The following is a 123428-nucleotide window of genomic DNA, read 5'->3' on the forward strand; positions in this document are numbered from 1 at the left end:
TTCTCCCCCAAACAGATGGGGGCAGGGGGAGGGGAGAGATAGTTGAGAGAGCCAGGGTTTTGTGAGTCAGGGTTGGCTGAGAGAGACAAGAAGGATCTGCCCTCGCCTGGGTAAAGCTGTATTTGATGGTGGGCTAGCAACAGTTTAACCCAATGTGGAAGGATAACAGGACGAAGGGCTAGACCTTGTGAGGTGGGAGAAGTCATGGTGGCTGTGGGTATCCTAACAGGAAATTGGAGTAGTTCAGACACCAAAAAGTAAATGGCTCTATGCTAGTGGCCAGGTGTTAGGGTCTCTGAGCCCAGCCTGGGTCACTGAAACCTACATCAATCAATCATCCATGGTATTCATTTATTTATTTTACGGTACTAAGTGCTTACTATGTACCAGGCACTGTTCTAAGTGCTGGGGTAGATACAAGGTTATCAGGTTGGACTTAGTCATGGGCTCACAGTATTAATCCCTGTTTTACAGATGGGGTAACTGAGGCACAGAGCAGTGAAGTAAGATGTCACAGCAGACAAGTGGCAGAGCTGGAATTGATTCATTGATTCATTCCGTCATATTTGAGTGCTTACTGTGTGCAGAGTACTGTACTAAGCACTTGGAAAGTACAACCCGGGTCCTCCTGTCTCCCAGGGCCGTCAGTGCTCTATCCACTAGGCCTGCTGCTTGCAGTGTGCAGAGCACTGAACTAAGCACTTGGGAGAGTGCAGTATAGCAGAACTGGTAGACATGTTCCCTGCCCATAAGAAGCTTACGGTCTAGATCCCCTGCATCTAGATTGTAAACTCATAGGTAGGGAATGTATGTTGTACTCTTCCAAGCGCTTGTACAGTGCCCTGCACAGAGTAAGCACTCAAATGTGATCAATCCTATATGCCCTCTGCGAGCCTCATTGGACGGGAGTGTGTCTATTTATTGTTGTACTATCCCAAGCGCTTAGTACAGTGCTTTGCGGACAGTAAGCACTCAATAAATATGAATGGATGGATGAATGAATAATCCATGGAGGTGGAGTGGGGTGGATTAACAAAATCCATCAATAGTTCAAAGCTTTACTTAATTCAGGAGTTCCAACCTCCACATCTGAGGAACTCATTAGTGGCCTTGCCTCCAGGTTTGCATTTCCTCTCCTTTCCTCTTTCTGCTCCTGCTGACAGAGGTGCTACTGAGCAGCCCAGAGGGTGGGTCTGTCCCCACACACCCTTGTAGCTTTGGGTATAGGGGTGGAAATGTGGAGTAAGTAACGTCCACACAGATGCCCGCATGCGTGCCCCATGCCCACAGAAGAGAATTGAACTTCTCCATCCACCAAGCTGGAACTCAAGCTCCGGCCATGCGGTTTGGTTACAGGCGCAGGTTGCAGGCTGCAAGTCTCTCATGGTTAGGGGGTTGCTCCTACCCAAAAAGGATGGCGTCCTGGGGAAGGCCCAGTAGGCGATCACTGGGGCCCAAAGACTGCTCTGGTGGCTTCAGGGGTCTTGGGCTGGGAGGAGAAGCAGCCAGGCTTAAAAAGGAAAGGAAATCACCGGGAGCTGCGAAGTCTGACGTGGGCGGGTCGGAGGTCTCAAAGGGTGTCCTGAGGTTTCTGTGGGTGGGCTTGCTGATAATAATAATAATAATAATAATGGCATTTATTAAGTGCTTACTATGTGCAAAGCACTGTTCTAAGTGCTGGGGACATTACAAGGTGATCAGGTTGTCCCATGGGGGGATCACAGTCTTAATCCCCATTTTACAGATGAGGTAACTGAGGCGCAGAGAAGTTAAGTGACTTGCCCAAAGTCACACAGCTGACAATTGGCGGAGCTGGGATTTGAACCCATGACCTCTGACTCCAAAGCCCATGCTCCTTCCATTGAGCCACGCCGCTTCTGATTGCTTCTAACTGGCTTCCTAATAATTACGGTAGTGGGATTTGCTAAGCGCTTGACTATGTGCCAAGCACGGTCCTCTGCACTGAGGTAGATAAGTGGATTGGACGCTGTCCCTAACCCATAAGGGGCTTACAGTCTAAGGGTGAGGGAGAGCAGATGTCTTATACCTACCTTATAGAGGTGAAAACTGAGGCAATTAGGTGACTTGCCCAAAGCCCCACAGGAGGCAAGTTGTAGAATCAGGTTAGAACCCAGGTCTTTTTACGGAGGGCCAGAGAAACTAAATGACTTGCCCAAGTGCCACAGCAGGCAAGTGGCAGAGCCAGGATTAGAACCCTGGTCTCCTGACTTCCATGCCTGTGCTTTTCCCACCAAGCCCCCCAGCTTTTCACACCTGGAAGCTAGAGAGGGTAAAAAGAGATGGCTGAGTCACTACAGGGTGCGATCCTACCGGTTATTTATTCAGTGAGTCTCACTCTGATCTTCTTCCCTCCATCCCAGACTCCCCCTTCCTCCTCCATTCCCTCCCAAGTTACTTCAGCCTCCTCCCATTAAAGTAAACTGATTCTGTTTCCTTTTCCTGTTCCTGCTGAATCAGCTCCATTACTTGGGGAGCTGGGCGGAAGGAGTCAAGGGTTGCCGGCAGCAGGGTGTGGCCTGGGATTCCCATCAGACTTTAGCCCTCGGTGGCCCCGAATAGCCCTAGGCTGCTGCAAGATGAGGGGAAGGGGGGCCTGGGCTATGACATCAACAGGTGGGAGGAGATGTACCCTAACCCTTGGCTTGGCTGTGTCACTGTAATAATAATAATGATAATGGCATTTATTAAGCACTTACTATGTGCAGAGCACTGTTTTAAGCACTGGGTAAGCATGAGAGAAGCAGCATTGGCTGAATGGAAAGAGCACAGGGCTGGAAATCAGGAGACCTGGGTTCTAATGCTAGCTCTGCCATTTGCCTGCTGTGGCACCTTGGGCAAGTCAGTTTCCCTGGGCCTCAGATTCCCCATCTGTAGAATGCGGGTTCAATACCTGTTGTCCCTCCCTCTCTGACTGGGAGCCTCATATGGGATGGGGATCATGTAATAACAATAATAATAATGACATCTTTTAGCTCTTACTCTGTGCCAGACACTGTACTGAGCGCGAGGGTAGATATGAGCAAATCAGGTTGGACAGTCCCTATCCTACATGGAACTCACAGTCTTAATCTCCATTTTACAGATGAGGAAACTGAGGCCCAGGGAAACTAAGTGACTTACCCAAGATCAGGCAGCGGACAAGTGGTGGAAAGAGGATTAGAATCCAGGTCCTTTTGGCTCCCAAGCCCATGCTGTCTCTACTAAGCCATGCTGCTTCTCTGACCAGACGTCTGACCAGATAGTCGTGCATCTATCCCACTGCTTAGATCAGTGCCCAGCACATAGTAAGCATTTAACAAATACCAAAGTCAATATATGCCCAAGATCCCATGTGCCCAGGAGGCCACAAGTCCCAGCAGCGCCCAAGGGTTTGACCAGGAATGGGTCCCACCCTCCTTGGATGGAGTCTAGGCCGGCTGGACTGGGCCATACTTCAGAGTACCAGCCCTTTTAGGGCTTTCCCAGACACATCCTCGTAACTTCCAACCCCCGGAGGCCTGAGTGAAAACTGTGTTGTGGGGGTGGTGGGAGAAAGCTTCTTAGCTAATTAGAAACAATGTCATCACCTGCTCAGAATGGGACAAACTCATTTGTTTGTGTAGGACGTGCAGTTTATGGTCAGTTGCTATAGAGTCAGCTAACAGAAGTGCCGCCTCTTCAGCTTTCGCTCATAGCAACTGCTTCTCCCAAGCTCCGAGTGGGATGTTTAGTTCTGGGATGTTAAGTGGGCCAGAGTTGAGATTCCACACTCAAAAATGAGAGAAAAACAGGGTCCCAAAGAGAAGAAGGGCCCCAACAGAGAAGCCACAAATTAAATGAGGGTTGCCCAACCCCAGGTCAGCGTTCTCCCTAGTCAATCATATTTACTGAGCGCTTATTGTGTTCAGAGCACTGTACTAAGCATATTGGAGAGCACAATGGAACAATGAACAGACAGATTTCCTGCCCACCACTGGGTTGGACTGATTCTCCTGACTGGCCACGGGCCTTGCCTCTTTGAGGAGGCAACACTGTCCCCTGACCAATCCCCGAGGGCGTCCGGTCCCAAAGGATAGGCCCTGGGTCTGCATAATCCGACACGTTTGTCTCTTGGAGTCTGCAAGAAACTTGAGGGAACAAAAGTCTTGTTTTTCCCTCATAACTCCCTCTGGAAAGTCACGTGCTGGGGGCTGCCACTTCCGAAAAAGAGGCAGAGAATGAACCTGGTCTGGTGAGTCTGACAAGACCCACCTCGATGGATGTTGGAAACTCCTTTCCTCGTCTGGGATTTCCTTCCTCTACCCCTCCCTGTCAACCACCCTACCTTCCTTTCCTGCTCGCCCAGTCTGGGCTATTGGCTGCGGCTCTGGTCTCTAGAATGCACAGCAAGAATTTGGAAATCTCTTCCTCTGCCATCCAGCTCTGTGGGCAATCCTTGCAGGGGTAGGTACAATTAGTTCTCAATGATCGGTGTAAACAGAGAACAGGAAGAGCACAGATAACAATCAGAAAATTTATTAAATGCTTACCATGTGCCGAAACTATAAGCGCTGAGAACGACACTAAGGTCCCTGTCCCACACTGGATTCGCAGTCTGAGGACGTAATTGTGGTATTTGTTAAGCACTTACTATGTGTCAGGCACTGTACTAAGTGCTGGGGTGGATATAAGCAAATTGGTTTGGCACAGTCCCTGATCCACATGGGGCTCATAGTCTCATTCTCCAATTTACAAATGAGGGAAGTGAAGCACAGAAAAGTTAAGTGACTTGTCCAAGGTCACACAGCAGACAAGGGGTGGAGCAGGGATATGGAAGAGTAGGCATCTTATCTCCATTTTACAGTTAAGGAAACTGAGGCAGAGTTAAGCAACTTGCCTGTGGTCTCACAGTGGCAGAGTTAGGTTAGAAACTGGGTCTTCTGGCTCCAGTCCCATGCTCTGCCCACTGGGCCTGGAGTGAAATACACAGAGAATCCTAAATAATCTCATTTTGGCAGATAATTTCAGTCTTCTGAACCAAACTGCTCTTACTTGTTGCTTGGCCCCGTCAACAGTGTGTTTTTCCCGATCAATTCAGGGATCCCAAAAGCCAGAGGACATGGAGACCAATAGTGAAGGGATGAACAGGCCTGTGGCCTTGAGGCCATCCAGCCCGGGGTTTCTTGGTTCATTTCAGCCTTCGCCAATAGGCCGCATGAGAAAAATCCCCTCCGTGTACATTTGAACCCAGTGAGATAAAGTTTAAAGTGAAACCCAACTGGAGATTTCCCATATTTAGGTAGGCTGACTCTGGCCCCGAGAGGCTCTTCTTCCCTCTCATCCCACTCTTCTGCCTCCTTGTTCATATTTTCTAAGTGACCTCAGTTATCCAAGCCCCGTACTAGACATATAGGAGTCACCTGCCTGCCCCCTAGACCCTTTCTCCTCTCTTCCTTTAAAGAATAACAATAATTGTGGTATTTGTTTAGCACATACTACGTGCCAAGCACTGTGCTAACCCTCAGTGGATAAAAGATAATCAAGGCGGACACAATCTCTGTCCCACATGGGGCTCCCAAGCTAAGGGACAGGGAGAATGGATATTAAGTCCCCATTTTTTAGATAAGGAAACTTAGGCCCAGAGAAGCCAAGGAACTTGCAGGCAAGTGGTGGGGCCAGAATTAGAACCCTGGTTTCCCGACCTCCAGGCCCCTGCTCTTCCCACTAGACCACACTGCTTGCATTTTCCTGCCTTTCCCTTCTTTTTAATGCACTGGCTACTTTTCCTCTCCCTCCCTCCCGTCTTCCCTGCCTCTCTGATCTGTGTTCCCTCCACTATTCCAATGCCTGCAGTCCCTTCAGCTAGGTTAACTGGAGTGCAGCATTTGCATAGGCAACAGATCTCACCGCCCTGGAAATCCCCATGGGCCACCAGAGCTTCCTCTCTGAGGTCAGGAGACGTCACCCGACTTCTCCTTCCTCTCTCCAGAGCAGAGCTACTCAACAGAGTCAGTAAACAAGACCGCCCAAAGTAACTGCTGATGTCAAGGGGCCTCCAGCAGCCTGCCCCTGGCCTACCCCTGGTCGAGAGGACATAAACAGCAGGGCTGCAGTTGTGGGGAGGGGGGAAGGTAGGGAGGTGAGAGAGTATGTAGCGGGCAAGGCCACCGGACTGGATGAAGAAGCTAAGGGATTTTGGTTTTGCCCACAGTGGGTTGGGTTCCGGGGGGAGCAACTTCCTATAAAGAGCCCTCTCGACCACTGTAAAGGAAGCGGGCCAGAGCTCTTTGCACAAAAGATGAGTGCAGGAGCTGAAGCAGATGGAGTCCTGCTCTGCCCCGCCGCCTTTGCTAGCTCTGACATTGCTGGACTAATAAAGCTTTGGGCACTAAACCCATCCACCCACTCACCACCACCACCTTCCAGCCCTGGCCTGAAACCTGCCCACGCTTGACTGCCCAGGCCTGAGCCTGGCTACAGCACAACAGCAAGGACTCCATCCCCCTGCCTTCAGAGGGAACTGAGGGTCTGACTGAATCCACCTGGACCCACTTGACTTTGGGTTGAATCAGCGTGGCTCAGTGGAAAGAACCCGGGCTTTGGAGTCAGAAGTCGTGGGTTCAAATTCCGGTTCCGCCACTTGTCAGCTGTGTGACTTTGGGCAAGTCACTTAACTTCTCTGGGCCTCAGTTACCTCATCTGTAAAATGGGGATTAAGCCTGTGAGCCCCGCTGTGGGACAACCTGATCACCTTGTAACCTCCCCAGTGCTTAGAACATAGTAAGTGCTTAACAAATGCCATCATTATTATTATTACTATTAATCAACCCATCCCCAGGAGTTCAGGCCTCCAGAAGCTGTTGGGCTCTAACCAGCCTGCTGCCGATGGGGATGTTATCAGGTGTCTGGGGTGCAAATGCCGTTTTTTACTGCCAGGTTACTCTGCCCTCACCACCGCTCCTTTTCTACAGGACATGAGGAGCCCAGACCTCCTCCCACATCAGGCTCCTACTGTTCCCTCTGCTGCCCACCTGGCTTACGCCAAACTCTGAACTAAACCAAGGGCTAACAGTGCAACCAGGCAGTGGTATAGTCAATCCTGGCCCTCGTCCCTCCTCAAACATATTCTTTCAACTTTTTCTTTGGATGACTGGATTTCCCCAAACATCTTACTTCCAATGCTGGAAGTAAGCCGGTATGCTGGAACTCGGTCCTAGTATAAGAAAAAATCCCAGGAAGGGAGTGCCAGACCTCCTGCTCTCTGCCACCTCTTTGGTCCTCTTGCTCCTCCTGTTTCACTCCACCCCGAGGGCCTGGGCTGCTACGCTTGCCTGGCCAATCAATCAATCAATCAATCAATCATATTTATTGAGCGCTTACTGTGTGCAGAGCACTGTACTAAGCGCTTGGGAAGTACAAGTTGGCAACATATAGAGACGGTCCCTACACAACAATGGGCTCACAGTCTAGAAGGGGGAGCTCCTTCCTCAGTGGCTAGCTGGCCACCATACCACTTGCCTCTGGGGCCCCTTAAATTTTTTTTCTTTTTAACTTTCCACGTTACTTACACTGTGTCAGGTTCATCCCAGTGTTTTATCAGATAACCTGCCCTTCTGTGGGCCTTGGTGTCTTCAAGATAGCTAGGGATTTGGGTCTTGCTGGCTTTGTGGCCCTGACCCAAATAATAATAATAATAAGCTCTCTGCACCGCCACCCCCTAGCCCCAAACCCCTCAAGTCTTGCAATCCAGAAATCTGTCCTCAACCCTCAAACTTTTTCCCTGGCCCAGCCATCCATCCCTTAGTTCAGCCAGCCTGCTCTTACTGTCCAAACTTGACCAACTGAAAGAACGGGGCAAGGTGTGCCATTCTGTGTCTTCTATCACACAAATGAAAGCACTTTGGAAGATGCCAAGAGTGAGAGAAGGGGAAAATAATATTCCTACCTAGACTGTGAGCTCCAGGAGGGGCAGGTACTGTGTCCAACCTGATAACCTTGTATCTACCCCAGTGCTTAGGACAGTTCTTGGCACAGAGTCAGCACTTAACAAATACCATTAACAAAAAACCCCTCAGGGCCTCATTTCGGTCTCCCTGAGGGCACATTTCCTGTCCCCTCTACCCATGTCTGCCTAAAAATAGATTGGGGGAGAGACAAGACAAAAGTTGAAGAGTGAAATTCCAAAGCTTGCTCTCCCTTCCGGCTCAACACACCAGGATGCATAGGTGGAGCTATTTGGTGAAAATCAGTCGGGTAATCATTGGTATTTACTGAGTGCTTACTATGTGCAGAGCACTGTACTAAGTGCTTGGGAGAGCACAATACAACAGAATTAGCGGAAACGTTCCCTGCCGATAATAATAATAATAATAATGTTGGTATTTGTTAAGCGCTTACTATGTGCAAAGCACTGTTCTAAGCGATAATGAGCTTAGGGTCTGGAGGATGAGAGCGGACAACAGATCACAAATAAACAAGTTCTAGATCTGAGACTCCTCTTAAGGGAAGTCTCTCCACCAAGAGAGATGGCTTTGGGTTCCATTCTAGACATCAAGAGGCCAGTGCTGGGGAGGACCAGATCTGCCTCACATCCACTCCCTGGAAGTGAAGTACCTGGCATTCATTCCTGAGCAGATTGCCCCTCTGCTTCCCTCTTAATCAACATTATATTGGGCAAGGGGCTAGGTGCTAGAGGAGCCCTGGAGAAATTAGCCCTGCGTGGGCCCTGGGGCAAGCTTGCGTGCCAGTCACGACCCACTCTCTGCTTTCCTGTTCTCCATAGTCAGTGAATGTAGGAGGAAAGAAGGGGGAAGGTACTTCACATCCCTACTATTCATGGGATGACAAGTCACAGTGGCAGAGGAACCATCCAAAAACCATCTCTGCCCTCCCACCCATTTCACCACCCCAGTGGATATGGCATGGGGCTAATGAAACGGCGGGAAGTATTTGCAATCACTTCACTTCCCTATACCTCAGTTACGTCATCTGTAAAATGGGGAGCCCATACTGGGGACAGGGGCTGTGTCCAAACCAATCTCGCTTGTATTCCCCCCAGTGCTCAGTACAGTGCCTGGCACATGGTAAGAGCTTGCCAAATACCACAATTATATGAGCAGGGCCTCTCTGAAATGGCCTGGCCTATAGTCAGTCCGAGACAGACTGAGGCTCTCCCTGCCTTTTTCGCTGCTCTCAGAGAAGCAGCATGGCTCAGTGGAAGGAGCACGGGCTTTGGAGTCAGAGGTCATGTTTTCAAACCCCGGCTCCGCCAATTGTCAGCTGTGTGACTTTGGGCAAGTCACTTCCCTTCTCTGTGCCTCAGTTACCTCATCTGTAAAATGGGGATGAAGACTGTGAGCCCCCCGTGGGACAACCTGATCACCTTGTAACCTCCCCAGCACTTAGAACAGTGCTTTGCACACAGTAAGTGCTTAATAAATGCCATCATTATTATTATTATTATCCAAAGCCCAGATACTTGAAGTGTCCGACTCCTGCCAGACCCTTGATTTAGTGCCAATGATCCCCCCCCGAAGAGAAATGGGGCCTCCTTGAAATGTTCAGAGCTTGCTCTAGATGATAAGCTCCTTGTGGGAAGGGAAAGCGTCTACCAACTCTATTATAGTGTACTCTCCCAAACGCTAAGTAGAGTGCTTTGTACACCATAAGCACTCAATAAATACGATCGATTGATGATTGAGGAACACCCATTTGGTCCAATGACAAAGGGCTTAGGATCAGGAAGTGTTGCTAAGGCTCCTGCACACTGGAACGAAGCATGTGTGGGCTCAACAAAAGGCCTTCTGTGGCACTCCACCAGTAACTTTCTCTGCCCTCCCACCCATTTCACCCCTCAATGGGCATGGCATGGGGCTAACGAAATGGCGGGAAGTATACGCTAATCACTTCACGTCCCTGTACCTCAGTTATGTCATCTGTAAAATGGGGAGCCCACACTGGGGACAGGGGCTGTGTCCAACCTGATCTTGCTTGTATTCTCCCCCGTGCTCAGTACAGTGCCTGGCACGTGGTAAGAGCTTGACAAATACACAATTATGTGGGCAGGGCCTCTCTGGAATGGCCTGGCCTATAGTCAGTCTGAGACAGACTGAGGCTCTCCCTGCCTTTTTTGCTTTTTTCAGGTTGAAGCCAGCACTGGCCCAGCCCACCTTTTCCTTCTCCAGCCCCCCAGCCCATTCATTCATTCATTCAATTGTGTTTATTGAGCACTCACTGTGTGCAGGGCACTGTACTAAGCGCTTGGGAAGTACAAATCGGCAACATCTAGAGACGGTCCCTACCCACCAACGGGTTCACGGTCGAGAAGGGGGAGACAGACAACACCACAAAACAAGGACCCGGCCCCTTTTCTGTGTGGGAGGGAGATGAGATGGGCAGGCCCCTGGAACTTAAGAAAACTTCAACTCTCTGAGCCCTCCCCATTCCAACCAGTGGAGGGGTCAAACGCCCCTCCTCAGGGCCGGAAACCTAGGAATATGTGGAAATGGAGGGCAGGGGGGTCAGCGGCCCAGGGAGGGAATGAGCTGGAATGCTGGAGAGAGTTTCTTAGCTGAGTGAAGGGGCTCGGTGCCCAGTGGAATACCCCACATTAGGCAAATGGGCTGAACCCAGCTCTCCAGAATGCAGAGTGGGGAACAGCTGGATCCAGGCAGTCATCTGGTCCTCGAGGGTCTTTTTCTGGCCGTCTCCTCTTGCCCCCGTCCTCTGAATCATCCGGCTGCTGCACGCCCCCCCAACAACAGCAAGCCCCTCTGGGAACAGGATTCTGCAGTCGGGGGTGGCGAGAGGGTGGGGACTGCCAGGATGGCCCCTTACCCATGGCTGGATCTTGATCCAAACCCCCTGAGGCTGTCTGCTCCTTCGTCTTGGGGAATTCCCCTGCTTCTGCCTAAAAGTCAAGTCAGCCCTGCCCTCCTTCCTGCAGTCGTCTCAAGTCGGCAGAGGAGGCTGGAGACCACAGCTCCTACCTGGGACCCTGCCTTCTTCCCCCCAGCCCGGTGAGTAACAGGAGGTGCTTTGATCCAGGGCTGGGCTTGGGCCAGGGAAGGAAATGGGACCCTCAGACTTGTCAGGGGAGCTCCCTCATGCTGAGAAATTGGAAACAAAGAAGCTCCCCCTCCTTCCTCAGCCACTGGCTCTCTCACTTCCAGCCCCAGCAGCTGCAGCCCCCAGAACTCCCTCAGCAGCAGCAGCAGCAGCAGTGGCTTTAAAACCCTGATGTCTCGTCCCCCTGCCCTCTCTCCCCACCTTGTATCTCTCCTCTTTCTCTCTTGGTCTTCTCTGTCATCTGCCCCCCACCCCCAGTCCTGCTGCCCCCCCCTTCTCCCTTTCTCTTTCCTTTCCATTTGCTTTTTCTTCTCAGGTTTACCCAAGATAGTTTAGAAGAAGCAGAGGGTTTATTTTAGCTACTAGTTTTGCAGGCTGATGCAAAGAGGGGTGGGCTTTGGGGTGGGGATAGGTCTGAGGCCTTTCTGGAGAACAGAATAGGGCCAAAGAGGCCGGACTGGGGCCTGAGTCAATTCCCCGACAATTGCCACAGCCTCTTTAGTCTTCCGGGCTGGCAGCTCCTCTTCCCAAACGATCCTAAGGTTCTGTGAGCTGGTTAGGAGTTTGAGGAAGGCAGACCCCATAGAGGGAAAAGCAGGACCAGCAGATGATGTGGAGCAGGACCCAGACTGGAGAGGGGAGGCAGTGGAACTGAGTTTGGTGGCGGGGGGAAGGAGCCGAGCTTGTGTGGGGGCCTGGATCAAAAAATGGAGAAAATTGAGGCTGGGGAGGGGCTCCTAGAGGGTGTAAAATGGCCCTGTCCACTTCAGTCCTTTCTACTCCCGCCATTCTCTCCCCCAGCCTGGGGCAGGTGACCCCTGGGTCTCGGGCCATCCAGGCCACCCAACTCTTAGCTGAGGGGTCTCTCCGTGGGGGCAAAACAGACAGAGCCGGCGATGTCTCCCAAAGGATTCACGGTTGAACAGGGAATCCTTGTTTTGCCGGATGGGTAGGAGGAGCTGGGCCCCAACTGGGAAAATGACAGGGAATTTCCCCGGGGTTTCTTTGCCCTTTCCTGCTTCCCCTGCTTCCGAGCAACACCATGATAACAAACCACCATTTGGATATTCTTGGGAAGGGGAATAATATCAGAAAGAAAGAGACTTACATTGGAGGTTAAAAGGGATCCAGGAAGCAAAGGAGCAGAAAAGCAGATCCTGAAAAGTAAGACGGACACTTTTACGATTTTATACGCTGGGAATTGGGTGGGGGTTCTTTTGGATCTAGGATCTTTGCTGAGTATAGGGAGGAAAAACTGGTCATTTTTCCTTTGCTCAGCAGGAGGAAAACTGGAACTAGGTTTTCTTGAGATAACATAATCCTAAACCCTGCAATCAATCGGTAATATGCATTTTTTCAAATGGTATTTGTTAAGCGCTTATATATGTGCCAGGCACTGCGGAAAATACAAGCTAATCAGGTGGGACACAGTCCATGGTCTGTATGGGGCTCACAGTATTAATTTCCACTGTACAGATGAGGTAACTGAGGCACCGAAAAGTGAAGTGACTTGCCCCAAATCATACAGCAGAGAAGTGGAGGAGCTGGGAGAGATCCCAGGTTCTTCGGATTCCCAGGCCCCGGGCTCTATCCACAAGACTACCCTGCTTCTAGGTGGCCTAGCTTGCCTACGGTGTGCAGAGCATTGTCCTAAGTACTTGGAAATTAGTAGATGTGATATCTGCTCTTATGGAGCTTACAATATGGCATAAAACTCCTTTCCAGACAATGACAAACCTAACTCGTTGCTCAGAACACAAGCGATTTGAATTGCTCAAATTGGGAATTCCAGAAAAGAACCAACAATTCTCTGGGTCAGTCAGACAATTGTATTTATTGAGCACTTACTGTGTGCTTGGGAGAGCATAATGCAACAATTAACAGACAAATTGTTAAGCACTTACTGTGCTCCAGGCACTGCAGTAGATATAAAATAATTGAGTTGGACAGAGTCCCTGTCCAACATAGGGCTCACAATCTTAATCCTCATTTTGCAGGTGAGGTAACTGAGGCACAAAGGTCAAAGGGCAGAAAAGTGGCAGAGTCAGGATTAGAACCCAGATCTTTCTGACTCCCAGGCAAGTGCTCTATCCACTAGGCCATGGTGACCTGACAGGCCACTCTGCTCACAACTCCTCCTTCTGCGAACGCGTGCAGGCTCTCAAGATCCACCTTCCCCCCGCTTCAGCTTCACCTTCTTCCCAAACACTTTCCTTAATACTCCAAATACAAGGTTTATGGAGAAGAAGCACAGCTTACTGGGTAGAGTATGGGCCTGGGACTCAGAAGGACCTAGGTTCTAATCCCATCTCTGCCACTTGTTTGCCATGTGAACTTGGGCAAGTAACTTCACTTCTCCGTGCCTCAGTTACTTCATCTGTAAAATGGGATGAAGGTTAGAGAAGATTAGAGAAGAAGCGTGGCTCAGTGGAAGGAGCACGGGCTTTGGAGTCAGAGGTCATGGGTTCAAATCCCAGCTCCGCCACTTGCCAGCTGTGTGACTTTGGGCCAGTCACTTAACTTCTCTGGGCCTCAGTTACCTCATCTGTAAAATGGGGATTAAGACTGTGAGCCCCTGTGGGACAACCTGATCACCTTGTAACCTCCCCAGCGCTTAGAACAGTGCTTTTCACATAGTAAGCGCTTAATAAATGCCATCATTATTATTATTATTGTGAACCCTATGTGGGATAGGGACTGTATCCAACCTGATTGTCTTGTGTCTGTCCCATCACTTAGAACGTTGCCTGGAACATAGTAAGCTCTTAACAAATATCATAAAAAAGAAAGACTTGTGCATGCGTGTGTGTGTTTGTGTGTGTTTTTCTCCTCCTCCCCTACCCCGCAAAGCCTTAACGCCACACCCCCGTTGGTTTACGGGCAAACACAATTTGTGGACTCTGGCTGCAAATAAGGATTCGATCAGTGATATTTATTGACCAGTTACTTGGTGCAGAGCAGAGTACTAAGCATTTGGGAGTGTACAATATAACGCAGGTGGTAAACATAGTCTCTGCCTACAAGGAGCTTACAGTCTAGATAGGGCACTCTGATTCAGCCAGTGGGGGTCTTAAGTCGTGGGGAGAGAGGCAGAAAAGTGCTTTAAAACTCAGAAATGCACAGACTATCCTCAGTCTGACATGGTGGTCTGGGGACATGCACTTGGATTTGCAGACTTTATTGACGCAACCCTCTGGTCCACAGCCCTTATGTACATAGCTATAATTTTTTTATTTCTATCAATCTCTGTCTTCCCCTCTATCCTATAAATTCACTGTGTGCAGGGAAATTGTCTTCCAACTCTGTTGGATGGCCCTCTTTCAAGCGCTTAGTACAGAGCTACGCATACAGTAAGCGCTCAATAAATACCAATCAATCAATCATATTTATTGAGCGCTTACTGTGTGCAGAGCACTGTACTACCATCGATTGACTGATTGACTGAAGCTTCTAGAGGCTCTCCTGCCCTTAAAGTCAAAAGGATGATATCATCTGATTAAGGCTACGAGATATTTGGAACTGAAATTCTCTGCTGGGTGAGGCAGGTCTCCCTGGGACTCATGCCCAATTTCCTCTCCTCGCCACCCAGGCAGCTGAGATGTCAACCTCACACTGATAATGCCTAAGGTTTTAATCCTCCGATCAGATCAGAGGGACTGAGAAAGGGTGCTTTTCACCTCTGAGAGGCCTGCAGAGATTAAAAGGAAGTAGGAGATTACCGCAACCCAGGTGAAGAGCTGCTTCTAGGACCCCTTTCTCCTGAAATGGAAACTCCCTTCCGAGCAGGCCGTGGTTTAAGAAAGCATCCCCTTAGGAGATCTGGATTTGACCTGGATGAGGTGAAGAAGAGGAGAAGGCCTAAAAGATGGCCAATAAGAGGACCCGGAGGGCAGAAGGTGAGAGTCGGAAATGGAGCATACTGTGTGGGGATTTTGCTGTGGATTCTTTCGCTTATTCTTCCCCGAGACAAAAGACTGGGTCTTCTTTCAGCTGAATGAATCCTAAATAAGTAGAGGGATGGGAGGAAAGGAGGGACTAGAATGGGGTTAAGGTGGTAGTAGCTGGGTGAGCAGGCATTAACTGAGAACAGGAGAGCCTTGCTTTTGGAAGAGGTTTCAGTCATTGTGAAATGTGCCCGAGTATAATCAGCCATATGCGGGTACATCAATCAATCAATCGCATTTATTGAGCTCTTACTGTGTGCGGAGCACTGTACTAAGAGCTTGGGAAGTACTGTGTAAATGGGTGCTGGGCACAAAAGACTGTGTATGTGAGTGTCTCTGTGTGTAAGTGTGTGCAATTGTGTGTACACACTTGTGGATTGTGTGTACTTTTCAAGTGGAACGGAGAGCTCAGTGTCACCATTTAAAGGTGGGACCCGCCCTGTGGTTTCTGAGACAGCTGGTGAACACGTATGTGGCTGCTACTGAAAACGGTGATGTGAGCACTATGGAAGTAAAGGAAGTGGGTCAAAATCTTACCAAGAACACCACCGTGCATTCATTCATTCAATCGTATTTATTGAGCGCTTACTGTGTGCAGAGCACTGTCCTAAGCGCTTGGGAAGTACTTTTACTGGACTGGTGCGCTTCTCCCCAGAGCCCGGCCAGTGTCCCTCAATCTTTTTTGATCAGAGCACTCCCAGCACAGATGCAGCATCCTGTGGGCACGTCGCCACTGTGCAGAGCAGGGCGATTCTCACAGGTCACCGATCCTGAGTCCTTGGGTGGCCGCGGCAGTCCGGCAATCCTTGCTGTCTTCGGGTCTCCCACGTAATACCTCTGGCAGGAACTGAGCTACTAATTGTGCCTCACTCTCTTCCACTGACCCTCTCTCCTGGATGGGAACTCCCTCCCCCTTCATATGCAACAGACCACCGTTCACCCCATCTTCAAAGCCCCACCAAAATCACGTCTCCTCCGGGAAGCCTTCCCTGACTAATTTCTCATATTCCCATCTAATTTTTCCCCCCTACTACTACATCATCCGTTAAGTTGAGCCCTCACCTCAAGAACTTCGGTGACCAACCCGCTCCCCGCAACACTTAAGTACATAACTTTGTACTAGTTGTTTCTCCTACCTGTAGATTATTTTAATGTCTGTCTCTCCCACTACACTGTAAACTCCTTGAAGGCAGGGACTGTGTTTATTTACTCTATTGCACTCAGACAATTGGTACAGTGCTCTGCACACAGTATATACTCAAAAAAAATACCACTGATTGATTGGGTCCCAAGCACTGGGGTCACAGACACAGTCCCTGTCCCACACGGGTTTCACAGTCTATCAAATCAATCAAAGGTATTTTTTGAGTACTTACTATTTACAGAGCCCATAATACATAGAGTTGGTAGACATGATCCCTTTTATTTGTGCACATTTATTCTATTGATTTTATTTTGTTAATATGTTTTGTTTTCTTGTCTGCCTCCCCCTTCTAGACTGTGAGCCCGCTGTTGGGTAGGGACCGTCTCTATATGTTGCCAACTAGTACTTCCCAAGCGCTTAGTACACTGCTCTGCACACAGTAAATGCTCAATAAATATGATTGAATTGAATGAATGAATAGTAAGTGCCTTAACCAAGGCCGATGAAGCAGCATGGCTCAAAGGAAAGAGCCCGGGCTTTGGAGTCATAGGTCATGGGTTCAAATCCTGACTCCACCACTTGTCAGCTGTGTGACTTTGGGCAAGTCACTTCACTTCTCTGGGTCTCGGTTCCCTCATCTGTAAAATGGGGATGAAGACTGTGAGACCCCCGTGGGACAACCTGATCACCTTGTAACCTCCCCAGCGCTTAGAACAGTGCTTTGCACATAGTAAGTGCTTAATAAATGCCATTATTATTATTATTAGAACAGTGCTTTGCACTTAGTAAGCGCTTAATAAATGCCATTATTATTATTATTAGAACAGTGCTTTGCACATAGTAAGCGCTTAATAAATGCCATTATTATTATTATTATTAGAACAGTGCTTTGCACATAGTAAGCGCTTAATAAATGCCATTATTATTATCATTATTACAACAGTGCTTTGCACATAGTAAGCGCTTAATAAATGCCATTATTATTATCATTATTAGAACAGTGATTTGCACAAAGTAAGCGCTTAATAAATGCCATTATTATTATTATTATTATTAGAACAGTGCTTTGCATATCGCTTAATAAATGCCAATATTATTATTAGAACAGTGATTTGCACAAAGTAAGCGCTTAATAAATTCCATTATTATTATTATTATTATTATTAGAACAGTGCTTTGCATATAGTAAGCGTTTAATAAATGCCATCATTATTATTATTAGAACAGTGCTTTGCACATAGTAAGCGTTTAATAAATGCCATCAACATTATTATTATTATTATGAGGATGATGATGATGATTACGATCACGTGCTCCCCGACCGGCCTGAGGACCCGCCCCTCCTTGGCCCCGTCCTATTGGTGGGGATGCCCGTCAATCATGCGGGAACCACTTCCGATTGGTGGGAAGGTCCCCGGCCGGCCTGAGTCCCCGCCCCGCTTTGGCCCCGTCCGATTGGTGAGGTGGACCGTCAATCACGCTAAATCCACTTCCTATTGGTGGGAAGATCCCTGGTCGGCCTGAGTCCCCGCCCCCATGGGATCACTCCGATTGGTGGAGCGGCCCGTCAATCAAGCGGGGATTCCCCGGGGGGCGGTGCCCGGCGCGAGGCTAGCACTTTCCGCCCGTCGGCAGGGGAGGAGGTGAAGCGGCCCGGCACGTTCCGTCCCTCCGCCGGAGGCCCTCAGACTGGTGCGGCGCCTCCTGTGCGGTACGCTGGGGCCGGGGGGGGGCGGGCGGGCGGGCGGGGGGCGCGGACTTTTTATTTCCCGTCGGGCCCCTCGGGCGCGGCGGGTGGCGTAGGGATACCGCGTCACGGCCGGAGCCGGGTGCTGCGTCCCGCAGCCGGGTCAGCCGGAACTACATCCGGCGGATGCTCCGGACAAGCGGACGCCCCCTCCCTCCCTCCCTCCCTCATTCATTCATTCATTCATTCATTCATTCATTCATTCGATCGTATTTATTGAGCGCTTGACCCCTAAGCGTTTGGGCATGGAAGGGGTTAAGCGCTTCAGGCCCCGTTCTAAGCGCTGGGATATTGCTGTTACTCTATTTATGCATTTATTTATTGATTATTACTCTGTTTATGATTACCCTATTTATTTATTATTACTCCATTATTACTATGTTTCTTTATTATTACTCTATTATTTATTTATTATTGCTCTATTTATTATTACTCTTTATTACTCTATCACTCTATTCATTTATTTATTTATTATTACTCTATTATTACTCTATTTATTTATTTATTATTGCTCTATTTATTATTCCTCTATTTATTTATTTATTATCACTATTTATTGTTAGTCTACTTATTTGTTATTACTCTATTCATGTATCCATTATTACTCTATTATTACTCTATGATTACTCTTATTTATGATTACTCTATTTATTATTACTCTATTACTCTATTTATTTAATTATTATTGCTTTATTTATTTATTACTCTATTATTACTCTATTTATGTATTATCATTCTATTCATTTGTTATTACTCCATTCATTATTACTGTATTTATTACTACTCTATTTATTTATTATTACTCTTTATTTATTACTACTCGATTTATTTATTAATTACTACTTGATTTATTTATTTATCATTACTGTATTTATTTATTATTACTCTGTTTATTGTTACTCTATTATTACTCTATTTATTATTTCTCTATTTATTATTCCTCTATTTATTTATTTATTATCACTATTGCTAGTCTACTTATTTGTTATTACTCTATTCATGTATTCATTATTACTCTATTATTACTCTATGATTACTCTTATTTAAGATTACTCTATTTATTATTACCTTATTCATTTATTTATTTTATTTGTACATGTTTATTGTCTGTCTCCCACTTCTAGACTGTGAGCCCGCTGTTGAGTAGGGACCGTCTCTGTATGTTGCCGACTTGTACTTCCCAAGTGCTTAGTACAGTGCTCTGCACAAGTAAGCGCTCAATAAATATGATTGAATGAATGAATGAATGAAGCACTGGAGTATTACTATTACTCTATTTTTTTAATTATTACTCTATTTCTTTATTATTGCTCTATTTCTTTATTATTACTCTGCTTTTATTACTCTATTTATTTATTATTACTCTATTATTACTCTATGATTGCTCTTTATTATTCCTCTATTTATTTATTTATTTATTTATTTTATTTGTACTTGTTCATTCTATTTATTTTATTTTGTTAATATGTTTTGTTGTCTGTCTCCCCCTTCTACACTGTGAGCCCGCTGTTGGGTAGGGACCGGCTCTATCTGTTGCCAACTTGGACTTCCCAAGCGCTTAGTCCAGTGCTCTGCACACAGTAAGCGCTCCATAAATACGATTGAATGAATAAATGAATTTATTTTATTTGTACATGTTTATTCTATTTATTTTGTTAATATGTTTTGTTTTGTCGTCTGTCTCCCCCTTCTAGACTGTGAGCCCGCTGTTGGGTAGGGACCGTCTCTAGATGTTGCCAGCTTGTCCTTCCCAAGCGCTTAGTCCAGTGCTCTGCACACAGTAAGCGCTCAATAAATACGATTGAATGAATGAATGAATGGGGTAGATGCAAGCTGAGCAGATAAGAATTGCCCTACAGTATTTAAGTGCTTAGTAGGCTCCAGGCACTGTTCTAAACGCTGGGGTAGATGCAAGCTGAGCAGATAAGAAGTGCACTACAGTATTTAAGTGCTTACTAGGCTCCAGGCACTGTGCTAAGCGCTGGGGTGGATGCAAGCTGAGCAGATAGGACACAGTCCAGGGGACTCACCGTGTTGATCCCATTTTGCAGAGTAGGTAACTGAGGCACCGAGAATAATAATTGCAGTACGGTATTGAAGAGTTTACTGTGTGGCAGGCACTATATTAAGCGCTGGGGTAGATCCAAACCAATCGGGTTGGACACAGGCCCTGTCCCACATAAGGCTCACAGTTTTAGTCCCCATTTTACAGGTGACGTAACTGAGGCGCTGAGAAGTGACGTGACTTGCCCAAAGTCGCACAGCAGACAAGTGGCGGAGGCAGGATTAGAACCCGGGTCTTTCTGGTTCCCGGGTCTGTGCTGTATCCATTAGCCCTTCCTGCTTCTCCCTCCTCCCAGCTACGTGGGAGGAGGGGACGGAGATGGGAAGGAGGTGCCAGGCCAAGGTCCACTCCTTGCCCCCGCCAGCTCCTGCAGGACGTTGGGGTGGTGGAAATGCGATTGAATGAATGAATGGGGGTTACAAGCCCAGTAATAATAATAATAATAATAATAATAATGATGGCATTTATTAAGCACTTACTATGTGCAAAGCACTGTTCTAAGCGCTGGGGAGGTTACAAGGTGATCAGGTTGTCCCACGGGGGGGCTCACAGTCAGTCCCCATTTTACAGATGACGTAACTGAGGCCCAGAGAAGTGAAGTGACTTGCCCAAAGTCACACAGCTGACAGTTGGCGGAGCCGGGATATGAACCCATGACCACTGACTCCAAAGCCCGGGCTCTTTCCACCGAGCCACGCTGCTTCTCACAGGACTGGGGACTGAGCCGGCCCCCGGCCCAGAGGCTGCCTCCTGGGGAAATGCTTCACTGTGTCCGTGAGTTGGCATCCGGGCTTTGGAGTCAGAGGTCATGGGTTCAAATCCCGGCTCCACCACTTGTCAGCTGTGTGACTTTGGGCAAGTCACTTCACTTCTCTGGGCCTCAGTTCCCTCAAATGGAAAATGGGGATTAATGCTGTAAGCCCCCCGTGGGACAACCTGATCACCTTGTAACCTCCCCAACGCTTAGAACACATTGCACATAGTAAGTGCTTAATAAATGCCATTATTATTATTATTATTATTATTATTATTATTATTATTATCTGTGGCTGTGGCTGCTATCAGAACCTATCAGATCTGCTTCTGTATCTCCTGCAGCAGCTGCTTAGTGCATCTTCTGGAAGCCTGTAGCCTCCCTTGACTTTCCTCTGCTTCCCCGGCTTAGGAGTTGGTGGCCGGAGGGAATCCCCAGGCTCTGGCCGCAGAGGTTGGCATCTCTCCTTTCTCTCCCAGGGAACCTGCCCTGTTCCCAGGATTGCCATGAAAAGAGGAGTCCATCCCCGCGCTTTGGGCAGTGCCTCCAACATGGGCATACTCAATCGAAACCTATCATCCCATTGTTGCCTCTTCCCGTCACCCGGGGTTCAGGTAACCCCTTCTTAGGGAGTCAGACTACCCAGAGCAGGGAGACGGAGTGGGATCAGGGTGCCCAGTGAGCCCCTGGCTGAGATCTCTCTGCCTTGGCTAGACCCACTGGATGGTCTTTTCCCAGCCCACTGACCCCATACGTGTAGGCACATCAGATTAGTGAGCTCTTTCCCCAGATCTGTCCCTTTGAGCGTTCGTCATGTGGATTATGGTGCAGTTTATTCTGGGGCGAGTTGGTACCCAAGTGAGAGTCATCTTCAGGAGCCCCAGGTGGGTATTTTTAGGAACCACCACGTGACAGGAGTCTGGGAAGGGCTCTGAAATCAGGCGGTTAGGGAGCAGAGCCTAGGTGTGTTCCTCTCAGCCTAAATGCGCTGCCCCTCAGGGCAGCCTTGGGACTCGGCTGTCTCCCGACCACCTGGCTTGCCCAGCCCCCTGTGGCACCAGGTGCCACCTGAGCGCTTTGGACAGTCAGCATCCAACTGGGCCGGGCTGCCATTTGGGCTCTGGCCTTGCCTCATCTGACTCCATCGCGGAAGAGGCAGGAGACCCTGCTGCTTCTCCTTTCCGAGTCTGCTGGAAGCTCTTAACCAGGCAGACCTTGTCCCGGAAAACTACCTCAGGGGAGTTCGTGGAGACCAGCCTTTCCTCTTCCTCTCCAAGGGCCCTGTGGGCATCGGTCCCCGTGGCAACCAAAGCTTCATTCTCCCCAGCCTCTCCAGGCAGTTCAGGGAGATCTCGGCCTTTGTATGCCTCGCCACCCTCCGTATGAGCGGATCAACAGCCTTTGAGCCCCAAATGCCCACCCCACAGATGGGGTTGGGGAAGCCGATGTCCCAGGCGGTAAAAAATGCAGCCTGAGGGACCCAAGTAGCCATTTGCCCAGCTTTAGAGTGGACATTTCCTTTTTCAGCTGGTCTGCTCCCATCTGGCACAGACTTGGCACTAGGCCCCTTCATGTCCCGTATCTTTATTTCAGCTCCCAATCTCCCTCTGCCGTGGCTGTTGGATCCAAGTTCTCTGGTGTGGATGTGGCAGTGCCTCTGTTCAGGGGGAAATCAGGGGCCTCTCCCCCCCAAGAAACACCGAAGGTTTTAGTGAACGTGGCATACTTCAGCAACACGGCACCTACAACATCATTACACTGTGTGCCCCAAATAGCGCATCCGATGTCACGTACGTCCCGATGTCTAATATTTTCTGGGCCAACACTGTCTGCCCCCCCGGGGGCTGTGCAGCCTCAGAGTGGTTGGCTCAAGGGAAATTCCTGGCCAGAGAGCTGGCTCCACTCCTGGGTGTGGTAGATAAGCACTGGGTGGTGTTCAGCGGGTGGCATTGATGAGGTAAGTGACAGTGGGGAAGGCTAGCAGTGGAGAGGCCCATGCCTAGATCTATTAGTCCTCAGCCCTCTCCCCAGCCCACTAGTGCAGACTCTGCCCTTTTCAGGGCCTAGCCCTGAGTTACACCCGCTGGCCCTGGCCACCTCCCCAGCTCGGTGCCCCTCAGACATGGCTTTCCTCCCTGTGGCACTGCTAAAGAGGGATCGTTTCCTTCATCAGTGAGTCATCCGGTTGCCGTGGAGCAGCGGCCCTCTCACCTCTTTTAGTTCATTCATTCTGCACTTACTGTGTGCACAGCACCGTACTAAGCACTTGGGAAGTACAAGTTGGCAACATAGAGAGCCAGTCCCTACCCAACAGCGGGCTCACAGTCGAGAAGGGGGAGACAGACAGCAAAACTTTGGGGAGGGCTATGAACTCCTGATGTGGCTGGGAGGAAGGAATCCGACAGGAGGCCTCTCTTCAGCAGCTTCGGCAGAATGTGTCCCCAGTTCTGTCAGGAGGTCCTCCTGGCTTAGTCAAATCCAAGCGGCTACCTTGTCAACTTGGCAGACCCAGAGAATCCCATCGTTACTTGCTACCAAGGCCCCTAGTTCCTCCTGAGGGTCTGTTTAGGGAGCAGTTCGAGTCAGTGGCATGACAGTTGTTCCTGGATGCCATTCCCTGTTGGTAGCCCAGTGGGGAGGAAAGGTCACGGCTGGGACCTCAGCTTGTTTACCGGGGGGCTGGTGACCGCTGTCTGCTCCGTCCAGGAGGTCCCTCGCACTTGTCTCTGGCTGCCCTGAGCAGGGAGTGGGAGTCCTCTTGGTCCCTCCTGCCACCATCGAGGGAGCAGATGCCTCAACGTGCTGTACATGCCTTTCCTAAGTCTCATTCCCAGGTCCCTCCCACTCGAGGAGGCCAGGCAGCTCCAGGGGGTGTGTGAGACCCATTCCACATGGGAAAAGGTGCCAGGCATGCCCCTCCCCCAGGCTCCTGGAAGAAGCGGAAATTCCCAGGGCTCTGGGTTAGTGGGCTGGACACCCTGAGTGTTAAAGGGCATGATCGTCAAGGGACACCGGTGACGCAAAATCGGCTGAGTTGGGCCCATTATGGGCCACTCACTCACCAGATCAATCAGCACGTTGAACACCTTGAGCTGTTGGACCTCAGATCCAGGCTCAGACTCTTGGTCCTGAAAGCCGATTGACTCTCTAAGGCCCCCTTCATCCGTGGAGGAGAGATATTGGCTGGTGTGATAGGATCAGAGTAGTGGCCGGGGGGGGGGGCTGAATCGGTACCTTTTTGGACTGAGATCCACAAACACCGTGGGTTTCCAAGGAATGAAAGATGAGCAGGTGGCTTAGAGGGCAAGACCTGGATTAGAGTGGGGTGGGAGATGGAGAGGGTTGGAACATTTTGGGTGGTTTCAGACCCTCCATCTGTCTCTCTGCAGAAGCAAAAAAGCCCCACACACTTCAGTCTCCTGGCTGGGAACTTGGTGTTGATTTGTGAACTACCGTCTTCTTTTATTTATTCTTCAACTTCTTTTTTAATGGTGTTTGTTAAGCACTTATGTGCCAGGCTCTGTACTCTGATTAGCCTCTGGGAAACTCTCATACGCAGTGGTTCAAACATGGTCTGGTTTTTAGTACAGTCCCAGGTAGCTCCTTCCCCCTACCTCTATTAAATCCAGTGGCAGTTCTTGGAGAACGTGTGTTTTTATTTCACAGCATGGATAGACTGCTGCTAAGGAAGGTTCTTCCAACAACCCTCCCCTACCTGGCTAGAATACAGTGTTGAAAGATACAGTTGTGTGGCATGTGTGCAGCGTCGTTTCTTCATCAAAAGGCTTCTCTAATGCAGGTTTCATCAAGAACATAAGCTCGGTGTGGTAAGGGAACTGACTGGAAGCTCACCCTTCCTTGTCCATGATTTCCCCCACCGTCAATTTTTGTTTTTAGTTTTTATGGTATTTGTTACATGCTTACTATGTTCTGTTCTAAGCTCTGGGGTAGATCCAAGTTAATCAGGTCAGACACAGTCCCTGTCCCACTCGGGGCTCAGTTTAAGGAGGAGGGAGAATCGATATTGAATCCCCATTTTGCAGTTGAGGAAACTGAGAACATAGAAAGTTAAGTGAATTGCCAGTCAAGTGGCAGCGTCAAGATTAGAACCCAGGTCTCCCAGCTCTCTGGTCCGTTTTTTATCCGCCAGATAAGTAGGAAGGCAGCTCTTTTCAGGGCTGCTCTTCCAAAAGCAGTGTCCTCCAGATGTCAGGGACAAGTTGAAGCGATGGACTAGTTTACACCGAGTCTCGGTGGGGACGGACGGATCTAAAACCAGAAGAGTGTGCAGAAGTGAAACCTCAAAACCTCACTGTATCTGCTTGGCTTGGCATTGTTTACTAGGCAGTGTTATTCGGACACAGCAAGTCGTTGGCTCGGTACTTACATTTGGAGAAAAACAAGTCCTGAAGGATATTTTAACTGCAGTAGCCAAGCACGGGTAAAACTTGGGAGGAGTGAGTGTCCATGGACTTTGGGTCAGTAGTTCCACTGTTTCCAGTGACCTTTGGAAGAACCCTAACATAGCCGTGGAAGTGTTAAACTGAATCATCATATTATTTCCTCCTCCCTCCTTTATCCTGAATGGGATTGGGTTATGCCCCTAGACTTCAAGGCCACCTAGCATGTTAGAAGCCTTGCTGCCTCCCAGCCGTTTGTTCGGCTGGCTGCCTCTGCTGTTTCATGCTTTGGTTACAGCCCGAGGTAGGCCCACAACAGGACTGCACCCCTTCCAGCAACTGGCCCGGGTCACATCCTCACAGATCCCCTGAGACCTGGTTTTGGTTTTGATTTTGGTTCTGAGTTGCCGGCTTTCCCAGAAAATCCGTTCGCTGCTCTCCACCACCCTCCCGTGGGTCCGGCCCTGGATGACGCGGTCTCTTCCGAGACCCGGCGCCAGCTCAGTCCTCTACACTTCATCTCAAACCTGCCACGAGACACTCCGAAGGGGGAGGTTGAGGGTTTCGGGCCCGTGTTCCCACACCCACCGTCAGACTTCACCCACGCACTCCTCTCGTTTCTTCACGGGTTTTCTGGGTTCGCTTCAACTGAGGGGCCGCCACCCCGGCTCTTTCTGGCACAGACAGACGGGCAGGCCCGGTGACCACAGTTGTCCCCGAAACTTGGCCTTTTGAATCTCCGAGGTGAGTCCCTCATGCTCTCCTGTCGCCCCCCGCCCCCTCCTACAACTCAACAAGGGCATTCTGCTCCTTGGGGGTGGGCTCGGGTTCCTGTTTTGGAGAAAGGTCAGGGCAACTCTTGACTGTGGTGTGCCCTCTCTCGTCTGTTTCTGTTTCTAAAAGGAATCACGTGAGATCAGCATGTCTCGTGTGTCAGCTGCGAATGCTGCCGATTCACAATTTTAGGGGAACAAAATGGGTCAGATGGGCTGGAAAGGGGACCAAGAGAGCAGATGATCACGAAACTCTTTCCCCCCCGCCCCCACCACTGGGCAAAGGCCTGAGGTGACGTGGATCTCAGAGGCCGGCGTCTGGAGGTGTCCCGTCAGATTCCTTGGAGTGGAAAATCCGGCGGTCCATCCCCTTGCGTCAGGCATGGAATACACCTAAGCCCTTCAGGGACCGATGATCCAGTTGGTGGATTTCCCCAAACCCCTCTGCTTACTCTCCCTGTGGCCGTGTCTTTAGTCATCTCACTGTCCGGGGGCACTCCTGCCAGGGGGCACGTGGCGACATGGGGACCAGCTCAGCTGTGTGACTTTGGCTCCTGCTTGGGAAGAGGTTGCTTGGGGCAAAACTATGGCATGTGGGAAGTTTTGCTTTATTGGTAGCGCTTTGATGATCCAGGCCGTCCCTGGCCTGTTAAGAGAAGGCTGGACTGTGGGCAAGGATTTAGGCCGAGGCTAATCCTGGCTGTGTGGCTTGGGGTTTGCCTAGATCTCGACTCTAAGCCTCCTGCCTCTCCCCTACCCAGTCATGTTCTTCGACCTGTCCCCTCAGGCGCAGCTGCCAGTATCCGAGATGAGGTCAGCGAGGCCTGGAAATTCCCTATTCCCTGGCTTCTCATTTCCTCTCCTACATGAGCAGCACGAAGGACACTTTTGAACATATACCAGGTCCAGGTACTTGGGAAGCGTGGAACGCAAGTAAAGGCAGTCCTTGCCCTCAAGGAGCTTACAGGTGAAGAGAGGGAAATGGACATAAGTGGCCAAACAGCCTCTAGGAGACTAAGAAGAGGCTGATGAGACTGGGAAGGTGGGGATTTGGGGTGTGCCTCTTGAAGGAAGTGGCTTTGTAGCTGCTGGAGCCCTCTATTTGGCAGCCCCAACCCTCCCCACCCCTGACCCCAATGACCCTTACTTCCCAAGCCCATTCTGTGTGTCTAAAGCCTTCCCCACCACCCAATGACGAATCCCCCAATTCCTTCAGGGACACAATGGCTCTAATAATAATAATAATAATAATAATAGTAATGGTATTTGTTAAGCTCATACTATGTGACAAGCACCGTTCTAAGCGCTAGGGGAGATGATAATAATAATTTTGGAATTTGTTAAGCGCTTAGTATGTGCCTGTTCTAAGCACAAGGTAATCAGGTTGTCCCACGTGGGGCTCACGGTCTTAATCCCCATTTTCCAGATGAGGTAACTGGGGCACAGAGAAGTTAAATGACTTGCCCAAAGTCACATAGTGGCTGAGTGGCAGAGTTGGGATTAGTACCCATGACCTGTAACTCCCAAGCCCGTGCTCTTTCCACTGAGCCACGCTGCTTCTCTAAGCAGATACAGGGTAATCAGGTTGGACACAGTCCCTATCCCACCTGGGGCTCACCGTCTTAATCCCCATTTCGCAGATGAGGTAACTGAGGCCCAGAGAAGTGAAATGACTTGCCCAAGGTCACACAGCAGGCATGAGGCAGAGCCAGGATTAGAACCCAGTTGCTCTGGCTCCCAAGCCTGGGCTCTTTCCGCTAGGCCACACTGCTTCCCTACCCTCTACCTGGCAGTGACTCTGCCAAGCATAAGGGAGCAGAAGGGAGAGGGGAATGATGGACCCCAACTTCACTTCTGGGGCAGGTAAGACTACCCACGCCAGGCTCCAAAGGAAGGTGTCTGTATAATAATAATAATAATAATAATAATAATAATAATAATAATAATGGTATTTATTAAGCGCTTACTATGTGCAAAGCACTGTTCTAAGCGCTGGGGGATACAAGGTAATCAGGTTGTCCCACGTGGGGCTCACAGTCTTAATCCCCATTTTACAGATGAGGTAACTGAGGCCCAGAGAAGTGAAGTGACTTGCCCAAAGTCACCCAGCAGACAAGTGGTGGAGCCGGCATTTACTGTTGTCATACTCCCCTAAGCGCTTAGTACAGTGCTCTGCACACAGTAAGCGCCCAGTAAATATGGTTGAATGAATGACAGTCATGGATTTCCACACCTGTAGCTGAGGGTGTCCACTGTGGCCCTGGCTTGCCTCAGTGGAAATGGCTATTAAGCAGCAGCCCGGGGCACCTGGGTCCCAAGCAGGAAACCTTGTGGGGCAAAGATTCCTTCCAGTAAGGCAAAAGAGTAAATGTGGTATTTGTTCAGCACTTACAATGTGTCTTTATTAATAATAATAATAATGGTATTTGTTAAGCGCTTACTCTGTGCCAAACCCTGTTCTAAGCCCTGGGGTAGATACAAGGTAATCAGGTTATTCCCAAATGGGGGGCTCACAGTCTTCATCCCCATTTTACAGATGAGGGAACTGAGACCCAGAAAAGTGAAGTGACTTGCCCAAACTCACACAGCTGACAAGCAGCGGAGCCGGGATTAGAACCCACGACCTCCGACTCCCAACCCGTGTTCTTTCCACCGAGCCATGCGGCTTAGAAGCTGTTGTAGATACCAGGTCCCCTGGTCTGACACAATCCTCGTTCCACAGGGGATTTAGAGTTGAAGGGGTAGGGAGAACAGGTATCTTGTCCCCAGGTTTACAGCTAGGGAAACTGAGACCAAGAGAAGTGACATACCCAAGGTCAACAGATACAAGTGAAAGAACTGGGATTAGAATGTTGTTCTCCTAACGCCCAGGCTTTTTCTACTAGGCCATGCTGCTTCTCTAATAAATTGTGGGGCAGAAGATCACAGCTTGAGGGTAGTTGTCTCTTTGGTAGAGCCCGGATCATGAATCCTTACCAACTCCCCTATGCTGCTTGAAGGCCTGTGGGCGTAGCAGTACAGTTTGCAATTGAAGTAACACCACCAGCTGGATGCCCTTCCCTGTCGTGGGGAGGAAAGGTTCTGGCGCTGGGCCTCGGCTCCTTCATCGGGGGGCTGGAGGCCACTGCCAGCTCAAGCCAGGAAGTCAATCAATCAATCAATCGTATTTATTGAGCGCTTACTGTGTGCAGAGCACTGTACTAAGCGCTTGGGAAGTACAAGTTGGCAACATAAAGAGACAGTCCCTACCCAACAGTGGGCTCGCAGTCTAAAAGGGGGAGACAGAGAACAAAGCCAAACATACTAACAAAATAAAATAAATAGAATAGATATGTACAAGTAAAATGAATAAATAAATAGAGTAATAAATATGTACAAACATATATACATATATACAGGTGCTGTGGGGAAGAGAAGGAGGTAAGATGGGGGGGATGGAGAGGGGGACGAGGGGGGGAGTCCCTGGCACTCGTCTCTGGCTGCCCTGAGCGGGGAGTGGGAGCCGTCCTGATCCCTGTTGCCACCATCGAGGGAGCGGATGCCTCAACATGCCACACATGCCTTTCCTAAATCTCATTCCCAAGTCCCTCCCGCTCGAGGGGACCAGGCAGCTCCAGGGAGGGCGTGGGACCCCTTCCATGTGGGAGAAGGTGCCCGGTAAGGGGAAAGTCCCAGGGCTCTGGGTGAGTGGGCTGGGCACACTGAGCCTTAGAGGTGTGGCTCAGTGGAAAGAGCCCGGGCTTTGGAGTCAGAGGTCAGGGGTTCAAATCCCGGCTCCGCCAGTTGTCAGCTGTGTGACTCTGGGCAAGTCACTTAACTTCTCTATGCCTCAGTTCCCTCATCTGGAAAATGGGGATTAAGATTGTGAGCCCCACGTGGGACAACCTGATCACCTGTATCCCCCCAGTGCTTAGAACAGTGCTTTGCATATAGTAAGCGCTTAACAAATACCATCATCATGATCTCCAAAGAACACTGGTGACTGGTAGAACCAGCCCCAAGTTGGGCCCATTTTAGTCACTCGTTGGACAGAATAGTCATTCATTCATTCAGTCGTATTTATTAATCGCTTACTGTGTGCAGAGCGTTCATTCATTCATTCAGTCGTATTTATGGAGCGCTTACTGTGTGCAGAGCAGTGTACTAAGCGCTTGGGAAGTACAAGTTAATAATAATAATGGCATTTATTAAGCGCTTACTATGTGCAAAGCACGGTTCTAAGCGCTGTGGAGGTTACAAAGTGATCAGGTTGCCCCACGGGGGGCTCACAGTCTTAATCCCCATTTTACATTCATTCATTCATTCAGTCGTATTTATTGAGTGCTTACTGTGTGCAGAGCAGTGTACTAAGCGCTTGGGAAGTACAAGTTAATAATAATAATGGCATTTATTAAGCGCTTACTATGTGCAAAGCACTGTTCTAGGCGCTGTGGAGGTTACAAGGTGATCAGGTTGTCCCATGGGGGGCTCACAGTCTTAATCCCCATTTTACATTCATTCATTCAATCGTATTTATTGAGCGCTTACTGTGTGCAGAGCACTGTACTAAGCGCTTGGGAAGTACAAGTCAATAATAATAATGGCATTTATTTCTATATGTTGCCAATTTGTACTTCCCAAGCACTTAGTACAGTGCTCTGCACACAGTAAGCACTCGATAAATACAATTGATTGATTATTAAGCGCTTACTATGTGCAAAGCAGTGTTCTAAGCACTGTGGAGGTTACAAGGTGATCAGGTTGTCCCACAGGGGGCTCACAGTCTTAATCCCCATTTTCCAGATGAGGTAACTGAGGCCCAGAGAAGTGAATTGCCCAAAGTCACACAGCTGACAATTGGCGGAGCCGGGATTTGAACCCATGACCTTTGATTCCAAAGCCCGTGCTCTTTCCACTGAGCCACACCGCCTCTCTGCCATGTCGACATGCGGAGTACCTTGAGCTGCTGATCCTCAGAGCCAGGCTCCCCTGGAAGCTGACCGTACAGAGCCGCTCCAGCAGGCTCACGGGGACAGGGATCTCCAACGGTGCCTCTCCTGACCTGAGGAGCCAAATTCCAGGCCACACGGAATTCCCCCAGGCAGGGCCAGCCGACCTTAACTCCTAGGGCTCAGATAGGCAGGTGCAGGAGGATTTTCCTGTGGAACATTTTTTTGGGAGGGCTCGGGGTGCCGTCACACCTGGAGGCTGGGGATGGATTTCACAAGAACAGGGCCCCCTCCGGCCCCAGGAGTTTACGGCTCCGTGGCCCTCTGGGCTTAAAATAGCCAGTGGAATAGTGGAAAATAGTGGAAAAAGCACGGGGCTGGATGGTGAAAGACCTAGGTTCGAGACCCTGCTCTGTCCCTGGCCTGTGGTGGGACTTTGGCCAAGCCACTCAGCCTTTCTTCATCTTTAAAATGGGGATGGGATAGATTACGAGCCCCATGTGAGACAGGAACTCCGTCAGACCTGATAAGCTCCCCCAGCACTCAGTGCACGGTAAGGACTTGATAAATAAAACAATATTAGTTTAAGTCTTTGACTGCTATTACACATCCATGAAAACATCAGGTGCTAAGATGCAGCGGAGGCCTTTGGTGGGGAATGTTTCCATCTGAGGACAGGAGGAGGCCGAGCGGGGCAGGGCTGGGTGCGTTCTCTGGTGCGGGGGTGAATTTTTGGATGAGTCCTCCCTGGCTCCCCCAAGGGCCAATGGCAGGTTGGTGGCAGATGAGTTCCTATGCTCTCAAATACTTTCTTTTAAAGAGAAAAACACATAGGCCTTCTACCCCCTTCCCTGGTTTCATTTACGCCCTTACTCTACGTCCCTCTACCTTTAATTTAGTGTCTTCCAACTCTGTTTATTCTACCAAGTACTTAGCACCCTGTTCAATGGGGAGTAAATGCCCAGTGAATACTGTTGATTGCTTGGAAAGAAAAGAAAGCATAGCCTTGGCCCAGACGGACTGAATGAGCTAGGGTAACCCTCTCTCTGCCCGACTCTTTCCATTGGAAAGCAGTGACAGAGTTCTGGGTTAAAGCAGAAATCGTGTTGCTGAGCCAGGTCATCCTTTTGAGAGTGTATTGAGCTCCTGTAGATAGCCAAGCGATTCTGGTTGCCTCTCCCTTCCCATGAGGAGTGGTCTTCTCAGACTCCTGCTCAGTTTTGGTTGACTATCTAGACCATTTTGCACATTATCTCAACTAGCCTGGATTCAGGAAACTTCCTTCAGGAGGCTGACATTCAGATCCACATTTTCCTCCAAACCGAACCGGGCCCCGTGACTCCTGTAAGGAGTTCCTTTTCCCTGCTCTGGGGTCCACCCCTCCGCCCACCTCCGATTCCAGACCCTGTCTGTGGGGTCAGGAGATGTGGGGAAGGGAGGAGCAAGGAGGGAGAGGACTTCTTAGAGCAGTGAAAGGGAATTTGTGAAATGTAGCCTGCTGCCAGTGAGGCTTTTGTGAGGAAAAAGCCGGCTCCTCTGGGAGTTGTCTGAGAGATAAAAAGGAACGGAAAACAGAAGTCAAAGGAAGAGAGTCAGGGAGCAGCCTCTGGGGAGTCTCTCACAAAGCCCTGATCTCATAGCCTGGACCTGAGGAAGATTTAATCCTAAAGATGTTTTAAAAATTGTTCTTGGCAATAGCTGTGTGCAGCACCTATGACTTGCTCTTGACTTGGTCCCCTAGAATTCAAAGAACTTCCTTCTTCTCATTGATTCCCTGTCAAGGAGGCAAGGGGAAAGAATTATTATCCTCATTTTACATCTGGAAATATTGAGACACAGGAAAGTTAAGTGACTTGTCCAGGGACACGTGATGAGTCAGTGGCTGATGATGATATTATTTATTTGTGCCATGCACTGTGTTAAGCACTTGGGCGGATCCAAGATAATCAGATTGGACCCAGTACCTGTCCCACCCAAGGCTCATAGTCTAAGGGAGAGGGAGAATAGGTATTTTATCCCCCATTTTACAGATGAGGAAACTGAGGCCCAGAGAAAGTAAATGACTTGCCCAAGGTCACCCATCAGGCAAGCGGTAGAGCTGGGACTAGAAGTCAGGTTTCCTTGTCCTCTGATTTGGTACTAGGCTCCAGATATAGAATGTGCACTCAGTCCCTCCCCACTGGGGTTCAGTGCCCCTACTAATTTTCCAGGTGTGGATTTTTCTGATTTGAAGGATCACCGGGGGTTCTTCAACCGACAGAGAGATAATACTAATAATAATAATAATAATAATAGCATTAATTAAGCACTTACTATGTGCAAAGCACTGTTCTAAGCGCTGGGGAAGTTACAAGGTGATCTTGTTGTCCCTCAGGGGGCTCACAGTCTTAATCCTCATTTTACAGATGAGGTAACTGAGGCACAGAGAAGTTAAGTGACTTGCCCAAAGTCACACAGCTGACAGTTGGCAGAGCCGGGATTTGAACCCATGACCTCTGACTCCAAAGCCTGTGCTCTTTCCACTGAGCCACACTGCTTCTCACAAAGATTGCAATTCTCCTTGCTCTGAGAGCCTGGGGCAGAAGGAACCAGACTGTTCCCCACATTCCAAGAGATTCATCATCTAGCACCTAAGAAGCAGCGCAGAGAAGGAAGTAGGTGGCTTAGGTACAAAACAGTCCTTGCAAAACACAGGCCCTGGAACTGGGCACACGTTTGGCACATCTGCTGTTGGGTACCAAGTGATGGGATGGAACCAAACGTGGGTCTGGTTAAATGTGACAGGGGGATTATGTGCCAAGCTGGAGTAAGTAGCTTCCTTGTCTCTTCCATTGTGTAACATCTCTGTGCTCTTCACCTCCCTCCTTAAAAAATTGATTTTAGATAGACACCCCCACCCCTCCAACACATAAACACACACCATGATGTCATTTCCCCCTTCCTCCCACCTTTCCACCCACCTAAACAGGTGGCAGCCTATCCACTGTAATTAGCCTCTTGGCACTTAGCCTAAGTCTGTAGCCACACTGGCCAAACCCTCCTTAAAGACTTAGGTTTAAACTCCAAAAAGCAAACTGGGCAGGAATGGCCAGAGCTGCTTTCTCCTAAGCAGAAGCTCACACCAGACTCAAGATTTGGTCCCCTCCCCAGATCCTGCAGCATCAGCAGAAAGCTTTGGGAAATAGGTGGTTGGAGTGGGGGGTGTCTCCTATCCAGAGACCAGTCCATCAATGAGGCTGGATCCCCTCAGGGGAAAGTGTGGGTCTCAGCAAGGGAAGAACTTACCCAGGACCACCAAGAGCTCTGTCTGTGACTGTGCTCTCCGTGTGGTTTTAGTAGTAAATGGTATTTAGCAAACGCCTGCTCTGCCCTGGTCTGCCTTTGCTAAGCAGCAGGTGACTACAAAGGAAGTCAATTAAGACTTTAATCCCTGTTCCACTAAGGGAAAGACAGGCATTTAGAAGGGAAATGCATTAGAGGCCAGGTACAGACAATGGGAGTGCACAAACAGCGAAAGAATCAAAAGCAAAGACTCTTGAGTCTGTCATTTATTGCTTAGATGTGGAAGGGAGGAGACTGGTTTCTTCCAGGTGCCTCTGCCAAGGCCTGGGTTCACCCCTGAAAGTCCTCCCGTGTTAGTACCAGCTTTGGGAGGTGGAAGGGGGAGGGGGTTGTGATTGATTTCTTCAGCACAGTCCTGAACCGGAGCACTGTCCCAGGTGCCTTGGGGTGAAAAGAAATCAGGACAGATTTAAAGGGAATTGGGCAGGTGGCCTAAAAGAAATATCCCCCAAAGGACTCTGTTTCTGGGAAGAGAACTAACAGCGTTTGGCTCCAGGTGGAGGCTTTTGTTCCCTGAGCTCAGGGAGCTGGTGAGGGGCAGGAAGAGGTGGGGATAGGAGAAGAGAGAACATTGGGAAATAAGTGGGACTGATGCAGATCTCCGAGTCCAGTGGGAATTCTCTGGGCCTGATGATTTAGAATAGGGATTTTCAATCTTGAGAAACTATCCTCTTGCAGTTTCATGCTTTGGCCAGAGACTCTGTGCTTGTTCTTTCTATTTCTCTCACTGTTTTTTTTCCTCTCTCTCTCTCCCTCCCTCCCTCCCTGTCTTTCTCTCCATCTCTCTCCCTGAGTAATAGCAGCGGGAACAGGTTGAGAATTGAGCCTACAGTGAGTACTGCCTTTGTTCTCCTCAGAGAACCCAGCAAGACGCAGCGGTAGGTGCTGTGGCTGGAACTATCTTGGCCATCTTTCTTAGGGTGTCCTGTGATTAAAGCAAAAGAGCCTAAGCAATGCCTTATTGAGTCCATCCAGCCTCATATTTTGTCTCTGGAAGTGGCATAAAAGGCTACCCAAAGGAGCCCCAGTAGACGGGCTGTCCTCCTTTCACCCACACTCGCCGCTTGGCTTTTACCAGCTAACGGCCTTGTCTTTTCCCCTCTAATGGTCCATCCTGGATTGTCACCCACCAATGGAATCCAAGCTCTCCGTGAGCCTTTTTGTGTTTTCCGGAAGCAAATGACAGTGGCGTCATCCTGGGGTTCACCTGACATGCAAGTCACCTGATTTGCTCCCTTTATTCATTCATTCAGTCGTATTTATTGAGCGCTTACTGTGTGCAGAGCACTGTACTAAGCACTTGGGAAGTACAAGTTGGCAACATATAGCGACGGTCCCTACCCAACAACGGGCTTCCCAGGCCCACGGCACTTGTGTACATAGCTGTTATTTTATATACTTATATTAATGTCTGTCTCCCCGTCTAGACTGTAGGCTCGTTGTGGGCAGGGAATGTGTCTGTTAGAGTGTACTCTTCTAAGCGCTTAATACGGTGCTCTGCCCACGGTAAGCACTCAGTACATAGGATTGACTGACTGACCTTATGACCACGTCAGTTCCAGTGAGACCTAGTTGAGGGGGTTCCCTTCCCGTTCCTGCAGCAGTGCCAGCTGGCGTGGGTTGGAACCATCCATGCAGCCAGTGAGGCCTGGGGGCCGGCCAGGGAAAGGTAGGGTTGTTGGCCGATGTACATTCCAGATGCCGAGCCTGCTGACGCTGCGGTGAGGTGCCCGGCAAAACCCAGAGAAGCCGAAAGGCCAACTCGGCCCTGGGCCTGTCCCTGGGGTCAGTCCCGGGGGTCTCCCTCACCTTGCTTCCTGCTTCAGTGGCCACCGGCAGGCAACCAGTCTTCAGCTCGGGGAATCACATGGCCATGGCATGATGATAATGATGATGATGGCATTTATTAAGCGCTTACTATGTGCCAAGCACTGTTCTAAGCACTGGGGAGGTTACAAGGTGATCAGGTCGTCCCACGGGGGGCTCACAGTCTTAATCCTCATTTTACAGATGAGGTAACTGAGGCGCAGAGAAGTGAAGTGACTTGCCCAAAGTCACACAGCTGACAAGTGGCGGAGCTGGGATTTGAACCTATGGCCTCTGACTCCAAAGCCCGGGCTCTTTCCACTGAGCCACGCTGCTTCTCCAAGCCCCGAAGGGTAAAGTCGGGGCGCTCTTGTGACCCCCTTCCCTCCCCTGTGACTAGGCCGAGCCACAGGCTTCGATGTGCTGCAGCTGCTGCTGTCTACAGCCGGGTGGAGGCCCCAGCCAGTGAATAAGCTGTTTCCATGGATGGAAGAGGACCTTATCGGATCTATGACCCCGGTGGTGGTGGTGGGACTCCAGAGGAAGCATCTGCAGCTTTCGAACGGCTGGTGGAGGAGAACACTCGGCTGAAGGAAAAGATGCAGGGGATAAGGACGTTAGGTAATGCAGAATTAGGACTCCTTTGCTTTCCCTGCTTGTAGCCAGCCAGCAGCCTGAGCCTTCATTTTCCCGTCCCTCCAGCCCCGGGGCCTTGACGGCCTGTCCGGCTGGCTCCTTTGTGGACCCACCGGGAATGCAGCAGGGTGACACTGGTGGCCCCGAGGGCGGCTTGGATTTTTCCTGCTCTGTGATCCCCATCCTGCCTCTAACTCCCTACGTGACTGCTCATTTTCCTTTCATCTGCCTCATGATCTCCATCTCCCAGGCCTGAAGTGGGGGAGAAGTTGTCAGTGTGACCCCACAGGGACACCTTCCCAGTGCTCAGTCCCAATCAACCCCTCTGCTCTCTTGTGTTCTTGTTCTGTGTTTGTTCGTACCGATTGAGTCACCCGTGTCCATTATATATATCAATTCTCCTTCTGACCCCTGACCCAGCCATCACGACATCACATGAATAAGTACCATTGATTGGTTGATTGATTGATCTTGTCTACAGTCTCTCCAGATTAGATTACGAACTCCCTGGGGGTAGGGAATGCACCTTTCACATTTTTAGGTGGATCCCGAATTGCTAGGACAGTGCTATGGGTGGTGGTATGGTGAGTGATGTACTTCTGGAGAGGATGGCAAGAGAGTTATGGCCCATGGGGGCTTCCTTCCTCCAGCTTCATCTCAGAGCAGGTCTCGAAGGGTCTGACCAGGAAAGAGCCATGGGAGGGTTGGCAGGGGAAGGGAGGCCGATGCCTCAAGCAGGGGACCCGTTGCATGGTGCCTTGTTTGCCCTTTAGGTTGATGTGGTCTGGCAGGGTGGTGGTCTCTTAAATCTGACCATGCCCACACCAGATCCCCGCCCCCAAAATATTCCCAGAGAAGGCCAAGTTTCAGCCTCCAGGCTAGGACCAGCCTCTGGAAATGAGGATCCACATGAGATAGAGTGGGCGGGGACCTGGATTTCTGCCTGGCAGCACTGGTGGAGTGTGGGCAAGAAGAAGGCGTGATTTGGACTCCTAACTCTCATGCCTCTGTCCCCCAGGAGAACTGCTGGAGGAGTCCCAGATGGAGGCGTCCAAGCTCCGGCAGAAAGTGGAGGACCTAGTGAAGGATAATGAGGTGCTGCAGGCATCTCCCGCCTCTTCCTCCCCCTCCTCCTCCTTGGACAAACTGGCCGAACTGGCAGGTAGGACATCAGGTGGGCCCTGGTGTGGCCCACTGACCCCATGAGCTTGACCCGGGAAGCTGCCGTTCCTCCTCTGACCCTAGGACAGGGGTAGGGGTGCACTGATGGACCTAGCGAAAAAGGGCTCAGAGCAAGCGTGATGCCCCTCCGCCCTAACTCTCAATTTAATGTGGTTTGTAGGGGGCCGAGGCACTGCGGTCATCGGCGGTCCACCAGGCTCCTCTCACTGTCAGGCTTATTGTCCCCTGGGGTAGGCCCCAGGGGTTTCTACCATGTGTCAACCTCTCCCTCAGCTCTGCTTTGGGCCACTTTCCTGTACCGTGTCACTTCCAACAGAAGGTGAGCCAAGTCAGGGAGTTTGTGGATTACATTTTTAGTTGGAGGAAAAATTCTCCCCTGTCCTCAGCATGATTTTTCTTTTCCCTGGCCTGGCAGTTGGACCTGATGCTGGGCCTGATGGCGGAGCCCAGAGGCCTGAGTTCGTCTGCCTGGCACGGCTAGCTGGGGGATTAAGTGAGCCTCCAACCTGGCCCATCGGCGGTGGATATCGCTCTGTCGGCCCCGACCCCCGTTGCCGAGCCTGGCACGACGGCTCAGGGCCATAATGGCTCTCGTTCATCAGCCCGGGGAGTAGCGCCAGGCCTGCAGCAGGAGGCCTGCTGACCCGCCAGGAACGCATTCGGTGCTCAGAGTCTGTCTTTTCCTGAGGTGCAGGCAAGGGCTACAGGAGGAGGAGGGAGCGGGGGAGGACTTTTGGCCCTCTGCACAACAGCACCAACACCCAAAGGTCTATCTCCAGCTGCCATCCTGACGTTGAGCAAGATCAAATGCAGTCACATTCCATTCTGCCAGCTTGTTTTTCCTCTTATCGCTGCGGTGGCCTCAGTGTCAGTATGAGGGCCCTATATCCCCAGTTCAACTCTGACCAAGAATTCCAGGGCCCAAGCCCCTCAGAAACCTGCCTGCTCCCAAGAGGCAGACATGTTCACAAAGATTTGCTTTCCTGGGCAGCCAGTGTGTGTCATCAACACAACTCAGGAGGCAGCTGGGGTCTGGGTTGGGGCTGGGGATTGGTACTCGCGTGTGTATCTGACCCTGAGCAGACCTCAGCCTGCTCAACTCCCCATTATTCAAGTTCTAATTCAAGAATGTAGAATTCTCAGCCTGAAACAGATCCCATCCAAGATCATCTAGTCCATTCCCCTGCCTCCAGCAAGTGCCCCCATAAATTATTCGAGCCCAATGGGGATCTGTCCTGTTCTGAAGCGTTCCCCATTTTCTCTTAGTTATTCATTCCAGTGCTTCCGTGTCTTTGCTGTCAAGACATTTTTCTTTATCAGGACATTTCTCCTTATACAGTAATTAAATTGCCCTCATTGCAATTATGAACCCATTTCCTTTTTCTTCAAAAATCATACAAAAGCACTTTAAAAGGTGTCATTTGGTAATGGCCTATTGCTTGTATAGTCACTTTTCTTAGTTAATTTGATAGTTACAGATGGAGAACTCACGTAGTGGAGATGGGTGACTGCTTCTGGGGCACCCAGGAAGTTACGGTTTCCCCTGGAGTCGTGCCTTACCCGAGGCTTTAAGGGAAGTCCAAGCCCAGGAGATTCCTAGGGATTGTTCACTGTTTCCTCAGAGCCAGTTCTGGGAAATGAGGGCTTGCTCAGAAGTCTCTTTACACAAGCCACTTTTTGGGGTCTGGAACTGTGGTTGGGTGAAAATGGAAGTTGAGGCATGATGGTACTTCCCACCCTCTGACTCTCTGCTGACAAATTGGTAGTGGTTTTTGGCCATTAGGCTTCCTGAGAATGTGAATGGGATCTCAGGGATTGGCTCAAAACCCACCTTGTGAAGGATCCTGGGTGTTTGGTGGCTTGTGGAGTCAGTGAACCTGGTTCCTGTCCTTAGGACCAGTGGACTGAGCAGGAGCCAGCCAGTCAACAGTATGTGCCTAGCCCACTCTGGGGCAGATACTGAGGGTCTTGGGGACACAAGGAGTAACTGAGGAAAAAAGCCTCCGGTCCTATTCATGAAGATCTAACAACCTAATGGGAGGAAATGGACAAGTACCAAGAGTTGACCTTTCTTTAAATGAAGAAACAGAGCTAATTCTCAGGATGTTAAAGGATGAAAGAGGTCTTACTTCTGATGGAAGCCTCATAGCAGACCAGTAGAAGGTGGGAGGAAATAAGCCTGCCCTTTCCCTCTGCTCATGACTCTCTTGTATTCTCTCTATTGTATAGGAGGGGCTTCAGATCCTGAACCTCAGTCTGCCAGCCCAAGCAACTTGAGGAAGGAGAAGCAGGCAGTGGGGCCAAAGGCTCCGTCCAGTGTAAGTTGGCAGGGGCAAGGGCGGGGGGTTACTGGTCCTTTTAAGCAAAGAAAACAGACTAGCCTGGTGAAAAGAGCCAGAAGACTTGGGTTCAGTCAATCAATCAATCAATAGTATTTAATAAGCACTTACTGTGTGCAAAGCACCGTACTAATTGCTTGGGAGAGGACCCACAAGGAACTTACAGTCTAGGGGGTTCCGGTCCCTTTCTGGTGCCGACAAGCTGGGTAATCATGGGCAAGCCACTTAACCCCTCGCTATTTTAATTTCCTCACTGGTAGTAATAATAATAGTAATAATGATGGCATTTGTTAAGCGCTTACTACGTGCAAAGCACTGTTCTAAGCACAGGGGAGGATACAAGGTGATCAGCTTGTCCCACGTGGGGCTTACAGTTTTAATCCCCATTTTACAGATGAGGGAACTGAGGCACAGAGAAATTAAGTGACTTGCCCAAAGTCACGCAGCTGACAAGTGGCGGAGCCGGGATTAGAACCCACGATCCCTTGACTCCCAAGCCCTGGCTCTTTCCACCGAGCCACGCTGCTTCTCTAAAATGGTAAAATGGGAGGGATAATGACCTGTCCCTATTTTCTAGGAACATTAAGAAGATAGAGTCTCTAGAACATATCTACCCACTCTGTTGTTTTGTTCTCTCCCAAACGCCTCGTACAGTGCCCTGCACACCAAAGCACTCAATAAGTACCCTTGATTGGTTGATAAATGAGATCAGATCTTTGAAAGCATTCAGAGCTCTTCTGAAGAGAAGCACTGTGGAAATTTAGCATCCAGTAATAATAATAAAATGTTCACGAATGCGTGCGCTAGTTGCTGCTACCTGAGCAGATCTGGTTCCTGCAGCCTGTAAATGCAGAGGGGAGAGAAAGCAGCATGGCTTAGTGGAAAAGAGCACAGGATTAGGAGCCAGGAGACCTAGTGTCTAATCCCAGCTCCGCCATGAGCCTGTTGGGTGACGCTGGGCAAGTCCCATATCTTCTCTGTGCCTCAACTTCCTCATCTGTAAATTAGGGATAAAATACCTGTTATCCCTTCCTTTTAGACTCTGAGCCCCACGTGGGACAGAGACTGTGTCTCATCTGAGGGTGTCGTATCTACCCCAGCGCTTAGCCCAGTGCTTATTAAATAGTAAGCACTTAACATATGCCATAATTATTACTAAGATTGCTTAAGAGTAGCCCCTGATTTCCCCATAGTGTTAGTACATAATGCTGCTGAGAGCATACTGAGTTCCTACTAGGTGCTAAGCGCTGGGGGAGATAACATATCAGCAGATCAGACACGGTCGCTGTCCCGTTCCCAAGAGTGGCACAGCTTTGGAATGACTGGCTCAAAGACCTTCCCAGAAAAATGGGAGAGCTGGAGCCCAGATCTCCAGAGCCATCCAGTTGGTCAGTTGGGGTCCAGCATGGGTCTCGAAGAGAGTTCAGTTTGGAGGGGAGATCTGAGACAACCGAGTGGAGAAGAGCAGGTCTTTCTGCGCCCCACCCCGTTATCTTGAAAGGGTTCTGACCCGCAAAAAGATGCAGCATGGTCAGCAGACACTGGGGGAAGTGGGGGAGGGAGCACCCCACTCTAGTCCTTTTCCCATCCAGTCCCCAGGCTGCTGACCCGACTTTCTCTGGGAAATTCTGACCCTGATGAGAAGTGTCCCGAGGTGGCTGGATTCGTGCTGAGGCCATCGCTCACCTTGGCCCAACCCTGAGCCTTTCGGTGCTGCAGAGCAGTCCGGGCTCACTCTGGGCTTGGCCGAAGTCCTCGGAGGTCGTCTCTCTAGAGGCCGGAGTTTGGCCAGTCCTTGCCCTCTGCTTCACTCTGCGCTATCCAGGGTTTACTGATTAAACTCTCCACCGTTGTCCTTGCCACACCAAGAAAAAGCAGCAACAAAGGCGACAGAGAAACTGATCGAGCAGCCAAAACGCAGTGACGTTTAATAATGGTGGCATTTATTCAGCGCTTACCCTGTGCCAAAGCGCTCTTCTAGGAGCTGAGGTAGATGCAGAACAATCAGCTTGGACTCCGTATCTGCCCCTCACAGCATTCGCAGTTTAAAAGGGAGGGAGAACAGGCGTTGATAGTAATGGTGTTTTGTTAAGCTCTTACAGTGTGCTAAGGTACAAGATAACCTTGTCAGACACAACCCGTATCTCACACGGGGCTCATAGTTCAATGTGGAGGGAGAGCAAATTTTCCCCTCCTTTTTCAGATGAGGTAACTGAGGCACAGAGAGGTTGCTTGATTTACCCCAGATCACATAGCGGGACATTGGTGGATCCTGAACTAGAAGAGGAGTCTCCTGACTTCCCATCCTGGTGGGGCTCACTGCGGGAGTCCCCCAGGACACATTTTCTTGGGTCAGTCTTCCCCCTCCCTTCTCCCGAGGACCGGATGGAGCAGGAGAAGCTCTGGCGGTCGGAAGATTGGTGAGGTCACGTGAGCCAGGTTGCTGCCCACTGAGAATGTGGCTGGGGTGGTGGACTGCAGGGTGGCGAGGGGTTTCTCCTTCTTTGTAATCTTCGCGGCCTTAGTCAGCAAGGGCAGCGTAGGCCAGCCTTAGTGGGAGGAGCAAATGAGAAATTCCCAAATGTGTTTTGGGAAAAGGTGGGAGGGCGGGTGTGCGTTCCTTTCTGCAGTCTGAACCCTGATCTGGGCCCTTGATCTCTCTCCATCATCCCGTCTCCTCTTTACAGGGCACCTCATCAGATTTTGAAATTGTACAACCGGGGGAAAAGATGTCTTCCCCAGAAAGCAACAGGAAGGTGAGTGACTCGCAGAGATGGGGTGGAGTTGGAGGGAGGGGGCTCGAAGGCCGGCCACTGGACCTGGCCCGGGGGCTCTTTGCCGGTCCCCGGAGGGACACTGGTGCGAGCTGCCACCCGTGAGATTCACACAGCCCATTGCCCCACTCTTCCGGGATCTGTGCGGGGGAACCCGGGCAGAGGGGCTTCTGGCCCGGGGCTGCAGATGGCTTGGGTCCGGGAGCTTCCCCGTGGGTCTGGAGGCCTGGCGGGTGAGCGGGTGTGGCCACGTGATTTCGCAAGGCCGGGCAGCCCGCCTGCTGGGCAAAGGCAGCACCCGGACGCCTGGCCCCTGAGCAGCGCCTGAGTCATCCCTGGGACACCCTGGCCCCTACCCAGCTTCTGCAAAAAGTCCCGAGTGATGAAAGGCAGGTGATTAACCCTTTTGTGGCCACCACATCCGAGCCGTCTGGCGCTGCTGGAGGGAAGGCAGGGTGTTTTAACTCTGGCCCTGCCACTGCCCCCACTGGCTGTCACTTGTGGGCCTGGCTTTCATTCTCTGCTTTGGAGCAGATGGATGGGTGGGGGGAGCCCATCCCACTCCACCAATTGAAAAACCCCGCAGGCCCTCCCCACACCGTCTCCCTTTCAGCCAAGAGATCCTCACAGGGCTGGTAGTTCCCCATTCCTGGACTAATACAGCCTCTAGCTCCCAAACCCTCCATCTTGAAGAGACCCAGTAGTTACCAAAAATAAACAGGGAGCAGATCACTTTCATCCCCCCCTTAGGAAATCCCAACCCACAATGGGCTATTGAAAGAGCTTGGGCCAAGCACCCCCTGGTGAGTCCTACTGGACAGAGCCCGGGCTTGGGAGTCCTGGCTCTGCCACTTGCCTGCTGAGTGACTTCAGGCAAGTTATGTCTCTGGGCCTCAATTCCCTCATCTGTACCTGTTCCTCCTCCCCCTTAGACTGCAAGTTCCATGTGGGACAAGAGCTGTGTTAGATCTGATGATCTTGTATTGATCCCAGTTCTTAGTACAGTGCTTGGCACACAGTGAGCACTTAACATCAGTCATTATTACCCAGTGTGGAAAAACACCGAGTTTGAGTTGTTTTCCCATTGCCCCATTCCTTCCAACACCCAGTTAAGGAACCCTTCTATCCAGCCTGTTAAATAGTAGTGTTAAATCAGCGGCATTTATTGAGCACTTTCCATGTGCAGAGCACTGTTGTAGGCATCTGGGAGAGTGCAGTACAGGTAGTAGCAGCAGTGGGAGTTGTAGTGGCATTTATTGAGCACCCATTTGGTGTGGTACACGGCATCAGGTGCAGGGAAGTGTCACGTACCCTGCCCACAAGGAGTTTGCACTCCTAAGCATGATCAGTAGCTGAGCAGGCTTCAGGGAGCAGAAACAGAATGTGTGGGAAAGAGGCCAAGGAGCTTAATGGAACCTGACTTTCCGGGTCACCTTGGGCTTATCACTTCACATTCCCTGGGCCTCCTTTTAGGAGCGTTATAAAATATCCACCTCCCTGCCCTCGGTGAACAGGATATAGAGGCGAACAGCTCAGGGCTGCAAGAAGGAGTTCCTGTTATTTGAGGAGGACTGCCACCTCAGGGGTGGTTACTTTAGTCTCCTCTCTAGTGTCTCAGTGAGTCAGGGGCCAGTGTCGCCTACACGAAACTCCGGCAATGGGGGGATTTTCCCCCTGAGCTGGCGCTACATGGGGACGGAAGGGAAGACCTGAATCAGGGTCAGCTGGCTCCCTGAGCCACTCACTGGTTGGCCTGGAAGCCCCTGGGAAAGAGTCCACCCTACTCAGTCCCAACACGATTCTAGCTCCCGGCAGCCCCTTCTCCAGCGTGGGCAGAGGCGGTTCAGGGTCTGTCCAAGGTTTGAAACGTGGTGATTGGGGGTCTGAGCACTTCCAGCACTGTCCTGGGGGATTGGCAGGTGATGAGTGACATCTGGCTGGCTCACTGGCTTGCCCTTCCCTCAGAGCCAGAAGATGATCCCTTACAAGCTTTCAAATTCTGAGGAGGCTGTGGTGGTGGTCTGGAACCCAGTCCCGGTCACGGGAAGAGGAGGGGAGCCTGAGAACGGGATTAGGTCTGATCTGTAATGTTTCCATGCCGGGTACAGAGTGAGAAGCAGCACAGTTTAGTGGGAAGAGCATGGGCTGGGAAGTAAGGGGACCTGGATTCTAATCCCACCTCCACCCCTCGTCCGTTCTGTGACCTTGGGAAAGGTTCTTCACTTCTCTGTGCCTCAGTTTCCTCCTCCGGATTCAGTACCGGTTCTCCTTCGCACCCTTGGACTGTGAGTCCCGCGTGAGACAGGAACTGATTATCTTGTCTCTACCCCAGCAGTTAGTCTGGGCACCTAATCAGCACTTAATGAATGTCACGATTATTATTATTACTAAATACCCCAACTAACCGGAAGGGAGTAGGGAACCCATTGAGGCTTCCCATGAGGGAAAAGGAGTTGTTTTTGTGGCCCGCTTGCCCACCCGCCGAACCAACCGAGCGTCCCCTTCTTCCCCCCTTCGCCCACAGGACCTGCCTCCGCCACCATCCCGGGAGGATGGGAACCTACTGCTGCACCTGCAGCGTTTGGAGAGCACCTTGAGTATCTGCGCGGAGGAGCCGGACCGCAGCCAGCTCTTCACCCACCTGGGCCGCATGGCCCTCGAGTTCAACCGGCTGGCTTCTAAGGTGCACAAGAACGAGCAGAGGACGTCCATCCTCCAGGTGAGAGGGCCCGGAGGCGGGGCTGGAGCCGGAGAGAAGGCTGGGGCGGGGTTGGGGAGAGCGGCTAGGACGGGGAGTTGGGCTCTGAGCCTGGTGATGGACCTTGAAAAAAGCCACTCTCGGGGGCCTGGAGGAAATGGCTGCGGTTGCGGGGTGGGCACCTCTGGCTCCGCGCCTGCCTCGGGACTGGCGGCTTGGTAGTCGGCAGCCCCTCCCGGCCTTCTGCCTCCTTCCTGCCCCCGGCCCAACCCTGCCGACGTTCGCCCCTCAGACCCTGTGCGAGCAGCTCCGCAATGAGAACGAGGACCTGCGGGCAAAGCTGGAGAAGGACCTGGAGCAGAGGGACCAGGCCGCCGAGAAGCTCCGGTGAGGGGCTGGAGGGGCATCCCAGGACGGGGAGGAGGGAGACCCGGACTTCCCGGGGTTTGTGCCTCTCGGGCCAGGCAGACCCTTGCAGATGTTGGAGCCTCTAGAAGGCACTGAGCTGGAAGACGAGGCTCCCGGCTTCCATTTCCAGCCCCGAGCGACGTCGGCAAGCCTTTCTCTGCCCCTCCGGATCCTTGTGGGCAAGATGGGGGAGAATCACCCCCGACCTCTCGCGACCTCTCGGACAGAATGTCAGGGAATAAGTGTGTCAGTCCAAGGGAATACAGGGTTGGCTGTCAGCACCAAACTCTTCCTCCCTCTGCCAGAGTGAGGCCTCATGTTGAGAACGCGGGAGGTGGTTTCCTAAGATGGCCTTGAGAAATCCAGATTATGTAGCAACCTCCCTCCTCTGTCCTTTGTCCTCCGATTGTTGGGCTCTCTACTCTCTGCTGGTTGGACGCTCTGTCCTCTATCCTCTACTTGTCGGATGGGACTGAGTTGCAGATGACCTCACAGGGGTGGGGGCGGGCCTGTCTGTTGTCTCCAGGATATGTTGTCGACTACTGGCCCCCCCCAAGCTTTGTTGCTTTTGAGGCATCCCCTGGGCTTATACCCTTATACTAGACAGACAGCCTGGTGACTGTCCTCGCCGCCACACCCATTTTTAGCTGTCTTTACTTCCACAAGACAGTTCCCCTCGCCTCCTCCCTCTCTCTCTCCCTCCCTCCCTCCTCCTCTCCCCTCAGTACAGCCCGCCGGTCCAGCACTCAAGCCTCCAGACTCGGGTGGCTAGCCTCTTTCTGCCCAGGGGAATTTTCTGAGCAATGGGAATCCCGAAACAATTCCTGGTTTCGTTTGGTCGTGTGAGGTTGCGTGGCCACCAGAGCAGCGTAGCTAGCCTGTGGGGTTGGAGTGCGGGCAGGGAAGAGGAAGTGTGGGCAGCAGGCTGCGGGGGCTGAGGCCCAGGTGCGCTGTGCCACGAGGGAGCTTTCATCCCTGTGGGCCCGTGACGCTTTGCCATTAAGCTAGACGTCTACAACGTTTATTTAAAATGCGGAGGAAGAAAAACCTAGTGAAAAGAGCAAAGCTTGGATCCCAGTCTCTGCTCTGCTACTGGTCGGCTGTGTGTCTAAGACTCCATGAGCCCGAGGAAGAGAATTCCTCAAGCACTCCCCAGCACTGAGGGGAGGATCAATCAATCAATCAATCTATCAATCGTATTTATTGAGCGCTTACTGTGTGCAGAGCACTGTACTAAGCGCTAAGGAAGTACAAGTTGGCAACATATAGAGTCAGTCCCTACCCAACAGTGGGCTCACAGTCTAGAAATGGAGTGCCAGGAATCTCACCGAGGCTGCAGATCTGGGAGCTCCCCTTTAGACTGTAAATTCCTCCAGGGCGGGGTCTCAAATCAAGGCCCGCTGTTGGTCCTGTGGAAAGAGAACTGCTTTGAGCATCGAGAGACCTGGGTTCTGCTTGTAGCTGGCTAATGGTGGTGGGCAGGGAACAGGCCTACCAACTCTGTTGTGCTGTACTCTCCCAGATGCATAGCACAGGGCTCTGCACACAGTAAGCACTCAATAAATAGCACTGATTGATTAATGTGGGTAAAGACCACACATTCACGTCAAGTGCTGCGCCTCTGCCCGACTCCTGGCTCTCTGCACCACGTGCTGCAGCGGGAACATGATTGGCAGGGAGGAGAGCCGTTCTTTTTTGTGGGTTCTATTCATTATCCCTGAACCACTCTCCCAACTACTTAGTACAGAGCTTTAATTCTGCCCTTTGCATTCATTAAATACCATTATTCGATAATGACAGTAATAATGCTTGTGTTATCTAAGTACTTACTATGTGCCAAGCACTCTACCACCAACCAGGGTAGATACAGATAATCAGGTCAGACACAGTCCCTGCCCTACATGGAGCCCATAGTCTAAGGGGGAGGGAGGAGAGGTTCGAAATCCTCATGTTACAGATGAGGAAATTGAGGCCCAGAGAAGACAAGGTTATCAAGCAGACAGTAAGTGGCAGAGCAGGATTAGAACCCAGGTCCTCCAACTCCCAGCTCTGGGCTCTTTCCATTAGGCACACTGTTCCTCTTGAAGTAACTGCAACTTTTCTAAGTAATTCACCCGCTGGGAGCCCAACAGATGGACCCGCGGTCCCTTCCGGCTCCGGGGTTCGGGGACCCTGACGTCTTCGTTTTCTCGGTGTCTCCTCTCTGGAAGGTATGAGAACCTGGAGCTTAAGAAACTGATCATGAGCAGCAGCAGCAGCAGCAAAGAGGAAGCAGCTGGGCTGCAGAACGGGCCCAGCGCCGAAGGCTCCGGCAACAAGGTGGTGGCTGGGCAGCAACAGCAGCAGCAGCAGGAGGTATCGACACTTCTGGTTCTCTAACGCAATTGTGCATTCCCGCTCCTTCTCTCCCAGCATCCCATCATTCTCCCAGGGGCAGCTGGAAAGCAGGAAGCAGTGGGATTTGCAGGCGGACGTGCTCACTTTTTACCCTGACTAGAATCCCCAAAGTCAGAGGGCCTCTCCCCATCACTCCCATCACTCAGGAAGTGCCTGGTCTGTATGTCTTGTCCCACCCCCTAGATTGGCTCCTCGAACTCAGGCCCTGCAGCTAGTGTGGGAATGGCCCCGTTTTGGCCAGAAGATAGCAATTCCGTGGAGCTCATTACATGTTTCTCCTCTTCCCCACCTCTTAAGTTTTCCTGTTTCTTCTTTGGAGTGCCAGTACGTTGAAAACTGACTTGCTGAAGTCAGGTCTCATTTATTCACACAAATTGTCTGCAGTGAACTAGTCACCCCATCTTTCACTCCTGTCTAAAGCTGAGCTTGGACCCTGACTCCCAAGGCAGAAAATGAGGGTCCATCACTCAGACTGTCCAAAACCCCGTTGGTGTGAGCTAAAAATACTAGTATGTTCTAGACTGTGAGCCCATTGTTGGGTAGGGACTGTATCTGTTGCCGATTTATACTTCCCAAGCACTTAGTGCAGTGTTCTGCACACAGTAAGCGCTCAATAAATGCGACTGAATGAATGAATGAATCACTCCAGCCTGTCCTGTGTCCTGAACTCAGGGCAGCACACGTATTTCAGTGACGTTGCCTCTCCAGAGGCCACTGGAAAGACCCTAGAGCCCACTCTCTTGTCCTGATTCAGAATTCCAGGCCAAGGAGAATCTATCCGCTTATGTATGTTTTGGTACCCATCCTCGACCCTCGTGAATATTTACGTATTTATTTGTACATCCCTCACACATCCGTGCTACAATCTCTTTTATCCTTGTTCTTTTTCTTGCTCCCATCATTTGTAAACAATTTATATCTGTCTGTCCTCCCCCATCAGACTGTAAGATCAACTGATCAATCGGTGATATTTATTGAGTGCCGACTGCTCAACGTAAGCCCTTGGGAGAGTACGATAGAGTTAGTAGATGTGATGCTTGCTCTGTAGCGGGGAAGGCAGACATTGCAGTAAATCACGGGTGGGGGAAGCAGTCGCGTTTAAAGTCCTTAAATTCTTCCCTTATAAATTGTGCTTGCACAGAGATCTGGGCCCACATTTGAGTGGGTTTGCTCTAGTCAATCAATTTTCTGCTGCAAGATAGTGGAGTGAGTACCTAAGTGAATCAATCATGGTATTAGCACTTAGGTGCAGAGCACTGCAGTAAGCAGTTGGGAGAGTACGATACAACAGAGTTGGCAGACATGTTCCCCACCCACAATGAATTTACAGCCCAGAGGACCGTACCTGTTTTTTCTGGCATTCTCTCCCAAACATCTTGCACCATTCTCCACAAACAGTAGGAGCACCTGGTGATTGGTGATTGATTAGAAGCCATTTCACAGCCTTCCTCAACAGTCCATTCCATTGTGTCTGGCAAGCAATAGTAAGGATCATAACTGTGGTATTTGTCAAGAGCTTACTATGTGCCAAGCAGTGTACTAAGTACCGGGGTAGATAAAAGGTAACGAGATCAGAAACAGTCTGACAGCTCTGACCACCGTCATAGCCGCCCAAGATTTCTTTTTACGTCTCGCTGGAATCCCGCGCCCCAAAGCCGTTTCACGGGCTCTGCCTTGGAGAACGGCTGACTTTCCTCCTCCATCTGCGACTCCTAACAGGCCTAGAGATCTGGCCTTCTCTCCAGGCTGAGGAAGCCCAGTTCCCTGAGCTTTCTGTACCGGTGGTGTTCTCTGAAGACCCCGGGGAAATTGAGATTCCCCAGGTGGCCAGGAAGTGGATAGGGTTATTGCTAACTTATACTTTCCTAGTGCTTAGTACAGTGCTGTGCACACAGTAAGCGCTCAATAAATACGATTGAGTGAATGAATGAATGCTGGAGAGGGTCAGGAAGACCACCAAAGATGACTTCTGCCTCCCTGTAAGGAACAGACTGGAAGAGGGTGCACAGGTAGTAGAAGAATGAGGAAGGGAAGAAGGCCTTCTTGTGCTCACTGTGGGCGAGGAACATGTCTGCCAACTCTCTTGTATTGTACTCTCCCAAGCACTTAGTACAGCGCTCCGCACGCTGTAACCGCTCAGTAAATACGATGGATGATTGATTTCTGGTTCTGGAGACAGAATAGCCTGCAAATCAGAGGCTTTTCTTCTCTTTTCTTTCCAACCCGGGGTAGCCAGATTTCTGGTTGCTGTACTCTTTTAACCCCGTGACCCCTCCCCAATCCCCATTTGCCCCCCTTCTCTGTAGGGAGGGCCGTTCTCCTTTGGTTCCCTGTTGCCGGGGAAGAGAAACAACTTGTTACTGTGAGCCTGCAGGTGGCATTGGTGTTGTACAAATGTCCAGGAACAGTGCCCAGTTGCCTTGCCTCAGAAATGGCCAGTCCTGCTGTGCTCTCGTGATCATCCCCTTTTAGATTGCATTTAATTGAGGATCCGGGCTCGTGGAGCCACACCTGAGGGGGCTTGCAATTTTCAGGCATTCCTTTTCCACGCTCTTGCTCCCGTCAGCTGTGTCTTTGTTTTTCCTGCTGCTGCCACTGTTGGAATATCATTGAAGTCCCCCTGTTAGGTTGTGCTCTTCACGAGCAAGGGTCACATCTTCTGCTTCTGTTACCCGCTCTCAAGCACGTTGCACAGTGCTCTGCACTCAGTTTAGTGCTCCATAAATGCCACCGATGGAGGACTCAGGTCGCTGCTGGGGAAACTAAAGCGAAGTTAATTTGTCCAGTTCCTGTCCTCGTGGAATTTGCAATCTTTAAGGAGGGGAGAAAATTACAGTGGAGAGGTTTAATAATTTAAAATTTCACTATAAGCAAATGTACAGATAAGGTATAAGACATAGGAGATGGTGATGGTTAGGAAGGAGTGCGGCAGCCTTGGTTAGTGTGAGCAGAGTCAACTAGAATCTTTGTGATGAGTTTTGAGAACAATTCACCCTTATGGAGTATTGTGTAGGTGGACAGACACACACTCTCTCTCTCTCTCTCTCTCTCTCTGTCTCTCTTTCTCTCTCTCTCTCTCTCTCTCTCCCTTTTCCCACCCCACATACTCTTTTTTTCCTCTCTCTCATCATCATCATCATCAATTGTATTTATTGAGCGCTTACTATGTGCAGAGCACTGTACTAAGCGCTTGGGAAGTACAAATTGGCAACATATAGAGACAGTCCCTACCCAACAGTGGGCTCACAGTCTAAAAGGAGAAGACAGAGAACAAAACCAAACATACTAACAAAATAAAATAAATAAATAGATAAATATTTATCTCATGCCCCCCCCCACACCCACCCACCCCCATTCCCTGCTTCTCCATGTTTGGACAAGACCTTTTCTCTTTTCCCCAAGATGGATGAGTCCAAAGGTGTGAGGCTGCTCTGTCCCCCCACTTTGGGACAGCTCAGAGTCTTCTTCACAGTGTTCTTGAGCTTTCTGACTCCTGCTGGCTCACCTCGGCCCCCAGTTCTTTTTGCCATTGGGCCAGTTGCAAGGCCAATGCCCTGTTCTGGCCGGCCCTGGTTCCAAGCTCCAACACTTCCCATAGACTAATAATAATAATAATAATAATGATGGTATTTGTTAAGCGCTTACCATGTGCAAAGCACTGTTCTAAGCTCTGGGGAGGATACAAGGTGATCAGGTTGTCCCACGTGGGGCTCACAATCTTAATCCCCATTTTACAGAGGAGGTAACTGAGGCAGAGAGAAGTGAAGTGACTTGCCCAAAGTCACACAGCTGACAATTGGCGGAGCTGGGATTTGAACCCATGACCTCTGACTCCAAAGCCCGGGCTCCTTCCACTGAGCCACGCTGCTTCTCTTAACAGGGACTAACAGGGCGTTCTCCTGTGCTCCATGGGGTGAGGTATCTCTGGTCCTTCACAGCCCCAAACCAGAGTCCGCCCACGCCTCTCCTCCCTCCAGCCACAGGTGTAACCCCGTCCCCCTCTTGGTTCCTCTTCAGGCGGGAACATCAGCAGGCAGACTCACTGAGGCGGGAGCTACGGTAGCGACAGAGAAGAAGGTGAAGATCCTGGAGCACCAGTGGAACGAGGTGAGCCACGCTGAGGAACCGCTGCTCGTTCAGTGACTCTTCCTCTCCTCCGTACCCCTCCTTCATCCTACTCAACCCCCTTCAAAGACCGCCACTGTCTGGGACTGGCTCAGACCGGACCGCACCTAGGCCCAGCGCTTGCCCCTGGGCGTCAGGGACAGTCCGATAGAAGGGGGCCTTTCTTCACCACCCGGGGGACGGGGTGCCGGACACCCAGATCTAACTTCCAGCTTCTCCTTTCAGCTGCTGGAGGTGAACAAGCAGTGGGACCAACATTTTCGTTCCATGAAGCAGCAGTACGAGCAGAAGGTAGCCCAACCCCGCCACTAGCTGGCTTTCAGTGAACACATTGGGGACCCGGAAGACCAAACATGTCCTAACTCAGTCTGAGTGGTCTGGAGAGATGTTGAGTGAAGAGTTGAAGGGGAGAGGAAACTCCAAAAGCAGTTCCCTCGTTCCTCTGCCCCCGGTTTGGGTTGGACCCCCATCCCACCATGGGGAGAGTGAGAATCCCCTTGGAGAACCCTACTAGGCCAAAAGGAGGTGAATGAATTCTCCAGGGAATTGACTCCTTCTGTTCATGGTTTTAAACCACCCAAGGAGCTTATCGTCAACCAGCGGTGTTTGATACCATATTCAAAGCACTTTTACTAAGACAGTACACTAGAGAAAATAGAAATGATCCCGTCCCTGAAGGAGCTTACAATCTACCAGGGGAGGCAGATATTAAAATAAATTACAGATAGGGGAAGCAAATAAGGACATGGTCTAAGTGCTGCAGGGGTGGGGTGGGTATCGAAATGCCTAAGGGGTGTAGACCCAAGTCACAGAAGGGAGGGTGAATAAGGTGGGAAAATGAGAAATTAGAAAGGCTTCCTGGAGGCGGTATAATTTTAGTGGGGCTTTGAAGATGGGGAGGGTAGTGGTCTATTGGTTGTGACGTGGGAGGAAGTTCTAGGCGTAGAGAGGCAGCACAGTCGGGTCTCAGTTATTTGCACTGAAAGAAGAGTGCAATTTTATGGCTAATTCCAACAAAAGGATAAAACAAAGTGAAGGAAGATTTGAGGCCTCTACTAAGCAGCAGGGAAAGCAGTCCTAGGGTCTGTCTAGTGGGGGCAGAAGGAGATGATAATAATAATTGTAAGAGAAGCAGCATGGCTCAGTGGAAAAGAACCCGGGCTTTGGAGTCAGAGGTCATGGGTTCAAATCCCGGCTCTGCCTATTGTCAGCTGTGTGACTTTGGGCAAGTCACTTCACTTCTCTGGGCCTCAGTTCCCTCATCTGTAAAATGGGGATGAAGACTGTGAGCCCCCCGTGGGACAACCTGATCACCTTGTAACCTCCCCAGCGCTTAGAACAGTGCTTTGCACATAGTAAGTGCTTAATAAATGCCATTATTATTATTATTATTATACTAGTATTAAGCTCTTGCGGTGTGCTGAGCACTGTACTAAGCACCTGGGGTAGATGCAAGATAGCCAGATTGGACAAAGTTCCTGTTCCATATGGAGCTCCCAATCTAAGGGGGAGGGAGAACACGTCTTTACCCCTCGTTCTGCAGATGAGGAAACTGAGGCTCAGAAGTGAAGTGACTCATTCAGGGACACCCAGCTGTCAAGTGGCCTCAGGAGACTGGAGTTTGGAGAGGTCACCTGTAGAGTGCAGATGATAATAATAATAATAATGGCATTTATTAAGCACTTACTATGTGCAAAGTACTGTTCTAAGTGCTGGGGAGTTTACAAGGTGATCAGGTTGTCCCATGGGGGGCTCACAGTCTTAATCCCCATTTTACAGATGAGGTAACTGAGGCACAGAGAAGTGAAGTGACTTTCCCAAAGTCAGCTGATAATTGGCAGAGCCGGGATTTGAACCCATGACCTCTGACTCCAAAGCCCGGGCTCTTTCCACTGAGCCACGCTGCTTCTCTGCTAGATAGAGCACTGGGGGCTGTAGGGAAGGGCAGGATCACAGCTAAAGGGATTTTATTCTGTGCTGCAGTTTCCTCATCTATAAAATGGGGATTCAGTGAATATGTTCCCTCTCACTGACACTGTTCTCCCTCCCCTGCTCTGCCGGGTTCACCCTCTGGACTGCTACGTAGAGCAAATCATTCATTCATTCTTTGTCGTATTTATTGAGCGCTTATTATGTGCAGAGCACTGTGCTAAGCGCTTGGGAAGTCCAAGTTGGCAACATCTAGAGACAGTCCCTACCCACCAGCGGGCTCACAGTCTAGAAGGGGGAAACAGACAGCAAAACAGTCATAGGCTAAGAGTTGTATTCCTGGGACTCCAAGTGCCCTCTGTTTGCCTACTCCGGGTAAAACATGCGTCAGTCAATCAATCAATCAATCAATCGTATTTATTGAGCGCTTACTATGTGCAGAGCACTGTACTAAGCGCTTGGGAAGTACAAATTGGCAACACATAGAGACAGTCCCTACCCAACAGTGGGCTCACAGTCTAAAAGGGGGAGACAGAGAACAGAACCAAACATACCAACAAAATAAAATAAATAGGATAGAAATGTACAAGTAAAATAAATAAATAAATAGAGTAATAAATATGTACAACCATATATACATATATACAGGTGCTGTGGGGAAGGGAAGGAGGTAAGATGGGGGATGGAGAGGGGGACGAGGGTCAGCTCGGGTTGGTGCCCGAGCAAACGGGAAAGCTCCCCATGGCCACCCTCCCGTCTTCCCTTTCCCCCCACAGATCACCCAGCTGCGGCAGAAGCTTGCCGATTCCCAGAAGCTGGTGACGGAGCTGGAGGCGGAGCGGGAGCAGAAGCAGCGTGACTTCGACCGCAAGCTTCTCCTGGCCAAGTCAAAGATTGACATGGAGGAGGCAAGTCTCGAACCCTGGCGGTTTTCTCTCCACAGCCAAGGAGGCCATAGCCCAGAAGCATTCTCTCCTCCCCCGTGAAGCCCTTAGCTTGCCAGCGTGCTTTCCCGGGGCCCATCCGTGGCCTCCTCAGAGCCTGGCAGGAGAGAAAATTAGAGTCAAAATGGTTCTACAAGGCAGAGACTCAGAAGGCCCATGCCAGGCCTGGCACCTTGTAAACGCTGGCATCATAGCCTAGTTGTTGGCAGACTCCAAAGAAGTCTTAGTTTGTGTGAAACCGTACCACCACTCCCTGCTCTTCTCCTCTGGTGTGGACGCTCCTGGACGGAGGGTCGAGGGCCGACAAGAGCCCTGCTGTGGGCAACCAGTTCAGCACCAGTGGTCTTCCCTTCTTTTAAAATCTCCAAAAGGGGCAATGCCACAGTCTTCTGGGTTAGCCTATCCCGTCAGTGATCCATCATCTTCGTACATGGAAAGTTCTTCCTTTTGGCAATTCATTCATTCAATCGTGTTTATTGAATGCTAACTGTGTGCAGAGCACTTGGGAAGTACAAATGGGCAACACATAGAGACGGTCCCTACCCAACAACGGGCTCACAGGCTAGAAGGGGGAGACAGACAACAAAACAAAACATGTAGACAGGTGTCAAGTCGTCAGAACAAATAGAGTTTAAGCTAAATGCACATCATTAACAAAATAAATCGAATAGTAAATATGTACAAGTAAAATAGAGCGATAAATCTGTACAAACATATATACAGGTGTTGTGGGAGGGGAAAGAGGTAGGGTTGGGGGGATGTGGATGAGGAGAGGAAAAAGGGGGCTCAGTCTAGGAATCTGATCACTCCCCTGCTGTCAGTTAATTTCTGCATCCCTGCTACTGCCTAGTCTTTCCAGGAGATTAGTCATTCATTCTATTCACTTTTTGCCAGGGGGTAGATTTTGTGTCAGTTGTAGAGTTTTTGTTTTGTCTGTTTGTCTTATGGTATTTAAGTGCTTACTATGCTTACTATGTGCCAGGCACTGTACTAAGCTCTGAGGTAGATACAACATAATCATGTTGGACACACTTCATGTTCCACATGGGGATCACAGTCTAAATCCCCATTTTACAGATGAGATAACTGAGGCACAGAGAAGTGAAATGAGTTGCCCAAGGTTACACAGCAGATAAGTGGTGGAGCTGGGATTAGAACCCAGGTCCTCTAGCTCCCAGGCCCCTGCTCTTTACAGCAGGCCATGCTGCTCTTCTCTTTTAGTCATTAATTAGGGCTTTGGGGTGATTGACAGATCCTACCTGAGCAATATAGACTTGTGATTCTCAAGAATTGGATCTCACCAATGGAATTAGTAGCTTGGCTTGATGCAGTGAAGACAGCCGAATGGGTTATTCAGGAATCCCGGATGAATTTTGGGTACCATGAACAATAGATTTAGATGTCCAAGCCCATCCACGGCGGTGGGAAAGGAGGGAAAAAAGTATTCTTTGTGTAGGCCTGGAAGGGAATCGAAAATGTACGAACTCTTAAAATGTAGTAGGAATTTAAGCCACTTGTCTCAGTGTGCACAGTGTTAAACTGGCCTTTCCATTTAGCTCCAAAGTGCAATAACATGCGAAAGCTACTGAAAAAGTATAGTAACCTTTTAAGTCCCACCGCTGAATCTGCGTAGTACCTGCCTTTGGAATAAGCGTTTTCCGGATGCGAAACTGTGGCACCAGAAGTTTAATGCCTAATGGTTTTAAAGGTCTCCCCCTTATAGACTGTGAGCCCGTTGTTGGGTAGGGACCGTCTCTATATGTTGCCAACTTGTACTTCCCAAGCGCTTAGTACAGTGCTCTGCACACAGTAAGCGCTCAATAAATACGATTGAATGAATTTATGAATAATAATAATCGTAATATTAAATGCTTACTATATGCCAAAACGCTGCTAAGCTCTGGGTTAGATACAAGATAATCAGACTGGACACTAATCAAATTAACTGGATAATCGAGGGCCCCAGACTCTTGGGAAGATGAAAAGGCTTAGAAACTCAATAACCAATTCTGCATCACTTTGGTCCTCTGACCTTCTTGGGGTTGGCTCCCGTTGTGCAGATCTAAGGCTTGGGAGTAAGCTGGCCACGTTTCTCTGTGGAGCTCCCTTGGGAGTATAAACTTTCATCAATCTTCCCTCTCACCTCTCTCTTTTTGGAGAATGTAGTAGGGCTGATCTCTACTCAAGGGCTCTGTCTCCTTCTCGCCCCTCCCTTTCCCCACTTCCCCTTCTCACTTTCTCTCTCCATCTTTCTCCACTGTCCAAACCCTGCTGGGGCATCTCTTCTCTAGGAGCCAGTTTGGTTTGTCTGCTGTTCCTAGATCACTTGAATTTTCCACCTGAGCAAATAGACCACAAGCCAATTAAAGACCTCAGCTAGAAACTGTGAATTCACTCCCCTTCCTGTGATGGTATTTTAAATGCCAGTCTGGCCATCCAGCTGTTGTGCCTTCAGTAGCCATCATGCCATGGCATGTAGGGGGTGGCCACTGGTGCCTTTTGGGTGCTCTCTCTGCAAGCAGAATACCCTCCTCCATTCCAGTTGTTAGGGTTAGGGCTCCCCACCTGAACTCTGGGGAGAAGGAGTCTGGTAGGCCCGTGGCATTACTCTCAAACACCTACTTTATCCCGTCCTCGGGAAGGAATGGCAGCTGGACCAGAGAAGGCAGGGGTCAGGGGAGAAGATGGCTTGGAATGTGCCCTCTCCCCGGGTGGTGGGCAGTGCGGGGCAGGGCATGGCCCTGGGCAAACATTCTGGGTTGTTGTTTCTTCCTCCAGGGTGTCTTCTGGCAGCCTGCAGGGACGAGTCCTGTTGCTATGTGGGTCTGCACCCCGTGTCACCCACCCCAGTTGTTGACTCTTCCGCAGGGATCGGGCAGGAGGAGGAGGGGTGGGGAGGCCCCCGGATGCAGGAAGCCCCCACCTCAGCTCCCGCATTTTGCGCCCTCTAGGCCGACAAAGAGCGACTGTCGACGGAAGTGAAGGATCTGAGGCAGAAGACCAAGTACTTACAGGAGCAGCTGGCCCCCATCACCTGGCAGCGGGAGTACCAGGAAAAGGAGATTCAGCGCCTCAACAAGGTGGGTAGCCTCGTGAGGTCAGCCCGCAGCACTCCCCCGACTCTCCAGCCTGTTGGTCTTCTCAGCCTCCTTTCTATCCCTCATCCCCACCCAGTCTCCCTGCTCTCCAGCCTCTCAGTCCCCTCAGCCTCTTTCTTCCCCTCTCACCTTTGCCCAGCCCCACAGCGAGGCACCAGCACAGCAAATCCCAGCAGCCAGCAGTAACCTGGGTCCACATTCCCCCTGCCGGGGTCGGCTTCAGCCACTTGATCAGCCTGTAGCAGGGGAAATGTACGATCTCTCCCTCTCTCCCTCTCTCCCTCTTCCACTCTTTCCGTCTCTCCCTCCCTCCCTCTCTCCCTCCCTCCCTCCCTCTCTTTCTCCCTCTCTCCCTCCTTCTCTCCCTCTCTCCTTCTCCCTCTCTCCCTTCCTCTCTCCCTCCTTCTCTCTCCCTGCCTCTCTCCCTCCCTCTCTCCCTCCCTTCCTCCCTCTTTTCCTCCCTCTCTCTCTCCCTCCCTCTTTCCCTCCCTTCCTCTCTCTCTCTCCCTCCCTCTCTTTCTCCCTCCTTCTCTCTCTCCCTCCCTCTCCCTCCCTCTCTCCTCACTACCTTTGTCATTTTCTCTTCTCTCAGGTACTCTGTCTATCTCTGTTTGTCTCTTTCTTCTTTCTCCTCTCACTCCTTCCATCTCTGTTATTCTCTCTTTTCTCAAGGTCTCTCTCTCTTTCCTTTCCCTCTCTGTGCCAAGCTTAGGACCTGGAGGCTGAGGTCCCTGATGAGCCAGTCAAGGTCCCTGGGGTGGGGCAGCCCCCGAGGAGCCTCATGGTGTTCTCGATGTCTCTCTGACATGCAGGCCCTGGAGGAGGCTTTGAACATCCAGACTGCGGCATCCTCACCCACTGCCTTTGGGGGTCCTGAGGGGCTCAGCGGGTTGCTGAGGAAGCAGGAGCTGCTCACCCAGAATGAACTGCTGAAACAGCAGGTGAGATGGGACAGCGCTTAGCACAGTGCTCACTGCCAAGTAAGTGCCCACTACCTACCATTGATTGACCGACAGAGACAAAAAAGAAAGAGAAGAAAAAAGGCAGGAGATGGCCCTGGGATGGGGGCAGGGAACAAATCACTGAATTGGACCCCAACTACTCTTCATGTCCCAACTGGAGACCAGAAGATTCTCCTTCCAGGCCCATCTCCTCTCTGTAATTGCGGTCCGGGTCATAGACGGGGAATTAGGGTGAATGACAGAAGTGCGATTATGACACCTCAATTTTTCAGAGAGGTTCTGCTCCAGTCAACTTTGCCCCTCCTGCCCTCTCCCCACCCTCCAGGTGAAGATTTTTGAAGAAGACTTCCAGAGGGAGCGGAGTGACCGGGAGCGGATGAACGAGGAAAAGGAAGAGCTGAAGCAGCAGCTGGAGAGGCTTCAGGCTCAGGTCTCCTTGTCTAATGCCCAGGTGAGGGCAGGGGGCTGGGGCTTGAGGACAGAGCCTGAGATTGGTGTCGGCTAGGTATGGAGGAGAGGCGAGACGGGGGAGATGGTGTAGCTTTCCTGAATCCCCCACAGGATAGTAGGCACAGGGCAGGAGGGGAGAAGCTGAGGCCCAGCTTGACAGAGTTCACAAGTGAGCTGAGTTTGGGCTGTTGGGTAACCAGCTCTAGTAGGTGTGGTTGGTGAAGCTCCCTGTGTCCTCTGTGTTTCCTCGGGCACTGCTCCTAGGGCTGAGGCTCTCCTGAATCTGTAATCTCAGGACTCCTTCCCTGACAGAGCTGGTGTTTGACCTTCAAAACACCTTGCTGTGACCCCAGACTGTGCCCCGACCCTGGCTGGGACCTGTGCCCTGCTGCGGCAGGACTCGGGGTGGGTGCCCGGGGCCCGCGTGACCTGCAGGGCACCCATTTGGGAATCCGCCCCGGCTCCAGGCTTGCTTACTTGCGGGGGGCTGCTTCCGTTCTGACCCTGCTGCCTGCCTCTTTCAGCTGAAAGCCTTCAAAGATGAGGAGAAGGCTAAGGAAAACCTGAAGCAGCAGAAGCGGAAGGTTAAGGTAATAACCGTACTGGAGACTCCAGCTCCACACAGCCGGGGGCAGAGAGCGGGCACAGGCAGATCTATAAGGAAGACGGTCTGGGCGGGGGCACAGCCAATGGGAACCGGGCCTTCGGGCCGGGGTGGTGGGCTGGGGTCGGGGGAGCGGTGCTCAGCTGGCCAGAGAGAACTGGGAGCGGGGCTCCTGGGATGGGTCTCCGGTGAGTTTTCCCCTTTGGCCTCAGCATCCAGGGGGTCCGTGGAGAGCTGGGTTGTTTCCTGCTCGGCCGTGAGACAGTGTCCCGGCCTCCCCACCTTCAGGCCTCTGGAGAGCGCTATCTTGCGGAGCCCCTCCCGGAACCAGTAGAGCACATGTGCGGCGCCTACCCCTATCCGTACCAAGCTGTGCCCCCTCCTTTGCATCACCACCACCACCACGGCTTTGAGGACTGGCTGCAGGTGCGATACTCGTCTCCCCCTATGACAGCGGACCACGTGCCCCCGCACCCCAACTCCCGGCTCTTCCACCTTGTAAGTGCCCCCCCCCCCCCCCCACCGGGGTCAGGATGGGTGGGAGGGATGAGGCTCTGAGAGTCACCCTTCTGTGTCGCGGTGCCCCAACCCTCTCTGTTTCTTGGACCACAAAGCTCCCTGTGGAGGTTTCTCCGATCAGAGGGACCAGGGAGACATCCTTGGGCCTCCCCAGCTCCTTCTGCCCCAGGCATAAGAGCCTGGGCCTATGAGTTGGGACTTGGGTTCTGATCAGGTCTTTGTCACTTATCTGCCGTGTGACCTTGGGCAGTCATTTTACTTCTGTGCTTGTTTCCTCATTTGTAAAATGGGGATTAAATGCAAGTTCCTCTCTTAGATTGGGAGCCCCGTGTGGGGCAGGGTCTGTGTCCATCCTGATTTTCTTGCTTAGCAGGGGAAAATATACAATCTCTCTCTCTCTCTCTCTCTGCATCTCTGTGTCTCTCCTCACTACCCTTGTCTGTCATTTTCTCTTCTCTCAGGTAGTCTGTCTCCGTTTGTCCCTTCTCTGTCTTTCTCCTCTCTTTCTGTCTCTGTTATTCTCTCTTTTCTCAGGGTCCCCAGAACTTAGTACAGTGCTTTGTGCATAGTAAGCACTTAACAAATGCTACCATTAGTAAATGGGGGGATAAGACCAGAGCGAGTCAGAAGACTGGTCCTAGGTCTCAGACCCAGTGTGCTTAGCAAATGGTAGCTCAGGGTACCTCATACTATACATCCTGAATTTTCTGGATGAAAAAAAGAAAACTGGGACCCGGGACATGGCTATTTTGATGAGTTCAGGGTGCTGAGCTTTCTCACTGTTTCTGGGCCAGCCCCGCCCTGGTCCATTTCCTCCTCCCTGAGCAGCACTAAATCCTCACCGCCGTGCCTCTGCCTGGAGTGGGGTGTGAGCTGAGGGAAGGACGGGGAGAGGTTCCGGGTAGGGATCGTCTCTATATGTTGCCAACTTGTGCTTCCCAAGCGCTTAGTACAGTGCTCTGCACACAGTAAGCGCTCAATAAATACGATTGAATGAATGAATGAATTGAATGAATGAACACGGCTATAACTGCATTTCCTATGGTGTGTGTGGGGTTCGGGCGGGGGGTAGGGGGGCACCTCCGGCCAGTCCCGCCCATTCACCTCCCACCATTCACTGTCGTGTTGCAGCCAGAATACGCTTGGCGCCCACCTTGTGGGGTGATGCGGAACCAGGGCTCCCCAGTGGTGGATGCTGCCGCCGTCCCCCTGCCACCGGAACCCGGTAAGGACCAGTCCTCCTGTCTCAGCCCCCCGACTCTGGAGCCCAGTTGGGCTCTGCCCCTGTAGTACTCTCTTCCCTGGGAGCCCTGTGTGCGAGAGGCTGCTGGAGAGGGCCAGAAGGTGAAACCAGAGTTTCCCTGCTATCAGGCCTGGAGGTAAGAAGGGGAGGGCTGCCGTGACACTTGCTTACTCTCAGGCCTGGTTTCGCCCTCCACAGTCATCCCAAGCCAGGGCTTTTGGGCCAGGCTGAGCCTCAGTCACCACCTCGGAGGGCCAGGTTTGGGGAAGGCCCACGGGAGAGCTCCGCCGGAGAGAAGGGTGGAGGGGGTATTGCCACAGCAGTCGTAGCCTTCCCAGTTCCATAGGTCCAAGTGTAGAGAAGCAGCGTGGCTCAGTGGAAGGAGCCCGGGCTTTGGAGTCAGAGGTCATGGGTTCAAATCCCGGCTCTGCCAATTGTCACTTAACTTCTCTGGGCCTCAGTTACCTCATCTGTAAAATGGGGATTAAGACTGTGAGCCCCCAGTGGGACAACCTGATCACCTTGTAACCTCCCCAGCGCTTTGAACAGTGCTTTGCATATAGTAAGTGCTTAATAAATGCCATCATTATTATTATTATTATTATTACCAAGGTGACTCAGAGGCTCCAGTCCTGGCCTCAGTCTGTTTAGAAGCCAGTGAACTTAAGCCTTATTTTGGGCGTATATTACCTACCCACTTTTAAATTCAAACTCTCAATTCGTTCCCCCCCCCCACCAACTATGCTTTTGATGGGCTTAGAGTTGAGCCGAATTATTCGTGCGGCGACCTAGTGTCCGAATCCTCTGTCCGAGCCCTGAAATACTTCACAAGAAGGTAGACGGGCCTGTACCGCGACTGCGTCGCAGGCATCAAATGAGGGTGTTTCACAGCTTTTAGGAAGAAAATGGCTGCCCCTCCCTGAGTAACATGGGGTGTGTCTGTTTGTGTCTTAGAACCAGCCGATCATGGATTACCGAAAAACCAGAGGCCGATTTAACCGGAAGCCGACCCAACTTCAGGCGAGAAGCTGGAGATCCGGGGGCCGGAGGCGGTGTGTCCCTGCTCCCGTCCCTCCTCCCCCGCAGACATAGCGTGTGCTCTGCTAGCGTGCTGCAGGTGTGAGACCTATGGCCGGGTCTCCCCTGACCCGGGTCTGGGGGCCGAGCCACAGAGACGGGGCCTCTGACCCGATCCTCCTCGCTTCCTTCGCTGAAATCCTCGGATGGATCGGTGCCTTGAGGGGCTAGGCTGACTCACTCGCCCCTCTCCCACTCCCCTCCCAGAGGCTTCCCGTAAAGGTGGCTCCACCCACCCTCCTTTCAGTTTATTCTTTTGTGGTCAGTCTTCGCTTCTAGCCAAGAGCCGCCCGCCCCCTTGTTTTCCGGGAGGTGCCGAGGGGTGAGCCAGCCGGCCGCCGAGAGAAGAGTCGGGTGGCTGGAGAGGGCACTACATGGACTCGGGCCCACCACAGCGGCTGTGTGCTGGCACTGTCCAGCCCTGCCCTGGCCCTGCCAGCCTACCCCAGGAAGCGAGGAAAGGAGCTCCCTGGGGGGAGAGGAAGAAGGAGGAGGGAACAGGACACTCCCAAGGGAGCTCTGAGTGGAGGAGATGACAAGCGCAGACCAGGGGCCGGGTAAGACGTGGGTGGCCCGCACGGGTCTTACACATAAAAACAAGTTGAAGATGACCGATCTGTGCCTGCTTTGGTTTGTATGTCCTCAGAAGGCGCCGGCCAGCCGCTTCCCTTGGGGAGGTGGAGCTCTTCTTCCGTGAGCCATCTTGAGCACCCCTGTCACTCAATCTGGCACCGACTGCGATCCCCAACTCTACCCGGACAACCTCGGGTCAGGCCCCCAGGACCCTCCGGGGCCCAATCCTGAATCTCTTTTGGCCACTAAGGCAGGCCTGACCGGTCAAGCCAGGGGCTGAATGGACACCACCTCCCAACCCCCCCAACTAGGCACAAATGGGAGCCAATCCACCCCCTTTTCCTCACCGATCAGGACAGAGTATATGCGTAAGCAGAAACGTTTCCTCTGTCCTCTGGGTGGGGGCTCACCCCGTCACCTTGGCCACCACTGGGTGTCAGATTCTCACCCCCCTCCCCCACCTCCCTTTCATGGCTGCTCTTGCTTCTGTTCTCCCCTGTGGGAATCTCCACATTTCCTACTGGGAAAATCCACCAGCAGGCCATGATGGAATTGGGACCAGAATCCAGGTCTTCAACCTCAGCAGACCCGTGCCCTTTCCACCGAATCGCACACAGTGTGACACTGCGATGGGAATGGTGGGCCCAGAGGTAATGTTCTAAACCGGTTCAGCTGTCGATTTGGAGTAAGAGACCACGTCTCTCCGTGAGGGTGTTTCTCTACTCACATGAGCGGAGTAATGGCAACCTGACGGTTTAGGGCTCAGGCCCAGGATTATTCTGACTTCGGGAACCTTTAGGCCCATCTACAACCCTTCCGGTCCAAGTGTCTGAGTCCCAGCTGCATTGCTCACTGTCCTCTTTCCCCCCTCCGCCCGCACCCTCTAACACAACTCCATTTTCCCTCAGAAGTCTCAGTGAAGGGATGAAGCCAACTTCTCTCCATATGGCCCGTGCGCTCCTTCAGTCATTCCTGCTTGGATCCTTGGGCAACGAGAGGGGGTGGCCCATGAGGGCAGCGTGCCCACCCCAGCCCTTCTTAAACGGGAGGCCCACTTGTTGCACCACTTCCTCCCTTGGGAGAAATTCCTCCTTCTCTCTTCCCCCCGCCAGCCAGCCTGGGGCTAGTGAGGAAGGGAAACCTTCTTAGCCTTCTCCTCCAGCCTCCACCATTCCCACCTGCCTCCCCACGCCTCCCTCCAGTAGCTGCAGTCTTCTCCCCCTCCCAGGTGGCTGGCTGTCTAGGGCTAGCTGCTTTCCTACCCAGGCTACCACAGCCTAGATAAGTGGCAATTCCAGCTCCCACTTACAGCCCCTGTACATCGTAAGTCTTGATTCCCCTCATTCCCCCGCCCCAAGGGCCAGAGACTTGTGGGGCTAAGCCTCCCATGTAGTTGCACTCAGTCCCCCACTCCCCAACGTAGATCCTGGGACCTGTGTAAGGAAAAGGGGGGTGCTAATTAAGCCTCCCACCAAGTGCACCCAGCCCAGGCATCCTACCAAGCTCAAATCAACGCCAGAGCAGCTGCAAGCAGACAGTGGGTGGGCCTAGGGAGCACCACAGCCCCCTGCAACCCACCTCCAGCTGATGTGGGGAAGGAAAGACAGGATCATTTGCCCAGGTGTTGCAGAGACATCTTTATTTTGGGCCTGGACGGGGACAAAGCTACGTGCAAGCAACTGGCAAGAGAGGAGAGGGGTGTGTCCCCAGGCGGGGACGGGGGAAGCGGCATCCCTGCTCGGACCAGGGGCACGGCCTGAATGCACTAAAGGGCCGTGCCGCCACCGAGCGGGTTCGGGCGGGGTCCACCCAGGAGGGGCTTTCAGACCCCGCTGTCATGATGATGCCACCTCCCCATTCTGGGACACACTCCCTGCTCTCATACCCAGCTTCTGTCCTGAGGGTCAGGATATCCAGAGTGCGGGGAGGAGCGAAGAGGGGAAATGGTTCAGCAGAGAAGAGAGCGCCAGCCTTGAAGGCTCACACATGCACACCCACCCACCCCAGCCTCTTGTGGGGAAAGAGAATGATGGGTGGGTCCGGGGTCAGCTCTGTCCAATGTGCCATTGCTGGGGCCCACGGGCTTCACATTAAGGAAGGATTTGGGGGGAAAGAGAACCCAAGGATCATCTCTGGCTCAGGGGTGGGAGGGAAAAATAAGAGAGAGAGATGACCACAGACTAGGGCTCCTGCTGAAAGAGGTCACTACAAGCTCTAAACAAATGGGATTGAGGGAGGGAATGGGGAATTCTGAGAGGAGACCATGAGAAAAGCTGGGGCTGGACCAGGTTGGGAAAAGGAGCAGGGACTTGTGAGGTGGAGTGGACGGGTGGTGTCTTCACAGACATTCCAGTGAGCTAACAATGTCTGTGCGTACACCCTCTCCCCTGTCCACAGCCATGTTGCAGAGTGGATTATTGAGGGGCAGGATGAGGGGCGGGAAGGGATAATTTGGGTTGGAGCTCTCCCCTCTGGCTGGAGTCCTTCCTCGCCTCTACTTCTTCCATCGTCCTTCTTCCTCCACCTGCTCGTTGTTTAATTTCCTGAGATACCTCACGATGTCCGCCTTGACCGTGCTGACGGTGGCCCGGTGGTACCACCGCATGACAGGGACCCCGTCCGGACCCACCAGGAACTTCTCGAAGTTCCATCTGATGTCATGGGTCTTCATGGGAGACCAGAAGAGGCGGGTGGGGTCACCCAGGAGCTCGGCTGGAGGAGGACAGGCATTCTGCAGCCAGAGAAAACCAAAGTAACCAAAGCGTTACTTTCTAGCCCGGGGATGAAGGTGGCTCTCGGGAACAGGGCCCTTCGAAGTTGCCGCCTCGTCTGTCAAAGCCCCCTCACCCCCAGAGCACCAGGCCATGGTTGGAGGGTGCCCAGGGTTGTCCAGCTGGGCAGCATCTCCCATCCCTCTTCCACCTCCCCACATCGCTGGACCAAGAGGCAGCCGAGTGCTCTCTCTCCTCGAGCCCAGAACCGGAAGGCAACCGCTACGCGACCTCGCTATAAGATAAAGTTCAGAGTGGTGTGCCAGGATGGTGGGAGAGGGAAGGAATGGTGGCAGCACCTCACAGCCCCTGTGCCCATTCTTGGCGTCATGGCCTGACCTCATCCCCAGCCCCTGCCATCTCTGATCACCAGCAGTGGCAACCCGAGGCCCTGGGCTGTTGACCCCTAACTAAAGCCCCTGCAGAGTGACAGAGGTCACTGGCCTGAAAGTTGGCATAAAGGCAGAGAGCCCAGGAAATATCTGCTTGAGCCCCTCCTTGACCAATGCAGGTCCCACCTCCTGCTAATACAGGAAGCGGGGCGGAAAAGGGACAGGGAGGACACTCACCTTCAGGAACGTGAAAACCTTCTGTTCTTTCTCCCCATTCACATCCCCTTTCTCAAAGAGCGGGAAGTTTGGGACAAAGCCGCCGCCAGGCCGGACGTATCTGCGGGTGAGCAAGATTAATTTATTTGTTCAGTCATTTACTGAGCGCTTACTGTTTGCAAAGCACTGTACTAAGCGCTTGGGAGGGTACACTATAACAATGGGGTTTGAGGAGAGAAGGGAACCAAAGGCACTTGCAGTAACAAGGGTTGGACCAGGGCTATGGCCTCACAGCTGTCACCTTAGTTACCACAATCATTTTAATCGTGTTGCCCATGCATGGTCTGATTGAGGATAAAAGCCATGTAGGCCTCCCCTTGAATGTACAACTAACCGACATTTGCTGGTTGGGGAGGAGAATTCTGCAAACTCTCTATTTACCCTTTCCCAAGCCCATCAAGGAGATTTCAGAGTCTCGGACTTGTCCCGTTCCCCCACCCAATCATCAGAAAGGGATCCTCTAATCTCAGCTTCCCCCACCAAGAGGACACCGGTCCCATTTCCCTCCTCTGTTCAGAGAGAGGCATCTTCATACAGGCCAAGAGATTCTGGGCAGGTGGTGACAAAGCCTCCCCATTTTACCTTCTCTTTTCCACCCCAACACTCTTTCCAGAGCAGTCTAGACTACTTCCTGGCCACCCCAGATCTCCACCGGCCCAGAGATCCTCTTCCCTCATCTGTAAAATGGGGATTAAGACTGTGAGCCTCACGTGGGACAACCTGATCACCTTGTATCCTCCCGAGCACTTAGAACTGTGCTTTGCACATAGTAAGCACTTAATAAATGCCATTATTATTATTATTCCCGGCAAACAGGCAGAGTCCCCCATGCCAAGTCCTTGAAGGGCACTGAAGGGGAATGAGGCTTGGTGGCACTATGGGTTGTCACTGGGGGTAGGGTCCTGGGGACGTGGAGCTAGGGAGCCTCAGAGACGCCTGCACCCCGTTAATGTCGGAATACCCTCTGGGGGCTCCAACCAACATCCCCCCCCTTGTTCGTGGGCCCAGGACCTCTACTTACTTGAGGCCGGGGAGGATCTCGGAGTTCTCCCCAGGTTCCTGTTTGCCAAATTGGTTGCAGGGGAAGCCCAGGACGACAAGTCCATAAGCCTTCAGTTCTTCTTGTAGTGCATTCAGTTCTGTGCCAGACAGAGCAGGGCAAAAAGTTGGTGGCCCAGCCAGTGTCATCGGGGACTCCACCCCTGCCATTAGCTCTGCTTCCAAATCCACCCCAAAACCATCTTCAAAGTGTGTCGAGGCAAGACTCAACACATACGCACACACGTGTTCTGTTCCTTTATACGGTCTAGTTGAGATAATAAATAGCTGTCCTTGTTCATGCTTTTCCACTGACTCTGTCTGCAGATTTGGTACTCTCCTCTTCTGGGGAGAGGCGAGCAGGGAAGGGAGAGGAGTGGATTTCAAGCCCCCTGGGAGTTCCCCGAGAGGAACCGAGGGAGGCTAAGGAGACTTTTCTGGAAACTTGAGGTGGTATTAGTTCAGCTCTATTCAGAGGCAGGGGGATAGACTGGGTGGCCCCTCATAGTCCCCTGCAGTTTCAGGAGCACAACTTCACGGCACTTCGCTGGGAAACAGCAAAGCAGAAAACTGAATTCCGTATGAGCCTGCATTCTCCCATAGAGGGTCTGAATTTAGCAACATTTCTCTCCAACTTGCATTTTTGCCAACCCAATATTACTTTGAGAGGGATCTCTTGACTTCTCTGGGGGCATTCTTTGCTAATCAGCAGCGTGGCTCGGTGGAAAGGGCCCGGGCTTTGGAGTCAGAGGTCATGGGTTCAAATGTCGGCTCCGCCAATTGTCAGCTGTGTGACTTTGGGCAAGTCACTTAACTTCTCTGTTCCTCAGTTCCCTCATCTGTAAAATGGGGATTAAGACTGTGAGCCCCACGTGGGACAACCTGATCACCTTGGATTCCCCCAGTGCTTAGAACAGTGCTTTGCACATAGTAAGTGCTTAACAAATACCATCATTATTATTATTATTATTAATCAACATCTCTCAGTTGAGACCAGTAAACTCATTTTTACCAAATCTCAGGGATTCCTCATTTGTGCCAAACAAAACTTACACAATTTCAGATTAAGAAGACCAACAGACCTACATTTAAAAATCCAACATTTCTTTATGGCTCATTTGTTAGGCTAGAAGCTAACCAAATTATATTCCAGTGTCTGGGACCTGCCCTCTCTCCCAGATTTCTAAAGATAATAAGTCTTTTCCATTTTTCCAGAGGATAAAGAGGAAGTGAATTTAACTTGCAACCAAAAAATAATTTCCTGGCTAAAAAGGGATGATGATAATAATAATGGTAGCATTTGTTGGGTGCTATTTCTGTGCCAAGCACTACTCTAAGCACTGGGGTACACACAAGGCTCTCAGTTTGGATATAGTCCCTGCCCAATATTGGGCTCCCAGTCTAGGTAGGAGGAAGTAGGATTTAATCCCCATTTTACAGATGAGGAAACAGACACAAATTCAGTGTTTCACTCAAGGTCACACAGCAGGTAAGGCCATGTGGATGAGTATGTGTGGGTTGGGGGGGGCGGGGAAGGAGGGGAGCACAGCTCTCCCAGGGAGCTATCTGATGGGGTGGTGGGGGGGAGTGAAATTAAATCCAAGGGTGGGAGGGAGGGAAGTGGGGGGGGGGGGGGGCTGAAGGAGGCACATTCATTCCCTCTCTCTTCTCACTCACCCTTGCGGAAACTCCGCCAGCCTCGTTACCAAACTCCTTATTCAGCTCTGCCGCTGCCCTACCCTCTTGAGGTTTCCTCCTCCAACCCTAATTTCAATATCTGGGACGCCCCAACCAGCAACCAGATTCTAATACTGTCTCCCAACACTCACTTTTCTTGGCAAGGAGTTGCCTGACTGTTTTTCTAAGCTCTCTGTCCTCCTCCAGGCCCATACCCACTCCCTTCCCACCCTCTTCCTTCCCCACTTGGTTTTCCTTTGGTCACGCTGTCTCCCAGACTTCTCAGCACGAGGAGCTGAGGCTCCCTCTACTTCCTTCCAGTCCCCCCACCCCGGCCCCTACTTGGAAGGGAAGGAGAGAGAGAGAGGGGTCCGTGGATCCTGGCACTCGGTGAACAATTCAGGCCAGGTGAGGAGAAAAGATGGCTGAGTGCGAGCATTTGCCCATCTCACGGGCTACCTCCTGAGGAGGACAGTCTGTTGTGGGGTGGCTAGTCAAGACGGGGGATAGAGGAGAAACCAAGGGAGGTAGTCCTGCTCTTAGCCTTTGCTTTACAGCTTTCTATCCTCCACTAGGGTTCACCCAGGGCAACATCCAGAAAGCCAGATTCCCATGAAACGTCATATCATTAGACTCATGCCATTGATTCTGGGTTGGTCTTTACGTTGAAATGGTTGGTATTTCTGTGTCGTTTGGAAGGTTGGCGTTGCATCCCTATCCATTCTCACCTTTCTCCACTCTGCTGGAGAGAGAGGATTTACTCAGAGTGGAAGGGAACACGGCAGCCACAAGAAGTCTCTTGTGGCTCCCAGACTGGAGAGCACCAATCTAAAGTCTTTCATTCTCCCGGCTCTCCTTTGGGGTGGGAAGAGGGGAGCAGGGTAAGGAGAAGAGCAGGTTTCAGGGGTCCCTGAGAGTACCGAGGAGGTTCCCAGGGCAGCTAGGGAAAGGGGAGTGGGTGGATGGGAGGGGGAGTCTTACCTAGGTACTGCAAGGTCAGCCCTCAGTAGGTGGCTACATTGACAAAGAGGATCGGTTTCCCCACGTACTGCTTGAAAGGGATGTATTCTTCTCCGTTGATGGTGAGTGCCCCGTATTCATAGACTGTGCCGCTCACCCCACTGTAGCAGTCCGTCTGGAACACAACACATCACCGTTGGGCCCAGCCTCAACTCCCCATAAGGACTGCCTGGCAACCCAGCGGGTGGGCACTGCTCCGCACGAAGTACGGGAGGCCCGGCCCCTCCCTGCCCTCCCAGGAACAGAGCCACCCGACACTTGCAAAGCAGACTGAAAGGCCCCCGTTTTCAAGCTCGTTTTCATTTATTTCTTGATCAAGACTCCACTCCCACTCCCTGTCCCATTAAGTCTGCTTCTTCTCCCCATTTCCATTTGATAACAGCCTGTGACGTCTGGGCCTGGAAGGGAAGCGGGACAATGAAATCTTTCCTCCCTCTTCTATATTCTCTGTGCTTTGCTTTTCTTCACCATCTTCTCTCCATCTTTTTCCCCCAGATTCCCCTGGCAGGTTGTGGAACCTCCTATCACCAGGGTCTTTGAAAGGAGAATAGGTTCTCACCTGCTCAGTCTGGAGGCAGGGGACTGCACTAGATAACCTCTCGGTCCCATCCAAACCTGTGGTTCTATTTTTTTGGGAGTTTGGGGTTTTTTTATGGTATTTCTTAAGCGCTTACTCTGTGCCAAGCTACTCAAGTTGGAAACAATTCCTGTCTCTGTCCCACAGGTGGTTCCCAGTCCCTCACAGGAGGGAGTAGGATTTAATCCCCCTTTACAGATGAGGAAGCTGAGGCCCAGCGAAGTGAAGTGACTTGCCCCAGGTCACACGGCAGACAAGTGGCAGAGCTGGGAGTAGAACCTGGATCCTCTGATTCCCAGGCCTGTGCTCTTTCCACTAGACCATGCTGCTTATCCCTCACCAGCCCCCATTATCAATCAGTCAATCAATTGTATTTACTGAGCGCTTACTGTGTGCAGAGCACTGTACTAAGCGCTTGGGAAGTACAAGTTGGCAACATATAGAGACAGTCCCTACCTAACAGTGGGCTCACAGTCTAAAAGACATTATCTTTTAGACCCCCAATATCACAAACATTATCTTCTCTTCCCTGCACTCTTGATATGTGTGGCGTCAGACCCCACAGCCCTTCAGCTTCATAATGCCAGGGAGGTAAATTCCATAAGTCTTGGCCACCCCGCCTGCCCCTCCAGGTGCTGAAGACTGCCCAGCTGCAGAGTTTTCCTCTTCCCCCATCTTGGACCTCCCAGCGGGCTTCCTGCCTGGATTCATCCTGGCCACTGAGCGGAGATCCTCAAGATGGATGTTCAGGCGCAGACCAGGGATGGATTCTGGTGCTGGGATAGAGAGGCCCTTTGCAAGTCGGAAATCTCCGGGGCCCCGACTGATCTCATTCCATCTCTGACACTCACAAATAGTACTTTTTGAGGCCAAACCCACAAAAACAACTGCACGCCCAGGGCCACGTTGGGCCTTATATGTCTAACTCGGCCTGATTTCCGTCCAACCCACATCAGAATCCCGGGGTCCCAGAAAGAAGCGACCACAAACAGCGGGTAAACAGAGCTTACGGAGACTGGTGGGAGGGGGATTTCAAAGCAATCAATGAAGGATTGAGAATGAAATCCTTGGGAAGCATTTACTCTGCCATATTTATTAGTATTTAATAAACAAGATCATTCTACCAGGTTCAAGAGGGTGACCCTCATGGGGACATATTCCCGGCTCAGAATAAATCCCTGCTCATATTTTTTAAGCCCCTGGTCCAACCTGCTGTATTAGACTGTCCATACCCTTGACCCAGTTGAATGCCACTCCAACCTCCTCACTTACCTGGGTCATGCGCTAATGCTGTAACCTCTCACCAGCCCAGCTCAGGGGCGGGGGTAGAGAACGTATGCTTTGCTCCAAATACTTTTGGGCAGGAAGAAGGCAAGAGGAAACCTCTTTCAACCTACCAACATCCAGGGGCTGGAGTCATTCCAGGGTGGGAATGCTGACTGCTACTGGTCCAGGGAGTCAGATACGATTGCCCCATCCTAACAGGGGAACTGGACCGAGGGCAATGGAGTGATCTGCAATCTCCAGTTGGGATCTTTTTTTAGGGTTTGATTTTCGTGCCATCTCAGTTGAGTGATGGGAACAGGGAGGCTGGGGACAGGCGAGGGATAGGCAGGCCATTTCCTGCCCTCCCTGGCTGCCCTTCTTGAGGACAGAAAGTATGGCTAGTCCTTAACCAAAGGGCCTTGGTGAACTTGCCGACGGATAGCCCTCACCCCCATTTTCTATCCTGCTCATTATCTTGGATTCTTATCCATCCTGGATCTTGGCTCATTACCTATCCTGCTTAGTGTCTCTGGGTAGGTAGCCACGAGGCCCATCTCCTCTCCCCCTTGTCCCCCCTCCATCCCCCCATCTTACCTCCTTCCCTTCCCCACAGCACCTGTATATATGTATATATGTTAGTACATATTTATTACTCAATTTATTTATTTTACTTGTACATATCTATTCTATTTATTCTATTTTGTTAATATGTTTGGTTTTGTTCTCTGTCTCCGCCTTCTAGACTGCGAGCCCACTGTTGGGTAGGGACCGTCTCTATATGTTGCCAACTTGGACTTCCCAAGCGCTTGGTACAGTGCTCTGCACACAGTAAGCGCTCAATAAATACGATTGATTGATTGATTGATTGATCTCCGTTCTCCCTGGAAACGACGATCACCCAGGCGGAGCGGTCCTCGCCCACAGCCTTCCTTGAAGCCTGAGAATGCCTGCCTGGAGCTCTGAGGCTGCAAACGTGGCTTTGCCGTTGCTCTGGTGGGGGCCGAGCCAGCACAGCTTACTAATAAACGAGGGAAAGGGAGGGCTGGGAGAGAGGAGAAGCCCCTTCCCCTCCTCCTCCTCCTCCTTTTCATTCATTCAATCGTATTTATTGAGCACTTACTGTGTGCAGAGCACTGGGCTAAGCGCTTGGGAAGTACAAGTTGGCAACATATAGAGATGGTCCCTACCCAAAAGCAGGCTGATTGGACTGAGAGCCCGTTGTTGGGTAGGGATGGTCTCTGTTGCCGAATTGTGCTTTCCAAGCGCTTAGTACAGTGCTCTGCACGCAGTAAGCGCTCAATAAATACGACTGAATGAATGTACGAGTGAATGAATTGGGATCTGGGGGAACCAGAAGGGGGAGGAGCAAAATCAGACTCTTGTGCCCTACCGAGGAACAGCCTCAAAGCCCCACCTGTTTGCTTCTTGACAGAGGAGATATCCAGATCTAAGATCTGGCTTGGGGGGTGGGAAGAGAGCACGCACAAACGCAGACAAGTTTCGTGTCATTCCCAATTCCTGCTCCTATCTAATCTCCTGGCTGGCTGGGTTTGCCTCAATCCCGGCAGCAATTGCCTCCTCCCCCTCTCCCCCCACCCACCCCCCACATTCATTCAATCGCATTTATTGAGCTCTTACCGTGTGCAGAGCACTGCACTAAGCGCTTGGGAAGTCCAAGTTGGCAACAGATCCCTACCCAACAGTGGGCTGACAGTCTAGACACACACGCAAAAATATCTCCCATTACTGGTCACTCCCCCCTGGCTTTGGGACCCACCGCATAACAGTCACAATAATCGAGGTGTTCGTTAAGGGCTCAGACTGGGCTAAGCGCTGGGCTAGACACAAGACATCAACATCTCCACCTCCCCACATCCCCCATCCCGGGTCAGCCGGCTCCCGGTGTCTGATCATCCCAACAACCGAGGGGTTCGTTAGGCGCTCACACCGTGCCAGGCACTGTGCTAAGCGCTGGGGGCCCGGCCTCGACGGTTCGTTTCTTACCTTCTGCCTGTCCTGGCCCTGATTTGGCCGGATGAAGGCAGCCAGGACCAGGGGGAGGATCCAGGAGGGTCGAAGGGGGCCCGCCATGGGGTCAGAGAGGGCAGGGGGCAGAGGGCACAGCCCCTGCCCTCCTCTCCTGCCCTTCTGGCTGCTCTGACGGTGGGCAGGGAGGCCTGCCGCGCGCTCCGCGTTGTCCCAGCGCTCTGCCACCTGCAAGGCGCGTAGCAGGGAAAAATAAGAGGCAGGGTCAGAGTGGCCCAGCCAATCACAAGGCGGTTGGGATGGCGGGCTGTTAACCCCTTGGCTCCCAGGATGACCGCCCCCTCCCCCCCACCACTACCAGCTATGTGACTTTGGACAAGTCTTCTCTTTGCCTCAGTTTCATCCCTCTCCCCCTTTTAGACTGTGAGCCCACTGTTGGGTAGGGACTGTCTCTATATGTCGCCAATTTGTACTTCCCAAGCGCTTAGTACAGTGCTCTGCCCATGGTAAGCGCTCAATAAATACGATTGATGATGATGATGATGATGATGATCTGTCAAATGGGGATGAAGACTGGGACCCCCCCCCCCACCGTAGCTCTCTTCCTCCCTTCAAGGCCCTCCTCCAGGAGGCCTTCCCAGACCGAGCTCCTTCCTTCCTCTCCCCCTCGTCCCCCTCTCCATCCCCCCCATTTTACCTCCTTCCCTTCCCCACAGCACCTGTATACATGTATATGTTTGTACATATTTATTACTCTATTTATAATAATAATAATAATAATGGCATTTATTAAGCACTTACTATGTGCAAAGCACTGTTCTAAGCGCTGGGGAGGTTACAAGGTGATCAGGTTGTCCCACGTGGGGCTCACAGTCCCCCATTTTACAGATGAGGTCACTGAGGCACAGAGAAGTGAAGTGACTTGCCCAAAGTCACACAGCTGACAATTGGCGGAGCCGGGGTTTGAACCCATGACCTCTGACTCCAAAGCCCGGGCTCTTCTCCACTGAGCCATACTGCTTCTCTAATTATTTATTTTGCTTGTACATATCTATTCTATTTATTTTATTTTGTTAGTATGTTTGGTTTTGTTCTCTGTCTCCCCCTTTTAGACTGTGAGCCCACTGTTGGGTAGGGACTGTCAATCAATATCCATCGTATTTATTGAGCGCTTACTGTGTGCAGAGCAGGGGCGGAATCCAGATCTAAGATCTGGCCTGGGGGGTGGGAAGAGCGCACGCACAAACACAGACAAGTTTCATGTCATTCCCAATTCCTGCTCCTATCTAATCTCCTGGCTAATCGTATTTATTGAGCGCTTACTGTGTGCAGAGCACTGGACTAAGCGCTTGGGAAGTATAAGTCGACAACATCTAGAGACGGTCCCTACCCAAAAGTGGGCTCACAGTCTAGATATAATACATAATAATAATACATAATAATGCATAATAATGATGGCACTATGTGCAAAGCACTGTTCTAAGCGCTGGGGAGGTTACAAGGTGATCAGGTGGTCCCACGGTATTATGATGGCATTTATTAAGTGCTTACTATGTGCAAAGCATTGTTCTGAGCTCTGGGGAGGTTACAAGGTGATCAGGTTGGGGGGCTCACAGTCTTAATCCCCATTTTACAGATGAGGGAACTGAGGCCCAGAGAAGTGAAGTGACTTGCCCAAAGTCACACAGCTGACAATTGGTGGAGTCGGGATTTGAACCCATGACCTCTGACTCCAAAGCCCGGGCTCTTTCCACTGAGCCACACTGCTTCTCTAAGTGCTTAATAAATGCCATCATTAACACTGCTTCTCTAAGTAAGCACTTAATAAATGCCATCATTGTTGAGAAGCAGCGTGGGGCAGTGGAAAGAGCTCGGGCTTTGGAGTCAGAGGTCATGGGTTCAAATCCCGGCTCCACCCACTGTCAGCTGTGTGACTTTGGGCAAGTCACTTCACTTCTCTGGGCCTCAGTTACCGCATCTGGAAAATGGGGATTAAGACTGTGAGCCCCACGTGGGACAACCTGATCATCTTGTATCCCCCCAGCGCTTAGAACAGTGCTTTGCACATAGTAAGCGCTTAACAAATACAACCATTATTATTATTATTCTCTGGGCCTCAGTTACTGCATCTGGAAAATGGGGATTAAGACTGTGAGCCCCCCCATGGGACAACCTGATCACCTTGTAACCTCCCCAGCGCTTAGTACAGTGCTTTGCACATAGTAAGTGCTTAATAAATGCCATCATTATTACTATTATTATTATTATTACCACGCCGGCCTAAAGTAACCGAACCATCCAGGCCAAAATGGGAGGGCAAATTCAATGGGGCAGCCCTTCCTCCTTCCCTCCCGGTTCTGGGCTCAGACTGACCGGAATAGTACCATAGGTAGTAAGCGCTTACTGTGTGCCAAACACTGTACTCAGCGCCCAGAAAGAATGGGATTGGGTCTCCGGCCTCTGGGGGTTCTCAAACTAAGAATAAAAGGTGGGGGGGGGGGGGGGGTTGGAGAGTGGCAATGAACCCAAAAGGAAAAAACAAACCCAAAATGATGAGAACACAAAATCCACATGAAAGATAAGGACAGAGATAAATGTCAACATTAAAAAAAAAAATAAAGGAGCGGAGTTCTGTCCCTGGAAGAGTGGCGTGTTCGGTTTTTATCCGGTCAGAGTCACAATGGCAGCCACAGTAACGGCCACAGCCAGGGCCTTCCCAACGTTGCACCGAAATTCTACACGAGACACTAGGTTTCAACCGCAGCGGAAAGGATCGAAGTTAGTCAAAAGAAGAATTTCCTGCCTTTTAGAGACCCTTTTAGGGTCTCCGTGCTGGGGATTCCTGATGGTGAACCCCGAGAGGGCCGGAGGCCATGTCTGATTCCTACCTGGGTATTCTTTCCCAGAGCTTAGCACAGTGCTCCACATGAAAGATAAGGACAGAGATAAATGTCAACATTAAAAAGAAATAAAGGAGTGGAGTTCTGTCCCTGGAAGAGTGGTGTGTCCGGCTTTTAGCCGGTCAGAGTCACAATGGCAGCCACGGTAACGGCCACAGCCAGGGACTTCCCAACGTTCCACCGAAATTCTACACGAGACACTAGGTTTCAACCGCAGCGGAAAGGATCGAAGTTAGTCAAAAGAAGAATTTCCTGCCTTTTAGAGACCCTTTTAGGGTCTCCGTGCTGGGGATTCCTGATGGTGAGCCCCGAGAGGGCCAGAGGCCGTGTCTAATTCCTACCTGGGTATTCTTTCCCAGAGCTTAGTACAGTGCTCTGCACGTAAAGAAGCAGCGCCTCATCTGCAAAATGGGGATGATGACTGGGAGCCCCTCGCGGGACAACCTGATCACTTTGTATCCCCCACAGCGCTTAGAACAGAGATTTGCACATCATCAATCATCATCATCAATTGTGTTTATTGAGCGCTTACTATGTGCAGAGCACTGTACTAAGCACTTGGGAAGTACAAATTGGCAACATATAGAGACAGTCCCTACCCAACAGTGGGCTCACAGTCTAAAAGGGGGAGACAGAGAACAAAACCAAACATACTAACAAAATAAAATAAATAGAATAGATAGGTACAAATAAATAAATAAATAAATAGGGTAAAAAATAAGTACAAACATATATACATATATACAGGTGCTGTGGGGAAGGGAAGGAGGTAAGATGGGGGGATGGAGAGGGGGACGAGGGGGAGAGGAAGGAAGGGGCTCAGTCTGGGAAGCACATAGTAAGCGCTTAACAAATGCCATTATTATTATTATTATAGATTGTGAGCTCCTCCAGGGATGGGGTCGGTGACTAATATCATTCATTCATTCATTCAATCGTATTTATTGAGCGCTTACTGTGTGCAGGACACTGTACTAAGCGCTTGGGAAGTACAAGTCGGCAACATATAATGCATGGCTCAGTGGAAAGAGCCCGGGCTTTGGAGTCAGAGGTCATGGGTTCAAATCCCGGCTCCACCAACTGTCAGCTGTGTAACTTTGGGCAAGTCACTTCACTTCTCTGTGCCTCAGTTACCTCATCTGTAAAATGGGGATTAAAACTGTGAGCCTCCCATGGGACAACCTGATCACCTTGTAACTTCCCCAGCACTTAGAACAGTGCTTTGCACATAGTAAGTGCTTAACAAATACCGTTACTATAATGTCTTCCATAATCTGTGACTATTTTTCCTCGGCACTTAGAACAGTGTTCTGGACACAGTAACCTACTATTGCTATAGTAAGCGCTTAATCAATCAATCAGTGAATGGTATTTATTTAGCATTTACTCTGTGCAGAGTACTGTACTAAGCGCCCATTGGGAGAGTACAACAAAATTAACGGACGCGTTCACTGCTCATAATGAGTTTAAATAATAATAGTGGCACTTGTTAAGCTCTTACTATGTGTCAGGCACTGTACTAAGCACTGAGGTAATCGGATTGGACACGGTCCCACGTGGGTTCATAGTCTTAATACCCATATTACAGGTGGGGAAACTGGGGCAAAGACAAGTCAATTGACTTCCCAGACTGAGCCCCCTCCTTCCCAGACTGAGCCCACTCCTTCCTCTCCCCCTCGTCCCCCTCTCCATCCCCCCGTCTTACCTCCTTCCCTTCCCCACAGCACCTGTATATATGTATATATGTTTGTACATATTTATTACTCTATTTATTTATTTTACTTGTACATATCTATTCTATTTATTTTATTTTGTTAATATGTTTGGTTTTGTTCTCTGTCTCCCCCTTCTAGACTGTGAGCCCACTGTTGGGTAGGGACTGTCTCTACATGTTGCCGACTTGTACTTCCCAAGCGCTTAGTACAGTGCTCTGCACACAGTAAGTGCTCAATAAATACGATTGATTGATTGATTGATTGATTGACTTGCCCAACGTTACACATCAGACAGTCCCTCTAGACAGCAAGCTAGCTGTGGGGAGGGAATGTGTCTGTTATAGCCAATAAATCCAGTCATATCCAATTAATACGATTGATGGATTCTCTGCCCAACCCATGTTCATGCTGCTTCTCAGAATAATAACAATAATACCATTACTTCTACCCAGGCTGACTTGAGGGAGGGCACTCCGTTGTCCTTTGAAAGTGCAGCCTGTGAAGGGAGTCAGACAGAGAATAGAAAAGGGGTGTGGGTTAGATTAGATGTGGTCTGCCTAAAGGTAGAGAGAGGGATTCCTTGACCTTTCAAGGATCTTAAATTCCATGCTATTGAATATTTGCATTTCCAATTTATCTTATCTTGTTTGTGGGCCAGTGAATCCTTATCTGGTAGTCCTTTCGTTTGCCTTCTGGGCTCTGGGGGGAGAGAGTGGTCCTCCAATGCTCTAGTCATCATCATCATCATCATCAATCGTATTTATTGAGCGCTTACTGTGTGCAGAGCACTGTACTAAGCGCTTGGGCAGTACAAGTTGGCAACATCTAGAGACAGTCCCTACCCAACAGTGGGCTCACGGCCTAAAAGGGGGAGACAGAGAACAAAACCAAACATACTAACAAAATAAAATAAATAGAACTCAGAACAAAATACTGAATTGCTACAAGAGAAGGAAATATCATTCAATCGTATTTACTGAGCGCTTACTGTGTGCAGAGCACCGTGCTAAGCGCTTGGGAAGTACAATCAATCGTATTTATTGAGCGCTTTCTGTGTGCAGAGCACTGTACTAAGCGCTTGGGAAGTACAAGTTGGCAACATCTAGAGACGGTCCCTACCCAACAGTGGGCTCACAGTCTAGAAGGGGGAGGCAGAGAACAAAACCACACATATTAACAAGATAAAATAAATAGAATAGATGTGTACAAGTACAAGTTGGCAACATATAGAGACGGTCCCTACCCAACAGCGGGCTCACAGTCTAGAAGGGGGAGACAGAGAACAAAACCAAACATATTAACAAGATAAAATAAATAGAATAGATATGTACAAGTACAAGTTGGCAACATATAGAGTTGGGTCCCTACACATCAGCGGGCTCACAGTCTAGAAGGAACAATAATACAACAATAACAATAATGATAATAATAACAACAATAAGGAAATCAAGAAACAAGGAGCAACCTCAGTGTTCTGAAGACTCGAGCTCAGGAAGATGGATGAGGTGAAATTATTCTCAAGGGGGGAGCTTCAGAGGCACGGGGTGGAGAGAGCAGAGAGAAGACAAGTGAGACCCCCCTGGACCTGCGGCTCTCCCTGCCCCTTTCGCAAAAGCAGAAATGGGGGGTGAGAGAGCATAGATGGCAACTCATGCCCCATGGCACCGTACACATGCCCACTCCACGCCTCTCTCGTTATGTCTCTCTCCAATAATAATAGTAATAATTATGGTACTTGTTAAGCGCCATATGTCAAGCATTGTTCTAAGTGCTGGGGTAGAGACAAGTCATTCATTCATTCAATCGTATTTATTGAGCGCTTACTGTGGGCAGAGCACTGTACTAAGCGCTTGGGAAGTACAAGTCGGCAACATCTAGAGACGGTCCCTACCCAACAATGGACTCACAGCCTAGAAGGGGAAGACGAAACGTGTGGACAGGCGTCAAGTCGTCAGAACAAAAGCGGTGTCAGGTTGGACACGGTCCCTGCCCCACACGGAGCTAACGCTCTTAATCCCCATTTTACAGATGAAGTATTGAGGCCAAGAGAAGTGAAGTGACATGCCCCAGGTCATCCAGCAGACATGTGGGAGAGCTGGGATTAGAAGCCAGCTCCTTCTGACTCTCAGGCTGGTGCTGCAGCCACTAAGCCATGTCCCTCCCTCTTAATATGTTTGCCCTCTCCGTAGGCCAAGGGATTTGCAGGCCTTGGGCTTGAGTTGCAGAGAAATCAGCAGGTTGTCGGGGCTGGGGAGAGGGGAGACGGGAGGCTCAGCTGTCCTCCCGCTAGCCTCCAACTGCCTCCCCCCTCCATATCCACCAGATAACTGCTCTTTCCACTTTCAAAGCATTATTGTCACATCTCCTCCAAGAGGCCTTCCCCGATTAAGCCCTCTTTTCCCCAGCTCGCTTTCCCTTCTGCGTCACCATTGCATTTGGAGCTGTACCCTTTGGACATTTGATTTTGGCCCACCCCCATGGTACTTATGTATATATCTTTAAATTATATAGAATAAATTACTAATTTTTCATATTAGCATCTGCCTCCCCCTCTAGACTGACTGTAAGCTCAGTATGGGCAGGGAACACATCTGCTAGTTCTGTTGGACCATACTGTGCTCTCCAAAACTCTTAGCACTGTGCTCTGCACATATTAAGCGCTCAATAAATACCATTGATTGATTGATTGTGCTCTGCACATAGTAAGCGCTCAATAAATACCATTGATTGATTGATTCTGTATTACTTGGAATGCCCTGTTTCTCAGGTTGAGTTCCTCTAGACAGTAAGCTCATTGTGGGCAGGGAACACGTCTACCAACTCTAAGCAGCATGGCTTAGTGGACAGGCGTGGGAATCAGAGGTTGTGGGTTCTAATCCTGCCTCTGCCACTTGTCAGCTGGGTGATTTTGGGCAAGTCACTTAACTTCTCTGTACCTCAGTTACCTCATCTGTAAAATGGGGATTAAGACTGTGAGCCCCACATGGGACAACCTGATTACCTTGAATATACCCCAGCACTTAGAACAGAGCTTTGAAGCGCTTAACAAATCCCATCATCATCATTAGTATTGTTACTTTCCCAACCACTCACTAAATATGACTGATTGATCCTGGCTGGGTACCTTCCTGCTCTAATGAGCAAATATTTATTCATGCAGTCGTAATTATTGAGTGCTTACTTGTGTGCAGGGCATTGTACTAAGCACTTGGGAAGTACAATACAGCAAATAAAGAGACAATCCCTGCCCACAACGGGGCTGGGTGCTGTGCGGGGGACAGACAATGATACAAGTAAACAGACATCAATATAAATCAATAGAATTATAGATATATACAACATTTCACAATAGTTGGGGGTAGGGGAGGACTCAGTGCCAACGTCAAGGGGACCCCCCCCATTCTAAACTGGCCAGCACAAGCCTCCAGGGAGCCGAAGCCCATTGTAGGGTCTTGACCTTCAGGGAAGCTTCATGAAGTTATTGATCACCCCTATCTGATGGTTCCAGATACAAACCAGTTCTAATGTCACTATAAGGCTAGTGAACAAAGCCTTCAGAGTGGTGCCGTAAAGATGCAGAGATAGAAGCCTAGGGGAGGAAACACAGGCTGACCTTCAGGGAAAGTCATCTTTAAAAGAATAATAAAAATACAGTGCAATGTGTTGAATGTTCCTCCCAAGAAACTCACTCCCATCTTGTGGGAAAGTCACTTTAACTTCTCTGTGCCTCGGTTTCCTCAACTGTAAAATGAGGATCCCGTTGAAATGAGAATGCATTTGGATTTGCACCCTTTAGTCACCCCTCCTTCAACCACACAGCCCTTAGGTACCTCTCCATAATTTACTTATTTTTATTGCTGCCTGTCTCCCCCTCTAGTCTGTAAGCTCATTGCAGGCAGGGAATGTGTCTACCAACTCTTATAGTGTACAAAGCAAAAAACAAAACAAAACCAAAACCAAAAAACACACAAACCCCCCCCCCCCCCCAAAAAAAAACCTAAAACTAAAACCAAAAAATCAAAAACTCCTCACCACTGGCTTTAAAAGCACTCCACCACCGTGTCCCCTCCTACCCCCACTCGCTACTCTCCTTCTTCAACCCAGCCCATATACTTTCCTCCTCTAATGCTAACCTTCTCACTGTGCCTTCATCTCCCCTATCTCACCCTCTGGCCTGGAATGCCCTCCCTCCTCAAATCCAACAGACAGTTACTGTCCTGCCTTCAAAGCCTTATTGAAGGCCCATCTCCTCCATGAGGCCTTCCCAGACTAAACCCCCCTTTGCTCCTCTCCCAATCCCTTCTGCATTGCCCTGACTTGTTCTTCCCCCTCCCAGCCCCACAGCACTTACCTACGTATCTGTAATTTATTTATTTGTACTGATGTCTGTCCCCTCTCCCCCCCACCCTGCCCTATCCAGACTGTAAGCTCCTTGTGGGCAAGAATGTGTCATTTATTATTGTGTTGTATACTCCCAAGCACTTAGTACAGTGCTCAATAAATGCAATTTAATGAATGAATGAAATACTCTCCCACGAGCTTAGGACAGCGCTCTGCACACAGTAAGTGCTCGATAAATACAACTGATTGAATGATTTCTGCTCTGTCTCTTAGTTTGTGGGACAGGGACTGTGTCTGACCTGAGCTCACCTCCTCCAGGAGGCCTTCCCAGACTGAGCCCCTTCCTTCCTCTCCCCCTCGCCCCCCTCTCCATCCCCCCATCTTACCTCCTTCCCTTCCCCACAGCACCTGTATATATGTATATATGTTTGTACATATTTATTACTCTATTTATTTATTTATTTTACTTGTACATATCTATTCTATTTATTTTATTTTGTTAGTATGTTTGGTTTTGTTCTCTGTCTCCCCCTTTTAGACTGTGAGCCCACTGTTGGGTAGGGACTGTCTCTATATGTTGCCAACTTGTACTTCCCAAGCGCTTAATACAGTGCTCTGCACACAGTAAGCGCTCAATAAATATGATTGATGATGATGATTATCTTGTATCTATCTCAGCACTTGGTACAATGTTTGAAACATAGAAACTGCTTAACAAATTATTATTATTATTATCTCATGCATTTTGCCAGAGATATCCTTATGGGCAGGGAGTGCATCTATCAACTCTATAATACTGTAGTGATGGTATTTGTTAAGTGCTTACTATGTGTCAAGCACTGTTCCTAAGTGCTGGGGTAGATCAAAACTTAATCAGGTTGGATGAAGCCCCTATCGCACATGGGGCTCACAGTCTAAGTAGAAGAGAGGTATTGAATCCCCATTTTACAGATGAGGAAACTGAGGCCCGGAGAAGTTATGTAACTTGCCCAAGGTCACACAGCAGGCAATTCACAAAGCAGGCAGTTGGCAGAGTCAGGATTAGAACCCAGGTCATCATCAATGGTATTTATTGAGTGCTTACTGTGCGCAGATACTGTGTGGGAGAGTACACCTGTCCACTTGTTTTGTTTTGTTGTCTGTCTCCCCACTTCTAGACTGTGAGCCTGTTGGGTAGGGATTGTCTCTATTTGTTGCCGAATTGTACTCTCTAAGGGCTTAGTACAGTGCTCTGCACACAGTAGGCGCTCAATAAATTCAATTGAATGATTGAATGAATAAATACTATTCAGAAGAGTTGGTAGATACATTCCCTTCCCACAGTGAGCTTACAGTCTAGAGGGGGAGAATGGTCTAGAGATCCTCTGACTTACAGGACGGTGCTCTTTCCACTAGGCAACACTGCCTCTCAGGAGCTTAGTACAGTGCTCTGCACGCAGTAAGTGCTCAGTAACTATGGTTGATTGATTACGGCGGAGCCAGTGGGGCCCTCACTGGCTCTGTGGAAGGAAGGGCAACTTTTTGAGACAAAATGGATGGAATTCCAGCCAACCCACCCCTCCACCCTCGGCAGCCAACTGCCTGGGAAGCACAGGGGAGAAAAAGTGGGAAGGGGCTTTTATGGGCTGGGTTAACCTAGGTGCTCTTTTTTGCCACTTTTTGCCCAACAGCAAAGTAATAATAATAATAATGACGACATTTGTTAAGTGCTTATCATGTGCAAAGCACTGTTCTAAACACTGGGGCATTTACAAGATGATCAGTCTTTTAGACTGTGAGCCCACTGTTGGGTAGGGACTGTCTCTATATGTTGCCAACTTGTACTTCCCAAGCGCTTAGTACAGTGCTCTGCACACAGTAAGCACTCAATAAATACGATTGATTGATTGATCAGGTTGTCTCATGTGGGGCTCACAGTCTTAATCCCCATTTTACAGATGAGGTAACTGAGGCATGGAGAAGTGAAGTGACTTGCCCAAAGTCACACAGCTGACAAGTGGCAGAGCCGGGATTTGAACCGATGACCTCCGACTCCAAAGCCCATGCGCTTTCCACAGAGCCACGATGCAAGTACGAGTTGGGCCCATTTTGTAGATGGGGAGTGTGTAGTTCAGGGAGGTTAAGTCACCTGCCTGAAGGCAACCAGTAATGCCTAGGACCTAGCTGTCCTATCTTGCAGGCTGATGTTCAACCCACTGAACCACACTGCCTCCCTTCACATTCATTCATTCATTCATTCAATCGTATTTATAGAGAGCTTACTATGTGCAGAGCACTGTACTAAGCGCTTGGGAAGTCCAAGTTGGCAACATATAGAGACGGTCCTTACCCAACAGCGGGCTCACAGTCTAGAAGGGGGAGACAGACGACAAAACCAAACATAATGTGGACTGCACTAAGGCAGCCAATGTAAACAGGCTCCAAGAATTTATGGTGAAGATTAAGGGAAGCAGTGTGGCTTAATGGAAAGAGCACAGGCCTGGGAGTCGGAGGACCTGGGTTCTAATCCTGGCTCCATCACTTGTCTGCTGTGGGACCTTGAGCAAGTCACTTCACTTCTCTGTGCCTCAGTTACCTCACTTGTAAGACTGTGGATAAAACTGTGAGCCCACGTAGGTCATGGACCGTGTCCAGTCAGATTATCTTGTAATAATAATAATGGCATTTATTAAGCACTTACTATGTGCGAAGCACTGTTCTAAGCTCTGATGTACCTACCCCAGCGCTTAGTACAGTGTCTGGCACACAGTAATAATAATAATGATGGTATTTGTTAAGCGCTTACTATATGCCAAGCACTGTTCTAAGCGCTGAGGCAGACACAAGGGTTGTCCCACATGGGGCTCACAGTCTTAATCCCCATTTTACAGATGAGATAAGTGAGGCACAGAGAAGTTAAGTGACTTGCCCAAAGTCACGCAGCTGACATGTGGCAAAGCTGGGATTAGAACCCAGGACCTCTGACTCCCAAGCCTGTGCTCTTTCCCCTAAGCCACGCTGCTTAAAAAAAGGAAATAAAAAAAGGAGAAAGAGATCAAGATAGTGACTGCTCATGAGGCAGGTCAGGGGAGAGGTTTGTGGAGTTTTGTGCTAGGGGGCAAAGCTATACTGTTGATCATTTACCCCCTGTTCTGTCCAAATCAGATATGCCAGGCAGAAGTCCTGGCCCCCGGAGCCATTGGTGGACAGATCGAAAGGAGGGGTGGGAGGAAATCCAGGCAGCATCTTGCCCAAATCAAATAAAGATAAATGTTGAATCAAAACCAAAGTCCAGACTGTCAGTTGGAGGGGAAAAATAGCCCAGACCTCTCCAGATGAACTTCTGTCCTCTGGCTCCAATTAGAGAGTCTGGGGTCTGTGTATCTGGCGAAATGACCGATGCACCTTCCTGAGACCCTGTATCATCCCCTTGGGGAAGGCAACCAGTGGGCAGTGCGTCACTGCCCAACCCCACAATGGCAGCGGGGTTGGAAAGCCTCAACAGTGAGCCATTGTCCTCACCACTGTCCTTCCCGGGAGCAGCCTGCCTTCTCTGAGACCAGACAGGACCCCGCGGATGGTATCTAGGGGCTCTTGATGACCTTGACTCTAATCCCGCAATGCCGACACCAAAGTTGGCCTTTTGGGAACAACAACAATAATAATAATAATGGCATTTGTTAAGCGCTTACTATGTGCACTGTCCTAAGCGCGGGGGAGGATACAAGGCGATCAGGTTGTCCCACGGGGGGCTCACAGCCAATCCCCATTTTACACATGAGGTAACAGGCCCAGAGAAGTGAAGTGACTTGCCCAGAGTCACACAGCTGACAACCGGAGGAGCCGGGATTTGAACCCATGACCACTGACTCCAAAGCTCGGGCTCTTTCCACTGTGCTACGCTGCTTCTCCGGAACAAGGATGCCAGGAAGGGAAATTTCAGTGTCCCTTTTCCTCCTCCTTCCCATCTGTAAATTATGTTAGTGTCTGCTAGATTGAAAGCTCTTTAAGAGCAGAGATCGCTCCTACTAACTCTACTGTCCTCTCCCAAGCCCTTAGTACAGTGCTCTGCACTCAGTAGTCGCTCAGTAAATACTAATGGTTAATCGATTCATTCATCATTACCCCCACCCCCCAAACCACACCTCTTCCCTTCCCCCACCAGGTCCCCACTTTTCCTCTTCCCCCATCTCCCTTCCCAACCAGCAGTTCTCTCTAGGTAATGTTTGTCTTCAGCAAGACCTAGTGAAAAGATAACAGGTCTGGAAAGCAAAGGACCTGGGTTCTGATCTAAGATCTTCCACTTGTTTGCTGTGTAACCCCGGGCATGTTGCATAACTTCTCTGTGGCTCAGTCACCTCGTCTGTAAAATGGGGATTCAAAGTCTGTTCTTCCTCCTTTTTAGACTGGGAGCCCCATGTGGGACAGGGACTGTGTCCGACCTGATTATCTATCCCACAGCTTAATACAGGGCTTGACGCTTGGTAGGTGCTTAACAAATACCACAATTATTATTCATTGGGAGAGATGCGGGTTTTTCCTTTTTCACATCATTGGCTTTATAGTTTCATGACTGAAGCCTTTCAAATGATTGAATTGCCGTATTCCATTTGCTGACGGTGAGGACCCTGGAAAATGTAAAGGTCCAATTTGGTCCGGCCATTTTGGCCACCACATTACAGCTGCCCTTCCAGCAGCCCACAGGGACACAGGCTCAATCCCCTTAGAGAAGTGACAAGCAAGAACTCCAAAATGAGGGACAAATATGCGCATAATTGTGTCTATCCCTTACAGTCAGCACCAAAATGCATAGAAATCCCTCCTCTCTCCTCATTGGCCCCAGTTTGGGCCTGCCCTAGCCTGGAAAACCTGAGGGATGGTCTCTTCTGGCTGTATCTGGTCCAGAATTGCCCTTTGGAATCCATTCAGGCCCCTTGGCAGTGTCTATTTAGAGGGAGTAGCCTCGTGGAGGAGTCTTTGGCCCCCAAAGGAGACAAAGGCTTCTGGGGGCCCAAACTGCAGCTCACAGAACTCCCGGGTCAAGCCAAGCAGCTCATTTAGCTAAATCTTGCAGGAACTGGAAGCTTCTCTCTGCCGGGGAAGGAGACGGGGGAGATCCGGAAAGCTGGGGTCGGGATAGAGGTTGGGTCCCAGGAGCCCCGGGAGTCCCTAATCCCTTAAAACTGGAGGCTCTGCTTTCCACTTCCTGGGTCTGTTTCCTTAACCTCCTCCCAGAGAGACACAGGGACACGTCTGCATCTCCAACTGACTCAGCATTGGAGCCCCCACCTTCCCTGGGGGGAGAGGAGATTACTTTATCTCCTTCCTCCCTCTAATCTGGGGGTGGAGATGAGAGGAAGGGCACAGGCTTGCCAAGGAAAGCAGCTCTACAAGCCTTGAGCAGCCAAACCCGAGTGCCATCCATACCGGGCAGCTTGGGCCTCGCTTCCTGTTAACCCCCGCCCCCAATCTCATTCCAGCTCAAATGGTGGCACATCCCCCAGGACAATGGAGGGAAGGGAGTAGGAGGTATTGGCATTGGAGGGAAGCTGAACGGAGTCCTTCCACACCCCTGCCCATCACTCAAACAAGAATGGACTCGTTTTCTGGTCCCTAGCCAAACTGGGATGCATCCTGGAGCCCGGCAGAGGCTCAAGCCAACCGCCACCCTTAACATTTAGGGATTTATACCCACGCTCAAGCCCAATGTATAGATCTCAATATTTAGAAGGATGGTATAGATCAAACTAGTTGTGCTATTCAGTGTCATGTAGGTCACCTTCAGTACTCCCGCTAGGACCGATTATATATTATTCTTGCCCCTACTCTTGTTACTTGTGAACAACTCATATCTATCTTTTCCCCCTCGTTAGATTGTAAGCTCCTTCAGGGCAGGGAATAGGTGCTTGCACATGTAGAACTTTCCCCAGTGCTGTGTCAGTGCCCTGTAGTTGCTAAAGGGGTCATTTGTTTGGTTTAGAAGGGTTTCTACATAGTCCCTCTCTCTCCCGCTTTCTTTTTCTCTCTCCCTTTCTCTATTTCTCATGGTTTATATATAGTTTGGTTTTCAGCTGGTCTGTCCCCTGCCTGACCTTGATAAGACATGACTGATATGACAATGTCCAACATTCTTTTTTTCAATGCCCAACCTCCATCCAGCCCTGGTTCCTGGGGCTCAGGAGCAGTGCCCACGATCACAGAGATTGAGGAGGGGGAACGCAATGGCCCTGCAGTGAGGAAGGGGGGCCAGGGGTATCACTGGAAACCCCACTCTAAGCTTCTGTGGATTTCTGCAAAGTTGGCCAAATGATGTCACTAGGCTACAATGCAATGCCCTAAGGCACAGGGACGTATTAGTCGCCTGTCAGTTTTTCATCGGGAAAGGGGCGTCTGATATCTTTGAGCTCCATCCATGCCCCACCCTGGTAAGTGCTCCAGGATGGGTGCTTACTACCTGTCACCCAACCACATGCTCCCTCTGACCTTTTCCTCCTCTCCCCTCGGCAGCAAGAGGTTTGATGATGACCTCATAAGACACCCTGGGCCCAGGATAATGAGGCCAGGGAGCAAGCTCAGCCCATTCCTCTTCAAAGGCAGTTAGACAGAGAATCAGCCCAGGGCCTGACCTGGAAGACTCTGGCCAAACAGCACCCATGTCATCCAAGTCATTCAACAGTTAAATCATCTTCCCTCATAATCTAGTTGTTGGAATTATTTGTGTGTCCCTCCCAGGGGACTGTCTCTGACCTGATTATCCTGTATCTACCCCAGTGCTTGGCACTTGGTTCTGGGTTCTCTTTATGTGCTTACTACGTGCCAAGCATTTTTCTAAGCGCTGGGGTAAATACATGTTAATCAGGTTAATCAAAAACTCCTCACGCTCGGCTTCAAGGCTGTCCATCACCTCGCCCCCCCACCTCACCTCCCTTCTCTCCTTCTCCAGCCCAGCCTGCACCCTCCGCTCCTCTGCCGCTGCTAACCTCCTCACCGTGCCTCGTTCTTGCCTGTCCCACCATCGACCCCCGGCCCACGTCCTTCCCCTGGCCTGGAATGCCCTCCCTCCGCACATCTTCCTCCCTTCAAAGCCCTACTGAGAGCTCACCTTCTCCAAGAGGCCTTCCCACACTGAGCCCCCTTTTTCCTCTCCTCCTCCCCATCCCCCCTGCCCTACCTCCTTCCCCTCCCCACAGCACCTGTATATATATTTGTACAGATTTATTACTCTATTTATTTTACTTGTACATATTTACTACTCCATTTATTTTGTTAATGATGTGCATATAGCTTCCATTCTATTTGTTCTGATGATTTTGACACCTGTCTCCGTGTTTTGTTTTGTTGTCTGTCTCCCCCTTCTAGACTGTGAGCCTGTTGTTGGGTAGGGACCGTCTCTACATGTTGCCCATTTGTACTTCCCAAGCGCTTAGTACAGTGCTCTGCACACAATAAATACGATTGAATGAATGAATGAAAGGTTAATCAGGACACAGTCCCTGTCCCACATGGTGGGGCTCACCATTTAAGTAGGAGAGACTAATATTTTAATCCCCATTTTACAGGTGGGGTAACTGAATCACACACAAGTTAAGTGACTTGCTCAAGATCACAAAGAGGACATGCAGCAGAGCTGAGATTAGAACCCAGGTCCTCTGAGTCTCAGGCCCGTGCTCTTTCCACTAGGCCATACTACTTCTTGATAGTGAGTGCTTAACAAGTACTATTGTTATTATTATAGACTGCAAGCTCTCTATGGGCAGGGAATGTGTCTGTTAAATCTGTTGTCATCTCCCTAGTGCTTAGTACAGTTCTCTGCACATAGTAAGCCTTCAACAAATATGATTTTTTTCTTCTTATTATTATTGTTACGCAATGAATAGCTCACTTAAGTGGTCTAACCACAGCCCCAAAGCTAACCCACTCTCCTTGACCCTCTCAAGTGCCCCTGGGGCCCGGGCTAGGACTGGGGAAGGAAGGCAGGGGCCAGTTTCACAAAGCTCTGCACAATTCACTGCACGTTCGTGAACCTACAGTTCCCCTGCTTCCCAGCCCCTCTCAGACCCACACTCTTGTGGGGCCACTGACAGCGCTCAGAAATGCCCAACTCCCCCATCCCATGACACCAATCAATCAATCAATCAATCAATCGCATTTATTGAGCGCTTACTGTGTGCAGAGCACTGTACTAAGCGCTTGGGAAGTACAAGTCGGCAACACATAGAGACAGTCCCTACCCAACAGCGGGCTCACAGTCTAGAAGGGGGAGACAGAGAACAAAACCAAACATACTAACAAAATAAAATAAATAGAATAGATATGTACAAGTAAGATAAATAAATAAATAGAGTAATAAATATGTACAAACATATATACATATATACAGGTGCTGCGGGGAAGGGAAGGAGGTAAGATGGGGGGGATGGAGAGGGGGATGAGGGGGAGAGGAAATTAGATCACCAGATAACAACAGACCAGCTAAGACCGGACTAATTGCCATCCGGCAAATAGACATTTGAGATTGTGAATTTAGGCTGTTTTCCAGGGGATTAAGGTAGCTTTACTTGGTCCCGCTGGGTTCCCATAGAAACTAGAAATCCATACTACCCGTAAACCCCCAGTAAATCACAGCCCTCTTCAACTTCCCACGCTGGCCCTTGGGGCTCTTCCTGGCAGGTTCAGCGTACTGGAGAAGCAGCATGGCTCAGTGGAAAGAGCCTGAGCTTTGGAGTTAGAGTTCACGGGTTCAAATCCCAGCTCCACCAATTGTCAGCTGTGTGACTCTGGGCAAGTCACTTAACTTCTCTGTGCCTCAATTACCTCATCTATAAAATGTGGATTAAGACTGTGAACCCCCCATGGGACAACCTGATCACCTTGTAGCCTCCCTAGCGCTTAGAACATTGCTATGCATATAGTAAGTGCTTAATAAATGCCATTATTATTATTATTATTATTATTATTATTATTATTATTATTATTATTACTGGCTTCAGGCTCTCACCGGGAGGGTCAGGGTGCTCGCTCCTGACCTCTCACTTGGCAGGTTCACAGCATTGTCTCCGGGGAGATGAGGGTTGCTGACCCCAGACTCTCACCAAGAGAGAAGCCAGGTGGTCTAGTGGTTACAGCATGGGGTCCCGGGAATCAGAAGGACCTCGGTTCTAATCCCAGCTCCATCACTCGTCTGCTGGGTGACCTTGGGCAAGTTACTTCACTTCTCTGTTACCTCATCTGCAAAATGGACACTGAGACCTCATCTGCGAAATGGAGATTGAGACTGTAAGCTTCGTGTGGGATATGGGCTGTGTCCAACCTGATTAGCTTGTATCAACTCCAGCCCCTAGTACAGTGTCTGGCAGGAAGTCATTGCTTAAATACCATTAAAAACAACAACCACAAAAAGAGTTTCAGGGCACTGGCCCCAGCTTTTCTCAAGCAGTCTGTGAGATTTGTTTGTTGGTTTGAGACAGGAGTGGTGAAATGCTCTCTAGACTTGAGTTGTACCTACAGGCAGAAAAAACTGTCCCCTGAGCAGCTGGTTCCCCATAGACTATGGGGAACCATAGTAGGGAGGACCTAAAGGGGAGGAAGTGTGGCTTGCCACACATCTCCTGCTTCCTCACAGGAGGGATCTGGGAAAGGCATCAGGTGGCAACTCACATAATAATAATAATAATAATGATGGTATTTATTAAGCGCTTACTATGTGCAAAGCACTGTTCTAAGTGCTGGGGGGATACAAGGTAATCAGATTGTCCCACGGGGGACTCACAGTCTTAATCCCCATTTTACAGATGAGGGAACTGAGGCACAGAGTAGTTAAATGACTTGCCCAAAGTCACACAGCTGACAATTGGCGGAGCCGGGATTTGAACCCATGACCTCTGACTCGAAAGCCCGGGCTCTTTCCACTGAGCCACGCTGCTTCACATTCTCTGCTTCCTCACAGGCCGGACTTGGGAAAGGCATCAGGCGGGAACTCTCTGCTCTGTCTGAGGACACCACAATGGTGGGGCTCCCCAGGCTAGAGCCAGCACTACAGACTGCTCTGGCCCACACTGGGCTCCCACAGAATGGCAGAAACTCCTCACCCTGGGCTTCAAGGCTGTCCATCACCTCGCCCCCTCCTACCTCACCTCCCTTCTCTCTTTCTCCAGCCCAGCCCGCACCCTCCGCTCCTCTGCCGCTAATCTTCTCACCGTGCCTCGTTCTCGCCTGTCCCGCCGTCGACCCCCCAGCCCACGTCCTCCCCCTGGCCTGGAATGCCCTCCCTCCGAACATCCGCCAAGCTAGCTCTCTTCCTCCCTTCACGGCCCTACTGAGAGCTCACCTCCTCCAGGAGGCCTTCCCAAACTGAGCACCCTCCTTCCTCTCCCCCTTGCCCCCCTCTCCATCCCACCGTCTTACCTCCTTCCCTTCCCCACAGCACCTGTATATATGTATACATGTTTGTATGTATTTATTACTCTATTTATTTATTTTATTTGTACATATCTATTCTATTTATTTTATTTTGTTAATATGTTTGGTTTTGTTCTCTGTCTCCCCCTTCTAGACTGTGAGCCCACTGTTGGGTAGGGACCGTCTCTATATGTTGCCGACTCGTACTTCCCAAGTGCTTAGTACAGTGCTCTGCACACAGTAAGTGCTCAATAAATATGATTGATTGATTGATTGATAGAGGCCGGGGCCCTGACAGCAGAGGCAGAACCCTCAGCCTGGACCAGGGCAGCAGGGAGGTAAGGACCCTCCTCTGGCCTGGGACAGTGTGGCTAGCCTGCAGGAGCCCAGCCCATGTCAGAATCACCTCCAGAGCCAATAGTGGTGTGACCAGGCTGGCCCCTGGGTGACCACTGTTCTTGTAGCCCCCTCAGGCCTGTGTCAGGGTCTTCCCCTGGGCTGCCAGTTCCACGTCCCAGCAGGATGCCCAGCCAGAACTGCTTCTGAAGAGGGGATGGTCGTGCAGAACTAGGAGTCCGACTCCCCCTGCCATTATCACGTGGGTCTCAGGCCTCACCACCCCAGTTCTGCATTCAGAACTGTTTTGCCCGTTAGGCAGAGTCTTCAAAATCACAAAATTGTAAAATATGCTTTAGCTTTGCCCCCGCTTCTCAACTTCCTCTCTGCTCCCTTCTTCCTCCTCCTCCCCCTCTCCGTCTAATGCTCCTATCTCTCTGGGAAGAGGAGATTAAGATTGAGAGCCCCATGTGGTGCATGGACTGTGTCCAAACTGATTAGCTTGTACCTACCCCAGTTATTAATACTGTGCCTGTCACGTAGTAAGTGCTTAACAGATACCATAAAAAAAAGAGAAAATAGGAATCTGCAGGCAGGCAATTTTGTCAGCGCTGCCACAGACACAGGCCATCTAAGCCAGAGGAGAGTCAGGGTCTGTGGTCAGTCAGTGTCAGGGAGTGGGAAATGCAGGCTGCATAACCTTTTAGACTGTGAGCCCGTTGTTGGGTAGCGACCGTCTCTATATGTTGCCAACTTGTACTTCCCAAGCGCTTAGTACAGTGCTCTGCACACAGTAAGCGCTCAATAAATATGATGGAATGAATTAATGAATGACTAGCTCTCTCTCAGGCCTACAAGAAACTAACCAGACCCTTTCTTCTGGCCTAGAGGGCCTGGTCAGTTTCCTTTAGGTCCAAACAAGCTATTCAGCTTGCGTTTCCCACTCCCTGACATGGACTGAGCATATCCCCAGAAACTGGGTGAGTTCCGAAGCAAGTTTTGCGGTCCATCTGATGCTTCCTGGAGCTGTGCCCCCAGGTTCTCTCCAAGTTGTCCCTCAAATCAAGACTATCTATGCGCTTGGGGCCCATGGGAGATTCCTCCACAGAAACCAGGATAAGCCTGCTGAGGCCTGACCGCTGCCTCCTTTCACCAAGCTTCCTTCTCCCTTGTCCTGCCTTGGGCCTGTTCCAGTTCTAGGAACAAATGTAAGATCTGTTGACTCTGAAGAGGTCAAAGTTCTGCCTGTCCCTAACTCCTCTGCCTCTTCTTCCCATTGCAGCTAGAGCCCGGCTTGGGGATATCAGCAGAAGAACCAGGAGGCTAAGCTATAATGACCTCAGGGAGACCTTCACTTCCCCATCCCTGGAATCAGTCCAGCCCTAAAAAAGGAGGAGCTCTAGGCTGGGAGAATCAATCAATCAATCAATCGTATTTATTGAGCGCTTACTGTGTGGAGAGCGCTGTACTAAGCACGTGGGAAGTACAAGTTGGCAACATATAGAGACAGTCCCTACCCAGCAGTGGGCTCACTGTCTAGAAGGGGAGAGAAGATAATGGGAGATTGAGTAATTTCCAGTGCTCCTCACCTGAAATCCCAGAGCACTTTACTAAAGCTCCTGAGTGCCACAGTGTTCCTGAACATCGGGGTGAGGTTTTTTGTTTTATAAAATGGTATTTGTTAAGCGCTTACTATGGCCAGCACTGGGGTAGGTACAAGATAATTCGTTTATTCACTCATTCAATCTTATTTATTGAACACTTACTGTGTGCAGAGCACTATACTAATCACTTGGGAAGTACAATTCAACAAACAGAGACAATCCCTGCCCACAACGGGCTCACAGTCTAGAATTGGGTTAGACACATTCCCCGACCCATGTAGGGCTCACAATCTTAATCCCCATTTTACCAGTGAGGTATTGGAGGCACAGGGAAGTTAAGTGACTCGGCCAAGGTCACACAGCAGAAAAGTGGCAGAGTCAGGATTAGAACCCATGTCCTCTGAATGCCAGGCCTGTGCTCTTTCCACTAGACCAAGCTACTTCTCTGTATGCCCCAAATCCTAGCAGGGAGGGTGTTGGCACATTGCTCTGACCTGTCCAGCCTTGGCCCTGGTCTTGGCCCGGGCTAGCCTTGGTCCTCCCTTGCCTAGACTGTATGGGTCACTCCATGAGGTATTCCAATCCAATCCAGGTCCAAGTTGGCCTGGAAACAAAGCCAGTCCACACTGGAAGTGGACCCAGGTACAGTAATACCTCAGACTCCTTTTTTTAAAAAAAAAATGATATTTGTTAAGCAGTTACTATGGGTCAAGCACTGTTCAGCACTGCAGGAAAATTAGGTAGGAAACAGTCCCTGCCCCTCATTCCCCTATCTGTAATTTATTTTAATGTCTGGATCCCCCACTAGATTGTAAACGCCAACTCTCCCAGGCGCTTAATATAATGCTTTGCACATACAGTAAATGCTGAATAAATGCCACCCACCCTCCCTCCTCCCGGCCCCCTGACCTCCAGCCCCACCAAACTGAGGTTTGTGGGAGCCAGAGGGGTGTCCAAACCAGCAAGTTCCAGCCCATTCCCGCCAGGATCCCAGGTTGCGGGACTGGATTGCTGGCCTAGGGTCTGGCCCAGGGGATGGGAGAGGTTTGAATGCATTCTAAAGGAAAGGAGAAGTTGGCTGAAGAATGGGGGAGGGAGATGGTCAGAGCGGGTCGGAGCCCTGGGTTTTATGACATTTGAAGTGGAGAGGAGAGACGGGATGGCTCAGGAAATTGCAGGAATCAGAGAGGAAAATAGGAGCTGGGGAAGCAGGGTGAGAAAGGAAAGGAGCCCAAGAGCCCTGGGCAACACTGTCTGTGCCACTTCTACCTCAATCTTTCTCCTCTCCAAGTTCTTATTTCAGTGCCCAGACTGTTTTTCTGAAATACCATTCTGCGCACATCTCCCCCATTAGGCTGTAAGCTTATTATGGGCAGGGAACGTGTCCGCTAGTTCTGTTGTAGCGTAATCTCCCAAGCGCTTAGTACAGTGCTTTGCACATAGTAAACACTCAATAAATATGATCGATTGACTTCTGATCCTCTCCAAGGAAGCAGGGGCAGCTACTGGGGATTGATTATGAACCAAAATGGCCACCTACCCCCGTGGCACTAAACCACATGGAGCCATTGCCCTCCCTCCCAGCAACCTTGCCAGATGCCTTAACCCTAACCACTTCTCCCAGGGGATACGTGACCCCATCTGTGGGCCTCCACTGCCAGGTGATGTGTCCAAGTTAGAAAGTCAGAGGTTTGGAGATGGAGAAGGGGCTAGGTTGCGGGCAGAGGGAACTGTTCAGCTCAGACTCAGTGGGTCCTGGATACCCCAAGCCCTGGTAGTGGGGAGATGGATCTGAAGACATTCTCCATTTTTATTCCTTTGCCTCTGGAGCTCAACCTTCTCCAGGAAAGTCCCCCTCTCCCTTCAGTGAGCCTGGGCAGCTCAAGGTGTCCCCGGCGTGTCTTCGGTTGAGCGTCAGGAGAGAACAGAGCCTGATCTATGTGTTCCCGCTCCTCACCCACATGCTGAAGACAGAGAGCCAAGGGGCCAGTTGGCTACTGGAACAAGGCCAGCAAATAGCAAGAGGACAAAGACTTCAGCCTGGTTCAATAGCATCTCTCTGCCTGGCTCTCTGCCAGCCAATATCACCACTAGCTGACGTTCACTAGCCAGTCATGTGCGTAATGGCTCGACTTAGCTGTAGGCCCTCAACAAGGATCCGCTTCTCTCCCCCAATCTCCACTTAGCTAAGCCATACCCTCTCCTTCCCAAATGCTACTAAAATTCACTGCCTCCATGAAGCCTTCCCAAATTAACTTGCCAGACTTTGGTCACTCTAATCACTTCAAGAATGCCTGGCCCACCATGCATAGCTCTATAAATGTTTTCTTGTTTCTCCTCTTGTTCTCGTGTCCTTTTGTGTCACTGAACTTGATGATTGATGAATGGCATTCGTTAAGTGCTGAGCCCTAGGAGTTCAATAAGTATGATTGAATGAAGTTAAGCACTATTTATCAAGGCACTGTTCTAAGCACTGAAGCAGATGCAAGTTAATCAGGTTGGACACAGTCCCTGTCATTCATTCATTCATTCAATCAATTGTATTTATTGAGTGCTTACTGTGTGCAGAGACTCATGTCCCACATGAGGCTCACAGTCTAAGTAGGAGGGAATAGGGTTGAATCCCCTTTTACAGTCGAGAAACAGAGAAGTGAAGTGACTTGCTCAAGGTGACACAGCAGACACATGGCAGAGCAGGCAGAGCAAGCGCTTAGTTCAGTGCTCTGCACACAGTAAGCGCTCAATAAATACGATTGATTAGAACCCAGGTTCTCTGACTCCCAGGGCCGTGCTCTTTCCACAAGGCCATGCTGCTTCTCTAACTTCTGTCTCTTGCTTCATATTTGTTTGGGCTTATGTATTTGGGTAGCGCTGCCTCCCTCACTTGACTGCAGACTCCTGGAGGGCAGGGCCGAAGTTTCCTCTGCAACTCCTCACAGCTCACATCAGGTCCATTGGTGAATCAATGGGGTGGAAGGGACCCCAGATCATTTTCCTACAGAAACGTTCAGGCCGTGTTTCCCCACTCCTCAAGAACCTCCAGTGGCTGCCCATTCACCTCCACATCAAACAGAAATTCCTCACCATTGGCTTTAAGGCACTCAATCATTTTGCCCCCTCCTACATCACCTTGCTGCTCTCCTACTAGCTCGCACACTTCTCTCCTCTACTTCTAACCTTCTCAATGTACTTCGATCTTGCCTATCTCGCCGCCGACCTCTCACCCATGTCCTGCCTCTGTTCTGGAATGCCCTCCCTCCTCATAACCGACAGACAATGACTCTCCCCGCTTTAAAGTCTTATTGAAGGCCCATCTCCGCCACTGGCCTTCCCTGAAGTCCCTTATCCTTTTCTCCCACTCCCTTCTGCTTTGCCCTGACTTACTCCCTTTATTCATCCCCCAGCCCCATAGCACTTACGTCCTTATCTGATGATGATGGTATTTGTTAAGCACTTACAATGCGCCAAGCACTATTCTAAACGCTTGAGTAGATACAAGGTAATCAGGTTGTCCCACATGGGGCTCCCAGTCTTAACCCCCATTTTACAGATGAGGGAACTGAGGACCAGAGAAGTAAAATGACTTGCCCAAAGTCACACAGCTGACAAGCCGACTCTGACTCCCAAGCACATGCTCTTTCCACTGAGCCACGCTGCTTCTCAATTTATCTGTAATTTATACATTTATATTAATGTCTGTCTCCCTCTCTAGACTGTAAGCTCTTTGTGGGCAGGACATGTGTCTCTCCAAAGTGCATTGTAAGCTCTAAATAAATATGAATCACTGACTGACTCCTTCCACTTGATAAATGAGGGAACTGAGGCCCCGAGTGGGGCTGTGAGCTGGCCAGGGTCATCCAGACTCATGGCTACACTGGGGATGGGAGAAGCCAGGAGGTCTGCCTCTAAGGTCAGCCGCTCCCCACTGCGAGGCTGACAGGCTGAAGTCCGCCTGCCTGATATGGGAAATCCAGTCCTCTCCCATCATCCCTCCCCTACCCACCCCCTGCCCGGCATCCATGTGGTTCTGATGAAAGAAAAACAGAGCAGAGGTCAAAGGGGCAGAGGATTTGGCGAGTGACCTCGGAGCGAAGAACGTGAGGCCCCAGCGGGGTCTGATTGACCCCCGAAGACTCAGCCAGGCGCTCCAAACCGGCAGCGACTTTATCTCCCAACCCAGAAACCCGGCCCAAAGCCAGCCAGACTGCCGCGGGAAGTAGCCAGGGAAGGCTGAGGCAGAGTAGCCCGGGCCTGGGGGCCTGCAGAGCCCAGAGTGGGGAGTTGGATGAGTAGGGGGAGCTGGGGCTGGCTCCAGCAGCATGTGATTGAACATCTGACACCCACCCTTGGGCTATCGCAGCCCGGGCTATCTCTCCATCAGCTGGAGATGGCCACTGAGGCGGCTTGAGAGCCACAGCAGTTCTCCCAGCCCAACCTCCGATCTCGTCTCTTGGTGTTTATGATAAATGTCAACAAGAAGGGCACAACCGGGAGACTCATGACCTCACAGCTTGTTTGTGTCTGCCGGTGACCTGGCTCCTGGTTATAAACAGCCTGTTATTTTAGCCTATCTAGGAAGGGGACAGTAGCTCTTCCTCTCCCAACCGCCGCTCCCACCTCCCGACCCCCACCTGCCCTGATTGGTTCTCTTTTGACCCGAGGTCTCCCTGCCTTGGTGGTCCTTGGGGCTCTGAGGGACCCAGCAATGGTGATCCTGGGGTTACCGGACACTGAGAAGCCTATGATGTCATAGGCGTTATGCCCACCTGCAGTGAAACTCCATAACATCACATGCAACATTTTGCCAGAGTCCAACCAATTCTGCCCAAACATAGCATCGTCCGCGATTTCCCGGGGACCCCAACTCACTCCAGAGTCGTGCGTTCCTCCCGTGTCCCTGGAAACCCGGACACTGCTTCTGAGCCTTGACACTCAGTGACGGGAACAGTGGTGGAAGAAGGCCGGCACTGATGATAAAAAACACCAGCATCCAGATGGACCAGCTGAAAACTGGACTGTTTCTTATAAAACTGGATGAAGGGCCACCCTTACTGCTCTCATCCCCAGTGGCACCTAGGATGGTTTTTTTTCATTCAATTGTATTTATTGAGCGCTTACTGTGTACAGAGCACTGTATAAGGGCTTGGGAAAGTACAATATAACAATAAACGGACCTATTCCCTGGCCACAGTGAGCTTACTATCTAGAGGATCTAGGATCTCAAAACATAATCCAGGCATTAGCCCTTTTGTTCGCCCCGAGGAGAGGCACTGCAACTTTGATGGACAGATGGGAATACAGGGGCACAAAGTGGTACCAGCCAAGGGCCTCAAAGAAATTAGGCTGTGGGTTTAATAAAAATCATAAGTAAGGGCATTAATGAAAATAGAAATGGTGGTTGGTAGCCTTCACATAGCCCTTCTTCAGGCCCCTCTCACTCTCTGAAGCCTAGACCACCATTACCCGGTCAGTGGGAAGAAGATGGATAAGCATTATTTGGGCAGCCAGTTCCCATTTCCTCAGCAGCCTGGCCACAGGGACCATGACCCTGCTCTGGGCTCTAATTTACAGGGGAACATTGAGTTCCAAAGCAGGATCCGTAGGGCTTAATGACATCACTCCTGTCAGGAGGGTAAGGTCAGAACTCCAGAATTACTGCCGGGAGCAGCAGAAAGCCCAGAGAACCTCCCTGTTGAGGCCCCCAAAGCAGGAAGAAGAGTGATAACCCCAGGATCTGGGACTCACTGACCCTACTGACTTTCCGGAATTGAAAGTTAGAGGTCACACGGATGCTTTTTGGCACCCAAGTCAGGCCCAGCTGCAAGGCTGAATGAGGCCTCACGTGGGCCTTATAACTCAAGGCTACAAGCTTGAAATGGGTTCTTCAGAGCAGAACATCTCTGATGGCACGATAATAAAGGCAAGTTGGCCCACCTTTTTAATCCCTTGGAACACACACACACACACTCACTCTCTCTCTCTCTCTCTCTCTCTCTCTCTCTCTCTCTCTCTCTCGTCCTGCCTCTTACTCTTCTCAGCAGGGCCTAGTGGAAAGGACACAGGTCCGGGACTCAAAGGACCTGGGTTCTAATCCCTACCCTGCCGCTTGTCTGCTTTGTAAGCTTGGGCAGTCACTTAATTTATCTGGACCTCAGTTTCCTCACCTGTAAAATCTGTTGCCCCCATCCTCCCCATACTTAGATGGTGAGCCCCATGTGGGACAGAGACTGTGACCGATCTACATAAACAGTAACTTCCTCAGCTTAATACAGTACTTGGCACATTATAAGCACTTAACAAATGCCAAATATTATTATTCCCAAGCTTCCAGCACCCATGTGCATGTGCGTTCTCTCACACAAGAACACATTCCTGAATTTGAATGCAAACCCCAGGTTACAGCTACTCCGTGATACTTACAGCCCCGGGGATAGAGTCAGTATTGTTTGATACCTAAGTCCAGTTACAGCCACTCCACAACACAATTTGCACTGTCCACGCCTCACCCTGCTCAAAAGCCCGGCAGCCCTGACTTTGGGGCCAAGTGCTGCGGATGAATGAATGTCTCTCTTCTCCTACCGGCCATGCCAAAATTAAACAGTCAAGAATGAACTGATCTTGGAGGAAGCTCTGACCACAATCTCTGTCATATTTCCAAGGCTCTTAAGAGAGCCATGGACTGATAACGAAGGTGTCATAAATAATCAGATCCAAAGATGTAGAGAAGCAGCATAGAACCGTGAGCCAGGAGACCTGGGTTCTAATCTCCACTCTGCCATTTGCCTGCTGGGCAACCTTGGGCAAGTCATTTAACTTCTCTGTGCCTCAGTTTCCTCGTTTGTAGAGCGGGGATGGAATACCCTTTCACTCTGCCCCATGTGGAAAAAGAACCTAAGCAATCTGATTATCTTGTACTTAACCGAGAGCTTGGTAAGCATTCAACAAACACCACTGTAATGATGATGATAATGAACGGAGGAAGCAACTTAATCTAGAAATGTACAGTGCGGATGTCAGTGAGTTCATTGCATCTCATTTGGAGGAATCGTGGGCTAATCGATCGATTGATCAATCGTATTCATCGAGCGTTTACTGTGTTCAGAGAACTGTACTAAGTGCTTGCCAGTTTACAATGTAACAGTATAGCAGAGCTGATAGACACATTCTTTGCCCACAACGAGCGCAGAGTCTAGAGGATTCGTTCATTCATTCAATCGTATTTATTGTGCACTAACTGTGTGCAGAGCACTGTACTAAGTGCCTGGGAAGTACAATTCAGCCACAAAGAGAGACAATCCCTGCCCACAACGGGCTCACAGTCTAGAAGGGGGGAGACAGACATCAAAACAAGTAAACAGGCATCAGTAGCATCATTGTAAATAAATAGAATTATAGATATATACACATCATTAATAAAAATAAATAGAATCGTAATTATAAATATGTACATATATACACAAGTGCTGTGGGGCGGGGAGGGGGGTAGAGAAAAGAGAGTGGGGAGGAGCAGAGGAAAAGGGGAGCCCAGTCTGGGAAGGCCTTGGACAATCCAAAGCAACATTGAAAGAGGCTGAAACAGTTGCCTCATCTGTAAAATAGGGATTGAGACTGTGAGCTTCATCATCAATCGTATTTATTGAGCACTTACTATGTGCAGAGCACTGTACTAAGCGCTTGGGAAGTACAAGTTGGCAACATATGGCAACATATGAGCTTCACATGGGACAGGGACTGTGTCCATACCAATTTACTTGTATCCAACCCAGCGCTTAGTACAGCACTTGGCACATAGTAAGCGCTAAACAAACACCATTATTATGATGAAGAAGGTTTGGACTCTCAACCACCCATTAGGATTTGGGAATGAACAATCATTACATCAATTTTCTAGTCGCCGATGCATTTCGAAAAAAGATTGAAGACACCACTGAAGAGCAGGGAGGAGTTCAAAGGTTCACACAGTCCTCTGCCTAGCGGAGATGGAGAACCAGCTGTCTCCACAAGAGGATCATAGCTGCAGCATGATGGATTTAAGTCAGATGGCAGGAAGAATTTCCAGCCAAAGAGGGAACAGTTAGCGGCGGTAGACTGGAAACCTCCTCGAGACTGGATTGCCAACCATCCATACATTCTGGCCAGTCTAAAAAAAATGAAATGAAATTGGTCTTGTCCATAAAGCCTTTAAAAATATTTGGCTATCTGTAAATACTGGCTGCCGTCACCCCCAGGGTAGCCAAACATCCCCCTACTGTGCCCCCACTCCCACCCCCTCAGCCTTCTGAAATGTCTGGTCTCGCTTACTTTCCATCTTTCAAGATGAGAGCTTGATATCAGTCATTTTATTCTTACTATCTGTACAAATCATTCTCAGCAGCTGGCAACCCCGCTCTGGGGGGCTTCTGAAATGGGTTCCTTCCCATCTCATTCATTCCTTCGTTCAATCATATTTATGCAGAGCATTGTACTAAAGCACTTGGGAGAGTATAATACAACAATAAACAGACACATTCCACATTCCCTGTCCACAAGGGACAGAGAAGCAGCGTGGCTCAGCGGAAAGAGCCCGGGCTTTGGAGTCAGAGGTCATGGGCTCAAATCCCGGCTCCGCCAATTGTCAGCTGTGTGACTTTGGGCAAGTCACTTAACTTCTCTGGGCCTCAGTCGCCTCATCTGTAAAATGGGGTTAAAACTGTGAGCCCCACGTGGGACAACCTGATCACCTTGTAACCTCCCCAGTGCTTAGAACAGTGCTTTGCACATAGTAAGCGCTTAACAAATACTATAAAAAACAAAACAAAACAAGGAGCGTACAATCTAGAGGGAGTCTAGACGACATTACCTGAAGGCAGGGGAATGGACTAGATGCCTCACCCTTCCAGGCCAAGGATGGACTCCCTGCTGACCTGCTCTCCCTCCTTTTGAAATTGTGAGCCCTGTGTGGGACAGGGACAGTGTCCCACCTGATGTGATTATTCTCCACAAACACGGGAATGCTTTAATGCTTAAGGAATAGAGTGCTTTCTGATGATGAGAGGAGGAAAAACAGCGGTGCTTTAAAGGAAAAAACTGAAACGCCAGCCTGCTTTCGGTACTGTGAAACACGGCTACCCTCCCCTGGCAGCTCCCAGTATTACTTAATTTCAATTGAGGTAGCCTGAAAGAATCAAGATCTGAATAATAATAATAATAATAATAATAATAATAATAAAAGAAGAAGAAGAAGAAGAAGGAGAAGAAGAAGGAGAAGAAGAAGAAGAAGAAGAAGAAGAAGAAGAAGAAGAAGGAGAAGAAGGAGAAGAAGGAGAAGAAGAAGAAGAAGAAGAAGAAGAAGAAGAAGAAGAAGAAGAAGAAGAAGAAGAAGGAGAAGGAGAAGAATAATGTTATTTGTCAAACACTTACTATCTGTGAAGCAGTGCTCTAAGCGCTGGGGGGTTACAAGGTGATCAGTTTGTCCCACGTGGGGCTCACAGTCTTCATCCCCATTTTACAGATGAGGTAACTGAGGCTCGGAGAAGTTAAGTGACTTGCCCAAGGTCATACAGCAAACATGTGGATTAAAATCCATGGTCTCTGATTCCCAAGCCCGGGCTCCTTCCACTGAGCCACGCTGCTACTCTAACGTATATTACTATCATTCAAATCAATCGGTGGCATTTTTTGAGCAATTACTGGGTGTAGAGCACTGTACTGAGCGTTTAGGAGAGTACACTACAACAGAGTAGGTTGAAACGTTCCCTCCCCACATCAAGCTTACTACTACTATTAGAGAAGCAGTGTGGCTCAGTGGAAAGAGCATGGGCTTTGGAGTCAGAGGTCATGGGTTCGAATCCTGGCTCCACCACAAGTCTGCTGTGGGACCTTGGGCTAGTCATTTAACTTCTCTGAGCCTCAGTTCCCTCATCTGTAAAAAATGGGGATTAAGACTGTGAGCCCCACGTGGGACAACTTGATCACATTGTATCCCCCCCAGTGCTTAGAACAGTGCTTTGCACACAGTAAGTGCTTAACAAATGCTATTATTATTACTATTACTATTAATAATGATGGCATTTGTTAGCAGTTACTATGTACCAAGCACTGTTCTAAGCACTGGAGTAGATACAAGGCAATCAAGTTGTCCCACATGGGGCTCACAGTCTTCATCCCCATTTTACAGATGAGGGAACTGAGGCCCAGAGAAATTAAGTGACTTGCCCAAAGTCACACAGCGGACAAGTGGCAGAGCTCGGATTAGAGCCCATATGTTGCCAACTTGTACTTCCCAAGCGCTTAGTACAGTGCTCTGCACACAGTAAGCGCTCAATAAATACGATTGATGATGATGATAACTTCTCACTTCCAAGCCCGTGCTCTTTCCACTAAGCCACGTTGCTTCTCTTCTTCTACTACGACTACTAGCAAGCGTTATTTATTTAGCTTTCACCATGTGCCAAGCACTATGCTAAGGCTAGATTCAAGATAAGCAGATTGAACACAGTCCCTGTCCCAAAAATGGCTCACTGACTACGGGGGAGGAGGAAGCCCTAAAAAATTCATTTGCTCAATTTCAATTCCCCTGTTTTCCCTCCTTCCCTGCCTTCTAGTGGATGTAAGCTTCTAAACTGTAAGCTCCCTCTGGGCAGGGAACGTGTTTATCAACTCTATTGTACTGTACTCCCCCAGGTGCTTAGTACAGTACTCTACACACTAAGTGTTCAATAAATAGATCGATTGATTGATGTGTGAATCACCAGGGAAAAGGCCAAAAGAAGGTTAGAAGGGAGGAGAAGAAGCCAAGTGGCTGGGTAATTCTCAAGATGAATAACCAATCCTTGAAAAGTCAGGAATTAATTATAATTCCACGATTCCGTGATTAGTAATCACTGTACTAAGGGTAGATACAAGATAAGCAGGTCAAACACAGTCCCTGTCCCCCACAGACTGAGGGGGAGGAGGAACAGATCCCTCTCCCCATTTTACAGATGAGGAAAGTGGGGCACCAAGAACGTAATACAGTGCTCAGCACACAGTAAGCGTTTAATAAATATTCCCTCATCTGTAAAGGGGGATTAAAAACCTGTTTTCTCTGTGACTCCTGTAGGGGACAGGGATTGTGCCTGATCTGCTTATATTGTTGCCAACTTGTACTTCCCAAGCGCTTAGTACAGTGCTCTGCACACAGTAAGCGCTCCATAAATACAATTGAATGAATGACCGTATCGGCCCGAGTGCTTAGTTCAGTGCTAGGTACATAGGATGCAGTACATAATAATGAGAAGCAGCGTGGCTCAGTGAAAAGAGCACGGGCTTTGGAGTCAGAGGTCATGGGTTCGAATCCCGACTCCACCACATGACGGCTGTGTGACCTTGGGCAAGTCACTTAACTTCTCTGAGCCTCAGTTACCTCATCTGTAAAATGGGGATTGATTGTGAGCCCCACGAGGGGCAACCTGATCACCTTGTAACCCCCCCACCAGCGCTTAGAACAGTGCACATAGTAAGCGCTTAACAAATGCCATTATTATTATTATTATTATAATACATAATACGTAGACTGTCTGGACTGAGATCTCTGGCTGAAGTGCTCCAGGCTTCACCATCATCATCCTCATCAATCGTATTTATTGAACGCTTACTATGTGCAGAGCACTGTACTAAGCGCTTGGGAAGTACAAATTGGCAACATGTAGAGACAGTCCCTACCTAACAGTGGGCTCACAGTCTAAAAGGGGGGGACAGAGAACAAAACCAAACACACTAACAAAATAAAATAAACAGAATAGATATGTACAAATAAAATAAATAACAGCTCAAGGGTGGGGAAAACAAGCTGAACCCCAGAGTATAGATGTACTCTGTACAGCGATTTGCAAGGCACATATAACCTGTGATGTATTTCAAAGCTATTTAGCCTCTGAACTTTTGTTCCAGTTGCGGCCCAACGAGACTAGCAGTCTGGACGTGTTCCTCGAGCCATCACATTAAGGGCACTGGGTCTGTCTTCCCTGCTGCCGGTTAGACTCCAGGAACGGGATGGGAAGTTAGCCAGGTTTCAGGATGCCTCCCTCCCTGTCTGGGTGGAAACAGAAGGAGCTGTGTTTCTGCCACTTCTGCCCAGTGTCCTTTGCCCGCTCAGAGGTGGGTTTCCTCAGCCTCCAGCCTCCCCGTCTGATTTCCAAGACGGAAGAGACAGCGTGGCTTAGTGGATAGAGCACGGGCCTGGGAATCAGAAGGACCGGATTCTAATCCCAGCTCCGCCCCAGGCAGGCAAGTCACTTCACCTCTCTGTGCCTCACTTAGCTCATCTGTAAAACGGGGGAGTAATACTATAAGCCCCATAGAGAAGCAGTGTGGCTTAGTAGAAAGGGCACGGGCTTAAGAGTCAGAGGATGCAGGTTTTAATCCCAGCCATGCCACTTATCTGCTGAGTGACCCTGGGCGAGCCACTTCACTTCTCTGGGCCTCAGTTACCTCATCTGTAAAATGGAGATTGAGCCCCATGTGGGACAGCCCGCTTATCTTGTAACTACCCCAGAGCTTAGAACGGTGCTTGGCACATAGAAAGCGCTTAACAAATACCATAATAATAATTAGTATTATGGACCGTGTGCCACCTGATTAGCTTGTATTTTCCCTAGAGCTTAGTACAGTGCCTGGCACATAGTAAGCACTTAACAAATACCATTAAAAAAAGAGGCAGTGACCATGTTTCAAGGCTGGAGAGAAGCCCCTCCCTTCCTTCAGATCGCTTCTCAAAGCACTGACTCCAAGAGATACTCCCCGATTAATTCCCCATTTTCTTGGTCATGACTGTAAACTCGTTGTGGTCAGGAAATGTTTCTACCAACGCCTCACCCCACTGCCAAGTGCTTACAGTGCTCTGAAAAAAAATAAGTGCTTAATGAATACCATTGATTGATATCACTCCATCAACCTCTTTAGCCCTCTTGCTTATATAGCTCTTTGTTGGTTATCTACTTATTTTTCTTGTTTATTTGCTAACTTGTGCCTGTCTCCCCCTCCAGACTGTAAGCTTGCCGTGGACAGGGAATGTGTCTCCTAATACTGTTACATTGTACTCTTCCAAGCACTTAGGCCAGTGCTCTGCACATAGTAAGTGCTCAATAAAAGACATCTATTGATTGACTGACTGTGGGCCAATCTTCTATTTTATCATTTGTGTCTATGTTGTTACTTAACTATTGTCCATTTCTCTCCCCCACTGGAGTTTAGGCCTCGAAAGCAGAATGAATGTTGGAGTTTTTCAAAAAGTTAATTGGCCTTGGAATGATTTTCACATCTAATTCTCTTTATTCCTCGATATTTGTCTCTTTCATCATTTTTCTCTCTTCCTTCCTCTCTCTCTCTCATTCTCTCCTTTCTTTCTCTTTCTTGCTCTCCCCTCTCCCCCTTCCCTTCTCTTCCTCTCTTTTTCTCTTCCCTTTTTTCCCTCCTCTATCTTCCTTTCTCTCTCTTTCCCCTCCTTCCCTCCTTTTGTCTTTTGAGTTGCAGGAAATTTTTTTTCACCTCATGGCCAAAGAGACCTGCTTCTCCTCATCTCTGAGCTGAAGTCGAGCGTGGAAAATTTCTCTCCCTTACAAGTCCCGAGAGCACTGAAGGATGTGTGGGGCTGCCTGAACTCTAGCACTGGCAGAATTGGACTAATATTTACTTCAGAGCAAGTCTGTTTTTGTGCTGCTTAATCCCAGACTTCGACACAGAGCAGGAGACACAAAAGTGGTTGATACCAAGCTACCTCCCCACCACCCGTCTCATCTGGCTGGGGAATGAGAAGGAATCCCTGTCCTCGATCTTTCTCACAGGCCTCTGCTGATCCCAAGGCAGTAAAAGATGCTTGGAACTTAACTTCCCTGTTTTCCTGCATATATGGTAGAAAATCATTTGCCCTAAAGAAGCCTAAGCATCACCAGTGAAGAAAATAACAAGGCTGGTGCTGCTTTGAGGTAATTATAATAATCATTGTCATATTTGTTTAGTGCTTACTATATGCCAGGCACTGTACTAAGCGCTGGGGTGGATCGGCAAATAGGAATGAACACAGTCCCTGTCCCACGTGGGGCTCACAGTCTCAATCCCCATTTTACAGATGAGGCAACTGAGGCACAGGTAAGTGAAGTGACTTTCCCAAGGTCACATAGCAGACAAGTGGCGAAGCTGGGATTAGAACCCATGACCTCCAAACTCCCAGGCCTATACTGTGTCCACTACACCATGAGGTTTCACTCCCTAAGTGGGAAGGGGGTGTGTAAATCTATAAGTGATCATTTAGGATAATTATCCCTCTTGTCCCAAAGGACATAAACCGGTTGTGTCTTTCTACAGGGTCCAAAAAGCAGAGTCGCTGAATGGATGCAAGTGGCTGATTTAGGAAAACCATTTGGACATTTCCGGGTCAGTGAGTGGGCAAGGGAGGCCCAAGGAAAGGGATCTGCCTGTCCACCTCCCAATAACTCTGGGCCAATACTACTACTAATAATAATAATGGCATTTATTAAGCACTTACTATGTGCAAAGCACTGTTCTAAGCGCTGGGGAGGTTACAAGGTGATCAGGTTGTCCCACGGGGGGGCTCACAGTCTTAATCCCCATTTTACAGATGAGGTAACTGAGGTACAGAGAAGTGAAGTGACTTGCCCAAAGTCACACAGCTGACAAGTGGCGGAGCTGGGATTTGAACCCTTGATCTCTGACTCCAAAGCCCGGGCTCTTTCCACTGAGCCATGCCATTTCTCAGTCAGGAGACTGAGATATATATATATATATATATATGTGTGTTTGTACGTATTTATTACTCTATGTATTTATTTATTTTACTTGTACATATCTATTCTATTTATTTCATTTTGTTAATATGTTTTGCTTTGTTCTCTGTCTCCCCCTTCTAGACTGTGAGCCCGCTGTTGGGTAGGGACTGTCTCTATATGTTGCCAACTTAGTACAGTGCTCTGCACACAGTAAGCGCTCAATAAATACGATTGATTGATTGATTGATTGACTGAGACTTCTCCAGGAAGGCCAACAGTCAAGAGAGAGACTGGCTGGAGGGCTGGGTTGACTGAGGACCATCTGGATGGCAGTGAAAGGGGGAAGGGGCAGAGCCTTGGGACTCAAGAGGAATAGCTGAGCGATGGTAATCCAAGGAAGAATGTCGGCTAAGGGGAGCTAAGGTTAAGCTTCAGTCTCCTCTCTTTTGCCATTCAGGCATAAAAACTGGTTAGACAACTCACTATAAGCGGCATTGGACAGAATACTATTCAGTGAGTCTAGTGGATAAAACATAGGCCTAGGATTCAGAAGACCACTGCTAGTCTGCTGTGTGACCTTGTGCAAGTCACTTCACTTCTCTGTCCCTCAGTTACCTCATCTGTAAAATGGGAATTAAGACTGTGAGCCCCACATGGAACATGAACTGTGCCCAACCTGATTATCTTGAGCCTGGCAGGTAGCTCATGAGCAAGGAACGTGTCTCCTAATTGTACTGTACTCTCCCAAGTGATTAGTATAGTGCCCAGCACTTAGTAAGTGTTCAGTAAATACCATTGATTGATTGACCAATACCATAAAAAAGGTCCAGTTTCTGGTTCTTGTCCAAGGCCCTCTCTCAGAGTTAATATGACCTGTGGCTTTCCCTTCCCCAACGTGTGAGCAAAGCATTCCTGAGAAGACCCCTCTCAGGATTGCAACTGGAGAGTTTCCAGTCCTCTACAAGTCTCAGCTACGGGAGGGAGAGTCAAGCAGAGGCCTACCTATTCCATTCCTAGCTGGGGCACTGGCTAATGAGTAGAAGGCAATCTGCTACAAGTCAAAACTCACCTGTGCTGGGCAGCAATATGGAAAAGAGTCGAGGGCAGAGACTCAAGTTTACTGAGCAGAAGAAGGCAACGGTAAAACACTTCCATATTTTTACCAAGGAAACTCTATGGATACACCACCAGAGCAATTGTGGAAGGTGATAGGGTGTTCTGAGAGAGATGTGTCCATGGAGTCGCTATGGGCCGGAGATAACTTGACGACATGAGACAAGACATGGGAGGAAGGAAAGTGCATACCCTCTCTAGACTGTACAGGCAAATGATACACAAATTATGATGATTTTCCTTTCAACCTCTTAGGCACTTTTTAAAACAGGACTGCAGCCTGGACTGCAAAGCAAGTTGGCCTTCTTGCTTTTTCACATAGTGCACACAAATACTACTATTATTAGTGAATAGTTTTCAATCAGAGGTATTTATGGAGCACCCAACGTGTGCTAAAAACTGAACTGCTTGACAGAGCCTGGCACGCATCCTGGGCTTCAGGCCCATTACCAGACACTTGTTTGGCTCCTGCTCTACCCAACAGGGAGAGGGGAAGGGCAGACCAAATCACCCCAATTGACCCATGATGGGAATTTCAAACCACACAGTGGCATCTTAGGACCAATCCACACTGTTTAGGCCTCTACAGTTCCTCAGTGAAGGACAAGGGAGTGACAGTCCAGCACAAATGCTGTCTGGAAGTAGATCTCAGTTTGATCATTATAATTATTATTATCTTTGTTATCTTATTATATTTGTATGGGCTCTAGTTTCCAAAGAGGAAGGGAAAGTGGGAATGAGAATGTGTGTGTCTTTATTGTGTGTATATTAAGGTGCTGTGTGAGTATGATTATGCGTCTGGGAGTGTATAACTGTGTCTTGAAGGATAAGTAGATTTCCATGAAACCAAGAACCTCTATCCGTTGTTAGAAACATTATATTCCATCTTGGAACCTCTAAACAGTGAAGATGGCCCAAGCCTCTTCGCAGACGAGGAGGGGATCAATCAGTTAATTGTATTTATTGAGTGCTTACTGTGTGTAGAGCACTGTACTAAGTGCCCTGAAGAGATAGATGACAGGAATGCTTCAATATTCTCCTCAGCACACCAAATGCTATTGAAAATGAGGCCTTTTGAAGTGAAGAATGGGTGTGGGAAATTTTGGTTTGGAGAACACTCATTTAGTTCCATTATATCAGTCAACTAATCAATTCAATGGTATTTATTGAGCGCTTGCTATGCACAGAGCACTGTACTAAGCATTTGGACGAGTACTATACAACAGAGTTGGCAGACATGTTCCCGGCCCCCATGTTTTCATAACATCATTTGGATAGAGCGCTGCTGAACTCTTAGGGAATGTCCTTCCCACAAGGTCCATCTGACTGTATAGAACTTGAGCTACAAGCCAACACAATTTGTAGTAATGGTTGAGCCATAAGTATTAAAGCACAATTTTTCCATAATGCAAAGTTCTCCAAGGGCACAACTACTACATTATAGAAGAACAGACTGTACTAGCTTCACTGCAAATGTTTTATGGGTCTCTACAAGGTATTTCCATATGGTAACAACTGCCTGCGGCTTGAGTTGGAGCTTCAGTGTTTCTTTATCTGGGTTAAGAATTCCTTTGCCTAGCAACCTCTGCTCTCAATGAATTTTCCTTTTCCCTCCTCAAGGCCTCCTTGAGCTTCCCAAGGAGTGGGTGGAAAATCTGGGAATCAGAGAGCAGACCATGTAACCCCTGTGTTGGCCTGTGGCAATTTAACAGGGCCTTAAAATGGATGTCCCGAATTGGAGAGGCATTCAAACCCACAATCTCTAATCCTGCGGTTCACGCCCAGCCTGCCCTGTGAGGGCCGGGAAGAAGGGCAAAGGGATTCTCCCTTGCTTTCCTCAGAATTGGTGGTAATAGTCTGAATGTCTGAATTAGGAAATTGAAGAAGCATGGTGGGGTAATAGAAATGGAGGAAACTACTGGAAAGTGGGAAAATGGGGGGGGGGGGAGAGAGAGAGAGAGAGGAAAAAGGAAAGAGGAAGAGAGAGGGAGAAAGAAAGAAAGATGAAGAGAGAGGAAGAAAGAGGGAGAGAGAGAAAAAGAAAGCAAGAGGGAGGGAGAGAGAGAAAGAGAGAGAGAACAAACAGGACAGTTTTAAGGCTGGAACTTTTGTGCAAGTTTAAGCAACTCCAGACGTGGTATGCCAAGGGGCGTGCCAGGTTGGCTCCGGTTAGCAGGAAAGGAAGATAACTGAGAGTGAAAGGAACTGTAAACAAACCCGATGTCCTACAGAGGCAGATGGCTTTATCGTCCAAGAATGCAATCCCTGTGCACTTCCAAGGTTTTCAACACTATCCAAGCAATGCTTGCCCTCCCGAGAAAACCTTTGTCCCATCCCTCGCTCTCTACTCTCCCACCTCCAGCCCGCCACTGATGCCTTTCTTCTGCCTGGAATATCCTCCCCTCCATTTTCACAAACCATACCCTCCTCCTCCTTCAAAGCCCTCAAAATGCCTCCTCTTCTGAGACGTGTTCCCCGATTAATCTCTACCTAGTCCTGTCATCCCATCAGCATTCATGTGAGTTTGTTTATCAATTTCTTTATCTGTTGCTCAATTTTTTATTCACCTTTAGGGCAACGCCTGCTGGGGCTCTACCATCAGTGCTGAAGGTTTCTGACCAAAGAAACATCTAGAGTGTCCCTCGCATTGGATCAGAACCAGAACCAGGTGGTCTAATGGGCTAACTGGGCTACTGCACCGAACTCTTTGCCCTCTGTGGTGGGAGAAGAGGCAGGAAAACCCACTCTGACCATTCCACTAGCACCCACATGGTAGATACAGCCTCTGACCTCCACATCTATTTTGAAGTTGCCATCAGCCCCAGCAACGTCCCAGTGGAGTTAGGAGTGAGTGTACACTCTGAAGAGGGTGGGAAGGGGCAAAATTTTCCCGCGGTGAGGAGCGGCCTGTATTTCTAACTAGCCCAAGGCCCCACCTGGCTTTAAATCAGCCCTCCCTGGACCTTCTGAATCCAACTATTGCTCCTCACTCTCCCACCTCCCATCTCAGGGAATCTCATGAAGCTATTCTCAGCAGCAGCAGTAGCAGCAGTGTTAGCAGTCCGCACATCCGCCAAGCTAGCTCTCTTCCTCCTTTCAAAGCCCTCCTGAGAGCTCACCTCCTCCAGGAGGCCTTCCCAGACTGAGCTCCCTCCTTCCTCTCCCCCTCCTCCCCCTCCCCATCCCCTCCACCTTACCTCCTTCCCCTCCCCACAGCACCTGTATATACGTTTGTACCGATTTATTACTCTATTTATTTTACTTGTACATGTTTACTATTCTATTTATTTTATTTTGTTAATATGTTTTGTTTTGTTGTCTGTCTTCCCCTTCTAGACTGTGATCCCACTGTTGGGTAGGGACCGTCTCTATATGTTGCCAACTTGTACTTCCCAAGCACTTAGTACAGTGCTCTGCACACAGTAAGCGCTCAATAAATACGATTGAATGAATGAATGAATGAAAGTAATAGGCTCCTTGAGGGCAGGGTCCATGTCTACTTTATTTCACTCTTCCAAGCACTTAGTACAGTGTTCTGCACACAATAAGCTCCTCGAGGGAAGGGAGAGTATCTATCAACTCTACTGTATTGTCCCCTCTCAAAGCACTTGGTACAGTGCTCTGCACTCAGTAAGCACTCAATAAATAACATGGATGGATTTCCTTATCGTATTTTTTAAGCACTTACTGTGTACCAATCAATCAATCATATTTATTGAGCGCTTACTGTGTGCAGAGCACCGTACTAAGCGCTTGGGAAGTACAAGTTGGCAACATATAGAGACAGTCCCTACCCAACAGTGGGCTCACAGTAGGCACTGTTCAAAGCACTGTGGTAGATACAAGCTAATCAGGTCGGACACAGTCCATGTCCCACATGGGACTCACAGCTTTAATCCCTATTTTACAGATGAGGTAACCAAGGCACAGAGAAGTGAAGCGACTTGCCCAAGGTCACACAGCAAACAAGTGGCAGAGCCAGGATTTGATTGATAGTAGTAGCACTGAGAGTGTAGTTGGTGCAGTGCACTGCACTAAGTGATTGGAAAATATAGAATGAAGAAGCGACGCTTCCCCCTCATCCATCCCCTCCAAGACACACGCACAAGGAATTACACTCTGATCCCAGGCCTGAGAAGTAAATGTAGTTAAGAAAGTCTGGATGGAACAGTCGAACAGAATGGGCCCTGAGCTGAGCAATGGAGCCTTTTCTCTGTGTTTGTCAGCTGAAGCTCCAGTACTTTTGAGGGGACTCCAGGCTGACGGAGGGGCAGACACAGTCAGTGACAGAGAGAACCAGGCAACTCCAAGTTCAGGAAATAAGAGAAAATAGCAGTCAGGAATTAACCATGGGGGGCAGAGAGGACTCGGCTCTTGGTAACCAGGAAGCAACAGTTAGAAGGAGAGAAAGCGAGAACAAGGGTCCAGATCGAGCCCCCTCCTTCCTCTCCCCCTCCCCATCCCCCGGCCTTACCTCCTTCCCCTCCCCACAGCACCTGTATACATGTATATATGTTTGTACGTATTTATTACTCTATTGATTTATTTATTTTATTTGTACATATTTATTCTATTTATTTTATTTTGTTAATATGTTTTGTTTTGTTGTCTGTCTCCCCCTTCTAGACTGTGAGCCCGCTGTTGGGTAGGGACCATCTCTATATGTTGCCAGCTTGTACTTCCCAAGCACTTAGTACAGTGCTCTGATCCCAGTAAGCGCTCAATAAATACGATTGAATGAATGAATGCATGAACACTTGTCACTGTGAGGCTCCTAAGGACTGGGGTTTCGACCTGGTGTCTTCTTCTAGGGCTACAAAACAAAGATAAGAGCTTCCTATTGGGCACCATTCACCAATAAATAAGACTCAAATGGAAAAGATTTTGCAAACTCCTTTATTCATTCATTCATTGGCCACTTCTCAGTGATTCCTAGGATGGTCACTCTTTCACTTCTGCCTCGCTACATCTTTATGAAGAGCAGGAGATGGGCACTGACCTGAGATAGGAGTTAGGCTGAGGATAGACCAGAGGAGGAGAGTGTAATTCATTCATTCAGTCGTATTTATTGAGCACTTACTGTGTGCAGAGCACTGTGTAATGTAATTAAGTGTAATGGGTGACGGGGGGTAAAGGAGGAGTGCGTGTGTTTGCATGTGTGCACACATACATGCACAGGAAAATCTTCCTTAAACCGGAAAAGAGGAAATACAAGCCCAATCCATCCAGCCTTTTTTGGCTGGCAGACTTCTTCTCGGATCATTTTTTTGCCCTTTCCTTAAAAAAATGTCTATTCCGTAGAGAGAGAAAAAAGTCTGAACCATTGTGTTCCCCACAATGCCTCTCCCTCCTGCTTCTCCTCATTTTTTCTCCCTCTTTCCCTCTCCTCCCCCTCCCTCTCCCTCTCATATTTTCCAAACCCAGGATCTCCCCCTTCCTGCAGAGGGACTTTGAACTTTAGCAGCAGCCCACAAATGTCTCTTTTCTTGCTCCTGCAGATGTTCCCTTGAAGATAATTATTTCCTTTCCATTAGGGCTAATAGCCCTATACATTATCCAGCTGGCATTAAACCTCCGCCATCTGGTCTTTCTACTTGCAAGTTCACAGGTCTGACTGTTAACAGGGTGAGGGTTCACACCCAGGTGTGTTAGATCGAAGACCAGGCAAACAACACCCACCCACTCAGGTGAGTCCACAATCACTGAGAACTGGGTTCAAAATAGGTGTCTAAAAGACAAGCTTTTTAACCCCTCTGGGTCACTCTCCTTCCCCACCCCCACACATGTTCACAACCTTGCAGGCCAACATAACTACAGTCCAAGGCAAATACTGAATTTTGTGATTTATCTTTTCCTCTTTCCCATGATTCCCAACTCTTTCACATGTGAGAACCACAGCCCCAGTTGGGAAGTTTTTTGGCAGCCTATAAAAGGTTGGAAGAGGAAGCTTTGGGAGGCTCAGCAACACAGGAATCTCTGAGAAAATTTCAGTGGATTTGGATGAGGTTTTTTTAATGGTATTTAAGTGCTTACTCCATCAGGCACTGTTCTAATTGCTGGGAAGATACAGTCCAAGTAGAAGGGAGGTGAGGTATTGACTCGCCATCTTGCAGTTGAGGAAACTGAGGCATAGAGAAGTCAAGTGACTTGCTCCCAGGTCTCTACTTTTTCCACTAGACCATGATGTTGGTGACAGCCTTGAAGTGGAGAGGGGTCAACTCTTTGTCCCTACCTCTAATGGTCAGCTGGGTCTCCTCAATTATGGCCCAATTATGGGTCATTTAGGGGTCTTGGAGAATAAAGCCACAAGGAAACTCAGGACCCAGCTAGTTAAGGCTCAGATTCAGTACGAAGGAGTAAGAAATAAACTGAGAAGGGCAAGGGACAAAGTCACTTATCAATAACCATGGATGGAGCAGCGAATGGATAGCTCCGGGGAGAAGTTTCCCAATCAGTTTCTCCCTTTCTCTTCTGAGTGTAAGTAGAAAGAAAGCGTGATAAGCTCCCTGCCCCTGCCTGACTGCTGAGGATTTCCTCTTCTATGAGAGTACTGTAACATCCTCCTAAACCTGGATCATGGGGCAGACTTGTTCCCACTGGTAGCAGGACTGCTATTGTAAATGGTGAGATCTCCACGGTGCACTGAATGTATCTTCTATTGGGAGGCCGGGACCATCATTATCAGTATTTAGTGAGCCCCCTTGAGAGACCTGCCTCGGAACTAAATTTAAGGTGCAGGTTTTTCTAAGCCCCGAGATCTGATGCCCTCACTTCACCAGAGTAAACTTTTTGGGGGGTGATGTTGAAAGGGCAGCCCACATGATGACTCAGTGGGGCCAAGGTGGGGATGAGACATTGATAATCTGGAATTGGGGTGGGTGTATAGAGGTGAGGCTGGAGAGGGATTAGACCTGGACACTAAATTTGTCTCTGCGTGTTTACTATATTATATCCAAGGCCGGCCAAATTGGCTAGACCTAAGCCCTCCCATTTCAAAGCCCCCTCCAGCCCTCCAAATAATTTCTCCTCCAACAAGCCTTCTCAAATAACAGCTTGAATCTTATTTCCCCTTCAGATGCCTCTCATCTTTGTACTCATTCTCAGCACTTGACTACATGTGTATATATGTATGTTTGATTGAACGCTCTGTTTTACTTATTCTGATTCCACTGCTTGTGAATACCTCTTCTGTATCTGACTCCCACATTGGGATGGAAGCTTTGTTGGAACGGGGCAGGAAGGATAGTGGTGTGAGGCCACCACACAATTTGGAGGGTTTGGAAGCTGGGACAGTTGCCACAGCTCTGGATGAGCCTGCAGGTTGCTGAGGTATAAGGAACCTGAAATTCTACTCTTCTAAGCACAGTATCCAAGCTGCTCTTTTTATTCTTATTTTCTGTATTTAGCTTTGTCTTCCCTTTATGTTCCTTTGTGGTGTTTACTGTTTCATTTTGCTTTGGGTCTGTAGTCACTTTATTTTTAGAATGTGAGCACCTTGGAGGCAACCAATCAGTTAATCAGTGGTATTTATTGAATGCTTACTGTGTGGGGGGCACTATACTATGTGCTTAGAAGAGTTCTCGCTCATGTTACTTTTTTTTCCTCCAGTGAGTAGTATAGTGCTTTGCACCTAGCAGGTGTTTAATTCATTCATTCATTCAATTGTATTTATTGAGCACTTACTGTGTGCAGAGCACTGTACTAAACGCTTGGGAAGTACAAGTTGGCAACATATAGAGACGGTCCCTACCCAACAGTGGGCTCACAGTCTAGAAGGGGGAGACAGACAACAAAATAGTACCATTCTGCATCATCCGGTGTGGGACTATCTTGCGCTCCTGTTGTACTGCTCAAATGCTTAGTACAGTGCGCTGCAGTCAGTAGGCACCCCCAAAATACCATTACTACTACTAAAGCCTTGGTTTACAGCCGGCACTAAATCCGGCGGATGCTCCGGACAAACAGCCTCCCCCTCTCTCATTCATTCATTCATTCATTGAATCTTATTTATTGAGCGCTTACCGTGGGCAGAGCGCCGTACTGAGCACTTGACCCCTAAGCATTTGGGCATGGAAGGGGTTAAGCGCTTCAGGCCCTGTTCTAGGCGCTGGGGTATTACTGTTACTCTATTCATTTATTTATTTATTATTACTCTAATTATTTATTATTACTCTAATTATTTATTATTACTCTATTCATTATCACTCCATTCATTATCACTCCATTCATTATCACTCCATTCATTATCACTCCATTCATTCATTATCACTCTATTCATTCATTAACACTCCATTCATTAACACTCCATTCATTATCACTCTATTCATTATCACTATCATTACTCTATTTATCATTACTCTATCATTACTCTATCTATCATTACTCTATTATCATTACTCTATTTTATTTGTACATGTTTATTCTATTTTATTTTGTTAATATGTTTTGTTTTGTTCTGTCTCCCCCTTCTAGACTGTGAGCCCACTGTTGGGTGGGGACCGGCTCTAGATGTTGCCAACTTGTACTTCCCAAGCGCTTAATACAGTGCTCTGCACACAGTAAGCACTCAATAAATACGATTGAACGAATGAATGAATAGTACTTTAACTCAGGGACAAAGAGTACTTGCTGATGGGGTGTGAAGGAGAAAAAGTGTGAGATTTTTGTAGCTACTTAGCCAGCTGCCCACCCCGTGAGCCCAAATGGTAATAATTGTTGCTGCCTGGCTGCGTTGGGGGTGGGAGAGAGAGCCCTAGTCTGATTCGGATTCATCCTCTTGCCCTTGGAAGGAGGAGGTGAGGATTCCATTTTTAGTCAAATGTCTCTTGTCATGGAAATGCTTTATTTTCGTCCATATTTGGAAACAATTTTCCCCCAAGAATCTGCTCCTTGTGAGTTTACAAATTACCCTTGGTAATAGGGGTGTGGAACAACAAAGCAGTTATGTGGTCCAGATCTGGGGATGAAACTGAAGTTGGATTTTCGCAGACTGGCTTCCCCCAACACCTATGGGACCATTCCAGCGTTTCTATTGCCAGACGTTTATTCTCTCTCACTGACCCCTGAGGTCAGTGAGGAGTCCCAGGTATGATCAATGTCTGCTGCCCTGAGATCTGTCAGAAGATGACTAATTTGCAGATTCCCTGAAGGTTTCCAGTCCAAGCGTTCCAAACCCTCTGCAATGTCCCACCTCTCACCTTTCAGAGAGAAGAAATGACAGAAAGAAAGGCTGGGGGAAGGGGCAGGGTGGCCCCAGCAGTGAAAGATATTTTACAGCTGTATTGAACCAGAGTCACTTCTGATAGAGCCCATTGCAGGCCAGGTAAGAACCCAACTGCAGAACCAATGCTGAAAGGAGCAGGTGGCTTATGCCTGGAAAGGGCAGCTCCAAGGGCCAGAGAGGGAGGGAAATTACAACACCGCTTACAAACCCTTATACGTAAGCCACCTTGTTTGGATCAGTTTCCTGAGGAAAGACTCCAGTTTCTGTGGTTAGTGTGCTTAGTGCAATCTCACAGGTTCTTAAAACTGGATAATCGCCGACCCCTCCGAGGGCTCCACCTAAACAGTGGGTAACTAGAGCATCCTTCAGGCCCCGGATGCTGGGGTTCTTTCATCGGCCAACTCCTCATTACCACAGAAACCTTCTCACATGATCGTTTCAGGCATCTCCAGCTCTCCAAGGGCGGAGGAGTAATTTTTAAAAAAAAATCCATGGATGGGAAGTGCTGTGTTTCTGGGGAGAGGACCGGTGTGGGGGCCCCTTCTTCGTTTTGACTCCACATGCTGCTGGGGAGGGGCTTGGATTGGTTCCCGAAACCCTGGGCAACCTCCGGGGCGAGTACCCCATCAGCACCCACTGGACAGGGAGAGCTCCTGGACATGCCCCGAAGCCACTGCTAGGGGATGTTAAAAAAAAAAAAAAGTTCTTGGCAGAATAATAATAATGGCATTTGTTAAGCGCTTACTATGTGCAAATCACTGTTCTAAGCACTGGGGAGGATACAAGGTGCTAAAGTTGTCCCACATGGGGCTCACAGTCTTAATCCCCATTTTATAGATGAGGTTAAGGCTCAGTCTTAATCCCCATTTTACAGATGAGGTTAAGGCTCACAGTCTTAATCCCCATTTTACAGATGAGGTTAAGGCTCACAGTCTTAATCCCCATTTTACAGATGAGGTTAACTGAGGCTCAGAGAAGTGAAGTGACTTGCCCAAAGTCACACAGCTGACAAGCGGCGGGGCCGGGATTTGAACCCATGACCTCTGACTCCGAAGCCCGTGCTCTTTCCACTGAGCCGCAACGCTTCTCTGACTCTACACGGATGGGAAGATTAGGGGTGAGGGATACCCTGGATACCCCCTTTCCCCGCCCCCCCCCCCCATTCACCTGCCATCCCGCCCACTTTCAATGTGAGAGTAATGTCAGAAGTGCCGTTTGAGATAACTAAACAAACTCGATATTTATTAAACTCCTGTACAACGGGGGTGGCGGGACAGACGCGGAAGGGGGCGAGCCGTGGGGCGGCTTAGGCGGGGGGGTTTCCGGGTTTGAGGGGCTGCTTGGGGGCTGGCCCGGAGTTGGGGCGCTCCTGGGCCTGGAGGGCTGCAGGGAAGCGGCCGCCCCTGTAGGCCTCGGGATCCGGCCGGGGGATGAGGTTGGGGTTAAAGGTCGGGGGCCTGGAGCCGGTGGGGAAAGGCCGGGGGCCCGCGTGGGGCGGCATCCCGACGAGGGCGGGGGGTCCCCAGGCGTGGGGGTGCAGGGGCTCCGGCCGGAGAGGGAGGGGGGCGCGGAGAGGCCTGTTGGCCAGCCCCCCGACCTGCTCCTCCAAGGCCTTGGTGCGGCCATTCAAGGTCCTCAGGAAGGTCTGCATCCCCGCCACGTGGTTCATGACGGCCTCCTCCTGCCGGGTGACCCGCTCCAGGGCCCCCTTCACGTCGGCCAGGCACGGGGGGATGCGCTGGGCCCAGGCGTTCAGGGAGTCCAGCCTCTGGCGCGTGTCGGCCGCCTCCACGCGCATCTGGGCCACCTCCCGCCGCAGCTGGGCCAGCTCGTCCCGCAGGTCCGGGTCCGGCCGGGGACGCTTCGCCGTCGGGGGGCCGGCGGGCGGGTTGGCCGGCCCGGCCCTCTTCCTGTCCGGGGCCCGGTAGGCGACGAACTCCACGTCCGAGTCCGACGGCCTGGTCCAGTCGCTGCTGTGGTCCGTCTGCTCGCCGTCCGACTCGGGGCCGGGGGAGCCGTCGGGGCTCGTCCCGTCCCAGTCGGCCAGGCCCACGGCCCCGTGGAGGACGAACTCGGGCCCGGCGGACGGAGGCTCGGCCTCGCCCTCGCCATGCTCCATCGTTGGGCTCGTCGGCCCCTTCCCCTTCCCGAGCCACAAAATGGCGGCCGCCGCCTCAGGCGGAAGGGGAGGCTGATGGAGGGGCTGCCAACGGGCGACGCCTCAG

General features: G+C 49.8%; 2 protein-coding genes across 5 annotated transcripts; one reads left to right on the plus strand and one right to left on the minus strand.

Moving 5' to 3' along the window:
• Positions 1 to 10968: 10968 nt before the first annotated feature.
• TNIP1 (TNFAIP3 interacting protein 1) lies at positions 10969 to 63949 on the plus strand. 4 transcript variants are annotated; one of them, XM_038740754.1, is made up of 18 exons: positions 10969 to 10997; positions 36350 to 36570; positions 37604 to 37747; positions 39997 to 40085; positions 42794 to 42862; positions 45405 to 45599; positions 45871 to 45965; positions 48197 to 48341; positions 52401 to 52490; positions 52734 to 52799; positions 55214 to 55345; positions 58333 to 58461; positions 59292 to 59420; positions 59767 to 59892; positions 60416 to 60481; positions 60784 to 60993; positions 62146 to 62239; positions 63212 to 63949. In XM_038740754.1, the coding sequence occupies exons 2-18, from the start codon at positions 36432 to 36434 to the stop codon at positions 63253 to 63255; spliced, it is 1962 nt and encodes a 653-aa protein (XP_038596682.1). In that variant the 5' UTR covers positions 10969 to 10997; positions 36350 to 36431; the 3' UTR covers positions 63256 to 63949. The 4 variants fall into 4 exon arrangements, with proteins under 4 accessions (XP_038596682.1, XP_038596681.1, XP_038596684.1 ...); XM_038740753.1 differs by lacking the exon at positions 10969 to 10997 and adding an exon at positions 17759 to 17845; XM_038740755.1 differs by lacking the exon at positions 10969 to 10997 and adding an exon at positions 35002 to 35021.
• Positions 63950 to 65524: 1575 nt separating this feature from the next.
• On the minus strand, positions 65525 to 75065 carry GPX3 (glutathione peroxidase 3). Its single transcript, XM_038740757.1, has 5 exons — positions 74869 to 75065; positions 70983 to 71136; positions 68308 to 68425; positions 67248 to 67347; positions 65525 to 66638 (listed from the first exon to the last, which is right to left on the minus strand). Exons 1-5 carry the CDS (start codon positions 74953 to 74955, stop codon positions 66402 to 66404), a joined length of 696 nt encoding a protein of 231 aa, XP_038596685.1. The 5' UTR covers positions 74956 to 75065; the 3' UTR covers positions 65525 to 66401.
• Positions 75066 to 123428: the final 48363 nt, after the last annotated feature.

The sequence above is a fragment of the Tachyglossus aculeatus genome, chromosome X1 (assembly GCF_015852505.1).
Source record: "Tachyglossus aculeatus isolate mTacAcu1 chromosome X1, mTacAcu1.pri, whole genome shotgun sequence".
NCBI lineage: Eukaryota > Metazoa > Chordata > Mammalia > Monotremata > Tachyglossidae > Tachyglossus > Tachyglossus aculeatus.

Excerpts from the sequence above, each read along its gene's own strand:
- TNIP1 (XM_038740754.1), top strand. The coding sequence starts at position 36,432 with ATGGATGGAAGAGGACCTTATCGGATCTATGACCCCGGTGGTGGTGGT. Across the intron at positions 45,600-45,870 it reads AGAGGACGTCCATCCTCCAG|ACCCTGTGCGAGCAGCTCCG; the intron begins GTGAGAGGGCCC and ends TTCGCCCCTCAG. Across the intron at positions 52,800-55,213 it reads AGCAGCAGTACGAGCAGAAG|ATCACCCAGCTGCGGCAGAA; the intron begins GTAGCCCAACCC and ends TTCCCCCCACAG.